The sequence below is a fragment of the Lontra canadensis genome, unplaced genomic scaffold, assembly GCF_010015895.1.
Source record: "Lontra canadensis isolate GAN:19392208 unplaced genomic scaffold, GSC_riverotter_1.0 scaffold1, whole genome shotgun sequence".
Taxonomy (NCBI): Eukaryota; Metazoa; Chordata; class Mammalia; order Carnivora; family Mustelidae; genus Lontra; species Lontra canadensis.
The window spans coordinates 101,219,126-101,341,021 of NW_022630995.1; the positions used below are offsets into that span (position 1 = coordinate 101,219,126).

General features: G+C 37.1%; 1 protein-coding gene across 2 annotated transcripts; it reads left to right on the top strand.

Moving 5' to 3' along the window:
- The first annotated feature begins 32,576 nt into the window (after nt 1–32,576).
- PPA2 (inorganic pyrophosphatase 2) lies at nt 32,577–117,817 on the top strand. Of its 2 annotated transcripts, XM_032860520.1 has the most exons (12): nt 32,577–32,785; nt 45,214–45,278; nt 47,141–47,185; nt 52,557–52,610; nt 54,271–54,390; nt 62,841–62,927; nt 68,394–68,520; nt 88,182–88,309; nt 91,358–91,443; nt 100,740–100,809; nt 116,502–116,538; nt 117,613–117,817. In XM_032860520.1, the coding sequence occupies exons 1-12, from the start codon at nt 32,605–32,607 to the stop codon at nt 117,639–117,641; spliced, it is 1,029 nt and encodes a 342-aa protein (XP_032716411.1). In that variant the 5' UTR covers nt 32,577–32,604; the 3' UTR covers nt 117,642–117,817. The 2 variants fall into 2 exon arrangements, with proteins under 2 accessions (XP_032716411.1, XP_032716420.1); XM_032860529.1 differs by lacking the exon at nt 47,141–47,185.
- Nucleotides 117,818–121,896: the final 4,079 nt, after the last annotated feature.

Genomic DNA, 121,896 nt, shown 5'->3' on the forward strand with positions numbered 1-121,896 from the left:
TGGAAAAAGACCATTTTAGGAGGAAGGAGTGTAAGTTAACACACTTCACCGAAAGCAATTGGAAGTACCTATTTAAAGTAAAGTCAATTTCCAAATTAAATATTGAAAACTTTTTGATTCAGATATTCTAAGAATTTTTCCTGAAGAAATAGTTGCACAAGTGTAGAAAGATATATGTATGTAGATACTCATTGCAACTCTGTTTTCATATAAAAAATTGGAAACCACCTAGTTGTCTATCAATTGAAATCTAGTTAAAAAGCGTATAACAGTCATCTTTTGAATATCACACAATCGCTAAAATAGTATGTTACATCTATACACACTGACAAGGAAAGATAACTGAAAATGATTTCTTAATTGCCAAAATATATATAATCTGATCACATTTTTGTGAAATACATGATATAAATCTTGAATATATATTTTTTAAAAATCCTAAAGAGTGTACATCAAAGCAAAACCTGTGATTATCTCTTGGGAGTGGAACTCTGGAAAAGTGACCTTCAACTTTGTATATTCTATATTTCTTAGGTATTTTACTGTAGGCATACAACACTCTTGTTACCAGAAAAATACATATAAAGTTATATATCTAAAAATATGTACTACAGGGGCACCTGGGTGGCTCAGTGGGTTAGAGCCTCTGCCTATGGCTCAGGTCGTGATCTCGGGGTCCTGGGATCGAGCCCCGCGTGGGGCTCTCTGCTCAGCAGGGAACCTGCTTCCTCTTCTCTCTCTCTCTGCCTGCCTCTCTGCCTACTTGTGATCTCTCTGTCAAATAAATAAATAAAATCTTAAAAAAATAAAAAATAAAAGCATGTACTACATAATTTTTCAAGACAGAGATTAATGCTATTAAATAACTATTAATAATATATCTACCTGACATTTCACTAATACCTTAGAGAGTAACTCATAATTGTTTAAAAGTTCAAGTTATTAGCTAGGTGGTATATTAGTGGACAATATGTGGAGTGTTAGTAGAGAATAGTAGAAAGATTTAAATGAAGGGATAAAGCAATACAAGTGGAATATTGAAGAATGGTGATTAGTTGGGATAGGGTAATTGCTAGACAATGTGACTTTCAAGTGTCCTTGTTAACATCCGTGTTCAGTACAGCCCATTTTGCTTTGTGGTTGCAATAATGCTCACTGATGAGTCTCAAAATGTCTAAAAATTCAGCACAACTCATCTTCTGTGATTCTCTCTGATCACTACCAATGACCTATATTTCTTCTATCAAATAGAAAAAAGCATTTTATATAATGACAGATATCACAGAAAACCAAAACTAACTGGATACCACTCCCTGCCCCTCACTCCACCCCATTCCACCCCTAGAAAAAAACAAACTAACAAAAAAACTTTCTCCTTTCCTCCTCTTTCATCAGTCTTTGATTTAGTGTCTGGGGCTGAGAATCCAGAGATAAATTACAGGTGGACATGCCTTTTTGGGAACTTGAACCCTAGATGAGAAGACAAACAAATGAATTAAACAACAACAACAACAAAGAAAATGGATATTCATTCAATACCTTGAAATTAGGTGTCAGTTACTATCAGTGATGGCAGAGTATAAGTAAGACCCTGTGTGTTGGGAGTGCTTAAAGATAAAGGTGGCCTCCCTGTATTTAAGGGTGGAGATTACATGTCACTTTTGTGCAGACTTCTATTCTGTGGCAAAATGCTTAATATGGTTGTCTCTTACTTATGTATGTTAGAGTGAATGCACTTAAGGAGACAAGTTCAGAACTTCTTGTAAAGCGTTCAGAAAGAAAATATTGTACACTGTGCAATATTTAGGGGGACTGAGTACAGGAGTGACAGGGGACGTCTTCATGAGTGGTGGGACTGTGGGAGCCCAGGCACAGTGGACCTTGATGCCCAGCATTGACCCCCTGGGCCTGGCCATCAAACTGACCCAAGGAGGTTGTTATTGTGATATATGCCAAAGTGACCAAACAAATCTTCAACTGCTGGCAGCATGGGCTGATTAGAAGAAAGAGCATGAGGGACTTGGAGTGTAGGCTACATACCTCTCTGGAGCCCCTGGGTAATTAGGAGGCTGATAGGCATGTGGAGACTTGGGGATTGCTTGGAAAAATAAAACAATAAGACCACATTTGCAAGCTGGTTTCACAATTGAAGAGTGTTCAAATAATGGCAGAAATGGCCAGCTGGAGAATAAGGGGATAACAGTGGAGTGGAAGAGTTTTGAACTAAGAGTTGGGAGGTTTGGGATTAAATCTTGCTTTTTTCAGTACCATTACACCAGTTGAAAGATGAGGGAATAGAAGCTTAGAAAGCTAAGTCAACCGAAGAAACCTGGCTTCTGAGCTGGCAGGAATGGGATTGAAATCTAAATTGCTGTGTGACTCAACTGGTATTTCTCATTGTCCGTATCCAACTGCCTTCTTGATGTATCCCTCTGAAGTTTAACAGGCATCCTAAACTGGTCTAGACAACAGAGAGCTTTGGACTTTCTGCCTGCCAACCAAATTCAATTATCCACAGCTTTCTCAGCCTCGATTATGGTATCTACATATCCATCCAGCTGCTCAGTCTCCAAACTTAAGAGTCATCCTGATTCCTCTCCTTATCACACAACTTCATTGAATTCATCAGTAGGTTTTACAAGTTCCATCTCCAAAATATATCCTGACATTAATATTGTTCAGCCTTAATTTCTCTGCCCAGACTGTGGCAATAACCTCTAAATTGGTTTTCTAGCAGAACAAATCTTCAAATAGTGACATCGTGTACTTCTGAGAACTCCTGCCTCCTTAATAGTCCATCCTCCACAAGATCAAGAAGCCAAAGTGAGCTTTCTCAAGTATGATTCAGATCATGTCACACTTCAATTTAAAATCACCCAATGCCTTCTTTTTACAACCAGAAAAAAATCCACTATCCTTCTACTGCCCCCCACCCCTACATGATGAGACCATTGCTGGTTTATTTTCCTTATTTTCCTGCCCCCTGTGCTCCCCTTTGTTCCTTACTCTCCATCCCCATTGGCACTTCTGCTTCTTAGATACACCAGATCCTTTCTATCTCAGGGCCTTGGCTTTTGCTCTTCCTTATGTGTGGCTTGTTCCTCCCCCAGATCTCCACGTGTCTGCCTCTTCCTCCTCATTCAAGTCTAAATGCAAATGTAACTACCTAGAGGTGACTGCCTTAGTTAAAGGAACCCCCTCACTCTGAATGGCATTTCCACATTTTATCTTCTTAGCTCTTCACACTTCTTGAAATCCCTACAAGAGATTAGAAGTTCATCGAAGATGTAGACTCTGTTTTATACACTTCAGTATTCCACTACTCAGAATACTGTGTATACTTGGTGTTTAATAAATATTTGTTGAGTGACTGTATTACTGCATTGTTTGCACCCTATGATAGCCTGTCAGAAGTGACGAACAAACTTGTGAAACAATAGAATGTTTCCTTTCTAGATAATGGTAAATCGTGAGAAATCCTCTGTTGGACTAATATCTACGGGTACTCCACTTAGCTTGCCTGTGATCATTCAAAACTAGGAAAAAAACATACACGGGAACACGTAATACTACATCACTAAAATTGCTGCTTAGATTACAACCATATCAATACTTAAGTCTTGTGGTAAAGCCCTGCAGCGCCAAGAATAAATCGCAACTTTATAACAACATTTACAGATTGAAAGGTCAGGATCTTTCACTTCATTTCAAAGTCAGAGCCCCAGAACACTAAGACTGAGAACTCTAGAAATACTTCTCCAGAATTTGAGGTGAAGTATTCTGTTCACACTTTATATTTGTAACAATTTACTGAAGTTCATAATTTTTTCCACACTTCATTCTCACATGAGGTTAGGCTGAGCAAGGAGTCACCAACTTTATTATTTTATTGAACTCAGAAACAAAAGAAATGGAAGTTGCTGTAGCAATTGCTGCTGTAATGGATTAAGCCATTATATATATATATATATTTTAAGATTTATTTATTCATTTTAGAGAGAGAAAGAGAGAGCATGGGGGGAGGGCAGAAGGGGAGGGAGAAAGAAACTCAAGCAGACTCTGCACTGAGTGCGGAGCCCCACATGGGGCTTGATCTCATAACTCTGAGATCACGACTTGAGACAAAACTAAGAGTCTACCGCTTAACCCAGGCGCTCCCCAATTTATATTCTTAATAGACTGTCTATTTTTTATTTTTGACACACTCTCCTATTCTACATACATCATACTCTCTTCCTGTCTTCTTTACCAGGCTGAGTTTCACAGCACCTGCAGTGGTGGAAACACAAGATAGCGTTTGGGAGTCACAGAAAGTGAGATGAGAAGGACGAGGCTGGAGCCAAGTCTTGAGGACTGAAGGATGTAGCCATGCTAAGGAGCTTGGGCTTATTGTGAGGTCTTATTTATGTGGGGCGGGGGAGAGAAGGATAAAAAGAAGAAAAGGGAAAGAAGAGAACAGAGAGAAAAGAGACTCTTGTTTGCCTGATTGTTCATTCTAGCCGTCATCCTATTTCACTTCCTCTTTTGACTGCCAAACCTCTCGAAGGAGTCCTCTATCCTGAGACCTGTGTGAGAGGATGTTAAAGTATTTTCTCGGTTTGGGGTGAGGCTGTAAACTTGAGAACAAAAAATGGTTTATTATCCACAAATTATACAAAGAAAGGCTTTACAAAAGAGAAGGCTCCTTCTTCAAACCAAGGGGTGACTCAAACAGGCAGCCTAAAAACTAATCAGGGGATTCAGCTTTATACTACCTTGAAGATATTTTAAAGGGATGTTTGCAAGTGAATGGACATGGCTAAGTAGGCCTTCTTTAGAGGGATGAATGTGACTGATTGAATATACAAATGGACGATGATCAGACCATGTTTGTCAAAAGAATTCTGATGCACTTCCTCTGCAGCAATCGGAAGCCAAAACACAACCTTTGTAGCAATCTGATGGAACAGTTAGGACTTGGTCAATGACTTCCAGCTTCATTTTTTTTTTTTTTTTTTCTGCCCCAGCTTCCAACTCAGGACCAGACAGAAGAAGCCAAATATGCTACTCAAACTTATCATCTAAGATGCTCTGCTCTAGTTAACTCTCCTCCAGCTTCCCCACACTAACACCTGCAACCAGAGCACACCTGAATGCTTTCCTTTCTTAATACTTGAGACTTCCCACTCCCCTGACTGCCCTTGCGTCTCTGCCAAATGCAAGTGATGATCCTGACTCCCTTCAGATAGAGGCTCTGATGACATGACCTTAGTTCTTACTTAGGTGATCTTCGTTTATTTGAGGAGTGCTATGACATTTCCCCTTCCCCCTGCCTGGGGGACAGAACAGGGTTGCTTGGTCCTTACCTATAACCAAAAGCCCCGGGGACTGCCACTTTATTAAATTCCAGCAAATGTTGAAAGGGGAGGTTGGCTAAAGGGAGCTGGGATAGCAGAGGAAAGAAGAAAGGTCTGGGGAGGATATTTTGGTAGGGCAGGGATGTATATGCAAATCATATGGGCCAAATGTGGATCACTTGGGCTCTCCTGAAAGGGACTCTCCCAAGATAACTTCCTAGGAAGGTGAGCTGACTCTAACTGAAGTTCTCTTAAAAACTCAGAAAATTGCCCAATGAGAGAAAACACTAGCTTTTTGGCAGGCCAAATGACAAAAACTGTATGAGCTAAATCACAGTGTTTCTGCCTTTGTTTCTTTTCCCTCCAGCCATACCATCTCTGGAAAAGCCATGGGCAACACAGTGAATAGGAGAGAAAGTAATAAAATTTTCTTATTCTCTCCAATTTGGATTATTATTTCAAATAATACATATATTTTTATTTTTATTTATTTTATTTTATTTTTTTCCAAGACTTTTGAAAGAATCACTCAAAAAACAACCCTGCATTTCTTCTGCTATAGATCATGACACTCTTCTTGGTTAAATAATGAATAAAGAAGCTTTTTATAGGATATTAAAAATTTAATATCAGAGATAAATTTGACCAGTCTTCTCTCTCCCATTGAGTTGTAGTTCTTAGTGCAACACTCCTCTCAAACTGTGAACCTGCCTTGGGGAACCAAAAATTAACTTGTAATTTTGAATGAAGGTCTGTGATTTGCTCACTGGCCATCCATTAACCTCTACTGATACAAGAAAAGGAAAAAAAAAAAAACCCACTTCACTAGAGTTCCACTGGGAACTTTTTTTTTTAAGATTTTATTTATTTATTTGACAGACAGAGATCACAAGTAGGCAGAGAGCAGGCAAAGAGAGAGGAGGGAAGTAGGCTCCCCACTGATCAGAGAGCCCGATGTGGGCTCAATCCCAGGACCTGAGCCAAAGGCAGAGGCTTTAACCCACTGAGCCACCCAGGTGCCCCATAGAGTTCCATTGGGAACTTTTGACCACGTAGCCAGGAGACCAAGGTTTCTCATTTTTCTGACCTTACACTCCACCCAGGAGGCAGGCCTCTCCTTCTGCACTTCATCCTGTGATCATGTCTCCATTCCTTTCTTTCCCAAACACTCTTCCCATTCTATCCCTGCAACACCCGTCTCCTAATAACCACAACCACCTATAACTTCAGATGTTTTACAAAACAACCTGCTTGTCTTAACTGATCCTGCTCATTTTTTTCTAGCTACCCTCTTCCTTACAGCTTTTTCAGTTTGAAAACTCTGCATTTTCCTACTTGCTACATGCTTCAGAAATTCTGGATTATTGAGCATTTTTCTTCTCTTCTTGCATGTTCTCACCATTATATTTATCCTGCTACACTGTCAGTATAGTGGCCACTTGCCACATGTGGCCATTGAGCACCTATTACCTGATTCATCCAAATTAAGATGTACTATAAGTGTAAAAAACACCACAAATCTTGAGGACCTAGTGTGAAAAAAAGCATTAAAATATATCATTGATAATTTTTATGTTGATTGCATATTGAAATGAAAATTTGGGGAACAAATTCGGGGGTCAAATTAATTATATTACTAAAAATTTTTTGGCATTTAAAATGTGGCAATTAGAAATTTTAAATTACATGTGTAGCTCACACTATAGTTCTATTAGAAAGAGATGGGAATTACATGGGTTTACAATAAGAAGAGAAAATTACATGATTACTTATCTCATGTACTCCGTGGTGCCGGGTACCAGGTATTGATCTTGGTACTGGTGAGGTAGCAGTGAGTAAAGTCCTTGTCATCATGGAGCTAACATTATTGTGACAGGAGACAAACAATACATACACTAGCAAGTACAGACAAAATCAGCAGGATTTGGATAGTGCTGTGGTAAAAAGAGGAGGGTATGCTGGGGTTGAGGGGGAGGAGTTAAAAGAAAGTGCCAAGGAAGTGAGGAAAGGGTGTGTGTGTGTGTGTGTGTGTGTGTGTGTGTGTGTGTGTGTAGTGGGTAGGCGGCATTGTATCATTACTCTAGATGAGATGAAAAACCAATGGAGAAGGCTGAACCAGAAGAGTGATCTTATCTCACTCCTGTTTTAAAAGGATGACTCCTAAAAAGAGGGATGGGGGGCACCTAGGTGGCTCAGTTTTTTAAACATCTGCCTTTGGTTCAGGTCGTGATCTCGGGGTTGTGGAATCAAGCCCTACTTTGGGTTCCTAGCTCAATGGGGAGTCTGCTTGTCCCTCTGCCCCTCCCCCATTCATGTACTCTCTGTCTCTCTCTCAGATAAAGTATTTAAAAAAAAAAATAAAGGATGACTCCTGCTGTCACATTGAAAAAGGAGTAGTGATGGATAAGGACTGATGAAAAGGAGACTATTATGGTAGCACAGCAAGAACTGGATAACAGTGGAGCGCCTGGGTGGTTCAGTGGGTTAAGCCTCTGCCTTCTGCTCAGGTCATGATCTCAGGGTCCTGGGATCGAGCTTTGCATCAGGCTCTCTGCTCAGCGGAGAGCCTGCTTCCCCTTCTCTCTCTGCCTGCCTCTTTGCTTACTTGTACTCTCTCTTTCTCTGTCAAAAAAAAAAAAACAAAACAAAAACTGGATAGCAGCTAGACAAAAATGGGGTGGGGTTGGAATTATGGATATATGTTGAAGATACAAGCACTAGGATTTGCTGGAGGATTGGATATGTGAAGTGGGAAGTAAAAAAGAGCCAAAGAAAATTCCTAAGCATTGGCTTGGGCAACTGGCAGACCATTTGCTGGGAAAGAATATGTTGTATGCAGTGGAGGAGGGAATTGGCAGTTGGTAGTCCATGTAAGGGGAAAATACCAGGCACCAATATTCACAAGAAGGAGGACGAGACAATTTGCCTAAAGATGTCAGGGAAGGTTTCATAGGGTACATATTTTTAAATTATATCTAAATATATGGATAGAGTTTTCACAGATGAGAAAGAAAGGAGTGCTCTGCCCTTTAAACTGGAAGAGCAAAGGCAAAGGAAATGGAATGGCCTTGGCTATTGTTTGCAATGGTGATTGTTGTAATTTGGTTGCAACATATGAAACTGTAGCAAATTGCAGAGAAATAGGCTTAGAAAAGTAGGATGGAGCAAGATGGTGATGGTCAGTTCCTTTAGACTTGTTAGGCTAACTAGGATATGCTGAAGAATTTTAAGCAAAGGAGAGAATGATAATTTTAGTCTCAACTTTAAGAAGATAGGTATGGAATGTGGGGTGGCTGGTGGAGGGGAGTGGAGTTGAAAGCAGGAAAATAGGCAGGCATTGGTGCTGGACATTTTTCTTTTGCACCTCGGAATTCACTGGTCGTCCTACTCCACTCTGCCTGGTGCCTTGGAGGTTGACTTTCCTGGGCTATTTAAACGAATGGTCTCTATCCCATAATTTATTATTGAATTTGGCCAACAGAAGACATGGCAGGAGAAAAGAGAGCTGGGAGAGAGTGAGGGCAGAGTGACTGTTATCCTGAGTCATTCCCTGATGGGCACATCTGCTTGAAAACCAGTGCTCCTATCAGGAGGCCTAATTCTGTAACAACCTGGGATCCAATAATGGCTCTCTCCTTGATCCTTAAGGCATAGTGGCCAAACACGCTTCCTTGCAGTTAGTAAACATGTTATTATTGTGTCTTAATTCTGCCCATACCCTTCAGTAAACCGTCCTCCATAGCCCTGTTTGAGCCTGCCATCTATTTGACACTAAAATCATAACTGTGTACCATAGGAAGCACTCCAATAATAGTATTTAAAACTCAGTAGCTTACTTGTCTTTCAAGTAAAAGAAGTCAGAGAAGTTGGCAGTGCAGGGCTGATAGGAGAGTTTCTCCTTCACCATATCAGAGCAGGCTACCCAGATGGCTACTGGAACACAGACTAGTACTTTCATTGCCTAGGCTGCAGGAAGGTGGAAAAAGGGGTTCACTTCTCAGCAACTTCAAGATGACTTCCAGGACAACATATTTGTTTCCATCTCATTGGCCAGAACTTCATCACATGGCTAAGCCTTGCTATGGGGGAGGCTGGAAAATGATTCATTCAGCTGGACATATGCAACTCTGAATAAATCTGGGGTTTTGTTATTAACAAAGAACTGGAAATGGTTATTATGTAGGTAGTTACAAGCCTCTACCACCAGAAACTAGTTAAATAATACAGAAAAATAGACTAGATAATGAGGGCCTGAGAATGGTTAGGAAGAGTGATAGATGATGGATATTGTGAGAGATGTACAGGGCTAGATGTTAATGGTGGAAAGGGACCTCCTAGTATCCTCTTTATTTAACAATATTTGACTTAGATTCCTTCTGATCTAATAAAATATTATTTCTCTAAATATAGAACTTTCTAAAAGCTATTTGTTGAGGGCTTCTGGAGAAAACAACCAGGAAAATCAAAACCATGATGAGGTATTGCCTCACAGCTGTTTGAATGGTAGTCACATAGTATAGTGATACAATAAAAGAAAAGAAATAGGGGCACCTGGGTGGCTCAGTGGGTTAAAGCCTCTGCCTTCAGCTCAGGTCATGATCCCAGGGGCCTGGGATCGAGCCCCGCATCGGGCTCTCTGCTCAGCAGGGATTTGGTTTCCAAATTACAGCCCCATCCAGCTTCCTAACCTTATTTCCATTTTACTTTTAATTTACTCTTCCTCAGCTTCACGGTTCTTCTTAATTCCTTTCCCACCTCCATACCTAGCCTTCCTTGTCCTTCTCCTTCCTCTTAGACGCTATCTCTCCGCGTGCTGGACTTGTTCTTTCACCTCCTCCCTGGAAATCATTTGCTGTCTCCGTTTCTCTACTTTTCCTACTAACCCCACGACCACAAGAGAGCCATCTGTTTTCTATCATTTTTTTGTGGTGGCTCCCAATGATCTGTTTGTATCTTATTTAGAATATAAATACTTATTTTCTTCTCACAGGCAGTCCTTTCTGAGAAACAAAAATTAAAAGACTGTTCAGTTTTCTGAGGAGAAAAGTGCTTATCCATTAGTTTTGTTTCTGATGATGTTCTGGTGCTCAGTCCATTCAGGCTGCTATAACAAAATACCACAGACTGGGTAGTTTATAAACAACAGATTTTTATTTCTCAGTTCTGGCAGCTGGGAACTTCAAGACGGAGGTGTTTGCATGGTCACATTCTGGTAAGAGCCCGCTTCCTGGGTCATAGGTGGCACCTTCTCACACTGTCTTCACATGAAGGAAAGGCTAGCAAGCTCTCTGGGGCTTCTTTTATAAAGGCACTAATCCCACTCATGAGGTCTTCACCCTTATGACCTAAGCTCCTCCCAAAGGCCCAACCTCCAAATACCATCACATCAGGCATTAGGATTTCAACATACGAGTTTTGAAGCAATACAAACATTCAGTCTGTAATGACCAGTGTCTTTTGAAAGAGTGCACACCATCATGAGAACTCCTCCAAACAATTAAATCACTAAGCAAAGAAATGGTGAAAGGGCTGAAAGGAAGAATAATTTCAATCCTGTAAGGGAAAAAGAGAACTCAGTAGACAAATCATTCTCCTCTTCTGAAATAAGGAGCTGATTATAGACAGGGTCCCTTAGGATTCATGTTAATTTACCCAGTGCAAGGTGGTTACATGTGGGAGGGTGATCCCAGATTTCACTGATGGTGACAGAGGTTTGGCAAGGTTCAAGGTTTGGGGCTCTGGATACGCTAAACTCTCACATTGTTTGTTTGAATCAGAGGAAGCTACTTGCTTTCTAGGGAGTTAGGACTCTTGGTTGCAAGCCATAGAAATGCAACTGAAATGTTAACAATAAAGAGGATTTGTTGACAGGGTACTGGTGAATCTCGCAGAGCCAGCGCAAGATTTAAGCAACCCCCTCTCAGAAAGACAAGGATTAGTGCAGCTCCAGGAATTCCAGTAACTGGAACTAAAGATTTGAAAGCCATCAGCTCTCCTTCCGTGCTTCCTGTTCTTTCCGGTTCTCACTGTTGCAGACAGTGTTTTCTTCATATTGTAGAGCAGTGGGGACATGGCTCTAGATTCATATATTTATTTATTACGTACTGCTCCAGTTTTGACAATCCCGGGGAATGTCTCTGACTGGCCTAGCTTGAGTGGTGGGCCCATGTTTAGCCTTCCCAAGCCATGGAGACAAGACCACACAGCTTCCTTTGGACCATATGCTAGAGTGGGAGGGGGCACAGAACAATCAGTCCTTAGAGAAGCGGAATATCAAAGTATCAAAGGATCAAAGACTGACTACTGGGGAGATCCCTGTAAGCTAAGTGATCATAACAGCTCAATGTTGCTTTCATGGTTGTTGCTTTCACGGGTGAAAATGTAAGACTTTATCACTTGGGAACTTTCCTCACAATTTTTGTAAAGGAAAAGCAAGTTTCTTTCTTTTATTTTTTTTTAAGTGTATTTATGTGGGGAGATCCATCTTTTAGGACACAGTCCATTTTATTGCAATGTGTATAACTTTTCCTCTGTAAAGTGGAAAGTGTGTGCACAGGCAGCTTAGCGTGGTTTAAGTACAATAGAGAGAAGATATCACATGATAGTTTCGTTTGTTTCTGTAATAAAATGGGCTTCAAGCTGGTATTAGTGAGGATTCTCCAGAGAAACAGAACCAATAGGATATATATAGATAGAGAGAGATTTATTATGACAGATTTGTCCATACAATAACAGAAGCTAAGAAGTCCCATGAGAGCAGCTCTCTGCAAGCTGGGTGCAGGAAATCTGGTGGTGTGGTTCTAGTCCGAAGGTGTGAGATCCAGGTGGCCAATGGTATGAATCTTGGTCTGAGTCTAAAGACCTGAAAGCTAGGAGCACCAATGTCCAGGGGCAGGAGAAGATGATGCTCAAACAGAGAGGGTAAATTCACCCTTCCTCTGGCTTTTGGTTCTACTTAAGCCCTCAACAGTTCGGATGATGCCCACCCATGTTGGTGAGAGCATCTTCTTTACGCAGTCTACTCGTTCAAATGCTAGTATCTTTGGAAACATCCTCACAGACACATCCAGGTATAATGTTTTACCAACTATCTGGACATCCACTAGCCCAGTTAAGTTGACACATAATATTGGCCATCACAAGGCCTATAAAGGGGATTTTGATTAAAGATGTCTCAGAAAAGGGAGAGAACTCCCAAGAATTCACTGACTTGTCAAATCATATATTACCAAGGAAGGTCTATTAACGTGCTTAAAGCTGAAGGTGAATGTCAGTAGAAACTTACATTAAACTGCTCTGCAAAAATGGGTTATAAATTAGGCATACAGATATTAGATAATGTCTCAGTGATGATTACTGACAATTTGGGGGTCAGTCAAAAGATACTAATACATGCTGTGCCTTCACCATAAACTCGCCACTATACTAAATGATTGATATGTATAATGGCCATCTAGGGAGCTGTTTTATCCTACTCCTACCTGTTAGTCCCCTTTCCAATGCAATCTACTATCTTCCTCTCTCTGCCAAGTGGTATATCACAGACCATGTCCCTGTCCACATTTGGTTGATTCAAGATAGGTAACTTGACCCAAGAATGGCCAATTAGAGCCCATCACTAAGAATTTTGAATGTAAGGCCAGAGAGAATATGGTGGTAGGAATGGCAGACTTGGGAGCAGTTAGCAGTTGCTAGCCTTACCTGCTTTACTGAGGAAGCTGATAAGGAAGAATAATAAATGATATGCCAAGAGAAATAGGTAAAATACCTGAGGAAAGAGCAAGAGAAAAGGAGACCTGAAGTTACTTAAAGACCTGGGTTTCAATTATTTTTAAGGACCAGTTGTGTCCTTGTGGTTCCGTTGCTCAATATTTCCTTCAGTTCTATGCAATATCTTGTCAGCTAATGGCCATTTTTTTCTAGATTAGTTTAGGTTGTATTCCTATCACCTATAACAAAAGCATAGAACTAACACCATGGATTATCTCATTCAATTCTTTCAGCAGTCTTGTGGTAGGTTCTACTCCCTTTATACAGATGAAGAAACCAAGTTTAGAGAGGTTCCAGTCATACCCCGATTAGCAGCTTGTGAATAGCAAAGACAGGAGTCACACCCCAGTTAACCTCAGCTGTACCTTCCAAAACAGAGGATTAGTGAATTATGACTATATGATAAAGAATAAATTTTCAAAGAACAAATTAGGACTTATGCATAGTAATAAGTTTTCATTTTTTGCTTGTCTAAAGAGGATATATATTTTGAAAAGAAGGCCAATGTATCGGTTAACCGTTGTGCAAAACAAATCATCCCCAAATTCAATGGCTTGAAAAAAAAATCATTATTTTTCATGCATCTGCAGATGCGCTAAGGGTCAGCTGATCTAGGCTGGACTCAGTTAAGGTAGTTCTAGATCACATGTCATTTGGCTTCCTCAGACCAGTGGACTGGCCATAACCAAGGTATAGTCTTCTCATGTTGATGGCAGAGACAGAAAATAGACCCAAATATGTAAGCTCATTTTATGCCTCTACTTGTGTTATATTTACTAATATCTTGTAAGCCAAAAGAAATCACATAGCTGAACTGACAGGCAAGGAGGAGGCGAGATATACTCTGCCTCAAGGAGCTACAAAGATACATGGGAAGGGCATGGAGACAGGAAGGGATGAAGAATTTGGAGCGAATAACGCCATCTACACACAGACAGTTATCACAAATGATTTTTCTTAGTGACAGTGTTCTGGTCAATTATCACTGTAGATTAGAAGCTCAAATTTGTGCTTCCTTATGACATGCTGACCTTAGGAACTTTTAAAACAAGATTTAAGAACAAGTAGTCTAGCTCATGAAGTCAAAGCAAGCCTTAGAATTTTCTGTAGCTTCACTTCCGCCACTGTATTCTATTAGTTATAAGTGTATCACAGCCTGCCCAGATGAAGGGAGGCATAATAGACTTCACTTCTTGATAGAGGTGTGGCAAACTTCTAAAGCATATGGAATGAGAGATTTTAGTTTAGAATATATAATCTGCCACAGGCAGTTTAATAGAGCAGAAGATTTTACCTGTGTCCTAGTTCTGGTTTGCCGCCTACTAGCTATGTAACTTTAGACATTATCTGATCTGATATTTACCATATAAATATCAAATGAATGAATGAATGGCATAGAATGACTTCTTCAGGCTTCAGTTTCTTCCCCTGGGACTAATAATACCTAAGTAAAGTCAGGAAGAATCAATCAGATGAAAGGCTTGAAGATGTTTTTGAAAATTCGAAAGGGCAAATTTCTACGGGTCTTATCTTTTTTTTTTTTCTTTTTCAGAGCTTATGGCATTCTTTTTGGGATATTCTCAGTAATGTCATATCTTTGTCCTCTGAATAATTTGGTTTTTGGAAAGATGTGAAGGTCATTTGGAGCAGGAAAAGGACATATGATTTTACTGGGTAATAACATTTTGCAGTCTAAAATGAGATATCATTATAATATGATGAGACCGATATTTTTTAAAGTGGCTGGTAACCTGGTCTGGATGACATTTCCAAGAAAAGATTACTGAAAGTGTTTTGAGAGAAGGCTGGGGAATTGAAATAACCGTATGACAGCTGCAAATGCAGGATAAATACTCATTTGAATGTTTAAGAATGGGATTAAATGCTTTATCATCTCTCTTGCCCAGTGTCTGAGGAAAGACTCATGCTTCATTTCTAGGATGGGGAAATTTGAATTTTGCTGGTGATCAGTTAAAAGAAAAGCCAACAGGGATTAAGTGAGATAATTATATTGATAGCTAAGGACCAGATGTAGGTTTCTAAAAGTCATGAGAAAAGCACTTTCAATTGTCACTTCTATATTTATCTTTTAGGGTTCAATTACCTAGATATTATTTTTTACTTACACATTTTTTTTTCTTTTTGTAATCCTGGAGACAGCTGATGGGAAGTTATTTTTTTACTTTCTTTGAAGTTTTATTTTCAAAAAATAAATGGTTTCTCAGTCATTGAAACAAAAATAATTAAAAAGAAGGAAAGTGATTTCAGCAAATGGAGATAATCAGTACCAGCATTTTCCTTCTTAAAGGCATATGGTAGTGGTTGTTTTTCTCTAGTGAAACCTCATGTGATAAAGTAGATGGCACTGTGACATCAAAGCCAGCAAAAAACAGTCTTAGCAGACTAGTTAGGTAATTTTGATATTATTTTCATTTGGCGTAAAGCTTGGGGATAAAAGTGTTTTAGAGGAGAGAAAATGTAAAATAATAAGAAAAAGAGTGAAATTATATATAATCAATAATATTCCACATAGCTATATATAATAGGATATATATATTTTAAAAGTATACGTACTAGTATTAGGTCAGAGCTTTTGTCAGTATATATACTAGAATTATGCCATGGATTAACATTCTAGCTGATTGCACACTCTCCTAAAAAGATTACTAAAGACCATTATATACCCATTCAATTCTTGTCACACCCAAAGGCAGTGAATAGCTACCACAGATACTTGGGCAGCTTATGGTCTCCTTGACTTTGTGGGCAACTTTTTTCTGTTGCCCATTTCCCTTAGCCCTTCTTCAGATGGGGCAAGACTAAGTCCTAGACAGCTCAGACAGCCCACATGTCACTGCTCATTGAGAGGCTGGTTCCTCAGATAGATGATAAAAAGGATCTTGTTGGCAGCAGTCCAATAGACAGCTTTGAGCTCTGCTCTGTCTTTTACAAGAAGGGCTGGTGGGTGAACACAGGACCAATGAATCACTCTGATAACCAAAGCTTGTTTCCATAGCATGAATAGGATATGTAATTGCTGCTTCCTTGTTCCAGGTCCTTCGAGACTACACATCGTAAACTCTAGGACACCGCTCTCTGGGGGCCTTTTCTCCTGAGAGCCAGACAGGTCTGAGGGGAGTTATTTATTACATAAAATTTCTGTCTCCAATTATGATTACTGCCATGAAAGTCTTTTGATTCAAAGTATGTTAATTAAGGCATACTTCTTCCTGGTAAACATATTACTGTTTATCTCACTTGCTGTAGAAAAGTCCCTTATTGTAAAGAATATAATATTGCTTCTATAGGAAAATATTTTAGAAAGTAGCTTAGAAGGTAAGTCAAAAAAGACACAATAAACTAACTTCAGAAGTGTTGTCCTAAGTACAGTTTGTTCAAACGTGATGCAGCACCACTGAGCATGTGAGTTACATTATTTTGAGATTTTATAATAAAAGAGAAATTCTTCAATGAAAGGGAAATAAATGAAGCATGCGTAAATATGGTGCAGATATTAGTTTTCCTAATAAAAAAATTTAAGAAGATATAATATTTAGTTGTTTTGAAAGTACATAAACATTTTAATGTTGCCTTAATTGGTGCTTAAAGGAAACTACTGTTTCATGGTTTCCAAATTACAACCCCATCCAGCTTCCTAATTATTTCCATTTTACTTTTAATTTACTCTTCCTCAGCTTCACGGTTCTTCTTAATTCCTTTCCTACCTCCATACCTAGCCTTCCTTGTCCTTCTCCTTCCTCTTAGACTCTATCTTCCTGCGTGCTGGACTTGTTCTTTCACCCCACCCCCCCGGAAATCATTTGCTATCTCGGTTTCTCTACTTTTCCTATTAACCCCATGATCACAGGAGAGCCATCTGTTTTCTATCATTTTTTTGTGGCCACTCCCAATGCTCCGGTTGTATCTTAAATTCTTAAATTCTTTCCATGGCCTCCTAATCAGACCCCTAGATGACATACTTGCTCCCCTCCAGTTAATTCACCATGCTCCAATTAAGGTGGTAGCTATAAAACAGAAATTGAATCGCAGCACTCTGTGCTTCAAACCTCTTATTGGGGTCCCATTGCCTATAGGCTAAATTCCAAAATCTTTAAATCTCCCATAAGGCTCTATGTGACTTGTCTACTATTCTCCCTTGTTACTTACTGTGATCCACCCAGTGGGGGCTGTTTCCCCCCCCCCATCTTCCTTCCTTCTTTTTTTCTGTTTAAACTTATTTATCTACTTATTTATTTATTTATTTATTTATTTATTTAGAAAGGGGGAGAGGGTCAGAGTGGTAGTGATTCTTAATGAATGTCCAAAAGTTGGACATTGGTTGGAAGGGTTGGATGAAGCTCTGAAAATGATTAGCTATATTGGAAAGCATCACTTTCGCTCGAAGATCATCTAAAGCCTTTTTAAAAAACCGAAATAATGGGGCGCCTGGATGGCTCAGTGATTTAAAGCCTCTGCCTTCAGTTCAGGTCATGATCTCAGGGTCCTGGGATAGAGCCCTGCATCAGGCTCTCTACTCAGTGGGGAGCCTGTTTCCCTTCCTCTCTCTCTCTGCCTACTTGTGATCTCTGTCAAATAAATAAATAAAATCCTAAAAAAAAAATAATAATAATACATGCTGATTGTAACAATAATAAAAAACCATTCAGAAACAAGCTTCAAAGATGTCCTTCCAGATGTCTCTCTGCATTTATTAGCATATATGTCAACACAAGTAAGTTCTGTTTTTGGACAAACAAAAAAACAAAAATTATAATTCCTCTCCCAGAAATAACTGAGCCTCAGGAAAGAAGTCTAGAACAAGAGATGTTGGTGAGGATGTGGGGAGAAAGTAACACTTTTGCACTGTTGGTGGGGATGCAAACTGGTGCAGCCACTGTGGAAGACAGTAGGGAAGTTCCTCAGAAAATTAAAAATATAACTACCATATGATCCAGTAATTCCACTACTTGATATTTATCCTAAGAATATAAAACCACTAATTCAAATGGATATATGCACCCCAATGTTTATTACAGCATTATTTACAGTAGCCAAATTATAGAAACAGCCCAAGTGTCCATTGATCCATTGATGAATGAATGGATACAAAAGATTTGTGTGTGTGTGTTTGTGGGTGTATAAGATGGAATATTACTCAGCCACAAAAAAGAATGACATCTTGCCATTTGCAATGACAAGGAGTGAGCTAGAGAGCACAATGCTAAGTGAAATAAGTCAGAGAAAGACAAATACCATATGATCTCACTTGTGTGTGGAATTTAAGAAACAAAACAGATAAACAAAGGAAAAAAGAGAGCAAGAAACAGACTCTTAACTCTAGAGAACAAACTGATGGTTACCAGAGGGGAGTTGGGTGGAGGGATGGAGGAAATAGGTGATGGGTATTAAAGAGTATACTTATACTGTGATGAGCAGTGAGTAATGTATAGAATTGTTGAATCACTATATTGTACACCTGAAACTAATATCACACTGTTTTTTAAATTTTCTGGAATTAAAATAAGTAACTTAATTTTAAAAATGTGGGAGCCCTGATTTCAAACGGAAGCTAACTGAAAGCTCTGAAAGAGGGGGAAAGACTATCGACATCAGCAAAGCTGTGTCTAAAAGGCAACTCCATCTGGAGGACTTACTTAAGATAATCTGATTCAAAGGAAATACATTGTTGGCATCTTTCATAAGCCCCTTGTATTATTTTTTTAAGATTTTATTTATTCATTTGACAGACAGAGATCACAAGTAGGCAGAGAGGCAGGCAGAGAGCGTGGAAGGGAAGCATCCCTGCTGAGCAGAGAGCCCAATGCAGGGCTAGATCCCAGGACCCTGAGATCATGACCTGAGCCGAAGGCGGAGGCTTTAACCCACTGAGCCACCCAGGTGCCCAGCCCCTCGTATTATTAAAACAAAACTTTGAAATTGGAAAAAAAAAAAAAAAAGAATAGGTAGCTGGAAACTGAGGCACATTTTTTATGAAACCCTGTGGAATCTTCTTTGCTTTTCCCGCAGACTGTGGAGACAGTCACATGAACCTGTCCATTTAAAAATTACTTTAATTTTATCTCCCTCCCTTTTGCCCAATGTGGAAACTCATCTTCATTACTGAAAACTTTGATATGCTCTCTAACCAGGATGCTCCTTCCCTGAGGGAACTATATCACATTGAGAGGAACCATTGTCCAGGAACCCAAGGATGAGCAGCAGCGTAAATATACCTCCAATGACTGTGGGTATTATCAGTCATTAAATTTTTGCCAATGCAAGTCACAAGAGAGCTAAAGGCTTCTCATTCCAGTTTGTATTTTTCTTATCAATAACAGTGGTTGAGCATCTTTTTATGTGCTTATTGATGACTTGTGATTTTTCTATGAATTGCCTACTTTTGTCTTCCACTCTGCTTTTTGTTGGGATATTTTTCTTTTTATTGATTTGTAAAACTTCTCATAAAATTGCATATTGTGATATTTATGGAGAGGTGCCACTCAGATCCCCTTCAAAGGAAGGACTTGTTTCCCCAGCTGTTAGAAGCACTGTTAGCAGAAAGCCATCAACTGTTAGTCTCTTCAGGGATGGCAGGAGCTGCAGAACTATAATGGCTAACATCCAATGACTGATGTAATAGGGGAAAGGCTATAATGGTCCAGCCATTCTGGCCTATTAGACGACAATACTGACAGGCCATTTTACCTCCAGAACTCCCCATGTGGTTTGCTAAGGCTGTTGTTTGAGTCTGCGTTATATCTGGACCTTTCCCTCAGACAAATCTTGAGTCCTTCCCCTGCCTTCCACAGGAATTGATCCCAGGGGTACTTCCTAAAAAAATATTCTGTCTCAGATTTTGCTTCCTGGAGAATCCAATCTGTGAAAAATATATATTTTACATTGTAGCAAATATTTTCTTAGAAAATTTTCTCAGGCAAGTATTGCCTCAGGACCTTTGCACATTCTTTTCCCTATGCCATTTTCCCCTTGGCTCTCTCCTACTTCCTTAGGTATCAGCTAAGTTGTCATATCCTTACCAAGGCCTCCCCTGATCCTCAACCTAAATCAAGTCTTCCTATCATTTTCTGTCATGGCTTCTTATATATATATATTTCATAGCTCTTATCTCAGATTTTAATCTTATCAATAGATTTATGTGATTATTTGTTGAATCCCCAACAAGTAATTTTTGATTGATAGATTTCCAGACTATAAACACTATGAGGGTAGATATGTTTAAAAATATTTTTCATCATTCTATATTCAGTTACTGTCATAGTTCCTGAAGTATAATACATCTTTAGTAAATTTTAGTTCAGTGAATGAAGGGATGAATAAAGGTGTGAAGGCAAGAAGTGAGTTCTCTTTCTAAAAGCATGATTTTCAAACAAGGCAAACTCCTCAGCTCCTGAGTGTCTAACACAAACATCACCAACTGACATTATGAAACCATTCTTCATTCTTTTTGGGGTCCTGAAATTCTTTTGTGGTGTGGGCCTGAGGTTTGGTTATAAATTAATCCTGTCCATATTTTCTTACAATGGGTTACTTGAAATTTATTTCAAGGGATTGCCTTTGGAACCCAGGGTTCTTTTGAATCCAATTTTAAAAGCATTATTCTGTGTAATTAGACTATTATAAATGAGGAAAAAAAAATAGGAGTTCTATGGTTAAACCATTTAAAAACAAAATTAATTCCCACTGCTCAAGGCCTAAAGGGAAAATCTAGAAAGTGGGCAGAGAAAATGGGTTGTCTCATTAGATTTTGTTCAGGACCTATTATTACCAATTTAGTAGCTCACCCTTGAATTGGATTAGAGTATTACCATGATTACTATATTTATAATATTACAAGGGATTTATAATATGTCATTTGCAGCTGAAATTTCTCATGATTATTTTAGCCTAGAAGCAGTAATAATACTTAATCAAGCAAAACTTTCTATTTTTTTATGCCATTTAACAATGTGTAGTTAAATCACATGTGATTCTTGTATGATGGATGAATTTTATTACATTCAATTTAGTAACTAGCCAGAGAGACTGAAAGCTTAATACCAAATGTATTCTGCATATTATTGGGACTTGGTTAAAAACAACTCGATCTTCCTCTTTTCTTCTTGTAAGAGATATATGGGCCTCAGAACATGGACTTGTCACATATATACCTATTATCATTCAGAAAAGAATTTCTACATGCTAAAATAACTTTTTTCCCCCCAAAATAAGGGGGAATAAAACTAATTTCTCATCTTTCAACCAATCATTACTCTATTGGGTGAGCCTGCTTCTTGGGCCATTTGTTTAATCAAAACTTGGATCAAATATCTTTTAAAATAGGGAAGAAAAACATTTTATAAAATAAGTAGAGGACAAACAGATCTCTTACCTGTTCTTTAATCGCGACAGATTTTTTTTTAAGATTTTATTTATTTATTTGTCAAAGAGAGAGAGTGAGAGAGAAAGAATGAAAGAGAGAGAGAGAGAATAAGCATGGGGAATGGCAGGCAGAGGGAGAAGCAGGCTCCCTGCTTGAGCAGAAAGCCTCAAGTGGGGCTTGATCCTGGGACCTGAGAGGAAGGCAGGTATTTAACCTTTTGAGTGTGCCACAATCATGACACATGCCACAATCATGACAGCTTTTTTTTCCCCCCTAATTTTATTTGAGAGAGAGAGACAGAGATAGTGCAGGAGTGGGGAGGAGAAGGAGAAGCAGGTTCCCTGCTGAGCAGGGAGCCTGACTTAGGCTTGATCCCAGAACCCTGGAATCATGACCTGAGCTGAAGGTAGCCACCTAGGAGCCCCCAATCATTATAGTCTTAAAGAGAAATCTAGAAAACCGACATATTTTTTTCTTTGTCCTCTAGTCTGCTATTCAGCTCTTAGCCATCCACCAAAGTACCTCTAAGGATAACAGGGAAAGAATACACACCCATTCCCTTTGGTAGGTGTTTACCACGGGGGGCTCAGAGGGAGAATTTAGGAGATCAGTAAACTAGCAGTTAAAGAAAAAGGGGGGAAAAAAGACTGCATCTTTATTTTCACTTACTTCTAACTAACATTTAGCATTGATAAATGTAGGCAACAAACCCTACAGTAGCATGAGTACTATCTACGCTTTTTTCCTCCAGGAGAAATGATATATAATTGTTATTTCATTTTCCCAATGTTACAGGTGTCTCTGTCATTTATAGCGATCATGACTTCAAAATGATGGTAGTTATTAGATCTGCTGTTGGATCTAGTTGCTTAATGCCTCGGTGAAGAACCAAGTGTGTTATCATATCACAACGTTTTTTCCCAAAGTATTTTTGCAGATATATTTTAATATAATTGGTTTGCTCTTTAACAGTGTATTTCAAGTATTTACAAACGTTACTTTGAGAAGCATTTTGTAGGCTCCATAAGGCTGCGAAATGGGTCCATAGAACAGAAAGGGTCAAGAACTCATAACAGTTATTTTCCGAGTTATTAGACTTAACTTTCCCCTTCTTTCAGAATTGAGGTGAAATTCATATAACATACAATTAACCATTTTAGAGTGTACAATTCAGTGGCATCTAATGCAGTCGCGATATTGTGTAATAACCACCGCTGTAGTTTCAAAACATTTTCATCGCCCCAGAAAGACTCCCCATATCCTTTATGTAATCAATCCCCATTCCTCCCTCCCTACACCCTTCCGACAACTGCTAATTTTTTCCCTATCTTTACGGATTTGCCTAGTCTGGATATATCATATACAAGAAATCATACAACATGTGACTTTTTATATCTAGTATCTTTTGCTTCGTATTAATGCTTTTGATATACATCTAAGAATGTATAAGAACTTCATTTCTTATTATTAGTGAATGGATAAACTAATATTTTCTTTTAATAAGAAGTATTTTGTAAAAATGTCTTTACGCTCTTGAAATGAAATTAATAGATAAGAAAACGTACTACACATAATTTCAAAAAATCAATGTAATGAATAACTATCTTATAAAACACAAAAGAAAAATAATTTGTAATAAAATCATGCGTATTTTGATATGAAAATGCTCAGTCACTAGTACTAAAAACATATTAAATAGTCATATGCTTGCATCCTTATATAGAATCACCATGAATTAAGAGCTAGAAATGTAGACTAATACAGTATGTAGTATCAGAGTCTCAAATACCACGCACATATCTTAAAACAAAGCAAAAAATTCTCTGTGTTATATATGAAATCTCATTAGCTTTTAGGTTGACATAATTTTTTAGAAAACAGATTAGGCACTTACACCGATGTCTGATGGGACATTTCAGAGCAATGAAGAACACAGGACAACACCTCCTTGTGTAGGGCTATCTTACGTGTTGGAGCGTGTACAGCATCACTAAATAGCAGTAATGTTCCTCAGTCACTGTGACATGGGAAAACACCCTTGCAATTTCAAAAAGGCATCTTTGGGGTCAGTAGTGACCCACAGAGGACATATGACCCGAAGTTTACTCCCTGAATCTTGACATTTCTCTGAAGACTCGTGTTTTTATCTCTAGCATTAAATGCATATCTATGTTCTGTGATACAGTGGAAGTGTTCCTGTTTTTTTTTTTAAAGATTTTATTTATTTATTTGACAGAGAGAGAGATCACAAGTAGGCAAAGAGGCTGGCAGAGAGAGAGGGGAGGAAACAGGCTCCCCACGGAGCAGGGAGCCTGATGCGGGGCTTGATCCCAGGACCCTGGGACCATGACCTGAACCGAAGGCAGAGGCTTAACCTACTGAGCCACCCAGGCACCCCAGAAGTGTTCCTGTTTGAATAGATATGTAACTCTGACGTATCTGAATTGCATGGGGGCCAGTCCGAGTATCCTGCCTCGTTCAGAAGCCCAACCTATCTATATTAAGAAACCTTCAAAGTCGGAGCTAAAATTAGTTGCTCTTTAATAGCTGTATGTGTGGGAAACATGTATATTTCAAAGTAGGTGTTCAGTAAGTCTTCAGAAAAGGACCTCTGAGCATTTAGGCTTTTCTATTAAGATATTAGAGTTGGGGGTGGTGGAAGAGGTGGGTAAAATTGTTTAAGGTAAAAATTAGATAGGACACTTGCTTAAAAATAAAATGATACAAAAATTTTCAATAATAATAAAGAAGGATATGCTAGAATCTCCAGCAGAGCAAAATTGTCCATGGAATGCCCACAGGAGAACCTACTTCTTCCTGACAGAAAATGATTAATGATTTTGCAGACAGCCTACATATATACCATTTTATGCCCACGCTAAAGCAACAGCAATTCAAGTTAAGAGCAAATGTTATATGCAAACAATGAATCATGGAACACTCCATCAAAAACTAATGATGTACTGTATGGTGACTAACATAACATAATTAAAAAATAAATATTTTTTTTTAAAAGAGCAAACATTACAAATACTAAAGGTAGTAATGACACTCTTATAGGCATTATTAGGAAGTTAAAATAAAACGTGATTTTTATTAGATGATAAAGAAAAACAGTTAATAACAAAAAATTTTATATTTTCATAGTTTAAATTACCATACTTGATATTGTTTCCAAAGTGTTTGAGATGTTCCATCTCTTGGAGTCATTTTTATCTTGTAGAGCAGTTTTAGGTTCACAGCAAAACTGAGAAGAAGGTACAGAGGCTTCCCTTTCATCCTCTACCCCACACACAGTATTTCCCACTATCAATAACCCTCATCAGAGTGGTGGTACTTATATTACAATCAAACCCACATTGATGCGTTATTGTCACCTAAATTCCTTAGTTTACATTGGTATTCATTCTTGGTCTTGATATTCTATGCATCTTGAGAAGTGGTTAATTGTTATGGAAACCCAAGTTCAGCTAGCTGCCTGTCGCTCAAAAAGACAATATTTAAGAGATGAGTTTTGATCAGAAAGTAATATGGGCTTTATTCAAGATGCTGGCCACCTAGGGAGAAGACAGGCTCTGTCCAATGGCCAACTCTGAAGGTTCTGCCTGGCCCAGGCGGTTTTAAGGAATTTAGGGCAGTTAACATTTGTCCAGACTCAATAGTACCAGCTACAGACATTATCTCAGTGCTTGGAGGCTGTGCCACAGGGTTTGATTTCTGCTTTGTGTTGTGCAGAAGGGCTCTATTCTTTCTAGGAAAGAATGCATGATTTATAGATGTACAAAGAAAGGTTAGTTAATCACGCAGGTTAAGGGGCTTACTAAGGCCGGAAGACTACTAGGTTCTAGGCTAGAAGGGTCAAGGTGACTTCATAGTGACATGTATCCATCATTATGGAATCATATAGGCCAGTTTCACTGCCCTAAAAATCCTCTGGGCTTTACTTGTTCATTTGTCCCCCCATTCTCAACCTCTGGCAACCACTGATCTTTTTACTGTCTCTGTAGTTGTGGCTTTCCCAGGATTTATACATTTGGAATTGTACAGCATATAGCATTTTCAGATTGGCTTCAATCACTTAGTAACATGCATTTAAAGTTTGTGCATGTCTTTTCATGGCTTAATAGCTCATTTCCTTTTTAGCACTGTTTGGATGGATCACATTTATTATTATTATTATTACTACTTCTACTATTATTATTATTTTGGACCACAGTTTATTTACCCATTCACCTCTTGAAGGACATCTTGGTTGCTTCCCAGTTTGGGCAATTACGAATAAAGCTGCTATAAACATCATGTGCAGGTTTTTGTGTGGACATACGTTTTCAGTTCATTTTGATAAATACGAAGGAGCCACGACTATTGGGTTGCATGCTGAGTATGTTTAGTTTTCTAAAAAAACTGCTCAACTGTCTTCTAAATTTGCTGTAGCATTTTCTGTTTGCATTAACAATTAATGGGAGTTCCTGTTGCTCCACATCTTGGAAGCATTTGGTGTTGTCAGTGTCTTGGATGTTAGCTATTCTGAGTGTAGTGATGTCTCATTGTCGCTTTAATTTGCATCTCTCCAATGACAAATGACATGTAGTGTCTTTTCATATGCTAATTTCCCATCTGTAGCTCTTCTGTGGTTAGGTATCTCTTTGGAGCTCTTCCCTGTTTTTTAGTTGGGTCATTTATTTTCTTGTTGTTGAGTTTTTAGAGTTCTTTCAGGATATTTTCGATACTGATTCTTTATTAGATATGAGTTTTGCAAAAATTTCCTACCTTAAGTTTCAACTAAAATTCCCTAATTTTAATACCATTTCAGTTGGTTTTTAGAGTTGAACTTATAACATATTTTTTCTTTCTAATACAAGTAACTTAATTTAAGTACTTCCTAAGTAACAGTTCATGTAATACTTTTACAACGTTTTGAATAAAATTATATAGGTAGTAAAGAGGGGAGTTCTCAGAATTTCTCCTAACATATTTTCTATGCAAGAAGAAGAAAATGAAGATTAGAATTAAATTCAGCTGGGAGAGAAAACAGAAAGAAAAAAAGAATATTGGTGGCTAAATAAGATAAATAGTTATTTCTCTTTTATGTAAAAGTTCCAAGGTATGTATTCTGGAGCTATCTAGCCCCTCTGGCCCACAAAGTCCTCTGGCGTGCAAGCTTCTTTCAGCTCAGAGCTCCATTCATCCAGCGCATGGCCCTTACCTTCATGGACAAGGTAGAATGTGAGAAATGATGAAGAGGAAGAGGTAAAGGATGAGCTAACTGCCTCCCTCTCTTCCCCGCCCCAGCTTTATTGAAATATAATTAATATTTAAGACTGTGTAAGTTTAAGGTGTACAGTGTGATGACTTTATGCATGTAATATTGCAAAATCATTACCAAAATAATGTTATCTGATAGCTTTATCACCTGACATGATTATCTTTTTTGTATGTATTTGTGGTGAGAATATCTAAGATCTATTCTCTTAGCATGACTATAGTTACCATGGTGTACAGTATATCCCTAGAACTTACAACTGGAAACTTGTACCTTTTGACCAACATCTCCCTATTTCTTCTAACTCCCAGTCTCTGGCAACTGCTATTCTACTCTATTTCTATGAATTCAACTTTTCTTTCTTTTTTTTTTTTTAATATTCCACATTTAAGTGAGATCACGCAGTATTTGTCTTTCTCTGTCTGACTTATTTCACTTAGCCTAATGTCCTCAAGTTCCCTCCATGCTCATGACAGAATAATATTCCATTGTGTGTATATATACATATATTGTGTGTATATATACATACATGTATATATACACACCAGATTTTCCTAGGGAATGTTCTTAGATGTCCCATTGGGGGACTTGAGTTACATGGTCACACCTTTTGTAAGGGAAGCTGGAGAGTATAATTTTTATCTGGAGAAATAAAAAATTCTTCTGCTGTAAATGAAGGGGAGGGCTGATGTTGGGGGACAACTGACAGGCTCTGTTACCCATAAACTTATTTAACCAATCTCTCACTATTTTGTTCTTTCTTTTACCAATTTTAAAAATTAAGTTGTTTTCCTATTTTTCATTTTTAAGAGTTGTTTGTATAGTTTGGTAATAGTCCTTTATCAGATATATCTTTTGCAAATATTTTCTCCTATCATCATCTTCTCTTATTTTCTTGAGGTATCATGGCTTTTATAAAAATAACTATATAAAAACACAACAGCATTTAACATAATATGTTTAGAGATCTAAAGTTCACAGACAAAAATCATTTTGTTTTGTTGCATTGTCATGATAATAACTTTGCTCCTCAGTAGAATAAAAGTCAATATTTAAGTGAGAAATGATCTGGAACTTTGACCTGTATTTAGAAGAAGAAAAATGTGGATCAAAAATAGAGGATGAATAGGAACTCTAGGTAACATTTAGAAATACTTTTGCAACATTTCTATGATAATATGACAAATGTTTTAAATGTTTGGTAACATGAAAATATTTTCAAAGTTGCCCTTTAGATAAAGTGTTCAAAAGGCCAGTGAAATATTGTGTGTCCCTAAACAGATAAAGTAGAAAGTGTTCAAAATTGTTTTAAAATTCTCCTTTTATTAAATCCTACTATATTATACATATTATATTATATCCTACCCAGTCCCTGAAGTTAACCATTGGCTAGCAAGCATAAGCAATGGCAATTAGCAGATTTTAAAATTTGTTTATTTATCATGATATATAAGTAAGGATCACAATTAATTTTAGAGACATATGCTGCTTTTACAAAATATCACACATAAATGACTACTCCACAATTCCAAAATTCTTTCATTTTCTAGCAGGATAATCCAGCATTTCAGAAAACGACAACTCTATCCAAGTTAGATTTTATATTACACTTACCAATGCTCAAAGCAGAAACAGAATTGGGATTCACTGATGACCTAATTTTTCTCTAGCTCCAACTCCTATCTCTACCACAGTTTCCTAGCTTTGGGAGAAGATAGTTTTGTGCCACCTTTAACGAAAGACTTTGCTTTAGTCGTCAGCCTTCTCAGGGCTGGCCTTTGCTGCCTTTTCCATATCATGCCCTTTCTAGGGAAGCCCATATCCAATCAGTGGGGTTATAAAGGCCCAGTGATTTTGGCCTTACACTGGACAACTCTAGCTCCTCATGCTCTAGAATATTCTGCCGGGTTTGGCCTTATTCTAAGAATCTATGGATCAAATTAAAAAATTTAAAAAAAAAGAATCTATAGATCATTAGAAATTAGCCTATAACATTGTCTCAGTAGGGTTTATCTTGTTGAAACATCTGAACTTCAAAGGTTAAGAGAACAATTAAGCTTTTTTTTTTTTTCTACTTGATGAAACAAAATTATATAGCCACTATGATACATGCACAAAAGTAAATCCTCCCTCCCCACACCTTTATGGGAGATTCTGCCTTTCAGTTTAGCCTGATCAAGCTTACACATTACAAAGCCACCACTGTTGACAAAAACATTTTAGGATCTGCAATCTAAGTAGAGTCTAAGGGGTTACTGACAACATCTCTTACAGATCCTTTCTGAAAATTAGATGAGTCTCTTAGTTTTAACTGTCATGAAATAATTGGCAAAATTGAAAGAATCCTGGTGCCTAACAGGGAAGGATGTGAACCTAGTTCATAGTTGGAAGAGAAATATGTAGAATTCTCACAGAACTTTCCAAGGTAGTTGGACAATATAGAGGAAGAAAATGATGTTTGTGGCAGACTGCCGGTTGTCCTCTAGTATTCATTTCTTCTTCTTCTGTAGTCCTATGACATCTAATTTCTATCTGGGCCTCTGTTAACCCAGAGAAATAGGCTGCCAGTTTATAGTTAGTTGTAGCCCGTACACTGTGCTGCTTGATACAATGTAAGTAAAAGTAGTGTTACAGTCTCTGAGATGTGTGGTTTTTTTTTTTTTTAAAGATCTTATTTATTTATTTGACAGCGGTCACAAGTAGGCAGAGAGGCAGGCAGAGAGAGAGAGGTGGAGGCAGGCTCCCTGCGGGGCAGAGAGCCAGATGCAGGGCTCAATCCCAGGACCCCGGAATCATGACCTGAGCCGATGGCAGAGGCTTAACCCACTGAGCCACCCAGGCGCCCCTCTGAGATGTGTTCTTAAGGGAAGGGCATAACCTTCTTTTATCTTTTCTTCTTTTCATTTCTTTCTTTCTTTCTTTCTGTCTTTCTTTCTAGGTGAAATGAGGGTGTGATGATTGGAGCTGTAACAGCCATTTTGAGCTAGGAGGGGGAACTTAGTAATGGAAATTAAACACATTAAGACCAACAAGACAGAAATAACTTGTTTCTCTTACATGGGAAACCCTGTATCATCTACCTTCAGACATTTATGTTGATTAAAAATCCTGACCACCATCTAGATATTGTAAGGACCTATTTAGAAACTGTCCCTGCTCCCCTTCCCCCAGGGGATTTACTTGGAGACAAGTCCCAGAAACCAGCTTCAGTTAACAAAGCCCAGATACAAAGGTGGGTCAGGCCAGGTGGAGACATCCGATGGGGGTGGGGGGAGGTGGGGGGGTGGAGGGATGGGGGGGTGGGGGGTGGGGGGGAGGTGCATACTGTCTCCCTGGTTACCAAGGAGTATGGGCCCCGCCCTTTGGGAGTCTTTTGGGCACCAATCCCAATCAAGGTGTAATAGGCTGGTTCAAATGTCTACTAGGGTAAATTGTAATTCAATTGGTCACCTAGCATCACTGTGGAGTTTCCTGTGTGTGTTACAATCTCATTGGCCACCTGTGTGTGGCCAGGCCCGACCGCATGGCCTTTGCCCTTAAAAGCTAGTCTGTGAAACAGAGAAGGGTTGCCCTCTCTTGTAAGAGGCGTGGCCCCGAACGTTCGGTTAGATTCTTGATGCTTGGCGCGAAATAAAGCTTTGCTTGACCTTCGCTTTGTATCAGTCTCGCCCCTTTAATCACGGACCCATTATTGGGGCACAACAGATATAAGTACTATTATCTTTATATAAAGTTAGATGATGGATATAGAAACATCTTGGTGAAATTTCTGCTTGCAGATTTTTATAAGTAAAGGTTTGTTTCAACCCATTTTTAAAAATCTTGTCTATCTTGTTAAAATTAAGAACCAGAGGATGTAATTTGCAGCTATGGAATACAGAGAGAAACTAGTTTAGACTAGAATCAGATCCATAATCAGACTTAATTAATATAAATTAATATAATCTTGGCAAAGATGTTTGTCTTATGCTATAAGAGCTAGGATTCTAAGTTAGAATTATCTTTTTCGTGAATTTACATATTCATTGTGCATAGTAACTTAGAACCCGATTTTTATTACAGTATTTTAAGAGATAATTTTAAAAAGGCCTTCCCTTTTTTTTTCACTTAGTTTTTGCAGACCGTAAGTGCACCTTTTTTGCCTCTTTCTGTAAAATTGCTACTATTTTTGTTTTCACTTATGGATTGAATAACAGATACTGAAAGGTCCCCCAATAATGGGTGCATGATTAAAGGAGCGAGACTGATACAAAGCGAAGGTCAAGCAAAGCTTCATTTTGCGCCAAATATCAAGAATCAAACCGAACGTTCGGGGCCACGCCTCTTACAGAGAGGGCGACGTCTCTCTGCTTCACAGACTAGCTTTTAAGGGCTAAGACCATGCGGTTGGGCCTGGCCACGCACAGGTGGCCAATAAAATTGTAACACACAGAGAAAGCTGCACAGTCATGTTAGGTCACACATTAAGTGACCGATTGAGTTACAATTTACCCTAGTAGATATCTGAACCAGCCTATCACCTTGGTCAGAATTGGCGCCCAAAAGGTGCCTAAAGGGCGGGGCCCAGACTCCTTGGTATCTAGGGAGACTGTATGCGCCCCCCCACTGATCGGATGTCTCCACCTGGCCTGACCTACCCTTGTATTTGGGCTTTGTTACCTGTGACTGGTTTCCGGGACTTGTTTTTAAGTAAGTCCCCTGGGGGAAGGGGGGCAGGGACAGTTTAAGTTTTAAACAACAAAATTATTGTTTAACCCAATGGAAGCGCTCTAGCTAAATAAGTCCTTACAATAGTTAATTTTCTTTAAAAGTTTTCATTTCTGATAAGACAATCTTTTTTACTGCTTTCTTCTGGGTTCTCTCATTCTGATTTATTGTGAGAATTGAACTTCCTACTGACTGGAGGTCATTGGTGATCTTGAGAAGGTGGAGGAAGGTCATCTGAATTGAAATGGGGAGAAATGGAGATACTGCCTACGGAAAATTGTTTCTTCAAGTTTTCCTGGAAAGTGGATAACCAGAATTTCATATGCTAATAGAAAGATCTGGTAAAAGGGACTCCCAGGAGCAACTTAACTCCACAACAAAAGAGCCATTATTATGGCTGGGCATGCTGCTACACCCTGCGAGGATACTAAATCTTAATTCCGGTGTGTTTGGCTCACTTGTTAATGTTAAACAGTGGGTTGATTCGCGTGAAATAGAAAACGTGACAGGTTCACAAACATATAGGTCTGGTACCAAGTGCCATTGTAGAAGTGAAAATGTAAGAAAAAGAAAAGATAAATCATCTCTAGTTGGGTTAAATAGGAAAGGCCTCATGGAAGAGATAATCATTTGAAGAAGTTACGTTCACAAGGTTACCTGACAAGTTACCTGTCAAATCTTCACAAGGATGTCTCACTATGACTCATCATGGTGTTTTTGTGTGTGCAATGCTTGCCTTCTACATTGGACAGAATCTAGAGCAGTGCCTGGCACAGAATAATCACTCAATTTTTATCATTGTAATAAAAATATTATGACAGTAAATATTGAGTGGATGAGTGAAGGAATAAATGCATATACGCATTAATAAATGGTTGTGAGCTCCTCAGGGTGGTGGATGTAATCTTGCTCATCTTTGCCTCGCTCTGGACACAGCGTACACACTGCGCGCGTCACTGGCAATTTATTGGGCGCTCTGTTTGCTCTGATCGAAGTCTCCAGGCCCGGCAGGAGACTGGCGGGGGCGCGGGATCTAAATCCAAGCCCAGGGCGGAAGGGATGGCTCCAGCCAGTAGGGGGCACCGGCGCGCGGCTGGGCCAGGATCCCCCAGCGCCGCCCTGCTCGGAGTCCGACTGCCGTCAACGCCATGCGCGCGCTGCTGCCGCTCCTGCGCACCGGCTGGGGCTGGCGCGCGGGACCCCCCGCCGCCGCCCGCTTGCCCCGGGGAAAGAGTGCAGGGCCTGGGCCGCACGGCGCCATGGCCCAGGCCTTCTACCGCACGGAGGAGCGCGGCCAGCTCTACTCCCCCGATTACCGCCTCTTCTTCAGTAAGTAGCTCGAGAGGCCCCCGGCGGGCGGCGCACCAGGGGAGGCTCGGGGTGGGGCCTGTGCGGTCCACGAGGCCTCCTCCCTCCTCCCTTCCGGCTTGCGGTGGTGGCCGAGCAGCCCAGGCCACCTCCCCGCATGCAGGGGCCCGCGCCGAGCCACGGGAGCTGTCGGCAAGGGGGGCGGCGCCGTGAGTCCCCAAACGCGGAACGCAGAGACGCAGTGTGGTGGGCGGCCGGTGGCGCCGCGCTGAGTTGCCCCGGGCGCGGCCAACCGCCTTCCCCCAGCGGCAGGCCGAGGCGCAGGGGCCCCGCGGTCACCGCGCCGCGGCCCCGAAGCCTTAGGCAAGGCCCCGCAGCGGCTCAGGGTTCCGGTAATTCAGTTGTGCAAGGGCAGGGCAGAGTCCGCCAGCAGACCGGCCCTCTCGGTGGGCGTAACCACGCTCCTTCTAGTGAGGGCCTCCTGCAATTGGAAAGGCGGTCGCAACTTTGGAGATGCTTAGGCCAGTGGGTCTTTTTGAGGGGTGGGGATGGAGTGGGGGAGACTCTGGCGAAGCATCTCCCAGAAGCACGATTTTATATTCACAAATTTGCACTTTGAATGAGGTGCTGGACCAAGAGCCTAGTTGGCTCCCGGCCAGCCCTGTCTTCTCACAGTGAACAAACCCCAGAGGGCAAAGAGAGTTGCAGGGCACTGAGCTGACCGGCTAAGTCAGAAAACGACCCAGGTCCCCGTTATTTATTCTCATTTTTCTTTGCACCCACGTATTTCACTGTGGGGTGAAGATAGGGAGGTTGGTTGAGTTGCCTTCATGCCTAATGACTTCCAAGCCCTGAGAGAGGTAGTACCTTTTTTCTGTAAAGTCGGCCTTGCCTTATAAGCCCATTTCTTAGGAGCACTAGCTTTGGGGGCTTTTCGGATCTAAGCTGGAATCCTGGATTTTTCAGCTCTTCGCTCCGTGACCCCGGATGAGTTTCTTTACCTGCTCTGCTTTTTGTTTTCTTATCTGTAAAACAGGGCTGTAAGAATTTCATGATAAAGTGTGTATAAAGTGATTAGTCAGAGCATCTACAATATAAATTATTAGAAATAATATCTGTGATTATTGCTATCTGTAATTTATAAAATGTTTCCACTATCTTACGTGAACTTAGGGTCGAAGAGTATTTTATGGGAGAGAAAACTGAGTATACTTTATGGATTATGATGCAACCGATATTAAAATATCTTCAAAATTGGTTGCTTCCCCCTCCCCCATGCTGCATATCCTTTCCCATCCTTGTTTAGTCAATCAATACTCCTCAGGTGGAGAGGAACCCTTAACAAGAACTCCCAAATTTCTGCGTGGCTTGTGTTCCAGAAGGTTATGTATGATGTGGTAATTTGGGGCACAGTGTTATGAAATGGCAGTTAGGTTTTTGAGTAGATAAAAGCTTGTCTAAACGCATAACATGGTGAAAATATTCTAGATTTGCAATAAGTACAGTAATAATAGACCAAAAAGTCAATAAGTATTTACCAAGTGTGCTAGACACAGTTAGACATGGCACTGAGGAGATTTTAGTTACGAGCCCTGCACTTCAGAGAGAGTAATGATGTCAGTATAGGTAATTAAGGAAAAATATAAAAACACTGAAAAATATTTTACTTGAGGGTTAACAGAAAAAAATCTCGAGGAGTCTGGGTCATATGGAATAGTTGACAGAGCATTGGCTTTTGAAATGACGACTCCTAGGCCTTCACCCTGTGCCTTCCATGAGCTCTCACTGTTATTTGGGCAGGTGATTGCTTCATTTCTTACAGGGTGTTTTTTTAGCTGTGAAATAATGCAGATGACCTAGCGGTGATCTTCAGGGTCCTTTTTGGTGCTGATCCTCCTGCACTGGATAAATATTAGATATTTTAACATTCTCTTTTGGGACAGAGCGTCTCTTTTAGGGCGTTTCCAAGGCTGTATTGACTTTACACTGTGTTTTTGTTTTTGTTTTTGTTTTTTAGCTACAGTGTATTCACCTCATAATTTTTCTGTAACTAGAATGCCAAAAATGTTCACTGAGTTAGGGTAAATGATAGGAAGGAAGAGAAAAGGCAAGAATTGGAAGAGTATGGTTTGGGGAAGGGGCCAGGTGGTGAGAAACTGAGTGGAAGGTATGTCAGGTTAAACAGTTCCTGGTCTAAAACGCCAGGTGGCATCCTTGGCCCAGCATGTTTTCTGCTTGCGGGCAAGGGTAGGACAAAGTGAAAAGAAGCCCCTTTAGGGTAAGGGAGGAAGTGGAAAACAGTGAACAAATTGCTTCTTGTAAAGATGGTCTCAAATTAGGTATTTTGAGCGTTGACAATGTCTACATGAAGTACTAGTATGTAGTTGTACATACTAGAAGAAAAACACAAGTGCAGCACTACTTGGCTGAAAAGTGTTGTTCAGCGTTATTGAAGTAAAATCATTTCCAAATATATTCCAGTTTTCTAAAATACTGCACTGGGAGGTAGACCATTTTTGAGCTTCATTTCTGTAAATGGTTTCTCTGTACTGCCATTCAGGAGAATCCGAATAAATGATAGGTTTAATACTTTTTTTTCCCTTTTAATTAGCACTGAACTTTGTAGAAACAGTACTGAAGTAAGATGGGATGATATAGGGGAAAGAGCATCCTGGCAGGACTCATCAAGTCTCCTTGGTACTAGCCCTGGCCTTTTATTAACTTTCTATGTGTCCTTGACGGAGTCATTTAACTTACCTGTATCTCAATTTTATTAAACCATGGAAAGAGGAGATTGGACTAGATTGTCATTTTTCCAAACTGTACTGAGTTGAACACAGACATACCATAGTTTATTATTAGGTTTTCTTTATACAAAGCACTTAATGGTTTAATAAAGGAGCAGAACACTTCCCATTTTATCACCTTCTTGGAGAGTCACAGCGTGCATATTAAAGATCTGGGAAATTCTGATATAAAGTAACTTGTTATAAAGATTTGAACCCCAGAGCCCATATTTCTTAGAACATTTTAACATTTTAATGACCCTGGAGTTTCATGAAATTCAGTTGGGGAGGCGCTGGGTGAGGTGATAACTGAAACTTCCAAAAGCAAGTGTGTTGGAGAAAGTTTTAGACTAGTAATCAAAGCACTTAGATTGTAGGCCTAGTTGGACTATCTTGGGCATTGGTTGACATCCCTCAGCTCAATTTCTCCATCTGCAAAATACGGATAGTACTAATGATATTATCGAATTGCTTGTGATAGCTAAATGAGATCAAGTGTGTAAGATTATCAGTGTCTCACACATGGTGCATGGTAAATATTTAATATTATCATTTCTTTTTTCCTTTTGACTTCAAGATGTAAGACCAAAATTCTTGTCATATTCTGTGAAGGGTGAAAGTAACGGGAGAGAAGCAGATTCTCTGCTGAGTGTGGAGCCCTAGGCAGGGCTCAGTCTCACAACCCTGAGATCATGACCTGAGCCAAAATTAACCTCAACTGACTGAGCCACACCCATGCACCCCCCAAGTCTTGGTTTTAATGGATATTGTTCTGCAGTCTTTTGAATTGTGAAATCATAATGAAGTTAGACTTGTTTATATGGGACCAAAGAGAGCACTGCATGTCAACATTCCTTTGATAACCTGCAGGTCTGTCTTTGTTTTGTTAGTAACTTGAAAATTCATGAAGTACCTGGGTGGCTCACTTTGTTGAGCCTCTGACTCGATATCATTGATACTGTTTAGGTCATGATCTCAGTCGGGATCTTGAGATGGAGCCCTGGTTAAGATTGTCTCTGTCTCTCTGCCCTTCTCCCTGCTCACACACTCTCAAAAAAAGGAAAAAAAAAAAAAAATTCTTTTTTTTTTTTTTTTTTTTTTTTTTTTTTACATTTTCTCAAAGATGAGTAGAAGCTATGCTTTCCATAGTTTGGATTTTTGTAACTATGGGGTAGGTGACTGATTCACTTTGAGTCATTGTGCTGTAGGTAATTCATGTTGCTTTTATTTAGAGTAAGAATGAATCATACAGTTCTTTAACAGTGAATTTGTTTTATCATTCATAGTATATACTTAAGTTGAAATTACTATAGGTTTTCTTTTTTTAAGCACATCACTTGAGGGGTAGGTGATGGAATCTGCCATTGACTGTACCATACATTTGGACTTAATAAAATTTCCTGTGAATAATCCACACAATATATGTTTGAGTCTTAAATATATGAGTTCTTAAAACCTTTTTTTAAGTTGGTTTATATCATAGAATTAGAATTTTATAGAGAACATATAGAATGTAATGGTTATTGTGTGAATATTGAAAAATTACTTGTATCTATTTGGTATTTGTCATTGCTAAACTTCCAGTAAGAATCTCTATACATGGGGGGGATAAAAAAAGAACCTCTATATATGGTTTTTAGTAATAATTTGTAATCGTCTGATGGTACTTGGCATACATGTAGCTATTTGGTGTATACACATACTATCAAATCCAAGTTTTGTACTCCGTTCAGTGTTCTCACTTGCTAATACCATTAATAAACTTTCATCCTACTACAGTTTGCTGTTTTGAGAGAAAAATGTAGGTAATTTACAAAATAATAGAATAAAATCTCATTTCAGTCTAGTTGAAGGGAAAGCTTTAATTAACACTGTCTGACCGTGTGCAGTATAGCTTGACGGGCAGGACAGAATTCTTAGTTTATTATTTTTGACAAAGCAAAATACTGAGACAAGATGGCAGTTGTTTGTCTGATCTGCCTCCTAGCGAATATCCTATTACAGTGATTATAAGTGAATAAAAAAGGATAATCCTAAAACAACAAATAAGGATCCATCAGAGCTGGAGATTTCAGAATGCATATAGAACATGAAAAACAGTTGGAGGTATGGTTATTGATGAAACAGCGTGGAGGAAGTCCCAATGTAAGTATATGTGCTGTGGGGAGTCTGTAGAATAAGAAGCCAGACTCTGGTGCAGAACCCCACAGTGGTTGTGCGGGGTTAATGTCCAATAGGAGAGAGGGTGAGAGGGGGATGTGGAGCTTAATGCAGGGGGTTGGTGTCAGTTTTATTATGGAATAGCACACAGATGTTTATCATGGAGGCTTGGGGCCTGTGGGATGGGCTGGTTTCTTCTACAGAAATTGAAGACAGTGGAGGGTTATAGAATGGCCCGCCCCCCAGTGTAATAGCCAACTTCTTACCCCTGTGTCTCCACGGGAAGCTGACTTTCAACAAGGCTTTCTCGTCTCGTGTACACATCAGTCTTTCTAGTCTCTTATTAAATATCAACCAAATTGTCAAGGATCACCATCCGTCAGGCTTTCACTCCTGCTGCTATTGCTGCCACTCTACCAAACTCATTGGTCAAAAGGCGACTTGCATGTGACAAATACAATGATCAATTTTAAGTTCTCATCTCATGTGGATTATCAACAGAACTTGTCATAGTCGATCACTTTGTCTTCCTTGAAACATTTTTTTTTTTTTTTCTTTTTGTCTCGGGGACAACGCTTTTTATTTTGATGGCTTCTCCAGCAGTCTCTTTTGCTGGTCTTTTGAAATGCTCTCGGGCTCAGTACTTGGCCCACATCTCTGTCTGTTCTCTCTCTAGGGCAGGGGTTGGCTAATGTTTTCTGTAAAGGGCTCTGATGGTAACTAGTAGGCTTTGCAGGGCATAGGGTCTCTGCCACAACTACTTAACTCCACCTTTCTAGCATAGAAGCAGCCAGAGAGAGTAAACTATGAATATGGCTTTGCCTGAGAAAACTTTATTTACACAGGTACAAACAGGCCGTGGGCGGCGGTTTGCTGACTGTAGCTATTGAGCTTTTCAGCCCCCCAGTTTTAGATAAATCTGTGCCTCCCAGATTTGCAACAGCCTGAATCTCTTCGTGAACGAACTCAAGATTGACACATCCAGTAAACATATTCTGTCGTCTCCACCTAAACGTCTCAGAGACATCTCAGGGTTACCATGTGTAGTACTCTGGATTCCTCTACCTGCTCGGTTGTTTGTTTCTGTCCTCAAACCTGTAACCAGTAACTCAGCAATCATTCTTGGTGCCTTTCTTACTCTTAACCCCGCTTCGGATTCGGTATTCTCCCTTCAGCTGTGCTTTTGAAGTGTATCCAGAAGAGTTACTTCTCTCCACTTCCCCCTTGCGACTTAATCCATCTTCCACCTGCCAATTGTAGTAGCCTTCTGATTCTTCCTCCTGCTGCCACCCTGGTCCCCCTCGAGTCTGCTTTCCACACAGAAGTCACCTTGATCCTTTTAACATGTAAGTCAGATCATGTCCAGGCTCTGCTCAAAACCCCAGTGACTTCTCATTTCGCTCAAAATAAACTTAAAATATTCACCACAGTATACAAGGTTGTGTGTGACTAATATTGGACTTCCTCTCTGAATTCGTCACCTGCCACTCTTCCTTTTGATCAGTGTGTTCCAGCTGTCCTGGCCTCTCTGCAGTGTTCCTCCCTAGATAATCTGCTTGACCTGCTTCCTCACTTTATTTAGGTCTGTGCTGAAGTATTACCTATCAGTGAGCTCTTCCCTGTCCTTTCCATTTAAATTTTTATCTCTTCTCTTATTCATTCCTTTCTTGCTGTCATTCTTTTGCTTTTTGATGCTTATTGTACCCAGTATAGTAAGAACATACTCCTATTCATTGCTTCTATACTTGGCCGCCCCCCCCACTAGAATAGAAATTCCATAAGAAGAGGGAATTTGTATACCCAGGACTTATGTGTTCAGTAAATATTGAATGGATGAATTTAAGAAAATCTTATAAATTAAGTAGAAAAGAAAAAGTAGAAGAGAATTTGATTTTTAAAAAGTCCAATAAATGTCCTCTGAGATTTTAGAAACTCTTGTATATATTAAAAAGGAAGAGGAAGCTATGAAGAAAACATAATTACAGACCTTTTCAAATATTGTAAAGACAAAGAACTCAATAGGTGGTGTAGTGGGACAAAAGATGATCTGTTGTTTTAAGCCACCAGGTTTGTGATCCTCTGTTATGGCAGTCCCGGAAAACTAATAGAGAAAAGTTAGAATATAAGGTAGAATATAAGCTAAAAAAATCTACCAGAAAAGTTAAAAGGTAAAGAAATCCACAGAAAGTAGAACAAAATGTCAAGGAGATAGAAAATGGAGGTAGAGGAGACATAAGACTTAATCTACGAAGTCCAATATTTGACTAATAAGAGTGCCAGAAGGAATGGAGAGATAATTATCAAAGAGATGGTAGAAGAAATCTAAGAATTTAAGGACCCTAATGTTCTGAGTCCCAGATACATTGCAAAATCTCAGAAAACTGAGGCTTTTATAAAGAGGTTCCTGAAAGTCTTCAGGTATGGGGCCGGGGAGGAAGGGAAAACAGCTCACCTTAGAAGGAGTGAGAATCAAACTAATATTTGACTTATGAGCACAAATGAATGCTTAAAACCTTCAAGATTCTGAGAGAAAATAACTTTCCTCCTAGAATTTACCCAGGCAATCATCAATCTAGGGTGAAGACCAAATAAGGACATTTCAGACATTTAAGGACTTGGGAAATTTACCTCCTATGCATTCTTCCTTACAGAATACAAGTTAGGGATATGCTCCTGCAAAACAACTAAGTAAACCAAAAGAGATGAATGCATGGGATCCAGGAAACAGATCTGAGCTGGAGACCAAAGAAGCAGAGTCTTACGAGGCCAGAAAGTCATGCAGTCTTTATTGCAGCAAGGGGATAGAGATTTTCAAAGAGAGTTGTTTGTGTATAGAGAATCCATAGTCTTTGTGGAATCTGTGAGGCATTTGAATAATTTATAGATAGAATTATGACTGACGATGGAATAAACAGAATTAGAAGCACAAGTCAAAACAAGCTGAACAGGAGAGGAAATTTAATTATAACATTATACTTGGCCAAAAATCAATACATAGACAGTGCTTCTCAAACTTACTTCGGTGTAAGAAGTGTTTGTGGGTGCTTGCTAAAAATCTATCCAGATTTCTCTTAAGATTCTGATTCCCTAGGTATGGGAGATCCAGAGACCTGTTTAACAAACACTCCCAAGTTTTTCCTATCTTTAGAGAAATTTTGAAAATATACTAATAGGAAAGGCATAGAGAATTCAGTATGAGTATAGAACATTTATCAACCTTGAAATGAAAAAATAAAAGTGCAGAAGATAAAAATTAAGAGAAGGATAAAGGGACTGAAGTATAAAACCAGGTAGTACAGTCAAATACTGTATGTGTTTGGTGAAACAAGGAATAAAGCTGTAAATGTTAAGATTGGTCAGTAGACGGGGCGCCTTGGTGGCTCAGTGGGTTAAAGCCTCTGCCCTCGGCTCAGGTCATGATCCCAGGGTCCTGGGATCGAGCCCCACATTGGGCACTTTGCTCAGCAGGGAGCTTGCTTCCTCCTCTCTCTCTGCCTGCCTCTCTGCCTGCTCGTGATCTCTGTCAAATAACTAAATAAAATCTTAAAAAAAAAAAAAAGATTGGTCAGTAAAGAATTTAAGAGGAACAGATTGGGAGTGAAATGAACTAAACTTATCTCTTAAAATTAGAATCAATAGATAATTTCTAAAATTGGTAAGGCAAAAACTAACCATATAAATACATTATTTGGAGAGATGTAGATAATTACTAGACCTCAAGTAAATTAAAGAGGTGAAAAATTTTGCTTTGACAGTGGATCTGGATTGGAGAGAGGTGAAGACTGCTATATTTTGTCAATCATGTACATAGATTGCTTTGTTTAAACAGCAAAATAGGTACTTTTTTTTTTTAAAGATTTTATTTACTTATTTGACAGAGAGATCAGAAGTAGGCAGAGAGGCAGGCAGAGAGAGAGGGGGAAGCAGGCTCCCCGCTGAGCAGAGAGCCTAACGCAGGGCTCCATCTCACGACCCTGAGATCATGATCTGAGCTGAAGGCAGAGGCTTAACCCACTGAGCCAACCGGGTGCCCCCAAAATAGATACTTTAAAAAGCAAGTTGGCAGCAACAACTTGGTTTCAAATCTAAAGAAACAATCAGACTGAGCTTCAAATACTGAAGTTCTAACTCAGGATTATTACTGATTGATTCTGAGGCTCTGAGAAGGGGCCGTTTTTATCCCGTGCTTCAGTTCTGTCATCTTTACGGAGTGGCACACATTGCTCCAACGCTTGCTGCCTGGACCTCATGTGTCTGTCTATGTCTCCTGTGTAAAGTATGGATTACCCTTTCCATTTTACTGAGGATCAGGATAGATAGCACCTATCTTTACATCTAGCTTTCGAGAGTCTTAACACTCTGGAGCATGCTGGCATACTAATAGCACTGACCCCAGAAAACTTGATGGGGTCTCATCCTCCCTTTCTGCATTAGGTCAATGATGAGCTTTCTGATAATCCTAAGAGGACTCCTTTGTCTTTGCACTTACTGGGTGGTGCTGATGGAGATGAGGAAGTACAAGCCCTGTCTTGGCTGTGGGCTTAGCTCACTTTTTAGCACTTGTATTCCCGTATCTAGTGCATTACCTTTTACAAACTACATATTGCTCAATTGAAAAAATTTGAGAAAATTAAGTTTCAGAGAAATTGAGTGAGTTTTTCAAGCTCAGTAATTAGAAGTCAGGTTCTTGGTCTCTGAATTCATGGCTTTGTGTGAGTTTTTGGTATATTTCCCAATCAAAGCATTATCATCTGACATCTAAAGCCATATTTTATTTTTATTATTGCAGATATAATTCTGTTCTTTTTTCTTCATTAGTACATTTTAATCTATACTATTTTGTGGTTCAGATGGCTGCTAGTAGGTATTGGTTTTCTAAGTCAGACCAGTCACCCACTAATACTCTTTTTACTTTCCAAGATGCAGGTTAGACAAAAGCTTAAACCCATGCATTGGCAGTATCATAGTCTTTGAATATCATGTTTAGATCCCGGTTTACCTCAGCACACTTCATAAATCTTTAGCTTTTAATGATCACAGTCCCATTTTCTCCTCAGGCTTGAGTAGTGTGCTTTCATTCTAAATCATAAGTTTGTTGGGGCTTGTCCTAAGTTAACAGGAGCATTGGAGCTTTAGAGAAATTTAACACCAAATCAATGTGCTAGAGGTATCATTTATTCTTAATTACAAAGGCAGCCCAACTGGTCTGTCAAATTTCCTATACTTCCTTAATTTTAGTAACAAAGTTCCTTGGTTTATGCAGCTGCTTGAAGAGATTATTGTTAATTCCCATCATAGTGATGGGTCCCAAATGTAATGATTGACATAATCTTCCAGAGGATTTTATTTTTCTCAAACCTACCTTATCTTTGTGGCTTAAAACTAGGAATCACAGATTGGTGACTGTTCATTGGAACAAGAGCTTACATTTGTACTTTAATACTTGTTTTTCTTAACCTATTTTTTTTCTTATTTATTTTTGAAATTATCTATAGTAAAATTGAGTCTTTTTTGGGGAACAGTTCTGAATTTTGATAGAATATAGATTCTTTTAAACACCATCACCAGCAAGACACAGAACAATCCATCACACCTGAACAGTTTCCACGTGGTCTCTCTTGAGTCACCTTCACCCTCTGCTCTCAACTCCTGGCAATCGCTGATTGCTCTTTATGCCTGTAGTTTTGCCCTTTCCAGAATGTCATCCAAATGATACTGTTTGAGTCTTTTTTTCATTTGGCATGATACATTTTAGATTTATGCATTTTGTTGTGTGTATCAATAGTTCATTCTTCTTTATCGGGTACTAATACATCATTGAGCAAAATACCATTATATGGATGTAGCAGAGTACATTTATCCATTTAGTGTTTGTACATTTAGTTTGCTTTCAGTTTTTGGTGATTTTGAATAAAGCCACCTGTAAACATTCACTTAGTTTTCCTGTAAACATTAGTTTTCATTTCTCTTGGTCAAGTACTTAACAGTTGGATTTCTGGGTCAAATATTTAACTTTGTAAGAAAATGCCCAACTATTTTCCAAAGTGGCTGTATCATTCGAACTGGAGTATCTTAGTAGAAAATAAATAATATTTATTTAAGTATGTATTACTTCTAGAAAAGTATATAATCATGCAACAAACTGATAATTTTGTTCTTGTGTTGCTCCTAGATGATTTTAAATTCAGGCAGGGAATTTGAAGTTTGATCTGATATGCAAGTTAAAGTTACATAAAGTTGCAAGTTAAAAGTGCATTTTTTAAACTAATGAAAAATAACTTTGTAGATAATAACAAGATTGTATATACTTTGCCACTTGTATGCGCTTCTTTATCCTACCCTGTGAATGGGTCCTCAGGAGTTACCCTGTTACTAAAGTGGGAAATATTAATAGAGATGTATTTATTGAATGCCAACTAAGTGCTAGGTACTTCCTGGATGCTGGGGACCCAGTGGAGAGTGAAGCAGAACAAACAAAAGCAAACAACAAAAACTATTAAGCCCAGCTTTTGGAAACAGATGTGTTCCAATAAAAGTGCGTATTAAGTTGTTGTATTTTATTTAAATAATATATACTTTTAAAAGTATTTAAAATATGCATTTCCGTATGCAGTGAAGATAAGATAGTTTCAGTGACTAAAGTTCATTTTTGTTTTAAGCTTACCTTGATATAAGCATCCTATCACTGAGTGGGACACAATGATTTGTTTTTCTTTTAATTGGGTTGGACCTTTATGTCTTTGTTCATGTGAATGTAGACAGAAATTGGGAATTCTCTTGTTAGGTTTGTCCTAGGGAAATTGACATCAGTTTTAATCCAGTCACTTACTAGAGAATCTCTTTTCAGAAGTGAGGTTTTTCAGATTTGGGTGATAGTCAATTTTAAACATTTTTCTGCTTTGGATGTTTTAAGCTATAGAGATAAGTACAGTTGACTTGAACAAGAGAGGGTTAGGGGCACCTGCCCACCACACAGTCGAAGATCTGTGTACAACTTCTGACTCCCTAAAAACTTAACTACTAATAGCTTATGTTAAACAGGAGCCTTACCAATAGCGAAAACAGTTGATTAACACACATTTTTGTATGTTTACGTATTATGTACTGTATTCTTACAATGAAGTAAGCTAGAGAAAAGGAAATGTTATTAAGAAAATTGTAAGGGAGAGAAAATACATTTACAGTACTATATTGTATCTAAAAAAAATCTGGGTATAAGTGGACCTGTGCATTTCAAACTTACACTGTTCAAAGGTCAACTGTAAATTATTTTGGCAAACCAAGATATGGTTTATTTGGTATGTATTCTCTTTGGTCATCATATTGGGATAAATTTTAAAAGTTGAAGTAAACTTTAAATTCATAGTTAAGGTTAATTTGAAAAATCTTTGAACACTTTTTCAAAAAGTTTAAAAGTAGAAGGATGTAATTGTTCTGAAGAACAGGATAATCTGTTGCTTTAATTCTGTATTTTTATTTTTGTTTTGTTTTTTCCCTTTGCAGAGAATGTAGCTGGTCACTACATTTCCCCCTTTCATGATATTCCTCTCAAGGTGGACTCAACGGAGGTATTGTCTTAACTTGCTTTTGAGGGGGGGGGAATATATACTTCTAATATCACAAAATGCTTTTTGGAGGCATCTCGAAAGAATGTGATTGGAAGTCAAGAAGGACAGCAGAGTTGTCGTAACAGGATTGTAAGCCTCCTTCATACATTAGAGATAGTATGAGAATAGGATCCTTCCAGGAGGAAGATTAGGGAACACTAGGGATTTGTGCTTCCTCCAGGCCTTCAGTGGACTGGACTGTCAATAGGATGGCAAGAGGGAGAATAATAGTGAAGATTTATTGACCGCTCGTAGTGCTTATCCACACTGTGCTCAGAACTTCACTTGCATTATCTGAGTACTGCTAGGTCTACTGTTACTATCCTTTCTTTGTTCATGAGGTTCAGTGCTTTACCCATGGTTGCAAATCTGTTGTCCATTGTGGGAGGTGGGATATGAATTTAGGTGCTCTAACTCCAGAGGTTGCATTCTTAATTGCTCTTGTGTAATCCTTCCAGCTCTTTGCTTCTAAGTAGTATTCAGCTATAGGACAGGAAATCATACAATTTGGAGAGAGAAGGAAGCCACAGACAGGAAGGAAGAACTCTCATTTTATTGTGTGTGTATGTGTGTCCATGTGTTTTGTTTTGGCCAGTGAACAGTCCATCCTGAATATCTTGTCTCCCAACACCCTCCTTGCTTTTGGCCAAAAGTGCATGATTTCATTTGTTTATTTATTAATTAATTATTCTTTGAGTAAATAGTCATTGCAGCATTATGAGCTCGCCGGCGTTCTAGGCACTAGGCCTGCAGTGGTGAATAAGATAGATGTGAGATCTAGTTTGCACTTGATTGGAGAAGACAGAAAACCAGAAAACAAGTCAATCAGTAGTGTTAAGTGCTATAAAACTAGAATAAGGTAATGAAAAAAAAAGGGTCAGTGCTTCTTCATGTGGGGGTGTATCATGACAAAATCTGTTTACTTAACAAAAGAATATTATTTTGGGGAATCATGGAGTAGGTAGGAGTGGAGCTAGAAAAAGAGTGGACTAGAAATACCCAGTTGGCATAATATTCTGCCCGAGAAGATGGGGTTTGGGGAATATGAAATTGGGGTTAGGCAAAGTTGAGAATGGGACAGGGCAAAATACAACAGGCTAACCCAGTGAATTCTGGGCATGTGGAGATTGGTACACACAGTGGTTGTGTGGATAGGTTTCCCCCATCCTTAGCTCTAATGTTTGCACTCTGTGCTTTGGAATGTGGTATTTTAGGAACAGAAATAATGTTTTAGGACCTACTTGGAATAATCATTTTTCTGTTTTGTTTCCTTCATTAGTGGTTTTTTGGTGTGTAAAAGTTATATAGAAGTGTGAGCATTTGTGAATGGCGTAATTTTTCCTCCCAACCCATCACATACTCTGTCTTAATTTGGAAGTGCTTGATGGAGGCATAGTAATCACACCTTGGTGGAATTTACAGGCAGGAGGTGCAGCTGAGTACTTTCATGGCTTGTTAGTCATGCTCCCTAGAGTTTAATTTCAATAATGAAATGACTGTTTTAAGTGTAATCACTGGAAACTGACAGTCTTTCCTTAAAGACCGAACACAGCCTTTGCTTATTTTATAAAAACTAGGAAATATACTTGAAAGAGACTTAGCTTTTCTGATAAAATATTTTATGAAACACTAATGCTCCTGCACTGGGGATGCAAATGCTGAGAGAAAAGGAACTGGGCATTTGGTAGGTTCTCCATGAATCATGATTCTGGACAGCCTCTGTAGTGAATGTTTCTGTGGTAGGCTGACTTTCAGTGCTTTGCAATGCAGCTGTATTCTTTGCTGAAATATTAAAATTATAAATATCATCTTTTCTTTTATAGGAAAATGGCATTCCTACAAAGAGAGCACGAAATGATGAATATGAGGTATATCTCTAAAGGTTTTTTTTGTGAGCCACTTCTATTATCTGTTAAGGACCTTGATGATAGTTTGCGTTTGTAAAATCCTTCTAAAGATCCCTCCTTAGAAGATTTTGGTGTGCATACAGATTTTTTTTTTTTTTCTTCTAGTACCTGTTTAAGGCAGCTAGGGATGATCTCAGTGTTTTACTTTTTTTTCTTGTGTTAAAATACACGTAAAATAAAATTCAGCATTTATCGTACAGTTTTTAAAGTGTGCAGTTCAGTGTAATTAAGTACGTTTCACATGTGCAGCCATCACCACCATTCTTTGTTTCAGAACGTCTTCATCTTCCCAGACTGAAACTCTACCCAGTAAACACTAACTCTCCATTCCCTGCTCCACCCAGCCCCTGGTAACTACTATTCTACTTTCTGCTTATGAATCTGACTATTCTAGGAACCTCCTTACCATTTCATTTTGTAAGTGAAAGAACCAGAGAGAATCAGGAAATAAACCCAGAGAGAATCAGGAAATGAACCCGTGATAAATAAAAGTTATTTATCACAATAGATAGTCTAAAGTAAAGGTACTTTATGAAAATTGGTCCGTTTACCATTTTTTTAATTCTAAGAGAAAAGGTGGTCTGAGAGGCTGTTTTAGAGTTCAGGAACAAGTCTTTTGGGGATAACGGAGAAAAAAAGTTACACCAACTATACGCTAAAATAAATGTCTTCTGAATATATCTTAAATATGTGACTGTCAAACCTTTAATAGTTCTTGATTTAGGACCAGAACATTTGATTGATGCCTGTCATCCCGTCTCATGCTGTTGATGCCTTTTTGTCTTGCTGATGTCAGACAGTTTTTCCTGCCACCTTCCTCAGCCTCCTTTTCCCTTAAACCTTATTTCCATTTTTCTCTACTCCAGCTGAAATTTATGACCCCAGCCTTTGAATCTACTTCCAGAAATAGCCATGAGTGCTGTTTAGTCCCAGCCACCTTTGCCTGCCATCCATATTGTATTTTCTTAAATTGGTGTCTGTTAAAATGGCCCTTAAATCATCTATGTTGGAATAACATAGAACACTTGTTAGAATTTCAGGTTCTAGGGTTTATTCCATATCTACTAAATCAGAATCTGCTTGATGGGGACTGGTTAGTTCACATATTTAACAGGTGTTTCAGGGCATTCTGTACACACTGAAGTTTGAGAACCTCTGCCCTAGACGGCGGTGAATAGATACTGAGGGCTTCGAGGCCTTATAGGTTCCTGAGGACTTCGTGTATTCACCTGGAAATAGTTGTGTGTGTTTTTTTTTCCCCCCAGTGGGAAAAATGTATTCTGAGTCTGTATAGCCAACTTAAAATTTAATTCTTAGAACATGGTTCATATGTCAGAGAGCGACTAATTGGAGTCTGTAGTTTGTGTTTGTTTATTTATAACTTTCTTCCTTTTTTTCCAAGCCCTTGGCAATGACTTTTCTATTCTGTTTCTATGAGTTTGGCCCTTCTTCCTCCCCCCTTCCTTCCTTTCTTCCTTCCTTCCTAGAATTCCAGATATAAGTGGTAAATGCAGTAGTTGTCTTTCTCTGTCCGGCTTATTTCAGTGAGAATAATGCCCTATTGGTCCACCCATGTTGTCACAAATGGCAGGTTTCCTTCTTTCTCATGGCTGAATAATATTCCATTGTATATATTAAGCACATCTTCTTTATCTTTTCATCCATTGACAGACGTTTAGATTGTTTGTATATCTGAGCTATTGTGAATAATGCTGCAGTGAGCATCAGAATGCAGGTATCTCTTCAATATTCTGTTTTCATTGCCTTTTTTTTTAAAGATTTTATTTATTCATTTGTCAGAGAGCACAAGCAGGGGGAGCAATAGGCAGAGGGAGAAGGAGAATGAGAAGCAGACTCCCCGTGGAGCAGGAAGCCCCATGTAGGACTTGATGCCAGGACCCTGAGATCATGACCTGAGCCAAGGCTAGCCGCTTAACCTGCTGAGCCACCTAGGCACCCCTCAGTTTTCTTTGGATAAATATCCAGAAGTGGGATTGCTGGATCATATGATAGCTTTGTTTTTATTTTTTGTTTTTATTTTTTTAAAGAATTTATTTATTTATTTATTTATTTATTTATTTATTTATTTGACAGAGAGAGGGAGATCACAAGTAGGCAGAGAGGCAGGCAGAGAGAGAGGAGGAAGCAGGCTCCCTGCTGAGCAGAGAGCCCAATGCGGGGCTTGATCCCAGGACCCTGAGATCATGACCTGAGCCAAAGGCAGAGGCTTAACCTGCTGAGCCACCCAGGCACCCCTGTTTTTATTTTTTTTAAAAAACTGCCACACTGTTTTCTGTAGCAATTTACATTCCCACCAGCAGTGCACAAGCATTCTCCTTTTTTCACATTCTTACCGGCACTTGTTACTTCTCGTCTTTTGATGATGACAGCCATTCTAACAGGTGTGAGGTGGTATCTCACTGTGGTTTTGATTTGCATTTCTCTGACAGTTGTGATGTTGAGTACCTTTTCATGTACCTTTTGACTGTCTCTTGGAAAATCGTGGTGGGAGGGGCAGAAGGAGAGAGTCTCAAGATGAATCCCTCCTGAGCGCAGAGCCTGCCCACTGGGCTCAATCTCCGGACCCATGAGATCATGACCTGAGCGGAAACCAAGTCAAACCAAGTTAGCTGCTTAACCTACTAAGCCACCCAGGTGCCCCCCTGCCCATTTCTTAATCAGATTTTTTTTTCTGTTGAGTCGCATGTGTTCTTTGAGTTTTGGATACTAATCTTTATTGGATATATGACTTAAAATATTTTTTCCCACTTATAGTTTACCTTTTTTATGTTGTTAATTGTTTCCTTTGCTGAGCCGAAGGTTTTTAGTCTGATGGTCTTACTTGTTTATTTTTGCTACATGTTGCCTTTGCTTTTAGTATCAAATCCAAAGTTTATTTGATCTTTTTAAGAGAGGAAAGAAGGGTGATACCCTCCCATTTTTTTCCAAAGTATAAAAAATTTGCTAACTTTTTTCATGTATTATGAGTTTTTTTCTTTTTGGTTTTTGCAATAAAAATAGAAAGGAAAAGTGGAGAGACAGAAAACACCTGAAGAAGGAGGTAAATGGTTCTTGCTCATATCCAGCTTTCTCACTTGAAATGTGTCCCCTCGTATCTTTCCTATTTTCTGGTAAATTTCAGCAGACCATTACTGGTTTATAGTTAACAGTAATCTTAGGATAACCAGACTAACATTGGCTTTAAAAAATTATAAGTAATACATATTTTAGCTGGAGGGAAGAAAAACAGGCTGGGGATTCACTCTTCAGAGTCAGTAACAAGTGATGAAGGAGAGATGGTTGTTGCACACTTAAAATTCAAACCTTGTCTTTTGTTCTTTTGGCCTATTTCAAGTTTCTGTGAGTGGTTTTGGTAGGTGTCATTGTGTAAAACAGTTGTGACTAGCCTGGGTCTTCCTGTCACCTCTGAGGATTCATCTGTATGCATTTGTTCTCTTATAGCCAGGCTTTCAGGGATGAATAAATTATGGGAACATCTGCCATTTACTTAGGTTTTTCTTTTTAACAGCTACTTGAGACATATTTAAACAGGTGCTGGGGTACCTCATAAAAGAGCATAGAAAATGAAACATAACAGCAAGACTGTGTATAAAGTTTCAGAGATAGGTATGAGACATACTTCTAAGGAGCAGTTGTTGTGAATTCATTCTTGGCTTTGTTCTTTATCTCATTATGGTTTTGCATTTCTGTCATTGGTAAACTTTAGTCTTAACTAGAAAAGCTTAACAACCATCATTACTTTTGTGGCTCAAATGGCATTCTTTGAATTAATAGCATCCGTTTTCGCCAAGCCCCCACGTACTGTTTAGCAGTGCTGTAAGCCAGAGGTTTGCAACTCTGGATGAGTATTAAAATTTGCTTGCAGAGCTTTTAAAAATAAGCAGTGCCCTGCCTACATCCAGAGGCTATTGAATTCAAATATGTGGGAGGTGGGCCCTAGGAAACCTTTTTTTTTTTTTTTTTTTAATTGATTAAAGCTCTCCTGGTGATTTTGATGCGTGGCACAATTGAGAATAAGTGTATTTAATCACTGCTTTCTCAAATGATCTGTGCTAAGGAATTAGTTTTTGGTTTATTTTTGATCTGTTGTGAACTGACACTTCAAAAAAATATAATAAAAATGAATTATTAGAAAAGTGTAATTCAAGGTTCAACAGACCTAAAAATGGCTCCATCAAATTGCTATTAATGTATCTAAATGAACCAGTAACAATCAGCTTGCAGATTAGCTCTGGTTCTTGGCCATACTTGTAGCACTGTTTTAACATTGCTTTCCTAGGGTAAGTTCAAAATGGCATGCAAGTCGATTTTAAACTTGAGACTTTATTTTTATAAGGCCCAAACTATGGAAAATTACAGATTTGTATACCTAAGTACTGTAGGCAGGCATTTTTACTCACCATTGACCTAGAGTCTTTTTTGTTTTAAATGTTCTGTAAAGTTCAAAAATGATAAAAAGAAGCTGATTCTTTTATAACTTTAGGGTATCAGAAATCCTAGATAAGCAAGCTAAGTGTAGAAAGGTGTCAGTCTGACTTTTTAAACTTAATACTTACCTATGACAAAAGCCTTAATTTTACATTATGATCATAATAACTTGTCTTTAAATATTCCATTGGTTTGGGAGTTGTTTTTTTAAGATTTTATTTATTTATTTGAGAGAGAGAGTGCAGGTGAGAGGGAACACAAGCAGGGGGAGTGGGAAAGGGAGAAGCAGGCTTCCCGCTGAGCAGGGAGCCCGATGTAGAACTCGATCTCAGCACCCTGGGATCATGACCTGAGCTGAAGGCAGACGCTTAACGACTGAGCCACCCAGGCGCCCCTAAATATTGCTTTGTGATTTTCAAAACATTTTACTTTGTAATTTTTTTGTGTATTTTCATTTAAATTATGTAATTGATCTGTGTTACAACCTTGTGTGGTGAATAGGACAGAGATCATTACACTTACATTGCAGATCGGAAAAGTGAGACTTTAGTTTACACGATGGACCCTGTCTCTCACTTCTGTTTTAGTTAGAAAATAAAAATTGAAACAAGTTTCCATTCTAGTTCTGTCACTATACTGTGAAGGTGAAATATAGCAGGTTTTAATGCTGCAGCATCATGTGACATGATGGCTTAAATCCTGCTGTGTTTTAGACAACAACTTTAATTTTTCAGAAGAAATTTAAGGCATACAGATGTATGATGTAGTCTCCACATATTTTTGTAGGGAAAAAAATTACAGTATTCTTGCACAAGAGATAAGTGATATAAAGGATAAGTAAAAATTTAAAAATTATCTGTCTTTTTTTTTTTTTTAACTGCAGAATTTGTTTAATATGGTAGTAGAAGTACCTCGGTGGACAAATGCTAAAATGGAGGTATGGCTATATTCTTTTAATATCAAGTGGAAATTACAATTAAGACTTAAAAACTTTATTTCAAGTTGGTCTGGCAGTATTTTGAATTTGGGATGGTTGACAAACTTCTTTTTGATAAAAACAATTGAAAACATTTTAGTGAACTTGAAATGTAATTTTCAAATAGCAAAATATTATTCAGAGCTGAATTTACACTTTAAAGAGTGTGTTTTCCACTTTTGTCTCTCTGGTTTGTTATACACATATTTATTTAATTGTCTTTGACTCCTCTGTCTTTGAAAAATAAACATTTCCAGGTTTATTTAAACAGATTCAGAGATGTATTTTGTTCACAGATAAAATTGAGACATATTTATTTGGGACTGATGGCAAGTTTCTAAAGACAAACTGTCCTTTAGATTTTTGTACCAGAAATGAAAGCATTTTCCTGGCCAACTCTTGATTTATAAGTGCTATCCAGCATATCTGCTATTCCCTGGTTACCTTTTTTTCCCCTTTTTAAAATGTTTTCTTTGAGACATGAACCTATCAAGAACTTCCCTTTTGCCCTTCAGAATTTTCTTGTTCCATCTTCAGTTAGATAAGATTCCTTAGACTTCTGAGTGAAATTTAATTTATGGCACTTAGTTTCTTTAGTTATTTAAGTCTTGTCCTATTGCTTTGGTTGTGATAGCAAGTATTATTTTAAGTATTTTTTTTAAAAGATCTTATTTAGGTATTTATTTGAGAGAGAAAATGTGCAAGTGCATGTGTACATGCATACAGGAGAGCCCATGTGAGCGGGGTGAGGGGTAGAGGGAGAGGAGAGAATCTCAAGTAGACTCTATAAGGGGCTCAGTCTCAGGATATTGAGATCATGACCTGAGCCAAAAGCAAGAGTTGGGCACTTAACTGACTGAGCCCTCCAGATGCCCCTCAAGTATTTTAATTAAGGATTGTTATATAGGTGTATGTTTTTCAGAATTTATAGTTAGTGAATTGCCAGTAATTTCACAAAGTCCTAGTAGCATTGTTTTTGTTAATATTTTAATAGGTAAGAGTAAAAGTTAAAAAAAAAATGGATTCTTTTTTTGGTCTTCCTTCAGAATATTTGAGCATTCTGGCTACTTTCTATCTCAGTTAGGTATAGAATCAAGAATCTGTGAGATCCTACCTAATTTAAGCAGTATTTATTCATTCAAAAATGGCTTCAAGTTATTCTTTATGGGATAGTGGGTTTTTTGTTGTTTTGTTTGGCAACTCAGTTTGAGTATGTTTGATAGAAAGTTAACTGAAATGAAATTACTTGGTGAAAATCTTTAAGTTAACCTTATTTTCATAAGATTGATGGTAAGACACCCAAAATTAGTATCAAAAAGCAAGTAGGTTAATCTTTATCCTTTTGCCCTTATGGTAATTCTGTTATTTTTGTTCGAAACGAGTGCGGGGTATATAATAGAGTAACTAAGTATATAATCTGATGTTTCCTTTTTAGACATTCTTTCTTACCTAAAACTGTAAAGTAGAAATAAGAGTTAATTTATTTTAAAGTATCTTTGATCAGTAAGTTGGAATATAAATATTTAGCCTCATAATAGCAGACAGATTTAAAATATACAATTTGAATATAGGATTAATCATTTCTCATCCTCCTCTCTCTTTTTTTCCATGATCTACATAGATTGCCACAAAGGAGCCATTGAATCCCATTAAACAAGATATAAAGAATGGCAAGCTACGCTATGTGGCAAATATCTTTCCTCACAAGGGTTATATCTGGAATTATGGTGCCCTCCCACAGGTAACATTTTTGTTATAATGGTAAAACTTCTCTGTCTTCTGAAAAAATTGCCTTGTAAATCCTGTGAACTACTTCAATTTAAATTGGTTCTGAGGGCATGTCAGTTTGAGAGATTTGTAAATTTAAAATTTTTTAATGTGGAGTTTTATTGTATCAATAAATTTTTTTCAAACTATATATATGTCTCTACTTAAGTTCTTGGAGTTAGGCATATAGAAAACTTATATTTGGCATTTGAACACATTTCTTTCTCTGGGCTTGGCAGTTAAGAGTTAGTGAAAAATGTTTTACCCACTTTATCTTCAGCGTTTCTTTGAATGTGACAAGTTATGCTTTTATATACAGTCATATATGATAGCATCCTATCTTATCCCTTTTTGTTTTCTTCCCATGTTTCCTCACCCTTGGGAAAGGGTATCTCCTTCTGATCAAATGGTATCTCCTACTGATCAAATTATTTAGTGAGTAAAACTTGGAGTATGCAGAATCAGAAGTCTGGGTGTAGGAGACATAGAGAAGCATCTGTTTTTTATGATTATAAAAGCCATCTATATTAGACTATCTATCTGGATATTTAAGTTTTATAAATTTTATTTTATTTTAACATTTTGCATGAAATTCCAAAATGCTTTTGGGGAAATAACAGAAAAAGGAGTCTGGCTTTATCCCACTCAAAAAACCAGCTGCCCATTTAGAATATTTACAGGAAAAGAAGAGAGAAAATTGTTTTCTAAGGGGTCAGCTGCCTTCGATGCTTTTAGACCACCCACATGGATACATTCTTGGTTAAAACAAGCACTTCTAAAATGATGTACTAAGAATGAGAATGTCTGTTGAAAAAATGAAGGCAGGTGTTCTGATTCCCCAGGTGCCTAAGTAGACATTCTGTTTGACCTATCAGTAAAAGGGTAAAAAAAAAAAAATTTTTTTAAGCTTAGGGGATACTCTTTGTAGGAGAGGATATATGGATGAGGAGAAGGCCAAAGAAGCAGTTGGATTGGAGAAAGACAAAAACAGAGACATATAAAGTAGAGAAGGCAGGGGACAAACTAAAGTTCATATATTTGTTTATTTCATGAAACATTTATTAAAAATTTTTGTGCTAGGCAGTGTATAGATGGTGGGTATACAAAGAAAACTGATACACAAGACAGCACATAAGTGAGAATGTGGGTTTTGGAGCAGATGGCACTTACTAGTAATGTGACCTTGGGTAAGTTTCTTTGTCCTTCTGTGTGTCACTTTCTTCATCTGTTAAATAGAGGTGATAAAGTACCTAGTGCATATGGTCTTACTGAAGTTAAATGAATTATTACACAGTGATCTTAGAAGAGTGCCAAGAGTATAGTGATCACATTATTATAGGTACTGGTATTTTTATTATATGGTCTTCCTTCTAAAGAAATTCATAGGGGGTGATCAACAACTAAACCACTGGTTACCATGGAGCATAATAAGTTTTACTAATTCATCTACTAGTTCTCAACTTTTGTAGTTTTTCTACCTAAAGTCCTGATGAGTTTTTGTACTCCTCTGGATGTGTTTGAATTTTCAAGATGCCCCTACCTACTATTATAGTAGTCTGTTAGGTACAATAGTTTTACTGTAGACTCTAGCAGTCTCTGAATGCATCCTGAACTGTTGCCTACCGACATTTAATACTGTCTAGCATCCAAAATAGCATTTTAAAGACTTAAATCTCCTAAGTCTTTGCTCATGTGAGAACCTTTTTAGTGGTTTCCTATTGCCTCAAGAATAAAATACAAAATTCTTTTTTTTTTTTTTTTTTTTAAGATTTTATTTATTTGAGAGGGAGAGAGAGCATACAAGCGGACGGGGTGGGGAGAGGGAGAAACAGACAACCTGCTGAGCAGGCAGCCTGATGTGGGGCCAGATCCCAGACCTTGGGATCATGACCTAAGCTGAAGGGAGATGCTTAACTGACTGAGCCACCCAGGTACCCCAGAATACAATGTTCTTAGCATGGTTCCTGAGCCCTGCCTGATCTGGCCTCTGCTTCCTGCTCCAGCCTCCTTTTACAGCGTTTGTCTTTCCTCATTTCCATTCCACCACAGTGAGTGCTTTAGTGTTTCTAATTTCCTTTTTTTCTATACCAAGATTGCACAGAGCTGTTCCTTAGTATATATGAGAGCAGTGCCTGATGTTTGCCAGGCAGTGCTGTAAGTACTGGAGATAAGGCAGTGATAAGAATGACAAAAATCCTTCTGGGTCTTTTATTCTGGACAGAGTGACCAACAACAGCAAAAAAAAGAGTAATAAAATGTATAGTGTGTCAACTGGCGGTAAGCATGTTGGCGAACAATAAAGCAGGGAATGGGACTAGGATATATTGGGAATGTTGTAATTTTGATTAAGGAGAAGGCCTCCACGAGAAGGGGTTATTTGAGTGAGGACCTCTAGGAAGTAAGGGGACAAGTAGCATGCACATCTGGGGGGGAATGCAACAAGAAACGGGACGTATAAAGATCCCGAGGTGGAAGCAGGCCTAGTGTGTTTGAGTAACAGAAAGACCAGTGTGGCTAGAATGGACGTGAGGAGGAGGAAATAGACCTCTAGTGTCTCTGCCATTTTTAACCAGAAATCTTTATCATCTTCTTAAACCTGCACCGAAAAGTGTGTGTGTGTGTGTGTGTGTGTGTGTGTGTGTGTTAGTTTTCAGCAAAAGAATACATGAGGTTGCAGAGAACTTATGTACCAAACAGTAAGTGAACTGATGAATGTTTATGAAAAATTGAAATTAGACCAGTTGTTTATGGGAAAAGATAATTGTACCTAATATCTTTTTGCTTCATTGTCAGTATCAAGACAGAATGAGTCTGGTAAAATGATAGCTAGCCCCTCGTCCTATTTATATTTTTTATTTCATCTCCAGTTTCTCAATCTTCTTTGCTTCCTCACTCCCACTCTGGCCTTCTCACGATTCCTCTGGTTCTCCAGGCACACTCATGGTGCAGGTTTCATCTTTATTGTGTCCTCCAGCTTGGAACGGTTTTTGCCAGGAGTGCACATGGCTCACCTCCTTAAATGTTTGGTCATAAATCACCTTCTTCGTGATGTCTATCCTGAAAATCCTTTAGAATATAACCTTGTCTCCTGCTTCCCTACTTTATTTTTTCCCTTTTCTGTAGAATCTACCAACTTCTAACATGTTCTGTAATTTGGTTGTTTATTGTGTTTATTGTGAATTTTTTCCAGCTAGAATGCAGACTCCAGGAAGACCGGGATTCTGTCTTTATTGTTCATTGAGGTCTTCCAACTAACTACTTAGATTAGTGCCTGACACCTAGTAGGTGATTAATAAATATTTGGGGAATGAAAAATGAATGCATTGTGTGTATTACATTTGTTTCATATGTGTCTGTGGGTATTAGATTTTGCTGTTTTCTTATGATTTGTCCTGTAACAGAAGGAAATTTGTTCAGAACTGTTACCAAGCCAACCATGCTTGGAAGAACAGTAAGCAGCAGTGTTTTGCTTAAGTAGCAGCCTCTTCCTCAGCGTGCTGTCATTATTTCAGATCTCTAGCTGTCTAGGCTGGTGAACCTTAATAACTTCCCACTCACTAGCAGTAATGCCTTCCCCAAAGTTTGGGTTTGGCCTGAGCAAAAATTTTCTTTTGTTTGCTTTCCCCAAGTTGTATTTCCTTGTATAATGGATTATTCAGTGTTACAACTTCTGAGTGAATATTTGGAAGACCCATTATGTTAATGGACTGGATAATGTTAAAGGACTAGAATCACAAAATAAGATTTCTTTAATTTTTTTTTTTGTAGTGCAACAATCCTTTTTTTTTTTTTAAAGATTTTATTTATTTATTTGACAGACAGAGATCACAAGTAGGCAGAGGCAGGCAGAGAGAGAGGGGGAAGCAGGCTCCCTGCCGAGCAAAGAGCCGGATGTGGAGCTCGATCCTAGGACCCTGAGATCATGACCTGAGCCGAAGGCAGAGGCTTTAACCCACTGAGCCACCCAGGTGCCCCGCAACAATTCTTTTTTAATTGAAGTATAGTTGACACACAATGTTACATTACTTTCAGCTGTACAACATAGTGATTGGACAGCTCTGTAGTTTGTTACACTCACTTCAAGTGTAGCTACCATCTCGCCATACAATGCTATTACAATACTGTTGACTCTATTCCTGTGCTGTACTTTTATTCCTGTGACTTACTTATTCTGTAACTGGAAGCCTATCCTTCCCACTCCCCTTCTCCCATTTTGCCAACCCTCTCCACACCCCCCCCACTAAGATTTCTTCAGTTTTAATGGAATATTGTGTTTTTATTTTGAACTTCATTATAAGTCTGGTTCATTGACCCCAAGTAGCATTTAGTACCACTTACTAGGTTTGTAACCTGGGATCAGTGGCTAAATCTCTCAGGTCTATTTCTACTTCTATATCATTATACCACCTCCCCCACAAGGTTGTTGTCAATACTGAATGAGATAATCAAACCGTTTAGCCTGGAGGGAGTTCTCAGTAATATTTCTCGATGATGACACTGTTGTCACTGATAATAGCTGCTGTTAGTGAGACAGCTGGCAGTGGCTTTTGCTTCAAATTGAATCTGTTAAAGTACAGGTGCATCCTCCTTCCCTTGAGCTGGTTATAGGAATCCTGATTAACCAGGAAGTAGTTCTCAAGAAGCACTTGTATAGAGAGCTCTGTACAATTCAATGATTTTTTTGACATAAGGACCAGAGCATGGTGATTATAAATGTATTTATTAATATTTGTAGCTTGTAAGGTAATGATCTCAGACATCTACACAAGGATGAGAAAGATTTGTTTTAGGCTAGATCAGTAATCTGTTTTCTGATTTATTTTCCTAGCTTTATAGCCATTGTTTGTACCAACATTATTTGTATTTCCATTGATAGTTTCTCTTTTATTTATGATTTTCCTGGGTTCATGCTAAAATTTTTCTATATATGTAGCATATATAGGTATGTACTGGTAGGTGTATACCTATGAGTCAGATTGCTTAATTGTGAGCAACACACTTCTGTAACTCTACTAGGTATTCCCAAATTCCTTGCAAAAGAAATTGTAACAATACACACTCCTACCAGCAGTGCATAGTGTGCTAGGTGCCTTACATCCTTACCAGTACAGTTGACCCTTGATCATGAGTGTGAACTACATGGGTTTGAATCTACTTATATAGAGATTTCTATGGTACAGTACTGTAAATGTATTTTCTCTTTATGACTTTTTTTTTTTTTAAGATTTTTATTTATTTATTTCTCAGAGAGAGAGACACAGCAAGAGAGGGAATACAAGCAGGGGGAATGGGAGAGAGAGAAGCAGGCTTCCAGCTGAGCAGGGAGCCTGATGTAGGGCTTGATCCCAGGACCCTGGGGTCATGACCTCAGCTGAAGTCAGAAACTTAACGACTGAGCCACCCAGGCGCCCTTCTTTATGATTTTCTTGATAACATTTTCTCTAGCTTACTTTAAGAATATAGTATATAATATGTGTAACATAAAAATATGTGCTGTTTATGTAATTGATAAGGCTTCCCATTAGCAGTAGGCTGTTAGTAGTTAAGTTTTTGTGGAGTCAAAATTTATATTCAGATTTTCAACTGTGCAGGGGTTCAGCATCCCTAACCCTGAGTTATTGGAGGGTCAGCTTTATTTGGCATTATCATATTTTTAGGTTTTGGACATAGTGTCTCATTATAGTTTTACTTTTTATTTTTCTATTTCTCTTTCTATTTCTATTTTATATTTCTATTTCTCATTATACAATTTACTTTTTATTTTTCTAATCAGACTGGGTATCTTTTCATATATTTATAAGTCATTCATGTTTTCTCTTTGAATGACCTGTTCTTGTCTTTGGCCCATTTTGTATTGGGTTGCCCTTTTTCTTACTTAGTTGTTGAAGTTATCTCTAAATTTTGGATGCTAATTTTTTTTTTTTTTTTTTTTTTTTTTACTTTTGTGAAGCAAATATTAAGATTTGGAATTTCCTCTTGTGGACATTGAGCTTTTTTAGTTGTTTCTCTGCCTAGCTATACAATTAAAGCTCCACAAGGGGGCATAGTTAAAGTTTTAATTTTGTCAAGATTTCCTCTCCCGGTGCTTGCTTAAAATTATGCTATATTTTCAAGTTAAGTTGGAAGTCATTTACTGTGACTCTCTTTTGTAATCACAATGGAGGCCTGTGCATAAAGCAGGAGTAGAACTAGAACCAGTCAGTTGTTTTTGTGGTAAGGGAAATCATGAAGAACATGCCTTAAAAGTATCAAGATTGTATAGCTTAAGAATTTTGTACTTATGTACTTACTTCCTTGACAGGAGGAATAAATTGATAAATAATATTGAAAGTGGAGTTCTGAGACCAATTAATAAATGGGAAGCACCCACCAAAACCAGATGAAGTACAGCATGTATGAAGACCGTTTTTGTCTCAGTTCAAGGAAGGAATTTCTTAAAATTACTGCTGATCCGAATGGACTAAGTTATCTCATGAAGCTTCCTCTTCACTGGTAGTATTCATGTGGATAATGAATGACCACCAACAGTCCTAGCACTCAGGGCTGGGACACATCTAGCAATTGTCTTACAGAGGCCATTTTTTAATAGGTGAGGAAACTGAGATCCAGATGTTTGGGACAAGGTAGTTTGTGACAGAAGTAGAACTAGAGTCTAGGCTACTTCCTTTATGTCAGAGTGACCTTAGCTATCACATTTGTCCCCTTCTGAGGGTGGGAGTAAAGTTAAGGGAAGTTTAAGAGAGGGTTCTTATATAAGGAAGGAAGACCTTCTCAGATATTTTCTGCTTCTGCTTCTAGATTCTCTGATTTCAGTCTTATCTCAGTCCCATCGTGGTTTCTTTAGCACATCAAGATTTTGTAGCATTTGTGACAAATGCTGTACCATTTATTAACTTGACATTCTTCAGGGTATTGACTATGTCCTCTGCATCTCTATTCCTAAGTTCCTGCCCAAATTGGTACTCAATAAATATTTGCTATGTGAATGGATACCTACTTAGGAGATTCTGTGAGAGAGAGAAGGTATTTAAAAGAAGAGAATGATGAAGAAGAATAAGGTTATATCTGAAAGTAATTCTCACTCAGTTGCTGTTGTAATCTAAACTTGGGCATTGTAATAGGATTAATACCTTGAGTTCTCATCCCATTGCCACCATTTAGAAAATGTGAGCATTGGGCAATTTAAATTCTGTGTGCTTCAGTTTATTTGTCTATAAAGTGGGTCAACAATAGTACCTTCTTCATTGGGGTGTGTGTGTGTAGTTGTGTGTATCACTTAGAATATGTCTCTCCCCTATAATCAGTATGTAAGGTTAACAATAAGTTTATTCTTCCTATATTTTATTATTAATATTAGTATTTGAGGTAGTAAATGTTGTTTTACTGAATTTTTTTTTTTTGCAAGGTGGGGTTCAGTTTACTCCTAAATATATTATAATTTGGGCCAGAAGGAAAATATTGGAGTTTATCTAGGGTTTAGCTGTAAATAAGAGTATACTTTTAAAATTATCAGTATAAAATTAGAGGAACCAAGCTTGGATAATCTAAAATTATCTCTAGATAACAGTCTTGAGGTGACACAGTCTCTGCACATCTTGTAATGTATATCTAAGGAAAATAATTTTAGGGAACTTCTGCAGTTCCATTTAGAATCAAGTAATTATGAGGCTTTTTGGGAAGGATGGTGCCTAAGGGATATTTAAATTCGATAACAAATTTCTCTTACGTTTTTCATTTATAGAAATGCTCATGTGCGTATTTTGTAACCAGCAGGGTATAATCTTTTTAGAAAACTTAAGGGTTGACATCTTTTCATGCTTTTGTCAAGGTTTTGAGATTTGATGGCAAGGTAGAGAATTTTTTAAGTGGAATGAAATGAGACAAAAATAGATTCTTCTTTTATTTGGTGTAGATTCTGTCTTGTTCTTTATGAAGGGAAAACTGGGTTTCTTCTAGTAGGAGTCATTTAAAGAATAGAAAGTTAATTTTCAAACACAGAGCGCCAGACCTGATGCTGTTACCATGTCAAAGGAAGCAGTGAATGATGGAAGCAACAGTTTCCGCAGCCCCTGGAAGCAGCGCAGATGGTGGAAACCTCTGAACTGAAACTTGAAAAGGCAGCATGAATTTACATGCCGACTCAGCTTGGAAAAAGAGTATGTTTGGAAATACTGCCTACTTTCAGATGTGATTTTACAGAAAAATGAGAGATGGAAGGAGGAAATACTATAAATCCGTCTTAATTATTATGATGTTTAGGGTTGTACTGGCATGTTGGCTCAGAGCCTGTGTAATTTCTGAGGTTTTTCCCTTTGGATTACTACTACCTGTAAAACTTCGTGCTCATGTGGAAAGATTAAGATATATATTATAATGAGTATTAACCTACATTTCTGCCTCCTCTCTCTCCCTTTTCTTTTTTAGACTTGGGAAGATCCCCATCAAAAAGATAAGAGTACAGACTGCTGTGGAGATAATGATCCTATTGATGTTTGTGAAATAGGCTCGAAGGTTTGTTTTCTAGATGGTGTTATTCTATGTGTTTTAGTCTGTTCATGCCATAAAATCTCCTTTCTCTTCGGGAGGCACCAGTTTCCAGGTCTCCCTGGGCCTGGCCTATCAATCCCTCTGACACGAGTCCCTTTTTGTATCTTTCTTTACTTCTCTTATGCTAGGGGTTGGTAAACTTCAGCCCAAGGCAAGTGAAGTATAGTGTACCATCTGTGTCTGTCAGTGACACGGTTATGCCCACGCACTTATGTATTGTCTGTGGCTGCTTTGGTCACGAGGTTGAGGAGTGGCAGCAGAGACCGTACCATCTGCGAAGTCTAACATAACTACTGTCTGACTTTTTATAGAAAAACTTTGCTGAGTACTGTCTTCAGCTTCGTTAGCCACTACCCAGACAGGAAATTCAATACTGAATAAAGCCATCTTGGACTCTTGATTTTTTTTGTTTTGTTTTTTCATTTTGTTGTGCTTTGCTTTATTTTCCTTCACAGATACTGGTTGGGTTTTTTGTTTGTTTGTTTTTTTAATAAATTAAAAGTTTGTGGCAACCCTAAATTGAATAGTTCTGTTGGCACCATTTTTCCAACATCTGCTCACTTTGTGTCCCTGAATCACATTTTGATTTTTTTTTTTTTTTTAATGTTCAGTTAGCCACATACAATGCTAAGGAGGGCTTGTGTTGTGATGAGAACTGGGTGTTATATGCACTCTTGTTTTTGTGTCTGCTTCCAGGTTGCCAAGACCTACTGGGGAAGAACAAAACCTACAAGTTCATAGGTTGCTGCTACTTAAGAATTCTTTGTGTTTTGCCTCCATTTTTCTATTTTCTATTGCATTTATTACTAATATTTGTTGTTCCCTGCAGACATTCGACTCCTAGCACTTCGTTTTCACTTAACAGCAGAACATTTTGTCTTTAAATTTTGTTGAGCCCATAGGAACCAACAGATAAGAGCTCCCTCATCTCTTCTTTTTGGACTACCAAACTACCAGGGTTTACAAACATTATTTCTTGCCTTTCTTCTCTTATTGTGAGAACTGTCTTTCTTAGGTAAGACCTGGGCTTCTACCTGTGCTCTAGATCTTGTCCCTTCCTGACTCATGAAACACAGGATTTTCTCATCCCTTCCCTGTTCTCTATTCACAACTTCTCTTTCTTTATTAGCCTCCTCCCCTGTACCTTCTTGCTCTTCACCTGAAGACTCATAAAAAGAGTTTTCAACACGCATCCGCATCTCCTACTTTCCACTTAATGTTCAACCTATTTCAAAATTGTTTATATGCCCCCAGTATTTCTGTGAACTGCTTTCAAAAAAGGTCCCTGCTAACTTTCTTTTAGCCAAATCTGGCAGGCTTATTTCACAGGCTTTGTCTAACTTGAACTTACCATGCCATTTTATACTGTTCAGTCTGTCTTCCTTCTTGAAACAGTCTCCTCACTTGACTTTGCTTATATCATACTATCTTGATTGTGCTCTAATTCTGCTGCTTTCTTGGTTTGCTTTTAAGTCCTTCTCTCTAATTCTCAACTATTGTTTGGCTTGAGGGTTGTGCATTTGTTCAGCTCTTCTCTAATTGTATCTCCCTGGATTTTTCTTCCCTGGGAACAGGTTTTTTTATTTTTGCCTACTTTTGTTTTTATCTTTGACCCAAATTCAATATTTAGGACTTTTTTTCTTTCTCTCAGTAATATTTATTGTTCGGGAAAAGTGTAGTTATATTATGGAAATAAAATCAAGCATAAACCTTCCCTCATAATCCTCCTATCCCAATAAATCATACAGTTTTTTAAAAAGATTTTATTTAGTTATTTAACAGAGAACACAGGCAGGGGGAGCAACAGGGAGAGAGAGGAAGAGAGAGAGAGGGAGAAGCAGGCTCCCCACTGAGCAGGGAGCCAGATGTGGGCTCAATCTCAGGACCCTGAGATCATGACCTAAGCCAGAGGCAGATGCTTAGCTGAGCCACCTGGGCTTCTAATCATATTATAATTTTTATCTTTCCATGTTTTCTTCTTCTTGGGGTAGATATATAAACATTTTTATTTTGTTGGACATTTTTTCCAGTTTATTTTCTGTTATACAGTTAATATAGTTAAAGGTTTTCCTGAATATAGCTTTTCCTTTTTAATTTCTTTTGGTAGAACTTGATATGGGAGGCAGGGTTTCTAGAATGGCCTCTCAAAGATGTCTGCCCTAATCCTGGAATCTATGAATATGGTAGTATCTCATTCTCTTGGTTATATTATTTTACATAGCAGTTTACTTTAAAGAAGTATTCTCCTGGATTTTCTGTGCAGATCCAGTGTAATTAAATGAGCCCTTAAAAGTAAGGAGCTTAGTCTTGCTGCTGGCAGAAGAGGAACTTGGAGGTTTAAAGTGTGAGAAGAACTGATATTCCATTGCTGGTTTGAAGATGGAGAAGGGGATGTATGAAAAGGAATGCAGTTGGTTTCTAGTTGCCTAGAGCAGTCCCTAGTTGACAGCCAGCAAGTTAATGGGGACCTCAGTCCTACAAGTACAAGGAACCAAATTTAGGTGGATTCATTTTTAGAACCTTCAGATCAGACTCCAGCCTCTACAACACCTTGATTTTGGTCTTGTCAGGTAGTAAGCAGAGAATATAGCCATGTTGTGCTTGGATTTTAGAAGACCCATGGAAACCATGAGATAATAAATTTACATTGTTTTAAGGCTGTAGGTTTGTTATAGTTCATGACAGTAGATATATGGTATAACAGGCTTTAAGCTGTTTACTTTCCATGGTTTTTACTTTCCATGGTTTCCTTATATTGTTTGGGTCCAGCTGCAGTTTTAGCTCATTCAAGTTGAGAATCAGCATAGAGCTTTTGTTGTAGACCACTGTTCTCTTCTGCTCATACCAGGCCCCTGAGAAGTTAGCAGTTGACTGGTGTGAGCTGATAAATACATGTAGAGCCCAGAGAGAAAAAAATATTAATATTTGTAGGAGACCTTTTATGTTCTAGTTCATGTATGTGTTATAGCCTTTGCTCTTCCCTTTAAGGAATAAGTGATATAATCTCCATTTCACTGTTGAGAAACCAAGTTCTAACATAATGGTGGGAAATCATTTGCCTAATGCCACCTTTAGAAATGGTGAATGAAGAATTCAGCTTCATAATATTTAAGACTTAAAAATCCTCTCTTTTGAAATCTTTACATAATAGCTAGAAAAGTGGTAAGAACCCTAGTCTGATTCTGCCTAAAACCTTTGAGGTGCACCTACATTGTTTTAGAATCTCAACTCATTTTTCAGTGGTAGACCCTGCTGGACACAGTAGTTTCCTGGGAAGGGTAGATTGGCAGTTCTATAATTAAACTGGAAAAATAGATTTCATCTTCTAGCCAGTACAGTTTATTCCTTTAGTTAATGAGACCTGAAGTACCATTAAGTAAATATGAAATAAGTGTTAATCACCATCTAAAGAACAGTTTGGTCATTGTTGGTACTGTGCTCCTTTCTTTTTTGTCTGGCTGTGTAAGGAACATAGTGGGAGAAAGCGTCTTTGAACACTATGTTGTAAATGGATAGAGGGAAGGGAGCAAAGTCCTGAAAGTTGATTATAGAGTTAGAACCACATATATAGAAATTTTTAAGGTTGTTGAAATTCCTTGAGGGATTATGTGTTATTCACTTGGTAGTCTAACACTATGTGTTCTGCCTATATTTGTTGAACTGATAAAGAGTAAATTGTAGAAAGTTCATAAGAATTTTACCATTTGTTCTTAAGTTCTTATTCTGAGTTTTTGGTTTGCCTGAGAGTTTCCTTTCCAGTCTTTAAAGGTATTAGAGCAAGACAGTGGTTTGTCTAATCCCTTTCTGTTGCTTATGAGATCGGAGAGCTTGTATCATTCTGATAAAACTTAGTAACTCCCAGACATGCTTCCTATTTGCCCTTGTAACCATAAACATCTCAAATCTGCTCTTATGTTATATGAAATTTCAAAGTAAATTATTAATTTTTGTGAATAAAAATAAAACAGTTTGCATTGTGCTTTTAAAAACTATACATAATTCCTTAGAATTCTGATACGACACCCCTACCACCAAAGTCTTCTGTAGGGTCTTCATTGGACTTGTTGACATTTTGAATGGATAATTCTTTTATAGGGGATGGTCCTGTTCGGCATCCTTGGCCTCTTCCCACTAGATGCTAGTAATACCTCCCCATTTTTGACAATCAAAAATGTTTCCAGACATTGCCAGATAGTCTGTAGAGGGCAGAATTGCCTCTGGTTGGGAACCGGTGATCTAGTTTATCGCTGAGTTATCCACTGTGTCCAGCCTTACACTGGTAATTATGTAGAAACTTCAAATTTGAACATTTTTGTTTTATAAAGGATCTCCTGGCATGAGGTGTGTAAGTCTCCCTAGTAAGACTGGAAACCTTTGAGAACAGGCTTCTTTCTTTCTATTGAGTAGTGTTTAATATAGTGATGAGTAGTAGAGCGTAAACATGTCAGTCTGGTTAATATAGTTGTGCATATTTCCCTAAAAGTGAGATTTTACTTTATAAAGTCACACTAATCTTTTGTGTAATTAGTTGCAACTAATTACAGATTCATGTAGACATATTAAGATTTTAAATTCATTTTGCAAATGTTCTGAAAGGATTTATTTGACTTCATGGTTTCAGATCTGTTTTTTTTCTTTTTCCTCTCAAATTTCAAGACGCAAAAGTGACTTTTCTTTTGCATACCTTGCTTTCCAAATGTAGAAGCTGCTTTTTGAGTCATGAAGGAATTTGTTCCAAAGCATGTGTTCAAATTTTGGCTTGCGGTGAAATTCTGTAGAGCAAACCAAACCTTTAAAAATAAAAGGATATAGAAAGGATGCATGCATATAAACCTGTCATTGGCAACTTGAGGGAACCACTGAAATAACTTTCTTTAACACATGGAACATCTGCTTCAACATCATGCAGTTTCTTGATTTCCTTTAAAATCTTTTTAAAACATTTTGTGAAACCTGTTTTATCGGTATTTTAACATGTTAATTCTTTCACTGTCATTCATCATCTTCTTAAGGCTGTATTCTAATATGTTAAAAATTTACTTTTCACTAGTAACTGATAAATGTGGTTTGCAAAAAAGCAATTTAGAAGGATTTTCAGGTCTCTTTTTTATCCCAAAGGAGCAAAAGCAAGGTTTAAAGTATGTAATGATATATATGGCTTTATTTTCTGTTTAGGATGAGTTTCTAGGCCTAGTACATTAAATTTCAAGATATATAAATAACTTCAGTTTCCAAAAAGGGATCAAGAAACTTAATTCTAAAAGGGAATTCTGTCATGAAAGGCTTTATGACTGTTTTAAAATTATCTTTAATTTTTAAAGCTTTATTAAATTTCAGTCTATAGTGCTTTTAATCTTTCACATGGGCTTTTATAATGTATGAGTAAATTTCCAAAACCTTGCAAATGCTGAATTTCTTTTTTCTTTAAAGGTTCTTTCTTGTGGAGAGGTTATTCATGTGAAGATCCTTGGAATTTTGGCTCTTATTGATCAGGGTGAAACAGATTGGAAAATAATTGCTATCAATGTGAATGATCCCGAAGCCTCAAAGTTTCATGGTAAGTCTGTAACTTTCCAGAAATAGAAGTAAATCAGTATGTCATTGGAATTCTTAGAATTTAGAAGGGGCTCATCCGAAATACAATGTATATATTTAGGAGTTAAATTTGTGTGTTTTTTTTTGTTATTCAGTCTCCATCCACAGAATGTAAAGGGTAGTCAGTTATGATTGTGTCTGAGTTGAGTCATAAAAAGAGAGAAAGGGATATAGGAGAACAGGTGGTACTTCAGACTAAGAAAGTACACACTACGGAATTCGTTTCTCCTTCCCTCTATTCCCTCCATTCCTTTCCTCCTCCCTCCCTTCCTCCCTTCCTTCCTTTCCCATCCTCCTCCTCCTCCTTTTTTTTTTCCCCCTTAAATCTCTGTTTTGTGCATTTGGGTAACAGGAAGAAAACTAAGGGAGTAGTGTTGATCAAGGACATAAGCTGTGCAAAAATGGGGGGAAAGGCAACTGCTCTTTGACACAATTTTGATGTCCCAGAAATAGCTTGGTATGATAAAGAGTTGACTTTCTTTGGAGTTGGACAGACCTCAGTTTGAGTTCTTTGCTACTTCCTGCCTGAGTGACTTTGGGTAGATCATTTAACCCCTTTCAAATTCAGGTTGGTCACCTATAAAGGGAGAGAGTTATACCTACTTGTGAGCTTGTTGACAGTAAGAGACGATTTACTAAAAGCATCGGACTGTCATGTATCGACTGTTAAAAATATGGCCACTATTATTATTCTTTGACTCTTTCCCCCCTATTTATCTACCTTTTTTTCTTTCAGTTTCATTCTTTTTCAGGTTCCTGGTTCCCTTTAGACTTCAGTTCTTATCTGGAAAATACATCATTTCTGAATTGACTAAAACTCATTGACACTTAATGTGTTAACCTCTCTTAATTTATGTGCATTTAAAAACCTTTCCATGTGCATGGAATAGCCAGAGATTTTATGCCATTCTTGCACGTAATTGAGAAAAGAAAGGGTCTGGTAAGGTGAAGTACAAGTAACCTCAGGGGCAAAACTACAGCAGAAAAACTACAATTAAAATATGAGATTTGAGTCCATAACCATATATATTTCTTGTCCGTCTTACTACTTACCTGGGTTTCTTTATTACTATATTTCTCATGTATACGTATGTGAGAAGAGGAAAATACACAGTTAACATTTTTTTAATAGGTTAACTGCTTCTCAGTTGAGAACTGGTAATAAAATGGTGCAACAGCGCAGCCAAAACAAACCCACTAACTAATCAGTTTGTGATTTGACACCCTGAAGTCATGAAACTCTGCTAAGGAATTCCCCATTGAAACTGGAAAGGCTGAAAGCCTGAATGAAATGATTTGTGAGGTGGAATACACTCTTCTTTAGTCCAGTCTTGTTGTGGATACGATTTAACTTTTTAAACTCTCCGCATATGCAAAGCATTGGTACCTGTTCTAGTGCATATTACTATTCTTAATCTAAAAGGTGCTCCAAGGATTTAAATAATTTGCCCAAGTTGCACATCCATTAAATAGTAGAACCATGATTTGAACTCATTTCTGATTATAGTGACCATTGGTCTACCTCTAGTACTGTATGAAGTGATTCATACTTGATTATAGTAATACGGTTTTTCTAACTAGCAGGATTGAAACCAGATTACATAAGGCTAAGTACCTTACCTCCTTCTTGAGTTTCCTAAGGATTAGAATGAAAAATTTTAACTCTCTTTTAATTTTAATTCTGCTTGTATCTTGAATGGAGATGACTTTGCACTTTGGCATCTTCTGAATTTTTTTAGTGTATGCTTGTACAAAAAGACATGCAGAAATACTGAAACTTACTTAGGTTGAGGTGACATCAGACCAGAATAATTACAAGAACTGGTTTTGAAAGAGAAAAGGACTTTTTTCCATTCCACTAGAAGAAACACGTATCCTTGTCACGAAAAATAGAACAGTGCTTCTTCAAAATACATTTTAAAAATCCTAAAATTAAAAGATTAGATGAGTGTTATTGACATACTTTGCTCTGAAATGGTATGCTTACATTTGTTTTGTATTTATTTCCTGAAGGAGTAAGGTATACAGAGGGAAAATGGCTATTACTTACTTGAAGGATATTTGTATAGTGATCACTCTGGATAGTACCTGAAGTAATAACTCTTATATATCTAGAGTTTCTAAAGTAAGTTTTGTAGTTTTAGGAGTTGTTTTTTCTTCTATTACTTCTCATTCTTTTTACCTTCACATTATTGTAATGGATTCTACATATCTTTTTTGAATTTTCTTTTCTTTCTTATTTTACAGTGACCCAAGGAATAGATGTAGGTACAAAGTAAAAGGCTGAAAAAACTGTAGTATAAATTTTTTTTTTAAATAATGAATCATGGAATACTGGATACCCTACAGAGGAGCCTTTATTTTTAATTCAAACTCAAGTTTTGATTTGTATTTACTATGTCTCCAAACAACTATTTCAGACAAAAGAAGAGTTTTTGTTGTCCTGCTGCTTAAGCAAATGTTAATGGATAGATATCATTCTTAAGCTTAACTTTTTTCTTCATTACTTAGCCTGGTGTGGTCTGTGTTTTCATTAACACCTATTAAAGGGGTGGGCATTAGAGGGGATGAGAACGGAGAGATGCTTAGGAATTGTAGACGTTGAAAGCTTTCTAAATTTGTGAAGGAATTTTTTAGAAGATCGGTTTATGTGATTTAATTACACTGTTTAATAGCTTTCTCTTATAACAATTAATCTATCTTCTAAAGGTACCTAACTTATAATTCAACAGGAGCTTGAGTATTGTAAGCACATAACTTATTTTATGTGATATTACAGGTTAAAAATAGAACTTCTGCAGGGGAGGGGGGACCTTAGCATTTCTTGATTTTGAGATTAGATGAAATGCCTATTGTAACAACCTATGATTTTATTATGATAAGATAAAAATGTATATTTGGTGTCATATGATTAAATAAATATTAGCTAGCAAAAATATTAGCTAACAGATATTAAAAATTTTTGCTGTTCTGTCTCTACTGTACATCTTTGAAAATTAACAATAGGTAATCTTGAATTTGTCAATATTTTTAAAATTTTTTAATGTGTCCCTTTTAAAATTACAACAAAGGATTGTGGATGGTATTTTTAATTATAAAAATAATCATATACTTGGAAATAAAAACTCAGAAGTATAAAAGAAAGGTATATGAAATAAAAAGTAAAATTCTCCTTCCCACTTCTCATACCCTGTCTGACTTCTCATCTCTTCCTCCCCATGTTTTTAGTTCTCCTGAGTGGTTGCTTCTCTACTCAAACCATTGTACTTACACCTCTCTTTCTTCATTTATGTTTTTTCCCTTTTGACTCAGGTTGCTGCTTTGAAAACCAAAGGAATTTAACTTCTTCTTTTTTTTAATTTAACTTCTTAAACATTTGAATTTTGTTACCATATTTCATCTTCGATTATCATAATAACTCTAAGCATTACACGTTGAGCTCTATTTATTGCTTCATTAATTTTGAACAGTAACTTGTGGTTGCTGTATAGAACTAGGGCATTGAGGTTTCTATGTTCTTTCTTTTTTACAGACCAGTTTCTCTGAACTGTATGTTAGCTCTGTATGTCTAAATTTATAATGTTTAAATTCTGTTCTTTAACTGTTTTTTATGTTTGATATCTTGAATCTGAAAATTGAAAAATAACAACTAGCATTTACAGTCTTTATGTGAATATTAGTTACCCCCTTTCTCATACTTCTTATTGAAAGACCAGTTATGGACATGAGAGAACAGCTTGCCACACAATGATCATCAGAGGGCTTCTTTTAACCGCCCTGGCTTAGTAGTTCTATTTTTTCTTAGATTTCTTTCATGTCCTCTTTTTTTGTTTTCCATTTTTATTGTTGGCCAGTATACATTTCCCAGAATTCTTTAAAGAAAATGTGGAAGATTGATTCTGAGTCCATACAGGTTAGAAATGTCTTTTTTGGTCACCTTCTCCTTAAATAACTTTGATATATAATGCAGTAACTTTAAATATAAATTAGTATATATGAATTGATATTTTTAATCACAAAGGAGTAAATGATTTTATGACAGTTTAAATGTTTGCTGTTTGTATACTTCTTGGCATTTTTATTAGATGGATCAACAGGAAAGATTAAAACCATGTAGGAAAGAGTAACTACTTGGAATTTTAAAAATTCTTTAGTTTTCTGAGGATGTATGTAATACAGAAATTGATAGAGAATTTTTTAATTATCTTTTACACACTTTCATTGTTACTTAGACATTTATAAAAATAAATCCTTGTTAATTTCCACTACTTTAAGAAAAAGAAGCTGTTTTTGACTTGATCAGTGCCTATTTTTTCTTTTTTGAAGACAGAGAAGTCTGTTTTAATTTATAGACAGTATGTCCTTCCACATTTTCATATATAGTTTTAAAATTTATTTTTTTGCTTTATTCATTGAATTATGATTCTGCCAGGACGTTTTAGGGTTGTTTTATTATGAAGTAACTTTTTTGATCCAAATGAATGTATGAGCAAACTTTGGTAGACTATAATAGCCTCTTCTAATATTTATAGTTTTTCATTTTGACGTGACTAATTTGAAAGTAGCCATCGCATCAGAGAACGTATTTCAATTAGAAAGAAGCTTTTGCTGGCTATAGTTCTATAACCTTAATCTTATTATTTGAATCTTCCAAGTTTTGCCTTCTGAAACTGGAGTAGCCACTGTGAAAATCTAAAAATAGTCTAAATAACATTTACAAACAAATTCTTTGTACTCCCTGATAGAAAATCGGTCACTTTGGCTAGCTCATTAACACCTGAAGAGCACCTAAGACCATTTAATACACTGTAATTAGGTTCCAGGCTCTAATGCTCATAATGGTACCTTAATGGCCTGAAAGAGTTAAAAAGACTCCCAGGGCTCCTAAATTGTTACTAGAGAATGCCTTGGCCATTAGAGATAATAGCGCTTGGTTATGAAATAAACAAGTTCAGAGCTTTTTAAGAAGATTGAAATGCTAGGGCATGTGTAATTTCTCTTTTGGTTAAATTAACCACCTTCTGTAATGTAGAGCTTCACATATTCTCCAAACAGATGTTTTAGCCTCTTCAGACCTGCCAGTGATGCCTGAGGACCTTTTGTCAGGTGAAGTAACATATTAGGAGGTAATATAGGTCCAGAAGCCACTTCAACTTTCAGAGTGTTAAATAAATGAAAACTATTGTTAGTTCTCCTCTTTATTTAAATGTTGCTCATGCAGTGATATTGTAGTTTTATAAAATGAAAAATTAGGAAAAAAATTGAAATCAGAACAATTATGTTGATATAGATACATTCTGGAATTAATAAACTGCATGAGTGAAAAAGGGATTATTTAAAATGAGGCAGTTGAGAATTTTTCAAAGGCAGGCATCATACTTAGAATTATCATAACGTATATGTATTTGATATACATACAGTTTCAGCTTACATGTAGAAAAATTTAAAAGTCAGGGCGCCTGGGTGGCTCAGTTGGTTAAGTGACTGCCTTTGGCTCAAGTCATGATCCTGGAGTCCCGGGATCGAGTCCCGCATTGGGCTCTCTGCTCAGCAAGGAGTCTGCTTCTCCCTCTGACCTTCTCCCCTCTAATGCTCTCTATCTTTCTCTCTGTCAAATAAATAAATAACATCTTTTAAAAAAAGAAAAGAAAAATTTAAAAGTCAAATAAAACTACGTAGGTCCCTTTATGTCTTTCAAGACGGTAATAAACATGTGAAAACTAAATCTGTTTGGCTCAAATTTTCATTTTCTAAATGAACTTCTAGTGTCCCTGCAATTATTATTTTAAAAATAAGCAATTTAACATGGTGTTTGATTTCCTTACTTTCTAAAACAATTTAATACTGTTATTTAGGGGAGAAATAGAGAATAGCATAGAAATCTTAAAAGAAAATATTTGTGTTAACCTTTATAACCAGGAAGAATAGAGTTCAGTTTGCTTTTCTGTGCATGTACTCTTTGGCACAGAAGAGGACTAGCATTGTCACCGTTGTCATCCCAAAAGCTCTAATATTTCTGCAACAATTCCTGCATGTTTAGTAACTATGCTGAGTTCTTCTTGTGGACTATCTGTCTGATGTTTACACAAGCTCAAGCAAAATGTGACAGTGTCGCCTCCCCACCACTTTGTTTTTCAGAGTAAGAAACTGAGGCACTACTGTGGGGTTGGGGGTGGTTTGTAACTTGGCTAACATCATACTGGGAGCCACTGGAAACCATTTGGTTTCCAGAGCCCATGGTCTTCACTACATCTCCCCACCCCTCTGAAAACTGCTGGGGTAATCAGATGTATCCCTGGCCTTGGACAGTGTTGCTCTCTGGAAGTACTGATCATTGGCTCTGAAATAATTTTGGCATCAGTGGGATACTTGTGATTAGAGGTCCCGGGAAAAAGATGGCTTTTTTGATCTTCATTCCTCTGATTCCATGAATTGGCATACCTTAATAGGCATGGGTATGTAAGGATGGGGTTGGGAGGGGGCAGTTTGAGGAACAGGGATGAACTGAGTGAAATGTACTATAATTAGGAATAGAATTAAATTACTGGGAACCTCTTACTTCTTTTTGAAACTTTGACATCGTCCAGTGCTTTTTAAGTTTCAGTCATATTCCTGGGATGTGTTGGAAGAGTAGGGGGTCCTCTCTTGTGTAAGTTACTGACCTTGGAAACACCATGTAACTCCTGGAAGCTTTAGTTTCTTCATCTCTAAAAGTGCAGGATTGATTCTCTAATGGGAAAAACCCTAGGGATCATTTAGCAATCTCTAAATTTTGGTTGTTCTAGGAAATATTTTTAATTCATTATTTTCAGCCTCTTTTAAAGTAGAAACACCTAAATAAATTATCTTCAAAGATAATGCTGAAGGAAACAGTTTAAATTAAAGGATTGTGAGGTAGATCTCTTTGGGACATTGGCACTTTTTTTTTTTTTGAAAGTTTTTATTTGTTTATTTGAAAGAGAGAGAGCACATGCCAAGCAGGGGGCAGAGCAGTGGGAGAAGGAGAAGCAGACTGTGCGCTGAGCAGGGAGCTTCAATCCCAGGACCCTGAGATCAGGACCTGAGCTGAAGGCAGACACTTAACTCACTGAACCACCCAGGTGCTTGGCATATCTTACGCTAAGGTAACTTTTAGATGTTGGAGCTGGAACTTGATTCGAGGGCTTTCCAACCCAAAACCTGAGTATTTAGCCACTTTGTTATATGCTTCAAATTAAAATTAGATTAGAAAAATACTTGAATTTCTGCTATGTACGAGGCACCTAGATAGTTTTTATTTTACTAGTCATATAAAGTTTCTTGTGAAATGGCAATGAATATTTATATTTTTGGAAAAAAAAATCTACCAGCTCTTTTCCAGGAGGTTTTTCTGATACAGTACAAATAGGCCTCTATGTAGAATTACCTTGTTTGGTATGACTTTTTTTGATGTATGTTAATTTCCATTGTTTTTCATGATATTAATATATTCTGATACAGGTGTTGATAAGAGTAGAATTGGTAGAAAAGGGTAATGGAGAAGGAAAAGTCAACAAAACGAGGGTTGCTGTCTCTCAGGCTGTGCTGTGAAGCCTGGATGCATAGAGCAGTGTGAAAAAAAAATCTGAATCAGAGATCTGAGTAAACAGAAACTATTCAGACTATTAATTCACTGAGCTCTAGCTCAGTTTGTGATAGTTAGATATAGTAGATAGTAGTTAGAGGCTAGAGTTTCTAGCCTCTGTTTGTGATGCAGAAAATGCAGTACGTGTTATGGAATGGAACTGTTGTTTCTTGTGAATGTTTGTAAGAAATCATTAGAAACATATGTTCTTGCTTCCCATGGATTTTGTTTAGAGTCCACTTGCACACATACTAAGCTCTGTGAGTGCAGCAGCTCTGGAATTGGAAGGAGAGCTTTCTGCATTTGCATCATTTCCTTTGGTAAAGTCCCATAGAATTGGAAACTCTTTTCTTTCTTTCTTCCTTCCTTTCTTTTTTTTTTTTTAAATCCTCCCTGGACAGAATTTCAAGCATGTGACCATTTCCTAATGTTTTTTCTCCTTTAAATAATGTGAGCAAAGAGATATGGCATTACATTTATGTTACTGGTTTTTATCTAAAAATAAAAACAAAACAGTCCTCAGCTGATTATATGCTTCCTTCCCTTCATGTTATGGTTTTGTGGAAATAAACCAGATAAAACCAGCGTTTTTATTTTTTTTCTCTAGATGTTCTTCATGGATGTACAGGTGATTCTTAGTTGGGGGATGTGGATAGGAAGTAAGAAATGTGCATCTGTATGTATAGTTTGATAAAGCTCCTTGGGTGATCTTCTAGATTTATCCAAGTAGAGAATCATTCTATTAGCTTATCCTCTGCTGGTTGGATAGTCAGGTCTTGAAATCTAGAATAATTGATAATAGATTTGATATACATTTAAGTAGGAGATGTAATCACCTAATCAAATTTGAGGCTATCCCTCCCCCGCCACACACACCTACAGGTGTCACCCTAGATTTAAAGCTAATGAGGTTACTCTGTCCTTTGAGATACTGAGCAAATTTTGTAACCCCAATTTCCTAATTTGTATGAAGGACATAAATAATACCTAATTTTACAAATTTTGAAACTTCTGTGCAAACTATTACCAAGCATTTAAAAAATTTGTTTTGCTAATCTGATAGATGAAAAATGGCATCTTCATTTAACTTTGCATTATTCTACTTAGTGCTGGGATAGAGGGTCTTTTTCATTTATTTATTAGCTATTATTTGTATCTTCCTTTCTGTGAATTGCCTATGCATATTGCTCACCATTTTTCTTTTTTCTTTTTTAATTTTTAAATTTTTTTATTAACATATAATGTATTATTAGCCCCAGGGGCACAGGTCTGTGAATCACCAGGTTTACACAGTTCACAGCACTCACCATGGCACATACCCTCCCCAATGTCCATAACCCCACCACCCTCTCCCTACTTTCCTCCCCGCGGCAACCCTCAGTTTGTTTTGTGAGATTAAGAATCTCTTATGGTTTGTCTCCCTCCTGATCCCATCTTGTTTCATTTATTCCTTTCCAACCCCCCAAGGCCCCCACGTTGCCTCTCAACTTTCTCCTATCAGGGAGATCATATGATAATTGTCTTTCTCTGATTGACTTATTTTGCTAATCATAATACCCTCTAGTTCCATCCACATGGTCACAAATGGCAAGATTTCATTTCTTTCGATGGCTGCATAGTATTCCATTGTGTATGTGTGTATATGTGTGTGTGTGTGTGTGTATACATATATATATACACATATATATATATATATGCCACATCTTCTTTATCCATTCATCTTTAATGGACATCTAGGTTCTTTCCATAGTTTGGCTGTTGTGGACAGCGCTGCTATAAACATTTGGGTGCATGTGCCTCTTCGGATGACCACATTTGTATCTTTAGGGTAAATGCCCAGTAGTGCAACTGCTGGGTCGTAGGATAGCTCTATTTTCAACTTTTTGAGGAACCTCCATGCTGTTCTCCAGAGTGGTTGCATAAGCTTGCATTCCCATCAACAGTGTGGGAGGGTTCTGCTTTCTCCTCATCCTCACCAGCATCTGTCATTTCCTGAATTGTTAATTTTAGCCATTCTGACTGGTGTGAGGTGGTATCTCACTGTGGTTTTGATTTGTATTTCTCTGATGCCAAGTGATGTGGAGCACTTTTTCATGTGTCCGTTGGCCATCTGGATGTCTTCTTTGCAGAAATGTCCGTTCATGTCCTCTGCCCATTTCTTGATTGGATTATTTGTTCTTTGGGTGTTGAGTTTGATAAGTTCTTTATAGATTTTGGATACTAGCCCTTTTTCTGATACATCGTTTACAAATATCTTCTCCCATTCTGTCAGTTGTCTTTTGGTTTTTTTACTGTTTCCTTTGCTGTGCAAAAGCTTTTGATCTTGATGAAGTCCCATTAGTTCATTTTTGCCCTTGCTTCCCTTGCCTTTAGCAATGTTCCTAGGAAGATGTTGCTGCAGCTGAGGTTGAAGAGGTTGCTGCCTGTGTTCTCCTCAAGGATTTTAGTGGATTCCTTTCTCACATGGAGGTCCTTCATCTATTTGGAGTCTATTTTCGTGTGTGGTGTAAGGAAATGGTCCAGTTTCATTTTTCTGCATGTGGCTGTCCAATTTTCCCAACACCATTTGTTGAATAGACTGTCTTTTTTCCATGAACATTCTTTCCTGCTTTGTTGAAGATCAGTTGACGATAAAGTTGAGGATCTATTTCTGGGCTCTCTATTCTGTTCCATTGATCTATGTGTCTGTTTTTGTGTCAGTACCATACTGTCTTAATAATGACAGCTTTGTAATAATAAGATTGAAATCTGGAATTGTGTTGCCACCGACTTTGGCTTTCTTTTTCAACATTCCTCTGGCTATTTGGGGTCTTTTCTGGTTCCATATAAATTTTAGGATTATTTGTTCCATTTCCTTGAAAAAAATTGATGCTATTTTGATAGGGATTGCATTAAATGTGTAGATTGCTTTAGGTAGCATAGACATTTTCACAATATTTGTGCTTCTAATCCATGAGCATGAAACGTTTTTCCATTTCTTTGTGTCTTCCTCCATTTCTTTCATGAGTACTTGATAGTTTTCTGAGTTAGATTCTTTGCCTTTTTGGTTAGGTTTATTCCTAGGTATCTTATGGTTTTGGGTGCAATTGTAAATGGGATTGACTCCTTAATTTTTCTTCTGTCTTATTGTTGGCGTATAGAAATGCAGCTGACATCTCTGCATTGATTTTATATCCTGACACTACTAAATTCCTGTACAAGTTCTAGCAGATTTGGAGTGGAGTCTTCTGGGTTTTCCACATAAAGTATCATATCATCTGCAAAGAGTGAAAGTTTGACTTCGTCTTTGCCGATTTGGATGCCTTTAATTTCTTTTTGTTGTCTAATTGCTAAGGCTAGGACTTCTAGTACTATGTTGAATAGCAGTGGTGATAATGGACATCCCTGCTGTGTTCCTGACCTTAGCGGAAAAGCTCTCAGTTTTTCCCCATTGAGAATGATATTCGCTGTGGTTTTTCATAGATGCTTTGATAATACTGAGGTATGTATCCTCTATCCCCACACTTCAAAGTTTTGATCAAGAAAGGATGCTGTACTTTGTCAAATGCTTTTTCAGCATCTGTTGAGAGTGTCATGTGGTTCTCGTTCTTTCTTTTCTTAATGTATTGTATCACATTGATTGATTTGTGGATGTTGACCCAATCTTGCAGTGCAGGAGTAAATCCCACTTGGTCGTGGTGAATAATTGTTTTAATGTACTGTTGGATCCTGTTGGCTAGTATTTTGGTGCTCATCATTTTTCTATTGAGATGATATATTCTATTGATATATGGAAATTCCTTGGATATTTTGGTAGTTAATTCTTTATCATTTAGGCTGCAAATATTTTCTCCCCATCTTCAGAGAAACTGTGGCCTTTTGGCTTCTAGAGATTTCAATTTTGATGTATTCTTTTTGTCCTTCATTTTTATACATGACTTCAACATTTTGTTTCTTAAGGATTTCTTATATAGTCAGAAAGGTGTTTTTGTTTCCTTTTTGTTCTTTTGTATATTTTTTTTAACAATTGGATCTTTAGTCTATGTGGAATTTTATTTTTCCCATATGTATGATTTTTCCAACACCACTTATCAGAAAAATCTGTTTTCTTCCCACCGTTTTGAAATGTCTCCTTTATCATATATTGCATTCTTATTTATACCAAGAGTCTGTTTCTGGATTCTGTTTAGTGTCAGTGATCTATTCCTGAGCCAGTGCCATATTATTTAATTACTATAGCCTCATAATAAAACATTTACAAGACAAATCTTTCTCTTAGTTTTATTTTTCAGACTTGTCTTGGTTTTTCTTATGCTTTTACTCTGTGCACATTTTGGGATCAAATTGTCAAGGATTTATGCTATCATTAATGTATGTTTGCATCAATGAATATATTTATATATTTTGTCATTTATTCAGGAGTTCTGTTATTTCTTTTAGTAAAGTGCTTGTAGATTATTGTGAAGATCTTGTTATATTTTATGTTCGATTTGTGTCTAGGTATTTAGCACTAATTTTTCCAGTACAAGGCTTGTTATAGTGCCTGGCATGTTATAGGTGCTCAATAGATTTTTAAAAGTGATGAATAAGTGAATATGCATGTAGTTATTGATAAATAGGTGAGTGTATTGAGCAAAATCTGAAAATAATAAATCCAAAATAGGTGAATTTTCACTTATTTTAAAGGAGAAGATATTTATGCTTAAAATTCTGACTTTTTTTTTTTGGCACTGTCATTACTTTATTGATGCTGATGCCTGTAATTTACAAATTTTGAGGGACCATTACGCTGAATTGCATCTCTCTCTCAAACACAAATTGATTTGTGAAATTCGGGAAACCAGAAGAAACACACACACACACACACACACAATTTTTTACATTTACCCCCATATTTGCCGTGTCCATACCTATGTATTTTGTTACAGAAAATAAAAAGAAGCTGAAGATCTATAGTTTCCATTTGTTGTCATTTATCTTCAACATGAAGAGTTCAGCATTTTTTTGTAATGCAGTTCTGCTGGTGATGAATTCTCTCCATTTCATTGATCTGATACTGTCTTTTCTTGCCTTTGTTTTGAAAGTATAATTTCACTGGATATAGAATTTTGAGTTAAAGAGATTTTTGTAAAGGTGTTCCATTTTCTTTTAGTCTCCACTGTTTCTGATAATAAATCAACAGTTAATGTATTATTATCCAGTATATAATGTTTTCATCAGACTATTTTAATGATTTTCTCCTATTTTTAGATTTCAGCAGTTTTTCTGTGATATGCTAAGCTGTCCTTTCCATTATATTTATCCTGCTTAGGATATATGAATTTTGCAGATCTTCATGTCCATGTTTTTACCACATTTGGGTAAAACCCAAATTACTTACTGTAATCTTTTTTACCCCATTCTCTCATCTTCATCGAGACTCTTAATACACATATTTTAGACCACTTTCTATTGTCTCACTGGTTACTAAAGCTCTCTTTATGTCTTTGCGGTCTTTATTCCTTACTCTTCTTCAGACAGGATAATTTTGATTGTTTTTGTCTTCTACTTCTGTGATTTTTTTTTTTTTTTTTGGTCAAGTCCAAGTTCTGCTATTAAGCCCATCTGATTTTTCTTTTCATATACTCCCTCATATGGTTCTTTTTTCTGATAGTTGTATAATTTTTCCTCGACTGAAATTTCCACATGTTCAATGCTTCATAATCGTATTTTTTTTAATGTCCTTGACCGTGTTTGTAATAAGTACTTTAAAGTCCTCATTTGCATGGGTCATCTCAGGATTCGTTTCTTTTGGCTGTTTTTTTCTCTTGATTAAGAGTCCCAGAAATATTCTAGTATGTGCAATAAATCTTATGGTCCTTTTGCTTTTACCTTATAGGTATTTTTGTTCCATATTGAGTCTGCATGGTGTTTATCTTGTTTTTGAGTATTTTTGGCTTTCTATTTTTATGTTTTCTATCTCGGTGTAGGTAAACCTGAGGGAGTTTGTTGAAACATGAATTCACTGCCTCATTTTTGTCAGAGGTTTCTATTTTCTATAAAGGGAAGTGCTTCAGATAGTAGGGCATTGCTTTTAATTGATAGATAATGTGTTTAGTGTACTTGAACTGAGTCTCACTTTAGAAATAAAGGAATTTTATTTATATATTTCCTCTCTGTTCCAAATGTTTTAAAAAATGGTTGTTTAGATTTAACTTAAACATGGTAGAAATGAAAAAACTTTATAAGAACTAAACTGCAGTAATATTAGAAATAAAGGTGAATGTGTACATCATTAAATAAGAAATTACAAATTCATTTGAGGCCTGAACTTTACCATAAGAAAAAGTATGTCTATAGAAAAATGTTATGATTAAGTGTGCATGTGTTTATGTGTGTGTATGTCCAGATGCCTTTCCTGTTATTTTTATTGCTTATTTACAGTGCTTATATCAATGCCTATCTTCAATTTCTTAGTAGTCATACACATTAAACATCAAATAACTGTCAATATTAATGAAAATTTGTTCAGTAATTTTCTTAATTATTAGTTCATATTTATTAATTTTGAGCATGTAAGACTCTAAGTTTGCCTGTAAATATAACTGTGTCTACATTACATGGAAAAGGCTTTAGGGGATTGGAAGAATTATAATTCTTAAGAATTATCCCTTTTTTTTATTAAATGATTTTTAATTTGTTATTTTATTTAGTCTTCACAACAACCTTGATTTTGTACATTTTGTGATTGAGGAAACACACAGACCAGGATGATGCACTCTGTGAGTGCCAGAACTGAAGTTTGAACTTAGTGCCATTCCAAATGGGATATTTTTCATAGTTTACCTTATTTCTTCTTATAAACTTTGAGTATTCTTATTTTTGTTATTTTCTGAATATTCTTAAGAGTCTTTATTTCCTTTTGGACCAAAAAAGTTTTTCATTAAGTAAATAACAAAGAGTGTGTTTTTCTTTTTTTGTTTTCAATATCCAATTTTTAGTTATACAAAAAGTTGAGGGGACTGGGTGTGATTCTTTTTTGGTAGGCAGGAAATCTTTTATTGTTGATTTTTAGATTTATTGTATTGTTTACTGGATTTGTCCTCATTTTCTCATGCTTAAAATTTCTTTATGTTCTGTTTATTTTTAATACATAATATATCTTCATTTTTAAAGTTCATTATTGCTTTACTATATCTCTAGATTAAAAGATCTCATAGTTTAGGTATTTCTCATTCTTGATGAACTCTCTGTATGAAATTAACCTTATCAGCTCAACTTTTCACCTCTTTTACATCATTTGTTTCTGAAATCTAGGTGAAATTGAAGTCTAGGCAAGCACATATGACTAGAAACTCCCTGTGTGAGAGTGTATTTTTAGTAAAAACAGAAGAAACTTCAATTCACAAATCTTTTTTTTTCATTTTGCTTAGTAGATCACAATTTGTGACTTTTTTTAGGTTTTAGAAACAAGTGAATTGGTATATGCTGAAAAGAAACCAGATTATAGGAAACATATACCAATATCTCTGATAAAGGAAAATGATATTCATTTAAAAAATGTGAAGTATTACGATCCTTTATTGTCTACAGGCAGAATGATGGGTTTTGACTAAGATATTTTAGATTAATTTCTTTGCTTTTATAAATTTCTAAATCAAAATTAGTTAAGAAAAACTAAATTAAACTGGAGAGTGCTAAACTTGGAAAAGCCAAATTGAGCTTTAAAATTTGTTACTGTATTGCATCATCATTTTCTGTTTGGCCTTATAGCTAGCATTTAATAAAGAAATTTATAAATATTCCAATGGATTTACATAGAACTATGATTACTTATAAATTATATATTTTTAGTTTTAATATAAAAATTCTCTTAAGGAAACTCCATGTAATCTTTGTTAATTAAACTTTCAGGTTTGAAAACAGATTTATTATAAAGTAAATAATGGCTGTATACTACTTATAGGAAGTATGACACCTTTTATGGAGCTTTAAAAAGTAAACTAGGATGATAAATATTTAGGTAACTGCTTTTAATTGTACTATAATTTAAATTATTACTTAATATTGCCAATTATTCCTTTTTAGTTCTTTGAAACTTTAAATTTTATGTAAGTCTGATCTTTACTGGTTTTTGTTTTTAATTTTTTTTTTCATTGGTAATCCCCCTCGGTTCTGCTTTCTAAAAATATCCCCAATTGACCATTTGTCACCACCTCCACAAAACTGCCATTTATCTAGGCCCTCATCATATTTAATCTGTGTGGCTTCTCTGTGTAGTTTGTTGCTTGATTTCCTTCTGCTTCTCCCTTTCCACAGTCTTTTACCTACACAGCAAAAAGAGCGAGCTTCCTATAACCCATACTCCTCAGCCCAGAACCCTCTACTGGCTTCTCATCTCAAAAAGGATGGCCCTTAGAGTCCTTTGTGACTGGCCTGCGGCTGCTCCTCTCATTTCCTCTCCTTACACTCTTTCTTCACTCTTCTCTAAACATAGGGCTTTCTTACTGCCTTCCTTAAACATGTGAAGCACACTCATACTTGAGAATATTGGTACTTCCTGTCTTCCTCTCAGGACTCCTCTTCTAGATATTTGAGTGAGTTGTTCCTATACTTCATCCAAGAATTTGCTAAAATACATTTTATCAGAGGCTGTCCCTGACCTTTCATACCTAAAATCCTTTTTGCAGAGATAGATACATAATTGTAGATTTATGTCTTTTTCTCATCCTTAAGTATTTTTTTACTCAGGCCTAATTTGACAACAGGTATTTTTTGCAACACACTTTATTGAATTCTTTCAAAACATTCAAATTACTTTTGCAGAAACAGAATCTTTTTTGTACTGTCAAAAATCATTGCCTTATATAATAATTTACTAATTCTCAAGATTTTAACTACTGATACAGTTGGCATAAATATTTTGGGCATAAACACACCTGATGCATGATAAAGCTAAAACTTACCTGGTACAAGCAGAATGTGGACTTCATTCCAGAGTTGTCTACCAGACTCAACATACATACCACTATGGACATCAGTCGAGAGTATTTTACAGAAGTGCGAAGTCTTTGTTAATAATCCACGGAGTTGATCAAGTAGATCTCAATTAAAAGAGTTTGATTCGTAATTAAAACAAACTGAAATGTTTGGCTTGATTATGTAAAAGAACTCTTCTGGATTATTCTGATTTTATTGTTCTGTTAGTTGATCTCAAAAATAGGTTGTGTAATTGTTAAAATAAAAACTTCCATTTGAAGTTAACTCCAAGATTAGGAATAAATGACTTCTAGAGAATTACTGTTTTTCTTAACATATATAGTTAAAAAATGACATCTAATGAAAAATTCTGCAAGTGTGTGAAAGTGATGGTTATACAATATTATGGTGTGCTCAAAAGTAAATTTTATATTGCGTATATTTTACCACAATAAAACTAAAAAACATCTACACTTGCATTCTTTTAACATAAGGAAAACCTGTGACAATGTAACTCTACAGTATAGAAGAAAAAGCAGAATTCATGGAATTAGAAGACTTGTATAATACTAACTATGCCATGAATGTACTGGACAAAGTTTGGCAATTCTTTTGCATTTTCTTAGCTGTAGTTTTCTTATATTTAATATGAATATACTTCTCAGTTTTACGAAGAACAAATGAAGTTGTTCAGCTTATGAAGGACAACTGACGCCTTTTTAAAATTATAAATCAGTTTACGGATTGCAGGTATAATTTTTCATATTTTCAGAAGAGTAATTAATTGATCTGGCTATTGGTATTAGATATAAGATTTTTGGCTTGAGGAATTTGCTGTTGAGGTTTCTGTGTATTTTGAATTGTGTGTGTGGGTGAAAATACATCTTTTCCTAGGTTATAATTAATTGAGAATGGAAATGTTTATCTTACATTTGGAGTGTTTTGTTGGCATTATTAAATTGTCAAAGTTTCTCTTATTGTTGTCTTTGCCTAACAAGCCTTCGTAATGTCTGAAGAGAAAGCTGCCTAAGTCGAGTTAGATATTGGATAACTTAGCTTTTCCTTTCTTATTTGAAGTCACTTGGTTTAAAAGCATTTCCAAAAAAAAAATTGCTGTGGGATAGAGAACAGTAGATTGGGTAAGGTACAATGATAAAGTAATAAAGCAGATTTAAATAATAGAAAATTATTTATTTTGAACCATTGATTAAATTGTATTGCATTTCTGAATTAAGTTCAGTGAATTTAAAAGATTGTTTTTCCCTCTAAGAAAATAATGAGTGGGGGGAGCTCATCAGTCAATTTAAGAGATATTTTGCAAAAATACAGTATGTGGGAAAATGATCAATAGAAAGCTCACTTTAGCAAGAAGCACCTTCTGTACAACAAGAAGAAAATCAGAATTTGAAGAGGAAACAATGAGTATTAGATGAAATATATATTGAGTGTTCTATTTTGGACATGACAAAGAACTCTATGACATAAGATACAACATATAATACTTTAAAAGGTCTTAATCTTTTTAGAATTCCCTATCTTTAACATCTTCCATTACTTAGAAGTATGTATTGGAAAAAAGTATGTATTGACTGTGATTAATAGAGTATGTGCCCTGTATTCAGTTTCAAGTAATTGTTTTTTTCCCTTAGTTGTAATATTTCTGCCGTTTGCCCCAGAATTACTTGAGATAGACGTGTGGCCCATTGATGTATTTAAAAATGTTAAATTTGATTGCCTTAAGGTAGCATACTCAGGCTTTCATTTGCTGTGGTTTCTGCCATTCTTACGCTGTCTGCCTTACCGCACTCATTTCACTTACATGAAACATCTGGCTTCTGGAGACATAATGTAACTATTACAAAACCTTGACGAAACAGGCAAAAGGCAAGCACAGCAAACAAAAGCATAATTCCTAACTCATGCCTGCAAAATGCTTACCTTTCCCTATCATGCCTGTGAATGGAGATTCCCACGAAACTTGGATGAGCAGGTATGAAACCAGTGGTCTTTGAATTATCCCAATGCATTGTGTCACTTATATTTAGTAATAAGTTTTTCATTTTTCAAACACTGTCATGGCTGTTATATTGTGCATAAAGGCCTATGATAAATTTCCCCTAAGTCAAAGTCTGGTGGAGAGTACAGATTGCTAGTTTTACCTAGTTATTCCTCATATTTTATTTAATTGATATTTATTGGGAAGGATACATTCTTTGGAGACCTCTTTTGGAGAAGGGTCTGTTATTAATATAGTAATATTTCCAATTATTTAAATGAATGTCCTCAAAATGTGATGGTTGAGCTGTTCTTGTGGTAATGAACTTAAATCCTGGAAATCAGTACAGAATTTGAAATGAAAAAACTGAACCATCCAGATATCACTCTGTTTAAAATTGCCATATGCATTCTCTTTCGTACTCTGCTTTATTTTTTCTTCATCAGACTTTTACCACTAAACATTGTATATTTGTCTCTCTGTTTGTTGTCTGTCTCTTCCTACTGTATAAACCATGAGCGTAGGGGCTTATTTCTGTTTAGTGTTCTACTTTACTGCTTAGAACAATGTCTGACACAGAATGAGAAACTTAAGTATTTGGTGTGTAAGTGTGTAAAACCCTTCTCATCTGACTTTGGTGTATCCTCTTCCGGGGACTGCCCTCTCCATTTTATCTTCAGTTGTCCTTTAGCTTAATATTTCAAAAACACAGATCCTGATGTAAATGACCTTACCCTTTTGCTCACAAAATAACATTAGTCCTTAAGTATATCTCACTTACTACATTGCTGTTAGTTCTCTCTTTGCTTTAATTAGACCTCTGAGCTCCTTGAGGAAAAAAACTTTGTTGTCTTCATCTGCTTATCCTTCGTGCCTGCCATACTATCTGAAGGTGCTTAAGAAATGTTGTAGAATGGAGTAATGTTTTACATGTGAAAAAAATCTCCAGTCCAGAGGTAGTATGGTACATGTTAATGATTATGCTGAAAGTTAGCCCCAGAGGTGGATTCCCATAGTCCAGTGTTTTACCACTAATGAGAATGGATTTCAGCTTTTAACAAAAAGCATTTTGTTTCTTCACTTGCAGATATTGATGATGTTAAGAAATACAAACCAGGTTACTTGGAAGCTACGCTTAATTGGTTTAGATTTTATAAGGTGCCAGAAGGAAAACCTGAAAACCAGTTTGCTTTTAACGGAGAATTCAAAAACAAGGTGAAAATGATAATCTTTATTTGAAAACGGACCTTGTGATACTTGTACAATACTTCTTTCAGTTTGGGGCGTTTCTTATGTGAATATTTTTAGGTAACATGGTAACAAAAGTGCTTTATATTGACTTCAATATTTAAGGACATTTTATCATATATATTTAAGAGGATTTTTTTTCAGGAGATCTAAGTGAATTAATAAGCTTTGATACATATATATATTCATCTCTTTATCTATTGACAACTCCCTCATCTCAGAAAATGAAGGATTTCCATGGTTAGTCTAACTCCGCAAACTGTGTATGAAGAAGCTTCCATTTCCTATTCTGGAGAGGAGAAAGTTACTTACTTTACTTACTATAAATCCAAAGGGGCTTCCCCCTTAATAGTTCAGCCTACCATGACTGACTTAAGCTGCTTAACAATTAAGAAAGCATTTGAATTATCTTACTGTCATAGGATTTTTCTATTAGAATACCACAGAGTTAGCATGAAGTTTGTCTGATATGACACAAATGGAGAAAATGGACCAAAGACATCAAGTCTAAGTCATGGAATATTTTTTTTTTTAAGATTTTATTTATTTATTTGACAGAGAGAGATCACAAGCAGGCAAAGAGAGAGAAGGAAGCAGGCTTCCCACTGCTTCCCACATCGAGCAGAGAGCCCGATGCGGGGCTCGATCCCAGGACCCTGAGATCACGACCTGAGCCGAAGGCAGTGGCTTAACCCACTGAGCCACCCAGGCGCCCCACATGGAATATTTTTTTAAAGTTATCACCATTATTTAAATTACACATACACCAACACTTATGTGGGTACTAATAAGTAAAATATATGTAAAATAAACAATGTGAATGGAAACTTAAAAATTATAATAAATATCTTGCTATATAAGAATTTATTGCTTGACCTAGTATTTTTGAAGAGGTGCATTCAAAGAATCTTTAAGATCTTGAGGGCTTTGTCTAAGACTTAGTAAATGTAGATACAAAATTTGTTTTCAAATAGATACTCTTTTTTTTTTTTTTTAAGATTTTGTTTATTTGACAGAGATCACAAGTAGGCAGAGAGGCAGGCAGAGAGAGAGGGAGGGGGAAGCAGACTCCCCACTGAGCAGAGAGCCCGATGCGGGGCTCAATCCTAGGACTCTGAGATCATGACGTGAGCAGAAGGCAGAGGCTTAACACTGAGCCACCTAGGTGCCCTGATATTCTTTCTTAAAAATAAAATATTAAAAATTTATAAGTAAATTATTTTTTGTTTTTTTCCTGTAAAAAATTTTATATTTTATATTTTTCATTTGAACTTTTGTGGCTCCTTATTGCCTCAGGGTAAAATTGCTAAATCATGAATTTATAGAATGAGGTGGTTTGGGGTAGGTTTTTTTTGGTTGTTGTTTTGTCTTACTTTGTTTTCTTTTGCTTGATTTTGATAAATACTAATTTTTTTCTGAGTGAAGACTAGGTCAATTATACAACCTGATTTTGGAGCATAATATCTTATTCATTGCTTTTTACCGCTTCTGTTTAAAATATAGTGCCTAACTCAGGAAAATTAAATTGTATCTCTTCACCATGTTTTTTTAACTAGTATGTTAGTCACCATACAGTACTTAATAGTTCCCCATATAGTTTTCCATGATTCATTGTTTGCATGTAACATCCAGTGCTCATTGTAATATGTGCCTTCCTTAATCCCCATCACCAGGCTAACCCATCCCCCTAGCCCCCTTCCGTCTGAAACCCTCAATTTGTTTCCCGGAGTCCACAGTCTTTCATGGTTTGTCTCCCCCTCCAATTCCCCCCCCACCTTCATTTTTCCCTTCTGATGTCCTCCATGCTATTCTTTGTGTCCCACAGAGAAGTGAAACCATATTTGAAAAGATGACACCATGTTTGAAAAAGATTTTTCTTGCCAACTCCTTTAAGCAGGTGGAAAAGTGATTCTAAATAATCATAATTATCTGAATAATTCGGTTAAAAATCTTTCTTTTTATTATCTGGACAATAAATTGGCTTTTTTGTCCCAGGTCTTAAGTGGAACTCCCCAATAGCGCCTCTTTGGGCCATACTCCTTTATCTCAGGCAACAATAGAGCTGAAAGAACTTTTTTTTTTCCCACCAGAAGTACATTTCTCATTATTACATCTTGGTTCCCAAGATTTTTTATTTTCTTCATTTCTTACCATAATGTGTTTAGTTGTCATAGAAAGAGAAAGGAGGTAGTATGAATTAGTTAATATATAAGGACCCTCCTTAAGGAAAATTAGCAACATTAGGAGGAGAAAAATGAAATTTGCTGCTTTGGAATAACAAAGCAAGTGTTCCTTTAGATAGTCTTATAGATACGGATCTAGCAAGAGGTATATATTGTTGATTTTGCATTTTGGGCCACAGTAGGAATTTATACTAAGAAAAAATTTGAGAATGTTTAGGAGGCTTACTACTTTTAGACAGTGGATATTCTAAAATGATTATACAGTTAGATTGCAGTTTTGATGGTGATGGAATTAATAGGTATATGCTTACTTACAGGCAAGGGACTAGACTAAGCACTTTGCACAACTTGTTTATCCTTTCAGCAGCTGGTTAATTTAAATCAGGTGTTGGCAACTTTTTTCTGTAAAGCACCAGGTAGTAAATCTTTTAGTTTTTGTAGGCTGTATGGTTTCTGTCGCAACTTCTCACCTCTGCCATTGTAGTGCTAAAGCAGTCATAGGCCATGTCACAAATGAATGGGCATGACTATGTTCAATAAAACTTTATTTATAAAAACCCGTGGTGAGCTAGATTTGGCCTATTTGGGCCTAGTTTACCAACCCCCAAATTACAATTTCTCCATTACCTTCTACTTGACAGATGAAGAAGTTGAAGGTTAGATAAAGTAACTTGCTCAAAAGTCACACAGCTGATAAATAAGGCTGCCAGAATTTATACTCAGGTTTGCCTGACTCCAGAGCTCGTATTCTTAAAAATAAGCTGTCATAGTGAGAATAGTTCCATGTTAATATAATGATGTGATCTTTATGTCTGTTTTTGGTTTGAAATAGGCTTTTGCTCTTGAAGTTATTAAATCTACTCATGAATGTTGGAAAACATTGCTTATGAAGAAGTGTGATGGAGGGGCTATAAGTTGGTAAGAATTCATTTTTTCTATGTAATGTTATTTTATTATTAATGGTACTAAACAGCTATATTATACTAGTCAGATAAAAAAGGAGAGTTGGATTTTTTTTTTTTTTTAAATGCTTATGGAGCACCCATTTGGAAAGCAGTACCAAGTGCTGGACACTATGAAAGTAGGAATTGACATGGTTACCTTTCTCAGATTTATAGTTTAGTGGGGGATTCTGTTGAGTAAACAGGCATTTTAATTATTATACATTGTGATATATGCAAAGATGGGATAAAAAGTGATTTTTCAATATGCAAATGGTTATTTTGTTTATGTGTAACTACTACATCATTTCTTGGTGAAATAGTAATAAGCCTTTTTATCCAACATGATCTGGGTCACTAGCTGATTAATGAAAGGGAATCAAATGATAGTAACATACATAACTCATTTTTTTCTATTTTAAAACATTTAAACGTACATTTATTTACTCCTCTTTGGATATAGGGCTAAGACCTTTTCTGTATATGTTCCAAATAAGTTATATATATTCTAACATAATACAGAATAGAAAACCAAGATAAGATCCTCTAATCCTTAAACTCCTTACAGTTAAAAACTCTTAAAGATTCTTAGGTTCTGTTTCCTAAACCTTTTTTTACAGTTTTCTTACCCACACTACTTTGACACCAGTTACTATAGTGAGTTACCTTTATTGAGGCTTTTTAGCCTTTGTAGTTTTAGAGCCTACTTAGTGTTCATAGAATCTGTTCTCTTTCTACACTCCCTTCTTTGATGAGCATAATTACCACTTAAATTATGAAATAGTAAAAAGGGCAACTCACATCAACAGGTTTAGAAAAAAAAAAACAGTGGGCTCTTGGTAAGCCTAACTGTAGGAAGCAAACACAGATAGTCATTTTAGAGAGTGGAGTGGCACCCAACTTCATTGTCCCCTTCTCGGAATCAGGCAAAATTCAGAAGTTATTCACTCTTCAACAAATACTGATTTGAAGGTCTTCTGCCAGGGACTCGGCTGATACTAGGATTGTTGGTGTGACTATAATAAAAAGAATCCCTGCCCTTTTGGAGCATGAAGTCTGGGAATCAGTAGAGATGTTAAAGCAATCATTATAATAGGGGTGCCTGGATAGCTTAGTCAGTTCAGTGTACAACTCTTAATTTCACGTCAGGTCATGATCTCAGGGTTGTGAGATCAAACCCCTTGTCAGGCTCTATGCTGAGCATGGAGCAGCCTTGAGACTCTGTCTCCCTCTCCCCCTATTCCCTGTTCACATACTCTTTCTCTTTAAAAAAAAAAAAAAAATCATTAGAGTAATCAGATGGAATAAATAATTAGTCTAAAGAAATATTTTATCCATGTCATCGAGAGGCTCATCTTGCCTATAACACAAATGCACGGGCATTATACTTCTCTTATAAGCTCAAGTAACACTGTCAGTTCACTAATCTCCTTTCTTCTTATGTCTTATGCAGACCACTCTTTTTTAGCATAATCTTAAAATTGACCTGATTGTTTCTAATTTAAGTAATACAGTTTATTAACAAAACTGGGTATAACTGAATGCCTTCTGGTCCTGACTATCCTACTAATTAGTAGGCCTAGGTATCCTTCATGATATTCTGAAATATTCTAAGTGAGATATTCATGTGGTGAGCTCCTCTAAAAAGGAGTCTCTCGGTGTCCAGAGAAGTATTTGCTTGCTGTTTGCTTTCATCTCCTTCCTTACGGTACTTTCTGAAAAGCTTTTACAGTCCTTGAAGGGTTTATATGTTTTTCAGGTTCCTCGGCTACACAGCTAGAGACTGTTGATTTGGTTAGCTTTTCTATAGCTTGATGTCATTCCTTCTATGCTGAGTGTAATTATCTTTACTCTGAAGGTAACTTCATTTGTACTCTCTGGAGTCATTTTTCTGTAGTCTCCTAGGTAATGATAAGGATTATGTTAACAGTAAGAATTGTCATTTATTGAACTTTGTACTATTTTTCGGGTTCAAAGTGTTTAGTATGTGTTACCTTAATTAACAGTCACAAGAGTTCTGTAAGATATGTATCATTGTCTCCATTTTACTCATAAGGAGATTGACAGCACAGAGAGATGAAGTGATCTAAGGTCACACCGAGTAGTAGAGCCAGGTTTTAAGCCAGATTCTAAATGTACTCTTACCTCTTTCTTTTCAAGGAAATACAACTAAATAATTTTTTAGCTTAAGAATTTTCAGGACATAAATTTCTGGGCATAAATTTTATGCATCTAGATACTATAAAGTCAGAATCTTCAGATTTTAACTCGTTTTGTCCATTATTTTCTTATTTTTATCACTACTTGATTTGTAAAAATATATTCACAATAGTAAAGTTTTTATTCCTTTTGTCTTAGTAAATTTCTTTTTTCTCTTAATTCCTTAAAATATACACTGTTACTGATTAGTGACCTCCCCCATTCCTTTTTAGCCTATTTTCCTTACTCAGTTGAGTTTAGGTCCACATTTTTTTTTTTTTTAATCACAACATTTCTCTCAAATCACATATAGTGTGTTTTGAGAGGAAACACACTATATGTGATTAGGAAAACTGGAAAATTCAGATGCACTGTCTCCTCCTTTAAACCCAGTGAATTAGGCTCTCTGAGAGGGTCTAAGCATCTGTGTTTTAAAGCTTCGTACGTAAGTGCTTTTGATAAGCCTCTCTGCTCAAGAACCAGAAAGTCCCAACTTCTCAGAAAAGAATAAACAAGACCTTCTAGGATTTGGCCCCTGCTACCTGTCTGGCCTCATTTTCCATCACTTCTGACCTCTTCATGTTGCAACAACGTAGAAACACTTGTTACTCCACAAACACCATGCTCTGATTGACCTCCAGGCCATTCATGCTGTTTCCTTTGCCACTATTTTCTTCTCATTTCTTTCTCTTTTTTTTAAATTAACATATAATGTATAATTATTTGCTTCAGGGGTACAGGTCTGTGAATTATCAGTCTTAAACAATTCACAACACTCACCATAGCACATACCCTCCCCAATGTCCATAACCCAGTCACCCTATCCCTCCCCCTCCACCTCCCAGCAACCCTCAGTTTGTTTGCTGAGATTAAGAGTCTCTTATGGTTTGTCTCCCTCCCCTGTACCATTTTGTTTCAATTTTACCCTCCACAACCTCCTGCCCTGCCTCTCAAATTCCTTATATCAGGGAGATCAAATGATAATTATCTTTCTTTGTTTGACTTACTTCACTTACCCTCTAGTTCCATTCATCTCATTGCAAATGGCAAGATTTTGTGGGGGGTTTTTTGGTGGCTGCATAGTATTCCATTGCATATATATATACACACATCTTACTTATCCATTCATCTGTTAATGGATTTAGGTTCTTTCCATAGTATGGCTATTGTGGACGTTGCTGCTATAAACATTTGGATGTACATGCCCCATGGGATCACTATGTTTGTATCTTTAGGGTAAATACCCAGTAGTGTGATTGCTGGGTTATAGGGTAGCTCTATTTTCAACTTTATGAGGAACCTCCGTACTGTTTTCCAGAGTGGCTGCACCAGCTTGCATTCCCACCAACAGTGTAGGAGGGGTCCCCTGTCTCCGCATCCTCGCCAACACCTATAATTTTTAGCCATTTTGACTGGTGTGAGGTGGTGTCTCACTGTGGTTTTGATTGGTATTCCCTGATGCTGAGTGATATTGAGCACTTTTTCATGTGTCTGTTGGCCATTTGGATTTCTTCTTTGCAGAAATGTCTGTTCATGTCTTCTGCCCATTTCTTGATTGGATTATTTGTTCTTTTTGTGTTGAGTTTAATAAGTTCTTTATAGATTTTGGATACTATCCCTTTATCTGATATCCATTTGCAGATATCTTCTCCCATTCTTGTCAGTTGTCTTTTGGCTTTGTTGACTGTTTCCTTTGCTGTGCAAAAGGTTTTGATCTTGATGAAGTCCCAATAGTTCATTTTTGCCCTTGCTTCCCTTACGTTTGGCGATGTTTCTAGGAAGAAGTTGCTGCAGCTGAGGTCAAAGAGGTTTGCTGCTTGCGTTCTCAAGGATTTTGATGGATTCCTTTCTCACATTGAGGTCCTTCAACCATTTTGAGTCTATTTTTGTGTGTGGTGTAAGGAAATGGTCCAGTTTCATTCTTCTGCATGTGGCTGTCCAATTTTCCCAACACCATTTGTTGAAGAGACCGTCTTTTTTTCATTGGACATTCTTTCCTGCTTTGTCGAAGATTAGATGACCATAGAGTTGAGGGTCTTTTTCTGGGCTCTCTATTCTGTTCCACTGATCTATGTGTCTGTTTTTATGCCCATACCATTCTTTCTTGATGATGACAGCTTTGTAATAGAGCTTGAAGTCCGGGATTGGGATGCCACCAACTTTGGTTTTCTTTTTTAACATTTCTTGGGCCATTTGGGGTCTTTTCTGGTTCCACATATTCCATTTCTTTGAAAAACATTGATGGTATTTTGATAAGGATTGCATTAAACGTGTAGATTGCTTTAGGTGGCATAGATATTTTCACAATATTTGTGCTTCCAATCCATGAGCATGGAAAGTTTTTCCATTTCTTTGTGTCTTCCTCCATTTCTTTCATGAGTACTTTCTAGTTTTCTGAGTACAGATTCTTTGTGTCTTTGGTTAGGTTTATTCCTAGGTATCTTACGGTTTTGGGGGTGCACTTGTAAATGGGATTGACTCCTTAATTTCTCTTTCTTCTGTCTTGCTGTTGGTGTATAGAAATGCAACTGATGTCTGTGCATTGATTTTATATCCTGACACTTCACTGAATTCCTCTATGAGTTCTAGCAGTTTTGGAATGGAGTCTTTTGGATTTTCCACATAAAGTATCATATCATCTGCAAAGAGTGAGAGATTGACTTCTTGGCCGATTCGGATTCTCATTTTTTGAACGAGCTAACTTACTTCTCTTTTTGAGACTTGGTTTTGACTTTACTTTCTCTAGGAAGCTTTCCTTCAGATGAGCTGGCATTCGAGGACACTACATTCCTTGCTCCCTGTGAGCTTCTGTCATTGCATTTACCAGTTACTAACTGCTTGGTTTATGAATTTGTCTCCTCTTCTGGAACATAAGGTCCTCAAAAGCAGATAAATAAGGATACCTTATTCATCTTTATATTCCTTATGCCTGACATGTGGTAGCCACTCAGTAATACCTGTTGGAGTAAATTGTTGACTAATATTTTAAAACCCTGCATGTATTAAATTCTATAATTGATACTTTGAGTAGTCTTCTTTGTGTTGTTGTTTTTATTCTTTTTTTCCATGGCTTAGTATTTACTCCTAAGAAAGCTACATATTCTTTTACTACTTTTTCTACTTTCCTACTTTATACTACTACTTTTACTACTATTCTTTACTACTGAGAAAGCTACATATTCTTTTAACAGACATAATTTGATTATTTCTATTCTTCCGTAAAGTAACTTCCTACTGTGTTGTAGGAGAAATAGAGTTTTTGCCATTTAAGCTTTACTCTTCAGCCCCTCTTGGTCTTTCTTCCACCATGGCTTATTTATCTAATTTTTAAGAAATCAGAGATGTACTGTTTATTTTGCCTGTATATTTTATTTCACCATTATTTATCCTGACTCATCTATTTTCCAGATTTTTCAGTTTTTTCATGTTTTGATTCCCAGATGCACTTCTAGAGCATCTGAATTTTTTAAATTTAATTTTTAATTCAGTTTTACTTAAATTCAGTTACTTGTCATTTATTCATAAGTTGTTTTATATTACTTTATATAACAACTACTTTCTTATTTAATGTATTCTATATAGTACTGTCAGAATTATCTTTGACAGATATACATGTGATTGTCATTTTTTTGCTTAAAAACTTCTTGTGGCTTCCTTTGATCTTGAATATAATCCAGCTCTTCTATATATTAAACAGCATGTCCAGACCTACTTTTCTAGCCTCATGTTCTGTCCCCTCCTATCTCATTGTCTTTCCTCCATGATTGCATGCTCATTCTTCAAGAAGCAGTTCTGCAGTGAACTTTTATTTCTTTTGGGCAGATTACCTGTGCTCTCAGATCATTGCTGTACACTCCTCTGTGTAGAACTTGGTATGTTTTATTCTTTTTTTCAAAGATTTTTTTTATTTATTTGACAGAGCTCACAAGTAGGCAGAGAGGCAGGCAGAGAGAGAGGGGGGAAACAGGCTCCCCACTGAGCAGAGAGCCCCATGTGGGGCTCGATCCCAGAATCCTGGGAACATGACCTGAGCTGAAGGCAGAGGCTTTACCCACTGAGCCACCCAGGCACCCCTGTTTTATTTTTTTTTTTATGCTTTGAGTTTGTATCTCAGCACTTAGTGACAGGACTTGACACATAGTAGGTAGTTTACACATGCTTGCTGAATAACTCTAAGTATTACAAATATACGGATCTGTTCTTCCAAATTGTGTAGGTTTTAAAATTGTTTCTTTTTACCTTTCTAGAGGAAGGTGTATTTGATCTATGTATGTAGAGCTCCAGTTCTTTTTGCTTTCTATAGATTTACTTCAGTGTCAGTTTTCTCCTGTAAACTCCTGAGGATATGGTCCAAAATCATTATTATTCTTAGCTCTTTAAATTTTTTCTCTTCTTTTCTCTTGACTACTTTGCTTTAGAATGAAAAGTCTTGGCAAATCTGTATCCTGGACACTGTCTTTGAGGATTCTAATGAGTGTGAGCCTTTGTCTGATTTGGGATTGTGGGGAAGAAAATAATTTTCTCTTTACTAAAATGTTCCATATTGCTTGCCTTGTAAATTTCATCTTGTATATGTCTATTTATTATTTGCAGGTATCTTTTTATATGGTCAGTCATTTTGTACTATTATGTGTCTATTAACGCACCTTTTTACTATTTTTGAATGAAGTTTGGTTTGTCATCCGTGGCATTTTTGTTATTGCTGGTCATCTGGTGTTATGTCTGCTTATTTTGGTTAGCAAGATTGTGTATAGACTATATAATGTTTGTAAATTTAGAACAAAATATTTAATATCATGTTATAAAAAGGAAAGCAGCAATCTTCTTAGTCCTTATTTTAAATCTCATTTATTATAGACACCTTCATCTGAGTCATTCCTTCCTTTAAAAGATTACACTGCTTCTTCTTTTGCAGGCCATAATTGTAGTTTAAGACTAAAGAGAATGCCTAAGTATTATAAACTCCACAGAGGTTCAGTGGTTCAGTATTATATCCCTAGCATCTAAACATGTCCCTAACATTTAGTATAAGAATAATTTTTCAATCAGTAAATATGAAACAGTATTAGCTGTTTTTACATAAGGGCCAGTTTACAGAAAATAAAAATGTTTCTGATAACATGCCTTCAAACATTCAAAGTACATTAAATCCAGAGGGAAATATATTACAACCCAGATTGTACACTTTATTAACTAAAAGGATGTCAGTGAGGAAGTTGGCACTGTTTTTCACTAATGGTAGTAGAAGAGCCTATTGGAGAAAAAGTAAGAGGCTTCGTGATCTCTCATCTTTATATTGGGGTGCCTTGCAAGACTCTCTTAAGTCTATGTGTATATACCTTCCATTTCATTCTTGAAACAGCCGTACTGATAATTTGTCCAACATGAAAATGGCAGAGTCTCTTGGCTTTCCTCTGTTCCATTGGTTACTTGTCAAGATATTTTACTGGGGATATTAAAAAGTTACTCAGAATTTTAAAAATTTACATTGTTGGCTTTAATATTGACTCTTTTCTACCATTTCTGTTGATGGTTTGCTTTGTTGTAGCAGCAGAGGGTTACTTTAGAAATAGGTAATCAGATTTAACATAAAATCCTGGATATCCAGTTAAATCTAAATTTTAGAGTGATACATCTTTTAAAAATAAATGTCTCATGCAGTATTTGAGACATACTAAAAAATAGTTTGATCTTACTTGAAATTCAAATTTAATTGGGTATTCTGGATTTTATCTGGCAGCCCTATTTAGAGAAGATTCCCCTCTTTCTTACCATCATTTTCCCAGAATTTCCAAGGTATGTTTTACTTAGGTTTAGTTGTAATGTTAAAAACATTGTAACTAGCATATTTAGCATACACTGTGCTTTCTTCAGAGGACTAGGACTTAAGACTTCCCAGTGTCTAGTTTTTTGCCCTGTTTTTTTAAAATGTACTTTTGACGTTCTTTAGGAAACATCTGACTTATAAGGCCTTACCTTTTTCAGTTTTTAGCGTACTTAAGTATGGGCTGTGGAGAAGAGAATACAAAATAGTCTTAAAGATAATGCCAGCTTGCATCAGATTTTATTCATGCCAAGAATGAAAATAAATCCCACATTGTGAGTCTGGATAGAAAGCAGAACAGCCACATAACAGTAATTGCTGTATACCCAATGTCTGATTACAGACAGATGTAATTATAAAGGTAAATAACTAGACAGATCTTTTTATCAATATATCCCAAAATATTTCACAAAAACCATTATGAAAGTGCATTTGATAATATATATCTCTCAGGTCCACTTGGAGGGCAAGTATGTGTGTGTGTTTCATCTTCTTTAGGGATCTTCTAATTACTTTCCCTTTGGTTTTAACTCCTTCACTGCCTCTTTCTGTATCCATTTTAATCTAATTTCTTTGATGAAATTTTTAAAAATCATTCTTAGTATCTTTGGGAGGAATGATGCCTCTGCTTCCCTCTAGGAAGTAGGAAATACACGGTGGGTAACATGCTTACGGGGATAGCCTACCATTCCCCGTCGTGTGGGAAGACCTTGACCATAGAAGGGGCTCCTGTCTATGCCTCCCTGAGCTTCCCTCCCTGGAAAAAAACTGAGTTCTCATATTCATGTGCTTTCCTCTCGCCACTCTTAGCTTAGCTTTCCATACCTAGCTGAGGGATTCCATAGCATCTTTCACTGGCCAGTTGTAGTGTTTATCACCTCAACTAGATGAAGATTCTTCCTTATAGTCATCATTCCATGTGTCAAGTTTGGTTTTTCTTTTCCTCACTAAAGTCCAAGTATAGTTGTGTTGTACAGTCTTTTATATACCAGGAGTTTATTTAGATTTGTATACTATTATTTAAATTAAAAAAAAATTTGGAGTGTGTAGTGCTATGGAACACTATGTTTATAACTGCCTGAAAGAATGTACAAATATCTCAGTTTATATTCATTAGGTCCTTTTTCACTGGCTGGAAATAAATTACTGGAGTTCTGCATTCAGTGTAGAGTATTTGGAATTGGTTTTCTTTTTCAGTAATTGCTTCTTTTTTATCCCAATTAATAATAACATTATCTTTTCCTCTCCAGCACAAATGTGCAGGTATGTGACAGCCCTTTCCTTTGCACTCAAGAGGAAGCAAGATCAATAGTTGAACTGGTAAGGGGCAAATACTCAAAGCATCCTTTAACCTTACAAACTTCATGGGGAAATCTAGCAGAAATTCTGAAAAAAATCTAGCAATGAAATGTACCAAGTATTTTGAGAAGGATAGTTAAAAAACAACATTAGAATCTATTCTTTTTTAATCTGGAGAATTGAAAATCTTTTAGTTGAATTTTAAAACTCTGTTTTCTGAAGTACATTAACCACATTGGGGCACCTGGGTGGCTCAGGCAGTTTAAGTATCTGACTCTTGCCTTCAGCTCAGGTCATGATCTCCTGGTCATGGCTCTGTGCTCAGCAGGGAGTCTGCTTAAGGATTCTCTCTCCCTCTGCCCATCCCCCCACTCATGTTCTCTCTTTCTGTCAAAAATTTTTTTTTAAAATAAGGTACATTAACCACTTATTTCATATGAAGGTACTTTTCTTAATATCACCAATTTATGGTTTATATGCATTTACTCTCCTGGTACTGTCCTGTTCCCATGAGTGACGTACCATCCAGTGTCTAAATTATGATTGGCTGCTGGTGCATGTGCATTTTGGCTCAAGAAAAATGAAAGAAAACTATTTCTCCTTTTTTTTCCCATTTAGTTGGGCTGTCTTGCAGCTTTCCTTCTAGCTAAGATGATATCCTTCGATTTTTATATATCCTAGTGATAAGGCTGCCCGGAGGCAACTGAAGTTTTTAGGAAATTAATGCTTGATTTGGAGACCACTAAATAAGAAAATTCATATTCAGATAACCAGGTAATGTTGCTATATAAAGTGTGTTCAGGAGTCGTCATAGGCTAGAAATCCCATTTATAAATTAAGTTTTTAATCTTAAACTAATTATGAGATTGAAGCTAGTGAATTTAGATCTTTACTTCAGGAACAATAAAGGTGTTTTGCACTATGGCTGCTTTGAATTTTTTCCCCCCACTAATTCACCAGCTGTTGAATTAGTACCTGCTGGGTTTGGTAAGATTCTAGGTACTAGGGATGCAGTATTAAAGAAAAGACAAGAAAAACCTCTGCCCTTATGTTGTTAACATTGTAGTTGAGGAAATGGATAATAAATAAATACGTGGAAAATATATTCAGCTGACCCTGAACAATGCAGGGGGTGTGGGTTGCTGACTCCCCTGCATAGTCGAAAATCCATGTATAACTTTTGATTCCCCAAAAACTTAACTACTAACATCCTACTACTGACCAGAAGCCTTACTGACAACACAAATAGTTAACACATGCTTTGTATGTTATATGAATTATATATTGTGTTATTACAATAAAATAATCTAGGGAAAAGAAACAGTTACTAAGCAAATCATATGGAAAATACATTTATGGTATTGTACTATATTTATTGAAAACAATCCACTTACAAGTGGACTTGTTCAAACCCCTGTTGTCCAAGGATGAACTGTAGTGTGTCTGAGTGCAATAAATGCTAGTATGAAGAATGATCAGGGCAGAGGGGATGAAGTGGCAGGAGTGGGATTAAAGTTGTAGTTACTAAAAAGGGAGTCAGGGGCAGCCTCACTAGGAGAAGACTGGCATGAGTCAGGATTTGTAAAAGGAAGAGTATTAGCCGAGTAGCCATCTGGAGGAAAAGCATCCCAGGCCACAGTCCAAAAGGCCGTGAGACAAGAGGATGCCTGATAGTTCAAGAAATGCCCAAGGTACCACAGTGGTGGGTAGAGTAGAAGGAGACTAGGGGAGACAGGAGGAGGTAAGATCAGAAATGTTTGCATCTGGATGTGGAAGCGGAAGCAAATTATTATGAAAGACCTTGTAAAATAGTCTGTAAAGACGGTCTTCAGAAATTTGTTTCTTACTCTGAATGAGATGGGGAACCACGAGCTAGTTTTAAGTGGAGGAATAATGTGAACTGAGAGTTTTCAAGTTCACTTTGGCTGCACCGGTGAAGACAGATTACAGGGGTAGGGAAGATCAGGGAAGCCTTTGTTAGTAATGCAGGGTACAGTATCGGTTTACTTTCCCCACATGTTCAGTTTTGCATATATATGTAGGTTATATTCTGAACTTAGTTCTCATCAATGTTTCTGATCACTTCTTTAAGGAGAAAAATAAAGGAAAACAAAAAACTTTTTATCTTTGTCCAAGTAGTCTCTCTCTCAAATTAGGACTTTTACTTTGGGATTTATAAATAATAGGTATAATAGATTCTTGTCTTAAAATTAACTAGCAGATTAAAGTTTCTATCTTATATCCTGTTTTTTATTTGTCTCCTATCATATTAGTAGGGAAATAATCCTCTTGGAAAGAAGAATAATTGGAGGCTATGGATGTGATTTAGGTAGATCTGAGTAACAAGATTAGAGCAGAAACCCTAACATCCAGGCTTAATTACATGGTATGGTAACTTTATTGTGCTTCGTAATGAAGAAAGTGCTAAACTGATTTTTCACTGAGAATACCACAGAAAATCCAAATGCAGAGAAATCAGTCCGCCTTCACTACTTCTAATGGAGCATATTGTATATGGGATTTCAGCATTAAAAATGTGTCAGTCAGAGAATTGATCTATTAGCATCTAGTGATTCGAACCCAGCTTAGATAATACTTTCTTGGGAAAATTTTACTAACTTGTAATAACGAAATTCTTTGTAGTTGGAGTATTCTGACTTGGCATTGCATCTTTTCAGAACCACACTGAGATGTTTGAATCAAAACTATTCTGGTATACATTCCCAGATCTCCCTGTCTTGCTGTATACTGAGCATTGCGTTGATGTCAAAGTACTACTAGTTTTTGTTTGTCCTTTGGTTGCTCAAAATAACTTAAGACATTGAAGTTATCTATCAGACTTGTTCACATTCTGACTACATCAATCCTGGGATTATGTGGAATCAAATTACAACCTCAGAGATTATTAGTGGGCTTATTAGAATGACTGAACACATTCTAACAAGTTTAATCAACAAGATCTATATTGATAGAATGCTCAGGACGAGTTGATTAGGTGAGATTTTTGGATAAATTAACTGCTTTGGCGAATGGATACTTTCAAATACAAAAAGAAAAGACATGGATTAATTAATAGAACTGTTGCAGGAAGCATATATTCTTGAATATGTATTGATCAAAGCACAATTAAGTCTAAGTAGCACTGAGATTAAAAAAAAATCATTAAACAGTTACCTGACAATATGCACAGGTCAAGTAGGAAGAATATTGTCATTATAACCAAGACGAAATAAAAGCCAACAACCTGATGAGTATTATTTGGAAGTATTTGAGAAAGAAAACAGAAAATAGCTACAGAAGTCATTTGTCATGCATAGGTCAGATCTTAAAAAGGACAGTAGATAGGAAGAAGATAAGGAGAATCGAAATGATCAAAAGAATTAGGAGAATTTGTTTATGAATATAGATGTTTGATTCTTTATCATCATGAAAGGCAAGGCTGTGTCAAAAGCAAGACTTGTGCAGATCTCTACACACTGGGGACCCACAGAGGCAGAGAACACTGCCCTTTTACCCTGGGAGTCTGGGCCACAGCATATGTCTCTGGCAACAGGAGTTAACAGTCTGTAATAGTTCAGCCACAGGACCACCCGATTTCATGTTTGGAGATATTGTGTCTTTCTTTTAACTTTTATGTAAGTTGATAGCCAAAAAAATATGAGACTTTGGCAGTTTTTGAGGATGGTGTGACTAGAAATTGGAGCTTTATTTCCAGAGGCAAGATTCAGAGCACTTATAGGGAACAAAGACTGTTTGTGTATATATGTGCAAATCATCATATGATTTGCCTTCCAGATCTAATATTACCTGCTATTGATGACAATTTATTTGACTGCTGGGATTTAGGATGCTACTTTTAGGATCCTTTACTGTATGTAAATATTTTTTGAAAATATGCTGAGTTGATTGAAACGAAGTTCACAAGCTAAATCTAATAGACGTAAAATTAGAGAATGCATAGTTTTTTTCTACTACATGTGGACATGTCCAAAAATTTAGTATTCATCCACAAAAAGAGTTGCAAAAAAAAAATGCCAGAGTTGATGTCATGTAGACAACATTCTCTTATCTATATATAATGAAGTTACTAATCATTTATGAAAATATTAAAAGAAAAAACCCAAACCATATGTTTGGAAACTAACAACACTTCTGGATATGTTATACCTAAAAAAAAAAAAAAAAAAAAAAAAAATGTAAGGAATCATTAAATACTTAAAATTGAATGACAGCTGAATCACTATATGTCAAAACCTGCACAATACAGCAAAAAGAGTTTTTGAAAGCAGTAAAATGATATAGCAGAAATAAAAATAGAGAGGCCAAATACTGAACTCAATAATTGCTCTGTTCTTTTTCTTATCTTTTTAAATATTTTATTTATTTATTTGACAGAGATCACAAGTAGGCACAGAGACAGGCAGAGAGAGAGAGGAGGAAGCAGGCTCCCTGCTGAGCAGAGAGCCTGATGCGCAGCTCGATCCCAGGCCCCTGGGATCATGACCTGAGCCGAAAGCAGAGGCTTTAACCCACTGAGCCACCCAGGTGCCCCTTTTTCTTATCTTTGAACATAAGAAAGAAAATTACAAAAAGTAGAGCTATTTTTTGGTTTGTGTTTTAGTTTGGGGAGGGAGAGAATCTTAAGCAGATTCCATGCCCAGCATAGAGCCTGGCACACTGTTCAGTCTCATGACCCTGAGACCAGTAAAATTGCTACATCTTTAGTCAGAATGATCAAGAGCTGAAATCAAGAGTTGAACGCTTAACCAGCTGAGCCACCCATGCACCCCTACAGCAAATGTTTAATGAAAGAAAACATAATAGGGTTGCCTGGGTGGCTCAGTGGGTTAAGCTTCTGCCTTCGGCTTGGGTCATGATCTCAGGGTCCTGAGATAGAGCCCCACATCTGGCTCTCTGCTCGGCAGGGAGCCTGCTTCCTCCTCTCTCTCTCTGGCTGCTTGTAATCTCTCTCTCTTTGTTGAGTAAATAAATAAAATCTTTAAAAAAAAGAAAACATAATGGCAAGGATCAATTAAAAGCTGGGTTTCTTTTTTTAAGACTAATACTATAGACAAAACTATTATAGGAAGTACGATGAAAGAGAAAGTACAAATAAAAATATCAAGAATTAAAATAAAGACATAAATATGGGCATAGCCGTTACTTAAATAATCAAGGGAATACTATGATATGCTTTTGTCAATACCTTTCTAAACACAGATGAACTGACAATTTTTAATTGAACTTGACAAGATGATCCTAAAATTTATATGGAGTATAAAGGGCCCGGAATAACCTAGAAAGAATTGATAAATTTAAATGAAGTTTAAAAAAAAAACCTGTAAACAGTTAAAAGACACGATAAACTGAGTCAAAACACAAGCCTTTGATTGGGGGAAGATATTTGCATGTAAATGGAAAGATTTAACAACTTATTCAAATCAACAAGAAAAGGATAATCTAGTAGGGAAAAAATGGGCAAACAATATAAATGGACAGTTAACGAAAAAGGATACTTATAAATGGCCAGTAAACGTGAAAATTTGCTGTATCTCACCAATAATCAGTGAGCTCAAGCTCAGACACAATATAAATTCATAATTACCAGGTTTGCAAATGTGTGAAAGTCTGATTTTCCAGGTGTTTTTAAGCAAGTGGGGAAAGGAGACCTCTCATACTTGTTGATATGTTTGATGGGAGTGTAAATTGGTACAACTACTTTGAAGAGCAATTAAGTAATTATAAGTAAAGTTGAAGATACTTATAATCCACTACTCCGAAATTGCTCTTCTAAGTATACATTCTGCAGAGGCACTAATATGTGTGTTTATGTGATCAGACATTTCCAGACAAAACTGGAAACTGAATAAAAGTCTATGGTAAGAGCTGCGGGAATAAACTATAGTATATTTATATGGTGGAGTGTTACACCACAGGGAAATGGGAACTATGTGACTCTACATGGATAAAACCTGAAAGTGCGGCGGTGTGGGGCGGAAAAAGCTTTTGCAGCAAGACATACTGCATAGTATGCAAAACACTCAAAGCAGTACCATATATATATATATTTTTTTTTAAAGATTTTATTTATTCATTTGACAGATAGAGATCACAAGTAGGCAGAGAGAGAGGAGGAAGCAGGCTCCCTGCCGAGCAGAGAGCCCCATGCAGGGCTCAATCCAAGGACTCTGGGATCATGACCTAAGCTGAAGGCAGGGGCTTTAAACCACTGAGCCACCCAGGCACCCCAGTACCATATATTTTTATGGGTACAAACTGATAGGGTGTTCACATTTTAGAAACATAAATAAGAACAGTAAACACCAGCATTAGAGTGGTGGTTACAAGTTACTTCTGAGAAGGGAAATCAATACGATTTTTATTTTGGATGAGTAGGGAGAAAAAAAGAGACTTCAGTTGTAAAGTTTCTGAAATAAGGTTAACTCTTTTAAAAGTGTAGGGAGTTAGGTAGGTGTTATAATAGTCTCTGCATTTTCTGCATGTTTGAAGTATTAATAATTTTAAAAATTTGAATGCCTAGGAAAACAGTAGAGAAAATTGGTAAAAGAAAAAGCTAGTTCTTTTGAAATAATCAATAAAATTGCTACATCTTTAGCCAGAATGATCAGGAAAGGAAAGAAAGAAGACAGATCTTTCGCATCAGGAATCAAGTGACTTCACTTCTGGTTCTACAGCTATTAGGAGGACAAAAGGAAAATATTGTGAAAATCTTTATACAAGTAAATTTGACAACTTGTATGAAATGGACAGATTCCTTGAGATATGTAAATTACCAGAGTTCACTGAAGAAGAAATAGGCATAAACAATTTAAATGTGTACTTAAAGTCCTTCCATAAACACAATGCTTGGCTGAGCTGGCTCTCTCTACTTTTATTCAGCATTGTAGGTTCTAGCCGGTGCAATAAGAAGAAGGAAAGGAAAGGGCATTCATCTTACAAAGGGAGATACATGAAAGTCTATGTAGAATATTCAGTAAAATCTATCTGAAAGCTACCAGAATAAGTGATTTTAACGTTTGTTGCAGGATACAGGATCAAAATACAAAAAACAAGTTTATTTTTATAGGCTAGCAATAAACAGTTGGAAACTAAAAATAAATAATGGTATTTGTAATGGCATCAAAAGTACGAAACACCTAGGGATAAATCTGGAAAAAATACGGGAAGAACCTTTAAAGTATAAAGCATTGCCAGCAGAAATCAGAGAACTAAATTAACAGATATATTTGTAAATGTAAATATATCATGTTTATAGGTTGGAAGACTCAGATTATGATGTTCTTCTCAAATTGAAAATTAGATTCAGTGTAATGCCAATCAAATTCTAACACACCGTTTTATAGAAATTAGCAAACTCATGTATATAGAGACCTAGAATAAACTAAACGACTTTATAAAGTAGGAAGTTGGAATAGTAACTTCCTGATTTCAGGACATTTTATAAAACCACAGTAATCAAGATACTTTAGTAATGGTGTAAAACTAGACAAATCAATGAAACCAAATCCAGAAATAGATCTACATATATGTGGACAACTGATTTTCAAAGTGATAATCTTTTCAACAAGTAGTACTTGAATAGTTGGTTATTATTCCATATGGTACCAAAGAAACCTCACTTCATTCCAAACCTTGCACAGTATATATGATAATTTTCCAACATGTATCCTAGACCAAAGCTTAAAACATAAAACTATAATTGACCATGGGTTAGATGGGCGAAGTTTTTTAGATATGGCACTAAAAGCATAACTTAATTTTAAAAACGATCAATTGAATTTCATCAAAATTAAAAATTTCTGTAAAAATACTCTTTAGAGAATGAATAGCCACATTCAGTAAGAAGATATTTGAAAATCATATCCCTGACAAAGGGACTTATATTAGAATATATAAAGAACTCTCACAATTCGTTAATAAGAAAATAAAACATCCCCTCACCCCCAAAGGAAATGCGCAAAATACTTTGGTGGTCACTTTGCCGCAGCAGACGTACTGAAGACATGTGAGATGATGCTCAATTTGACTAATCTTTGAGGAAATATTAATTAAAAACCACAGTGACATGCTTATGCACACTTTTTAGAATAGCTAAAATTGTAAAAGATTGGCCATTGTTGGTAAGAATGTGGAGGGACTGGTTGTTCCATAGCCTGCTGGTTGAAATGAAAAATGATAAAACCACTGTGGAAAAAAACAATTTGGCATTGTCTTGAAAAGTTAAGCATATACTACCATATGATCTAGCCATTTCACTTTTAGATACTTATCCAAAAGAAATGGAAGTATATATCCATACAAAGACTTGTACACCAATGTTTATCTCAGCTTTCTTTGTGATAGGCAAAGTGAAAACAACCCAAATGTCCACCAACAAATGAATAGATAGATAAATTGTGGTATATTCAGATTGTGAGTTCAGTGTGGGTGTACTGCTCAGCAATAAAAAGAAATGACTGTTTGACACATGCTATAACATGGCTGCATTTAAAAATATATTGAGTGAGAAAAGGCAGACATACATATTATATCATACCATTTATATAAAATTTCAGGAAAGGCAAATGCTCACGTATAGTGACACAAAACATCATTGGTTGGAAAGTTTGGGAGAGAGCCAGAAAGGAAAGGTTTCATAATTTCTTCTGTAGAGACAGGAGGAAATTGGGGATAGTGGTGAATATGTTTATTATCTTGATTGCGATAATGACATTATGAGTGTGTATATTTGTCAAAACTTAGCGATACTATAAATACAGTGTGCACCATTTATTTTATGTCCGTGTTAGTCCAGTGAGTTTCTTTATGTAAAAAAATTTTTCCAGAGTCAGACTGTCTAGGTCCAAATATCAGGTCTTTCATTCATAGCTTATGGCAAATTATTTAACGTATTTATGCCTGGTTTCTTTCTTTATAAAATGGAGCTAAGAATAGTATCTTCCTTGTAAGAGTTATTGTAGAGCACTGAATGATATAATCCAGGTAAAATGTGAAACAGCTAGAAAGTATTCAGTACACCTTGGGTTTTATCATCACTATTGACATTAATGTTGTTGAATTAAATTGACCACAGAGGGGGAAAAATCCCTTCTATTCCAGCTTCTTGAATACTTCTGGTGATGAGAATATCACTCCTTCATGAGGTAGCCCATCCCATTGTTGGAGTTTGGAAAAGTCATTGTGACTAATTTAGATTATTCAGTGAGAATCCATCCTATATTCAGAGACTTAAAACAGGAAGAAAGGGAAGAGGAAAGAGAAGTTAGTTTCCACAACATAACAACTTATTCTAATACGTAACCACTTTTCCCATCTGGGAATTTTTGTCCCCAGAATTTTCCCACATGCTTCTATTTAAGCATTTTCCTTGTATTCTGCTCTCTGAGGAAATGGAAAACCTCTAGGCATCATGCGAAGTTAGGGAAAGTTTGAATTAGGTAATTTGTGGGTTTTTTTAGTATTTGGTGACTGTAGTCATTTTACTGGAGGGGAAGAAAAAAAGAATTGACCTTTGTGAGGTTGTGCACACAAACTCAGTGCATGCAGGACTGAGGAAGAACCACACTCATTGCTAAAGAAATTCCCAGACTTTCCTAAGGCCTTACACAGCCTGGTAGCCACAGGGATTAAAATTCCTAGAATTTAGGATCCAGGGCAAAGAGAATAAGTAAGCACACTCCTGCTCAGTTTAAGGACCCAATCTCATGATACTGTGAACCTTTAGCTCACAGGAATGCTGGAAAGCACGAGAAATTTCTAGAACTGTGAGGAGAGAATACCTCCTAGGGAAGTCTCAGCAGCGACAGTCTGACTTTATGCCTTCCCTTGGCAGCCTCAGACAAACCTGGAGCACCCAGTGCTCAGAGACAGCCACGATGACAGTTCACAGGTTCATGAGCAGTGCGTTGAAGAATAAGGGGGAAATTTCTACTTTAATTAAAAATGTACTGACTATATTTGGTAGACTTTATTTCTTTAGTGAAGCAGTGATATCCACAGTGTTGTATGAAATTTGGGACAGTGATTTTGTTTGATGTCAGGACTCCTCACCTGAATATTAGAGAACTGTGCACTAGAACCAGATCCTGATTTATCAAGAAAGGACATTTTAAAAAATTTTAATAATGAATTACCATAAAGATGTTCCTTTTTTTTTTTTTTTAAGATTTTATTTATTTATTTGACAGACAGAGATCACAATTAGAGAGGCAAGCAGAGAGAGAAGGAGGGAAGCAGGCTCCCTGCTGAGCAGAGAGCCCGATGTGGGGCTTGATCCCAGGACCCTGGGACCATGACCTGAGCCAAAGGCAGAGGCTTTAACCCACTGAGCCACCCAGGTGCCTAAGATGTTCCTTTTTGACTTGAGAGCTCATTCTGCATCATTCTCAAAGGAGAATAAAACAAATGAAAATAAGGTCAATCATTTTGTTGATTCTAGCCAATTATATACATTATTGAAAAGGAAGTAGATTGAACTTACATAACCTAAAATACTCTACATTTTTGTCTGTGGATAACTCAGAACTGGTCATATTTTGTTGGGTTTCTAAAGCAAAAATCAGAAAAGAAATGTAAAAGTAAAACTAATGTGCAGCAAATGCCTTATGAACTTTATGAATCGGGACAGAGGCTAGAGTAAGCTTTCTTTGGTGGGTGAAAGAAAGAGGAATACTTTGGTAATGCAAACTCTAGATTAATTGGAAAGAAAGATACGAATATTCATGAGAAGTATTTTTGGAGTGGGAAAAGGAGAGAAGATAGCGTTTTTAGAATAAGGGTATAAAATAGTACTGTTTTGCAGAGAATTTATATTAGTTGATTTGAGGGTGCCCAGTTTTTCCCAGTAAGTAACTGAAAATGGTTTCTTTGTTTCTTGCCATGAAAACTCCATGGTGGTGACTCCTGACAGAGTTGGGATTGGGTCACTTCTAGGTGCTCTGTGCTGCTCTTAGTTCTTCCACTTTTTATAAGCAGGTATGGTTTGCTGTTACTTCAGGAATCAGGAAGCCATTGACTGTAGGTGAAGAACTGAAGAGCAGATGTGTCTCATGAACCCTTTGTTGTTTTCAGATTTAAATGTTGGTTTCTCCTTTGGCATTTTCTTTGGCATTCTTTTGGCATTCTCATTTGGCATAATATGGAGAAATGTTAAAAAAAAAAAAAAAAAAGACCTCCAAACCATGAGTTCTTATCTCTGTAGGTTCAACTTATTGGTGATGTTTGTTTTCTTTTTTATAAGGCTTTTTACGTACTGGATATATTCTAACCAAGAAATATATTTTAAGATTGGAGGAATAAGGGGGTATCTGGCTGGCTCAGTTAGTAGAGCACATGACTGTTTTTTGTTTTTGTTTTGGTAAAGATTTTATTCATCTGTTTGACAGTGAGAGAGGGAATACAAGCAGGGGGAGTGGGAGAGGGAGGAGCCGGCTCCCCACTGAGCAGGGAGCCTGGGATCAGGACCTGAGCTAAAGGCAGATGCTTCAGGACTGAGTCACCCAGGTGCCCTGAGCACATGACTCTTGATCTTGGGGTTGAGAGTTTGAGCCCCACGTTGGGTGTGGAAATTACTTAAAAATAAATATAATCTTAGAAGAAAAAAATGAAGAAATAACATTCTGCAAAAAAAAAAAAAATTAAGATTTTATTTATTTGAGAGGGAGAGGCAGAGGGGGAGATAGCATGAGCAGGGGGTGGGGAGGGGCAGAGGGAGAGGGAGAGGCAGCTCCCCACTGAGCAGAGAGCCCAATGCGGGGCTCCATCCCAGGACCCTGGGATCATGACCTGAGCCAAAGGCAGATGCTTAACGGACTGAACCACCCAGGTGCCCCTGAGAATTATTTTTTAAATGAAATGTTATGATAAATGTTTCGGCTAGAGTAGTTTTTCATTTCTGTTCTTTAATACTTTTTAGGTTAATGAGAAGTTGCTCAGTTACCTTATTTTATACAGGCATACCTTATTTTATTGCTGTTACCTTTATTGTGCCTCACAGATGCTGCATTGTATACATACTGAGGTTTGTGGTAACTGTGTTAAGCAAGTCTGTTGGCTCTATGCCACTTTTCTAAAAGCATTTGCTCACTTGTGTCTCTGTCATGTTTTGGTAATTCTCAAAATATTTCAGACTTTTTTATTACCATATTTGTTATGGTGATCTGTGATCAGGGAGCTTTGATGTTACTGTTGTAATTGTTTTGGGCTGCCACAAACCACACTCATAAAAGACAGTGAACGTAGTGGACAAACGTTATGTGTTCTGACTGTTCCACTGTCTGGCTGTTCCCCATCTGGCTCAGAGAGGCTTTCCTATTGCCTGAGACACAAAATATTGATTAAGCCAGTTAATAACCCTACAGTGGCCTCTGAGTGTTCAGGTAAGAAAGAGTCCCATGTCTTTCAGTTTAAATCAAAAGCTAAAAACAACTAAGAGCCTTCATGGAGAAGGCGCATGTCGAAAGCTGGAACAGGACCAAATACTAGGCCACTTCATAAAATTAGCCAGACTGTGAATACAAAGAAAAGTTCTTGACTACTGCAGTGACCACCCAAGTGATAAGAAAACAAAACAGCCTTATTGCTGCTATGGAGAAAGTTTGAGTGGTCTGGACAGATCAAACCAAGCCACAACATTCCCTTAAGCCAAAGCCTAATCCAGAGCAAAGCCCTAACTTTTCTCAGTTCTGTGAAGGCGGAGAGAGGTGAGGAAGCTGCAGAAGAGGAGCTGGAAGCCAGCAGAGCCTCGTTCCTGTGGTTTTAGGAAAGAAGCCATCTCCGTAACACAGAAGTTCAAGGTGAAGCAGCAGGTGCTAATGGAGAAGGAGCTGCAACAAGTCAGCAGAAAGTCAAGCTAAGATAATTAATGAGCAGCAACACTAAACAATGGGTTTTCAGTGTAGATGAAACAATCTTCTGTTGGAAGAAGATACTATCTACAACTTTCAAAGCTAGAGAGGAGAAGTCAGTGCTTGGCTTCCAAAGCTTCAAAGGATAAGCCAGCTTGTCAGGGGCTCATATAGCTGGTGACTTCATTACCATGCAGCAAATCCTTGGACTCAAGAATTCTTCTACCTTTACTCTGTCTGCACTCTGTAAATGGAAAAGCAAAGCCTGTATGACAGCACATCTGCTTACAACATGGTTTACGGGATATTTTAAGCCTACTGTTGAGACCTACTGCTTAGAAAAGACTCACTGAAAGCTCAGGTGATGGTTAGCATTTTTTAGCAATCATTTTTATATTAAGGCATGTACATTGTTATTTTAGATATAACGCTTTGGACACTTAACAGACTAGAGTGTATAGGTAACCAACCTTTACTAGGAAATCAAAAATTCATTTGACTCACTTTATTGCAATATTTGCATTATGGCAGTGGCAGAACCAAAGTCACAGTCTCTCTGATGTATGCCTATATAATACATGTTTCTTTCCTCTGAAATGGTTGGCAGCTCCAGCAAGAAGCAGCTGCTCATTTTAAACAGGAACTCTAAACAGCGAACTTTCCAACAAACTTTGTTATAGATGTTTTGCACAATTGAAAGAGCATACCAATTTCAAAGAATAAATAAGTTACTCTGTCTTGTTCTCTGTGTGCTTAAACAGCCACCAGATCCCAGAGGCCTACTCTCAATGAGTATAATTTTTATACTATGATGTTACTTTCACACCCAGGTTTGTATAAGTTCCATCTTCCTCCAAACCAACCATTGTTAAGCATTTTCTCTGTGCTAGGAAGCTGAATAGAATTTTTTCTTGTTGTTTTGAAGTACTTGGAAATCTCAAAGATGTTTTACATAGAACTCATACAGAGGTTTTCTTTATTTACATTGTTACATCTTTTTTCTGTGACAGAACATAAAGTATATTTGATTAGCCTTTTTTTTTAAGAATAGAAAGAAAAATAACTTTAAACTGTTTATGATTCAGAGGAATATATTAAGGTTCTCCAAAGAAACAGGATGTATAGATATATGTAAACAGTGATCATGGAGGCTTAGTGAGTCCAGAATCTGCTAAATAGGTCAGGAGCTGGAGATAGAGGGAAGCCAGGGCTGCAGATGAAGTCCAAAGGCAGTTTGCTGGAAAATCTCCTCTTGCTTGGAGAGGCTGGTCTTTTTGTTTGTGCCTTCACCTGGTTGGTTGAGGCCCACCCACATTATGGAGGGCAGTCTGCTTTTCTGAGAGTAAAGCCTATTTAAATGTTAATCTCAACTAGGAACACCCTCCAAGTTGACACATTAACTATCACAGGGACTATTTTAATGTTGCTGAGATTTAAATTTTTCTTCCTGCTTACTTGTTTTTATTCAATACTGTCCTTGAACCTAAGCAAGGAAGGCCCTACTTTGCTTTGGCCTTCATCAGTTATTTCCATCCTCACAAGGCAAGACCAAAGGACCAAAGCTGTGCCTTCATCAGGAGCCAAGCTCCCCATTCCATACCACCCTCTAGCTACTCAGAATCCTGGGATTCCTTGTCCAGATAGCTGCAGGTGTGTTTCCAGGGTCTTCATGGGCATCTCCCCAAGTCCATGCTTATTCCTTTGTGAATGGTATGCTCACTGTTACTTCTTCAGGGGCCACTGGGAGGCCCTTCAGAGGTAGGGAGTACATAGATACATGGGCTGGAACTGGAGCCTGCGGATGGGACAGGAGTGGCGCAGGATGAGGGCCATGTGCCTTTTTTCCTTACTTGGCTGTATTCAGGCAGTCTCTGGGGTGTCTAGAATGCTAAACGAGGGCTTCCAAGTTATTACAAAAGTACATTTCTCAAGATAGGAAGATGGAGCTTACTCTAAACTCCACTCATCACTTTCTTAGCTTGGTTTATAACTCTTAAGTATTCACATGTATGGTATGCGGTCTTCCATTTTGTACCTTTGCCCCAGATCTCAAAGGTTGGAAGCAGATCTTTCCTGTTGTGGGCAAGCAAAATCAGAGAATTAGAAATTGATTAATCAGTTTGAATCTCATATGTGTCATAAAATCAGGGTAGTGGTTTCCTGAGGGGAGAAAACATTTTGACTGGGGAAGGGCCTGGCCTGTTCCATTTCTCAACTTGGGTGGTGATTAGTAGATGTTTATTCTTGGGCTTTGTGCATTCCTCTCCATGGATGAGGGATCTCTAAATTAAAAGTTTAAAAAAAAAAAAAAAACCTAAAAAAATGTACTGTTCTTAATTAGGAAAAAAACCCCTGATATCTCAGAAAAGCCTTTCTTTCAAACTTGTCTGTCACAGATTATACTACATTTGTTCTAAAAATCTTGGCCCAGTCATGGAAATAGAAAAATTAATTTAAATGCTCTAGATGGCAGCTAAATAAATTGTGTGTGTGTGTGTGTGTGTGTGTGTGTGTGTGTGTGTGTATAGGGTGTGTGTTGGATTTTTGTCTTCTAGTCCTCAGCCAGGGAGGCAACCGAAAGAAAACCTCCCTGTCCTCTTTGCATTCTCAGTATCCCATGGGTTAATGAAAAAAATATTTTTAAGCATGCTTTTTTTATTTGACTCAAAGTCTGTGGTTTGTTTATCCAAAAGAAGCAATGATAATTAAAGGCAAAGAGGAGTACTTACTTTTCTCAGGTTCTAGTTTGTTCTATAGTTTCATGAAAAAAACAAAAAACAATTGTGGATGTGGTATCCACATCCAGATACTCATAACAAGGGACTCTCCTCTGCTTTTATCTTTCAGGTGTCATCATCACCAAATAAGGGAAGTAAAGAAGAAGGTATGGTTTTTGGTTCTTGAAGAGCCTAGATGTATAAATTTGTTTATAGTGGGGGAAACCAGAAAAAGTATAATAGGTTATTTTAAACATTATATAAACCATGTAAAATACTTTTTTAAATAGTCATTAAAATTTTCAGATGAAGTCAATTTTTTTCTAATTTCAGAAAATGAGAAGGAGCAAATATATTACTTTTAGGCTAGAAAATAGTTTGATTGTATCAGTGATTTCTGTGGTGAAGTACTGAGAGGTTTCAGGTAGTTCTGATAAATTTAATGGACTCCATATATCCGCATTTGGGAGATTTTTCTTTATTATCTTACCATTTTAAAGAATCATTTTAAATATCCTAAAATCAAAATTTATAATAAGTTTGAAAATACTGTATTTTTTGTTACCATTATTTGAAGCTGTTGTGAAAAACAAGTAAAAATGTTGTGTAGTAAAAATTTCAGAATATAAGCATAGGCACAAATCATTCATCTTTGAAACTTTGCAAGATTTTTGGCGCTTTGTTTTAATATAAAACATTAGAAGAGCATTCAACTTGCAAAATTGGAGGGAAAATGAGAACTATTTACTGTGTCACATTCTGCGACGTGTAGAAAAGAGCAGATCTGTAGACATTCCATGGGAAAGCAAGTTATATTCCTTATATGGGAAACTAACAGACTGTTTCTTTGCAATACTATCCCATTTTGGATATTTGACAGGCAGTCAGTACAGTACAAGGTTTTCCTAGACCTTTCAATCTGTAGCTAGGACACTAACCTCGGTGTCATTAGTAGAGACTAAAATGATCCAGAAAGATGTAGGGAATAAAACGGGAAGGCTCTGGAGTTTTTAAGCACAGTTTTATATAAGGCTTGAGCCAAATGAGAGAACTTAGGATGAGAGTTTAAAGGGGAAGTAACTTGAAATAGGGAAATGTGTCATACCAAGCTTATGATTGTTTTTCTCTGCCTAAATACTTCCTCAAGGTCTAAATTAAATTTGTCTTCCTTTCTCCCTCTTTCCCTCCCTCCCTCACTCTTTACCCTTTCCCCAACACCCTCTTCCCCATTTCAAACACAGAGCAAATGTGGCACTTCCTTGGCAAGTGATTTGAACATTTGAAGTTCTGCCATCAAGACTCCAATCTCCAAGGCCTCCACAACTCCCTCTCCCCAAGTTCTAGGAACAGGCAGATCTATGAGAATTTATTGACTTCCTGTTGAAACTTTTTCCCCCAGCCTTATTTGAGATATACAATATGTAAATAAAGACCAATATTTTTAAATTGTTTGGGTATTTATTGATATGAAAAGATTTAAATGTCATAGCAGAAATTTAGAAGCATTGAGTTTTGACCAGTTCTAATTTCTGTGGCTGAAGGAACCCATCAGTTTTATTAGCTTTTATTTCTATAAGTTAATAAAGAAATTACAAATTTTATAAGTTAATTAGATTGTTATAGATAACTACTCTCATTTTCATACCGTATTATCTTCTCCAGGTTGCTGGTGGAAGCTTTCTTAAGTCAAAATCTGCCCTCTTACTAGGCCTGTGTAAATGTGTTTACATTTATTAAGGCTCTTTCCTAGAATTTATTATTTTAGAGGGCCTAAACTCTCTGATTCTCATGCAGTCCCCTTCGTCTCAATTCTCATCTCTCTGGCGATGATGCTGAAGTCTTCATAAGAAGCCCAGGTCTCTCACCTGAGGTCTGTCTCTTGGATGTCTCTTGGATGTCTGCAGCCCCTCTGGTCCAGAACTGAACTCTCTTTTCTTTCTTCATTCTTCAGCCGTGGAATTCACATTTTCCTAGACCCCCACTTAAACCCTTGAAATCATATCGAGCCTCCTCTTCCTGTCTTCATTCATGAAAATCATCTAAGTGTTTCTCTGCCTTCTCCATTCCCTTCCGTCCCCACCATGCTGGTTTCCCCCCTGATTTTGCTTGGATGCTTGGACCAGCCTCCCAGCCCCTCTCCATGCCTCCCAGATCCAGCCCTCCACCTCAGCCCCATTGCTCTTGCTCCATTGCATATCCTCTTGTCTCCTGAGCGAGTTAACTCTGTTTCTGCTTTTCTCCCTTTTCATGTCATCCTCCACTTTGACCGTCATTTTCCTAAAGCAAAGGTCTTGCCTTGTAATATTTTTATTCAGAATACCTTCAGTGGCTTTCCATGTTCTGGAGAATAAGAATCAGACCCTCTGATTTCCTCAGGAGTCCCACCCTCCAGCCATGCCATGCTGCTCACTCCTCTCCAAGCACATCTTGTCTGCTTACGCTCCCCTTACTGTGCTGCTTAGGCCAGTTCTGTTCACATCTTTTCTTTGTTATCATTATAGAATGTTCTATTTGCATAATCTGTTTTGAAGTTGTGTAGCTGTTATAATAGCTACCATTTCTTGAGCTCATCTATCGTGTAGTAGGTTTTAGATGCCATGCATGCATATGCCCTATAAGGTAGAGATTGTCCACTTCATGTTGAGGCTCTGAGAAGTTCTGTAACTTGCCTAAGGTCACACAGTAACTTTCAGAACCAGAATTAGACCTCTTGACAGTATGGCTTTAAATCCTGTGTTTTTCCACCCTGCTATGCATTCTTCCCACATACAGCCTCATTATGATGTAGGCAGAGCTGAGAGTACGCCTGTTTTACAGGTGAGTAGACAGGCACAGAGGGTTAAAATGATAAGCCCAAGTGACATAGTAATTTTCACTCAAGACGGTTTTGAGAATGTGGAAACTTTTTTGGAGGACATCCAAGAATGTGAGGAGAGTATTTGTTGTTTTTAAGTTTATTCATACATTGATTGTTTTTTTATGTTGTGGGAATAAAGCATAGAGAAAATAAGGAATGACCATTATTGCAGTAGTTGTAAACAATAAGCTGAATTATCAAAGGACAAATTAATGGACTTGTGGCATGTCGTGTATCAATCTCCCGAGAGTTGGAAGAGAGAGGCCATATCTGATGGGGCAACTCACACCTGTTTACTCTCCTCCTTCTAGAAGTCAGTAGTACTTAAATGCTACCTAGTTAGTGAGCCTTGCTCATTACAGTAGGGTTAGTCAAAATTCGCAGAATATGATTTTGCATAGTTAAAATCTTAATAAATATATAATTTTGAATATTAATGTTTCTCTTATAGGCATTTTTCTATGTTGCTACATGGCCATCATGATAATGGTGACAGTTATATTTAATTGTATGGCTATTTCATGATTGTTTAATAGTGTCTTCCAGACTAGCTTGATCTGATCTTTGTCCGCCTTTTCCCATGGAACAATTAAATTGAATAGATTTTATACTGTATAGTTATAAAGGAAAACTCCTCGAAAAAGTAGAGTAAATCATTGTTAAAATTGCCTAAAACAAATCAGGAAGCCAAAAGTGAACCATGAATGGATTTAGGTGACACATACTAGAGCCAGTAACCGTGGATGTGAAAAAGCAAAGAGGTAGACTATCGACGATTCATTTTCCCCAAACTTGCTGTTATTATAAGTGTCTGAAATTTTTTTCTTTTTATTTTTCACATACAGATAGAATCATTTCATACATGGGACATTTAATTCCACTCCATGATTTTGCAGAAGGAACGCATTGAATTTCATAAAATCCATTTCTCCATCAAGGACTACATGTATTTTTAGCTGTTTGTATACTCATTAACAGCAACATTTGATTTATTCCCAGGAGAGGGATCGTTACATTGTCATAGATAAAGATACATCTTGTGACTGCTCATTTATCTTTATTACTTACTACTATCTTATTATAAAGTGGATCACATCTACAGATTCTGGGTAGTGTCTTTTTTCATCCTCCTTGTACATTCTGTCCAAGCTGTGTATCAGGGTTCGCCTGTGGGGTCTTTGAAACACCAGCTTCAGAATCACTTAGAATGCTTCTTAAAAATCTTTCCAGCTTTCCCTAAAAATCTGTTAAATCAGAATCTTGGCAGAGGGAGCCCCAAACATGTTTTCCCTTCTTCCCCATACTTCTTATGTATTAAAGTTTTAAATCCATTGGTTTAGATAATCGAGGGCTAGATCATTCTGGGAATTTCTCAGTTGATGTTCTGTTTGAGACTGTTCCCCTAAGAAGAGGAGAATAAAACCAGATGTCTGTCTTTGTAGTGGGCTCGTGCACAGAATGTTAGCGTTGCCTCCTCCTAGGAAGAAGAAAACCAAAAGGGAATAAAGTTAATACCAAATTTAGTGTTAAATGTCTTTCGGCTTCAAATCAAAAAAATTTATATCCAATGAGAATAACTTTTGCTTTCTAAGTTATCAAACTGTTTGGATAAAGTAACTGAGCCCCCAAGAACCGGCCGCCCCACCATCACCACACCTGGCACCTGTCACCCTAAGGCGAAGTGACAGAGAAGCCTCTCCTGATGGGACGGCCTCAGAGGAGTCGCAGCAGTGAGGCGCTCGGCTGTGCTCTGACAGGAGCAGGAGAAGACCAGGGCGGCGATGAGACGTGAGAGCTTTGTAAAATGTGTGAGGCCAGCTGCCTGTCAGGGCTTCTGCCGGTTTGCCCTATTTGGATGACCTGTGCGAACAAACTCTACTTCTCAGATTCTTTCCCAACTTAAAGGGAGCCAGAAGGGAAGGCATAAGCTGTTCTTTATTGAGTTCTCTGTGTCAGAACCAACAACACATCTATCGGTCATACCCTGAATGCCACGACTCTGGAGGTATCCTGGTGCACCCCAAGGGGAAAGCTGTCAGTGCATCTCTTCTCTGTTAAGAATGCCCGATACATCAAGGACTCTTTCCTCTTTCCAAGTACCTGGTTGCAGAGGGTTGAAGCATGCAGAAACATTGGGGGGCTTTAACTACATCAGTCCTGAATGCATCTGGTTGCAGGGATTTTAATTAGCGAACCCTGTGTCTAGAAATGCTTCTTTTTTGCTCTTTTAAAATTCAGTTATTTATTGAGTACCTATATGTATGCCAGGTGTTTTCCAAGTCCTTTGGCTATGTCAGTGTAAAACATACAAAAAAAGTCTCTGCCCTTGTAGACTTTGCACTTGTGTGGGGAAGACGGATCGTGAACATCGTAGGTAATTTGTACAGTATGTAGAAGAACAAGAACAGGGTAAGGTGAATATGGGCAATCCAGCCTGTGTTCAAGGGTAGGAGTGTGGACTGAAGTTCTAAATGGAGTAGGTCAGAACAGGCCTCACTGGGCAGACGACAGCCAGGCAGAGGGTTGAAGACAAGCAGGAGTGGGCCCGCATGGGTCTCTGGGGCAAGACCACTGAGGCAGAGGGAATATCAAGAACAAGGGCCCTTAAGCAGGGGTGTGACTGGCTTGCAGGAGGAGCAGCAGGGGTCGCAGACATGAGGTCCCACAG

Bases quoted from the DNA above. Each gene is read 5' to 3' on its own strand.
- PPA2 (XM_032860520.1), top strand. From the start codon at position 32,605: ATGCGCGCGCTGCTGCCGCTCCTGCGCACCGGCTGGGGCTGGCGCGCG. The intron at 52,611-54,270 runs GTATGGCTATAT...TGATCTACATAG, and splicing joins GGACAAATGCTAAAATGGAG to ATTGCCACAAAGGAGCCATT. The intron at 100,810-116,501 runs GTAAGGGGCAAA...TTTATCTTTCAG, and splicing joins CAAGATCAATAGTTGAACTG to GTGTCATCATCACCAAATAA.